At 47.8% G+C, this 144,179-nt stretch overlaps 1 long non-coding RNA gene across 1 annotated transcript; it reads left to right on the top strand.

Moving 5' to 3' along the window:
- Positions 1 to 118,277: 118,277 nt before the first annotated feature.
- On the top strand, positions 118,278 to 121,946 carry LOC147979373 (uncharacterized). The gene is made up of 3 exons (XR_015599704.1): positions 118,278 to 119,010; positions 119,161 to 120,909; positions 121,388 to 121,946. It is a non-coding gene; the product is annotated as an uncharacterized LOC147979373 (long non-coding RNA).
- Positions 121,947 to 144,179: the final 22,233 nt, after the last annotated feature.

Below are 144,179 nucleotides of genomic sequence, written 5' to 3'. Positions count from 1 at the left end.
GGAGGAATGTTGTTGGTTTCAAGATTCGAGAAGTGGTATATGTCTAATTTCTACTCTTACTAGCAAGATGCTCGTGCGTTGCACGGAACATCAAGATCTTGTGAGAGAGAAGGATGAATGAGGGAAGGCCTTATCTACAAATGTGGTGAAGAGTGCGGGTAAATCGCCATATTTTCCTTCCTATCTGTCAGATATAAATCGGACGACCTACATTGCAGTATGGCAGGCCCACCATCATCACCAACTCTATTTTTTATCCCTACTCTTATAAAAAGCATTGTTGGTGATGATCGTGTGCCTGTCATCCTGCAATATAGGCCGTCCAATCTATATATAACGGATAGGAAGGAAACTATGGAAATTTTGCAAAAAGATACCCACACCCCTCTCCACATTTGCATATCAGCCCTTCCCTCGTTCATCCTTTTCCCCCACAAGATAAACTACTCATACAAATGCATCTTGATGTTCCGTGCAACGCATGGGCATCTTGCTAGTTGTTGCAAAAAGCCCATGTGTGTATGAGAGAGAGGGAGAGTGGAGGAGGACAGAGTGCATGTGTGACAAAGACACAAGGAGTGTGTGTGCGATAGGTATCAGCTTAAAATGAGGCGATAGTGTGTGTGTGTGCACGATCGAGAGGGCGTGTCTCAAGAAGGGAAGAAAAATCTACATAGATACAAGGAGCGGGAGAGAGATATGTATGCGATGGTGGAAGCACGAGTGTGCGGGTGTATAAACCTATCTAGAGGCTAGCTAGTCGATAAATGTTTGTGAGAGAAATACGAGTCGGGGTGCGAAAGTGAGAGTTTTGTGTGTGTGTGAGAGAGAGAGAGAGACGGTAGTCGGGAAGGGGAGTGGAAGCAGGAGTTGTGTTTGTGAGTCTGTGTGAGAGAGAGGAGATGGTAGTCGGGGTTGTCTGATCGGTAAAAAAATGAATAATGTCAGTCTGGGATGGAGACGAAAAGGAGACCGCAACAAATGTTGTGTCTACAGGAGAGAGAGAGAGAGAGTAATTTTAGATGTATGAGTCATATGTAGAGACATATAGGGTGTGTGAGAGAATCCCATAGAGAGTTACAAAGTGAAAGACGAGTGGAGACTGTGTGTGTGGCGGTGAAAAAGAAAGCTTAGGTACCGAGTGATACCAGAGAATAGTAGAGACGTGAGAGATAATGAAAACCGTGTGATGTATAATGATAGGGAGAGTGTCACACTTCTCAAGGGAGACGTCGAGAGACCATGTTTGCGAGGATAGGAGAAACATGAAGTGAGCATGCGGGTGAGCTGGAGAAAAGAGAGTGATAGCTACCTGAAGGAGCATGCATGCGAGAGAGATGGGCGTGAAAGTAGTGAACAAAAAAGGGATTCAAATATTTGAATTCGAGATGATGATACATGTAATCCATACTCAAACCAAAATTGATCTATCAAACATGAATACTCATATGAATTCACGCACATCTATGTTATTTAATATGTAGATATTACTGATCCATACATTTTAGTAGAACATAATTTGGTTAAATTTTTTCGAATTAAACCTTAAGATTTAGAGATTGTTGTATTTGTAAATCATATTATACATATAAAGGAGCAGAATTCTTTGTTGAAAGTATATATAAAAATGATGTATATAGAATGTAATTCCAATTGAAAATGGATATCGCCCGAAAAAAATAGAATACAAACGGGATTCGAATTGAGTTGGCATGGTAAACGTGCACTCTGCAAAATTTGAACGAAGCGGGGAAAGTCGCAGTAACCGCCCGAAACCAAAATCTGCGATATGGAAATCATTACTGCCTATCCCTGCCACGCAAAGCCTATCTGTGGGATGTCTATAGGTTTCGACAGGGGTAGGTTTGTAATTTCACCCAAACGTGACGTAACCGCCTCTCACCCGGATTCATACACGGTGGGTGCCAAAACACAGTGTGTCCTCGGCCGAAATAGACTCCCTCCCCGATTCATATTCATACACGGTGGGCGCCAAAAACAAACTCTCGTCGGCAAATATTCGGTGTATGCGAGATTACCGTCCTGTCCCCAACCGACTAATGTTGCTGTGATGTAGTAGAAATTTGAAACGGGGGCTAAGTTTGTAAATTTCCTCGCATTTGAGACAAGCGCGCCCTGAATACATGGTTCCCCCTTCCTCTCTACCTCCCTTTTCCCCATTCATACTCCATGGGCGCCAAAACACCCTCTCCACCCCACCCTCTTCCGTCCGCCGCCGTCCGCCACCCCATCCACCGCTGTCCTCCTCCACCATGCCGGAGCTGATACCCCGACGCCGCCGTCCATTACAAGAGATCAACCTCTCTCATCCACGACTTCAGACCGGGATCCTTGCATCCCGTCGTCTCGCTTCATCCCCGCCGTCGTCCACCTTGCCGGCACCGCTCCTACGACCGTCTCGTCCACCGCGCCCCGCCGCCACCGTCTACCATCCTAGATCTGCTTCCACGCCGCCGACAGCCATGGCTACCGCAACACCGTCAAATTCTCAGCAGATGCGTACACAGTGCCGCACTAGAGGCGGTACTCTTTCGTATCTGCTCAACTTATTTATCACAGCAAGAAAATAGATCGCCACTGCTTTACTCTGATTTCTTGTCTTGGTTGCGAAGTTGCCTTTGTCCGATTTGCACCTTCAGATCCGCCATGGCACGCTCAACACTATACTCCCAATGCTTATGGTTTTCCCCATTTATATTCCACACTAGTTAAATCACAGTAGACTAAATTTCAAAATTGGGCCAGTCGATTTTTCAGAGCTCGCCGGAGTTCGCCGGTGCGATCGAAGGGGCTCGGGTGGTTGTGGGGCCTCGCGAACGAAGAAAACTCGACATGGGTGCGGGTTGGGGCGGGGGCGGGGGTGGCGGAGGAACACAGGCGGTGGGGGCCGGTGGTCCAGCCGGTGGCCCATGCGGTGTTCTGTATGGGAAGAATTAGAGATGAGGAAGAAGAAGGGTTAGGAGAGGTAGGATCTTCATCCAACCGCCTGAAATGGTCGAGAGACAGCTGGGAGTTGCATTCTTAATGCGCTCTGGTTCATCATGTGTGGGCACTGCGCAACCAACATTTTATTATCCAAAATCTGCTTCTTCTTCTTCTTTACCATGTTCCTCTGTCGTTCTTCTTTAACATGTACTCTCTCCGTTCCTAAATACAAGTCTTTGTATAGATTCCACCATGGACTACATATGGAGCAAAATGAGTGAATCTACACTCTAAAATGTATCTGGATACATCTGTATGTGATCCATAGTGGAAATCTCTACCAAGACTTATATTTTGGAACAAAGGGAGTATGATAGTAGTACAGTATGTTCCTTGTACTGAAGATGAGCAGGGACATTTGCAATCTAGAGGTCTATACGGTCGGTTGTGATGGACACTTTGAGCCTCTTTAATTCGTAGGATCTTGTAAACATAGGAATAGGACTTATAGTGGCCCGCCCACTTGAATCCTATAAGAGTAGCAAGGAAATGCGGGGAGCTGTGTCGCCTTTGAGAGTTACACTGATATTAACTGTACCGCACCTTCACTTGAAGAGAGCTGGTATCCGAAGCCTTTCTAGCCGTACCGGCAATACTAGCACATATATTCCAGCAAGTTCCACTTTGCTGATTTTACTCTGATGCTTAAGGTTTTCCCGGCATATCTACACTATGATCTGTGTAGCTGCTTTGTGTCGCACTAGCAGCAGTCCACTCTTGAAGCTAAACAATGCATTGACTTACAAAATTGGCACCCAGGCATTGAGTGCCATTCTGGATGCAATGAAACTCATACGCTCCCCACCTGTTGATTCTTGTTCAGAATATGATCCTAATGACTATTCTAACCTCGAGGAGTCAAAGGCAGATGGCCTGTCCTGTTCACCCATCAAGGTGCCTGTTCTAATTTGGCAATGTTTTATTGATTGCGGGTATCTTGCATATGTTGTCTTGCATTTCTTCTACTTTGTTGCACTGCCATCTGCTTAGTTCATATATGTCGAGATGCCATGCCCATCCATTATCAATACATATTCCATCTGTCATCATACCATGTTTTTCCACTCAATTGTTGTTCTTGTGCATCAGACATCAAAAAGGAAGAGGGTGATTGCCGAACCTGAAGGAGCACCAGCAAAGTCCTTGAAAAACGTGGTGGTGTCGGAGAAATCAGACAGCACCCCACTTATATTGGCTGTACAACCAGTGACACAAAACGTAGGACCGACTCTAGCAGACTGTACCCATACTTCACTGGCCACACCACTAGCCCCACCACATAGGACCTACACTCCAGCAAAAGGTATACCGATTTCATTTGCCATAGCACCAGCTGTAACACAGAAAAATCCCACTCCAGCAAAAAGTACAGTAAGTCCACCGGCCGAAGACCTATCCCAACTGCAGAGATGGCCAATTCCTGCAGATTGGAACGCCATTCCATTTATTCCCAGTTTAAAAGACAATGCTTTCAATGTTTTTAGGGACTACATGCATATATTCCCATCATGGGAAGATTATTGTGAAGACAAACACCATTTTCACATCTTCCTGTCCAACTTACGTGTAAGTGCTATTATTCATGGTTATTATTTTCCTGTTTTCTGCTGATTGAACACATCAATGATTTACATTACATTGTTGTAACTAGGCGAGGGTCAATCTGGAAAGTCATGACGAGCAAAGCTTGCTTGTGCTTTTCAAGGAAGCATTGCAGCAGTATTGGTGTTACTTGTGGAAATCACACTTTGATGGCAAGTCTATAAACGAATTTCCGGTGAAGTCTCCTATGCTAAATTTAGAAGACATTGAATGGAAAAACCTTGTTATGCACTGGTCTCGTTCCCAGGATGAGGTACTGTCCATGAAATCACATGACAATTTGAACTTCTACTTTTCTGCATGTGCCTTACGGATCTTTTCAACCAATCAATCTCTTCATTGGAGTTAGATTGGGTTATATTTCACCTAAAGCTTTCCCTAGGGATTGTTGCTATTTATGGTGCTCATAAATGACCCAAGTTCTTCATTTATCCTCCTGGTGAAATAAGCTTCTCATCTCCTTGTTGATGTCAATTCAATCTATTGTTTCCGCTAGTGGCAAATTTTCACCTCAAATTTCGAGATGTTTTCCATAAGCCCACAACAAGATTACTCTTTTCGCTATTGGTTTTCCAACAACTCCGTTCGACCCTTCTCCTAAAGATGATTTTTCAAGCTCATTTGAGGTAGAAGATGTGGTTTTATACTCCGTTCTTTTGATTCCATTCTTACATTTGTTCCGGAGGCATTGTGATGTTGCTCTCTTCGACCCATCATCTTGTTTTGTCAAGATCATGTTCAATTCCTTCCATTTACTGTCGCAGTGTTGTCTAGATTATATCATTTGTATTCCTTCTTTATCTTGTTTTAACCGGAGTGTTGTCGTAATTGATCTTTAACGTTCCTTATACATCTCGTTTCAACCGGAGTGATGTCTGCATTCTTTCGTTCTCACTCCTTGCTTATTCCGTTTCAACCGGAGTGGTTACATGGCCTTCCTTGTCACTGGAGCTCTTCATTCATAGCTTTGCAACCTCCAAGGTTCACATAATGTTCCTTGCTCCTCTCTTCTAACGGAGTTTTTTTAACTTCATTCATCTCCGGTGTACTCTTTCCTTGAATTGCTTAACCTCTCAAGGTTCATTGGTTTCACTCATTTATCGAAGAAGCAACTTTGTTGTACCTCTTCTCTTCCTTTTCCGTTCTTCTCCGATGCCATCCTAGATCTCGGGACGAGATCCTCTTGTAGTGGTGGAATGTTGTGACGCCCCAAGACTGACGCTTCTTATGCCTTCCATGTTTTCCGAGTTTCGTCGGGTGATTTTTTTGTCCGTTGCTTTCTTCATTGCATATTTTGCATTGCATCATGCCATCATGCCAGCATGTCTTTTAGTTTTAAAACTCAACTAAATAAATTGCATGGATCTTCGGTCCATTTAAACAAAGGGAATTCACATGGCGATTCTATTTACAACATATCCTCCCAATATTAGGGAGCTATAATAAATATCCCATTCTTTTGGAATTAACCATAACACACTTGCAAGTAGTCCCCATGCCTATTCCACTTCGAGTTTGACCTTCAAATCTTGTCCACAATTCTTTATCTCTTTTATCGAGGCTCCTCTAAAAAACCGATCATTTTTTGGACCTTCTTTTTACCAAGTCCTAGTTCAATCCCATTTGAATTAAATTCAAATGAGTTGAATTTACATATTTCAATCTTGGCCTTTTCTATTTTTGTGACGCCCCCGATTTGACCATACACGAATTAGACACGCAAATGTGTATGATCAAGATCAAGGACTCATGGGAAGATATCACAACACAACTCTTGACACAAATTAAAATAATACAAGCTTTATATTACAAGCCAGGGGCCTCGAGGGCTCTAATACATAAGCTCGAATACACAAGAGTCAGCGGAAGCAAAAATATCTGAGTACAAACATAACTTAAACAAGTTTGCCTTAAGAAGGCTAGCACAAAAGTAACAGCGATTGAAAAGGCAAGGCCTCCTACCTGGGACATCCTAACTACTCCTCAAAGCTGAACTCCATGTAGAATCATCCTTGCGATCCTCTGGCTCCTGGACTACATCATCTGGTCGCAACAATCGGGTATAGAAAGGGGAAAAAAGGGGGAGCAAAGCAACCATGAGTACTCATCCAAAGTACTCACAAGCAAGGAGCTACACCACATATGCATTGGTATCAATGAAAGGGGTAGTATATGTGGACTGAACTGCAGAATGCTGGAATTAGAGGGGGATAGCTAGTCCTATCGAAGACTACGCTTCTAGCCGCCTCCATCTTGAAGCAGTAGAAGAGAGTATGTAAGTTAACCAAGTATCATCGTATAGCATAATCCTACCCGGCGATCCTCCCCTCGTCGCCCTGTGAGAGAGTGATCACCGGGTTGTATCTGGCACTTGAAAGCGTGTGTTTTATTAAGTATCCAGTTCTAGTTGTCATAAGGTCAAGGTACAACTCCGGGTCGTCCTTTTACCGAGGGACACGGCTATTCGAATAGATCAACTTCCCTGTAGGGGTGCACCACATTTCCCAACACGCCCGATCACCTTTGGCCAGACACACTTTCCTGGGTCATGCCCAACCTCGGAAGATCAACACGTCGCAGTCCTACCTAGGCACAATAGAGAGGTAAGCATGCCGGTCTAAATCCTATGGCGCAGGGGTCTGGGACCATCACCCATTGCACACCTGCTTGTTGCGAACGCGACCGGTAAGCAGACCTAGCCTCCCTAGTACAAGAGCAGGCGTTCCAGTCCAATCCGGCACGCGCCGCTCAGTCGCTGACGTAAAGAAGGCTTCGGCTAATACCACGACGTCGAGTACCCATAACTGTTCCCACGTAGTTGGTTTGTGCGTATAGGCTAGTGGCCAGACTCAGATCAAATACCAAGATCTCGTTAAGCATGTTATTTTAAGTAACCACGAATGCCAACCAGGGCCAGGCCCACCTCTCTCCTGGGTGGTCTCAACCTGCCCTGTCGCTCCGTCACAAAGATCCACACAGAGGGCCGTCGGGAAAGTATGTCCCTTCAGCCCCCATTCGTGAATCAACCGCGGTTACTCAACGAGCCGACCCGACTTTAGTCACAACATGTATCATGTGTAATATGTATAATATATACCCATGATCGACACGTGACGTGATGATGGCCCGATAGTATAGCATGGTAGACTAACAATAATGTAGGGCCACTAATGATAAACTAGCATCCTATACTAATCATTTAGGATTGCAGGTAAGGTATCAACAATAGTAGCAAGGACAGGTTATGCATCGGAATAGGATTAATGTAAGCAGTAACATGCTACACTACTCTAATGCAAGCATTAGAGAGAAGAATAGGCGATATCTGGTGATCAAATGGGGGGGGCTTGCCTGGTTGCTCTGGCAAGTAGGGGTTGTGAATAGCGTAGTCGACCGGGGCACCAGCAGCGGTGTCAGCCTCGTAGTCTACTGGAGAGAAGAGGGGGAAGAAACAATGAATGCAATGCAAACAGATGCATAACGATGCATGCCATGAAAATGAGTGTAGCTAAGTGGTCCCTAACGCATTAGGAGGTGATACCGGCAAAGGGGGAAAACATCCAGGAAAGTATCCCCGGTGTTTCACGTTTTTGGACAGATGAATCGGAGGGGGAAAGTTGCGTGTTTGCTATGCTAGGGATGCGTGGCGGACGAACGGGCTATGAATCCGGATTCGTCTCGTTGTTCTGAGCAACTTTCATGTACAAAGTTTTTCCATCTGAATTATGGTTTATTTTATATAATTTTTCAAAGTTTTAAATAATTTTCTAAATTGTTTTAATTCGAAAATTAAATGTTAAGTTGCTATGGGTACACATAAGTGTACCCACAGAAGGGCTTGTGTGGCTGACCAGTAGGCCCGGTTGACTTGGTCAACTGCCCAGTCAGCAGAGAGTGACTGGTGGGACCAGTCAAAGTCAACAGTCCAGTGAGCATTGACCGGTGGCTGGTCAAATTGACCAATGGATCCCTATTGTCATTGACTGTTCTGTTAATTAACAATAGTAGATTAGGTTAACTAAATTAGGATTAATTAATTTAATTATTTCTTTAATTAATTAATTTTTTTTATTATTATTCATTTATTTTTTAATTCTTTTTTTATCAGTCCAGGGACGTGGGCCCGATTCGTCATTGGGCCAGGGGCCTTAGCGGGCTGGCGTTAGCGAGCACGGGCGCTCGGGTGCGGGCGCACCCGAGCGGGCACTCGCCCATATGGAGGGACGAGGCCGCCGGGGCACAGATGGCAGGGCAAGCCGGGGCCACGGCGGGCGGAGGTGAGGGGTGGCGCCAGCCGTAGTGCAGGGCGGAGCAGGGAGGGGACGAGGCCGCGGCGGGGCCGGCGAGGACGGCGAAGAAGTGTACCCACAGAAGGGCTTGTGTGGCTGACCAGTAGGCCCGGTTGACTTGGTCAATTGCCCAATCAGTAGAGACTGACTGGTGGGACCAGTCAAAGTCAACAGTCCAGTCAGCATTGACCGTTGACTTGTCAAATTGACCACAGCCCGGGGCGGAGGCCTCGGCAGCGAGCGGAGGGCGCGGGGCTGGCGGTGAGCACTGGGGAGGCTGCAGTGGGGCTGTGCGGGCATACGCGTTGGTGCGGGGCACGGCGAGGCCGCGCACGCGGGCGTGCAACAAGGGCGCGGGGAGGTGGGGTGGCGACGCGGGGCTCGACGATCGCGGTGACCGTGCGGGGCGTAGCCGGTGTGGCGCTGCCGCGCGGCGTGTGCGGCAGGGGAGCGCGGCGGAATGCAGCCATGGCCAGCGCGAGGCGTGCGGTGAGCAAGCGGCGCATCTGGGTCGGCCGGGCATAGATGGGAAGGCGGGGTGCGCGCGCAACATGCGCTGGGCGCGGTGGCGATGCGGGGTCAGAAGCAGGGAGGACGGCCGGGGTTCTCACCGCGGGCGTAGGGTACGGGGCAGTGGGAGTTGAGGAGAAGGACGAAGACGAGGCAAGCGACGACGGGGAGGCAGTCCGGCGAATGGCGCTCGGCGACGGCGGTTCAGGGCGGCGGGGAGGTCGCGGGGTCCACGGGCGGCAACGGCGACGTCGACGGGGCGCGGTCGGGGTTACTCCCCGATCCAGATTGGGGGAGGGGGCCGAGTGGGACGAGAGAGTGGGGTGGGGATCGTGCAGGGGGAGTGGTTGCACTGGGAGTTAGGGTTTCTGGGTAGTGGGGGGATAAGGTGGGATGGGGTGGGCCTCCTGGTGGCCTGGATGGCTAGTTGGGCCATTCGGCCCAGGGAGAGGGGGCTTTGCCTTTTTATTACTTTTTTATTTTTAGTCCCATCTTATCTACTGTATTACGTTTTATCTACGTTGTACCAAAATCAGTATTACTAATTATACCTCTGATACTAAAGTTTAAACCCCTAGATAAAATTCTTTAACATTTTATAATTAACAAAAGGCATTTATTGAATTGGCTATGTTGTTGTTTCATTCCCATTTGAGCATTTAAACATTTTATAAAAGTGTGGTTTCTCCACCATAATTACCTATGCATTATTTGGCTCACTCCGAATATTTTGGTTTTAATATTTGAAACTTTTATTATTTGCTTGATTTTGAATTTGAATTCTAATCGGTTTCGAACTAACGCGAGGTTAGCAATAGTAACCGAGGGACGTGGCATCATTAGTATAGGGTTACTGTAGCTTAATTATCCGAGCGTCACAATTCTCCTCCACTACAAGAAATCTCGTCCTGAGATTTAAGAGGGGAGTAAGGGGGAAGAATCGGTTACGAAATTCTAACGATTCTGCTTGGTCTTGGTTGCTCTTCTCGAAGAGGCCGATCCATTACGTTGATGTCTTCATTCCTATGCTTCAGTCATCATGATGAAGCCGACATCATTTCTTCAGGATCTCCATCGTACTTACGACAGAGTAAGGGGGTTTTCGGGAAGAACGTGCCTCTGCAAGGTTGACTATCTGGTCGATATCATCGGGGAAGGTGGCGGAAAGTAGCTCTCGAATTGAAACTTCAGAAAATATCCAGAGCCAAATAAAGAGGTATGATGGGAAGTTTCAAGCGGGCAGGCAATCGTTCGAGGCCTGAAACAAAGTGTGAAAGGGGTTCAAGCCATGGGAATAAGCATTGTGTCTCATACTAGAATAGATCACTAGGAATGTGGCTCGTGAAATGCATACGAAGCCAAGCTCAAGGAATATCTTTGGCAACAGGAGAGTTAGGTTTCGATCCTGTGGAACTGTGGGTCATGAGCCCACCATGTGGGCTAAAAGTAGAAAGGGGGCTGACATCTTGCACGGTCACGATAGCAAGGCATATTAGTGGGTAGCCTGCCAGCTATGTTGGTAAAAACGTTGGTACCGAGGGAAAGGGACGAAGAGAACCATTTTCCTGCTCGTTGAACGAGGCGGACCAATAGGCAAGGTTCTCGTCCATCGGTGGCCACCGGAATGTCATCAACAATAGTAACTGGGTCTTATTGACAGAGTAGTACACCAAGGAGTTTACATAAGCAGTGAATTATTACTGCATAGATCATATAGATCACAACAAAGATTAAACAAAATAATGGAAAGGAAAAGGTGATCATCAGATTAAACAGAACAATGGAAAGGAAAATGTGTTTAAACACTTATTTCAGGGGTATATCCTTCCCAAGGGCAAGTAGAGCATGATATTCGTGACGGGATATTACATAGAAAACCCTTTATGAAAAGGGAGAGAAATTTCATGCCATTACCCATACAATGGTTTTAGGGTAATTGATAAGGAAAATTTAGCATTTGTTCTTCAAATGTTCTTATTGAAAATCGGAGTACCATAGACATGCTTCGAGATAGCCTTGACATGGTCAACAAGTGAAGATCAGACTTTGGAAACACAAAGGATCCATCAGGAATAACGTGTAGAATAAGTCTTACATTTTCCTCATGGAAGAATGGATAACCCTGCTGAAAAGGGCCAGGTGTGCTAGGCATGACATCGCCTTACCGGGTCACATAAAGACCAATGTTATAACTCTTGGAAATATGTTCCAACCATCATATCTGACCGAGATTCAGATCTGATTGGTGTTAGGATACCTCAAACTCAGGATGCCTGAGAAGAAAAGGTGCAACACAAATTGACGAGATGGCATTGTAATATTCTCGGGAAATAAACTATGGAAGCGAATTTCCGAAACAAGGGTTCATCATTAAACCAAGGAGAGGGTGAGGAAATGGCAGATGGACTCAGCGACAATTCATCGAGATTTCCAAACGATGGATTTCCACAATCATGTGAACAAAGAGATAACATTTGTTAGACCAAATGATATAAGGAGATATCCTCGAGGAAAACACACCCAATTTAAACATTGCTTGAAAGGTGCACCCGAAATATGGGCTTAGGTAGCATGTCCGATGTTATATTGGTGATTCGATAACCAATGGTCTAAGAATGAAATGTTGACCATTAACTTCAAAGCAATAGGGTTGCTATAAGGAAAGAATCCAAACAACACCATTCACTTGTTGGAATCAAGACGGGGACCAAGAAAGAATGGTGATGGTGAGAAGTATCACTATACCAAGAATTCTTAAGAGGTGAAGTAATCCTCACGACATTCTCGACATAAAAGATGGTAATACTCCAAGGTAAAGAAGAACAAATGCAGGATAGCAAGGAACTCAAGGTATAACACAGAACACGAACAAGTTTGTGTTGGAGAGAAGGCAATAAGGTGGTCAATGACAACACAAATTATCAAGGGCAAGGATGGTATTTCTCATCATGAATTCAATTGATATCCTAGAAGAGCTCCAAATGCTGATGATGATCATGACACATTTGTCGAGAGATTTCATGAAGATGTAATCAATCGACGATGACACCAAGTTAAAGGACTGATGAAGCGAAAAGTTATTGGAACCATGGGTACGACACAAACTTGAAATCAAGTTTGCTGTCCAAAGCGAAATGATATAATGAAGAAGATCAACGTATGCTTAGCTCATCGTCAAAATTTGTGCTCCAAGAAGAAGGACCAGGTAGCACAGTTAAAATTTAGTATGATAATGATATAGACGATTAGGCTTGGGATGACATGAAGGATTATTAAACTCATAAGCAACGAAAATTACTTAGGGTTATCAAACTAAAATGCGGAATCGGTTCACATATCGGTGTTCTAGGTTGATGGCAACCCAGAACCCATGAAAACTGGAATCGGTGAGAAATAATAGTTGATGAAGAACCCATAAGAAGTTATGTAGTTCCATGATATTCTTGAGATACCAGAGTTTAATACTCAAAGGTAGATCAAATTAAGGGTTGGGCAGGTGCAATGATCTACAGAAGACAAGTACTTCAACTTGTTTGAGAAATGGTATTTAAAGGAGAACATGGCCGGAACCCCGATTGCAAAAGGCCAGATCCCAGATATAAGATGAACTTATACCAAGGGAATATTTAATTGAAGAGGAGCTTAATGATACGATGTACATCGTGTCCACGGGCATGAACACAAGTTCAAGGTCGACTCCCAGTTCCCCAATGCATAAGCGTTCATTCACTTCTCACTTTCGATGAAGTTGTAGTGTTGAAATAATATCTGGAAAATCACTTGAAGAGTATGACTCGTGATAACTCTCGAGTGCATACGGTTAGGGAAGGCATAGGTTCAACCCATAAGGGCATCTTAGGAACATATACCACAAACTTCAGGAGCAAATAACTCTAGCTCGGAAGTAGAGCATGGTTGACAAAGCAGAAGATACAGATTGTCAAGGACATTATGTATCATGGGAATAACTCACAAGAATTTTTCAATGTGAAGGATACTAACGGATAATAACCCAGCAATGGGCCTGGCGGTGCACACCGGAGTTGATGTGAGTATCGGTACTCAATAAGAGGAGGAAAGAATGAAAATGCATCGGATTATAGAACATTTGAATAATTCGATTCTTTGGTAACAAAGGAATTATGATTTCCAAAACGAAGGATCAGAAGCAGACGCTCTGATCAAGATGGATAGTCAAATAGACATAGGGATGTACAAATGATGGAAAATTGATTGGTCAAGAACCATCTCATGTCCGGAGTGACGTCTAAGCTGAAGGGAAGAATTCTAATTGCTTGATGATTGCAAGCATTCGCAAACATATCGAGTTAATGTACACAAAATAATAGTGACAAAGGGTGCCAATAAGATTACTAGACTTATGGGATTAACCATAATGCAAGCAAGCAAGAATTTCAAGAGCAATAGCCAGTTGAGGATTTTCATAAGATCAAATAGTATTTCAAAGAATTTTATGAAACACATGATCAACTGGGGATGAATGAATCCTCGATAAGTGCGAGGAATTATTTCCAGGTGTATTCACGCTGAAAAGAGCTAACAGTAGGGACAAAGGATTCTCGAGATATTGGAAAATATTCCGTGGTATCTAGTAATAACAAGAGCAACTTCAAATGAAGGTATGAACGACAAGTGTATGTATTTATCCATAGACATATATCGGTGATAGGGAATTGCAAAACGACAGGCACAAAGTCTCGAGAGAACATCGTAGAGCATCTTTGGAATCTTCTGGTGCAGCAGGCGATCATCTATAATAAGGGGCTCTCCGGGTGGATGTGATCACGAGATCCTAATGTTAGAGTTAGTAAAAATCGTTTAACCCGAATAGAAGAGAGATCAGATTCCCAGAGTATAGATGAGGAATAAAAGATCCTAATACCACCCAATGGCGACGTGGGCCCATAGGCCACATAGCCATGTTAGTGAAAGTTTTGCAATGACTAGACTCAACTTCGGCCTAGGAGTTGGAAGGGGGATTCCTACAGGCAGTTGGCTCTGATATCAACTTGTGACGCCCCCAATTTGAACGTGCACTAATCATACACGCAAATGTGTACGATCAAGATCAAGGACTCACGGGAAGATATCACAACACAACTCTAGACACAAATTAAAATAATACAGGCTTTATATTACAAGCCAGGGGCCTTGAGGGCTCGAATACATAAGCTCGAATACACAAGAGTCAACAGAAGCAAAAATATCTTAGTACAGATGAGGGAGTCCTGGATTAGGGGGTCTCCGGACAGCCGGACTATATCCTTTGGCCGTACTGTTGGACTATGAAGATACAAGATTGAAGACTTCGTGCCGTGTCCGGATGGGACTCTACTTGGCGTGGAAGGCAAGCTAGGCAATATGGATATGTATATCTCCTCCTTTGTAACCGACCTTGTGTAACCCTAGCCCCCTCCGATGTCTATATAAACCAGAGGGTTTTAGTCCGTAGGACAACATACAATCATACCATAGGCTAGCTTCCAGGGTTTAGCCTCTACGATCTCGTGGTAGATCAACTCTTGTACTACTCATATTATCAAGAATAATCAAGCAGGACGTAGGGTTTTACCTCCATCAAGAGGGCCCGAACCTGGGTAAAACATCGTGTCCCCTGCCTCCTGTTACCATCGGCCTTAGACGCACAGTTCAGGACCCCCTACCCAAGATCCGCCGGTTTTGACACCGACATTGGTGCTTTCATTGAGAATTCCTTTGTGTCATCGCTGTTAGGCTTGATGGCTCCTTCGATCATCGATAGCGATGCAGTCCAGGGTGAGACTTTTCTTGCCGGACAGATCTTTGTATTTGGCGGCTTCGCACTGCGGGCCAACTTGCTTGGCCATCTGGAGCAGATCGAGAGTTACGCCCCTGGCCATCAGGTCAGGTTTGGAAGCTTAAACTACACGGCCGATATCCGCGGAGACTTGATCTTCGACGGATTCGAGCCCCTGCTTAGTGCGCCACACGGTCACGATGAGCATAATTTAGCTCTGCCATCGGACAGTGTCCTGGAGATCGCGCCGGCAATAGCTCCGACCCTCAATTCGGAGCCGGTTGCGCCATCCATGGGTGGATGGATAGACCCCGCCATGGAGGCCGTACTCTCATCGGTGATCGAGCCGAGTATCAACCTTACCCTTCACGAGAGCCGTGACGCTGAACTATCGGATTCCTCCCCGGCCACGGACTCCGAACCGCCTGCACCCATGCCTATCGAATCCGATTGGCCGCCGATCATGGAGTTTACCTCTCCAGATATTTTTCAGCACTCGCCCTCCGGCGACATACTGAACTCATTAAGGTCTCTCTCCTTGTCAGGAGAGTCTTGGCCGAACTATGTCCGGCAGGATTGGGATGCGGATGACGAAGAAATTCGCCGCCCACCCACCACCCACTTAGTAGCCACTGTCGACGACTTAACTGACATGCTCGACTTCAAATCCGAAGACATCGATGATATGGACGACGATGCGGGAGACGAAGAGGAACCACTGCCCACAGGGCACTGGACAGCCACCTCATCATATGATATATACATGGTGGACACACCCAAAGAAGGCAATGGCGACGACACAGCGGAGGATGACCCCTCCAAGAAGCAACCCAAGCGCCAACGTCAGCGGTGCCGCTCTAAGTCTCGCCAAAGAAAAAGCGGTGACACCGGCACAGGAGATAATAGCTCTCCGAACAGCGCTGAAGACGACAACAATCCCCTTCAGCAAGATTTAGAGCAGGAGGATGGAGAAGCCAGCCCTTCCGAGAGGACGGCAGATGGAGAGGTGGAGGATGATAATTACATGCCTCCCTCCGAAGACGAGGCAAGCCTCGACGATGACGAATTCGTCGTGCCTGAGGATCCCGTCGAACAAGACTGCTTCAAGCGCCGGCTTATAGCCACGACAAATAGCCTTAAGAAAAAGCAACAGCAGCTTCAAGCTGATCAGGATTTGCTAGCCGAAAGATGGACCGAAGTCCTTGCGGCCGAGGAATATAAACTCGAACGCCCCTCCAAGAGTTACCCAAAGCGTAGGTTGGTACCCCGACTGGAGGAGGAAGCACTCAAACCTACAACTCTAGCGTATGAAGCGGCTGATCGGCCACCTCGTGGCCGCGACAATGAGGCATTCCAGCCAAAAGTTCAGCCCGCACCCCGACGCCACTCAAATAAAAATGTCAAGACATGGGGAAATACGCCAGACCTGTGAGACATATTGGAGGACAAAGCAAAACACGCAAGATAGAACTACGGATCGCGGGGGCGCACCACTATGCGAGACGATAACCGTCATGCCGGATACAGTAAAAGTAAGTCAGGCCGGGCCGAACACAGCGGACAAGACTCATTTGAGTTGTGTCGTGATATAGCCCAGTACAGAGGCGCCGCACACCCGCTATGCTTCACATACGAAGTAATGCATCATCAAATCCAGAGGGTTTCAAACCTGTAAATATAGAATCATACGATGGCACAACAGATCCTGCGGTATGGATCGAGGATTTCCTCCTGCACATCCACATGGCCTGTGGTGATGATCTACACGCCATCAAATACCTCCCACTCAAGCTCAAAGGACCAGCTCGACATTGGCTCAACAGCTTGCCAGCAGAGTCCATTGGCTGTTGGGAAGATCTGGAAGCCGCATTCCTCGACAACTTCCAGGGCACTTATGTGCGACTGCCAGATGCCGATGACTTGAGCCACATAATTCAGCAGCCAGAGGAATCGGCCAGGCAATTCTGGACACGGTTCCTAACAAAGAAAAATCAAATCGTCGACTATCCGAATGCAGAGGCCCTAGCAGCTTTTAAGCACAACATCCGCGACGAGTGGCTCGCCTGGCACCTTGGCCAGGAAAAGCCGAAATCTATGGCAGTCCTCACGACACTCATGACCCGCTTTTGTGCGAGAGAAGACAGCTCGCTGGCTCGCAGCAATAACATATCAAAGAACCATGGTACTTCAGATACCAAGGATGGCAATGGCAGGTCCTGTCGCAACAAACACAAGTGCTGCATTAATAGCGACAATACCGAGGATACGACAGTCAACGCCGGATTCAAAGGCTCTAAACTCGGTCAGCGGAAAAAGCCATTCAAAAGAAGCACTTCGGGCCCGCCCAGTTTGGACCGTATACTCGACAGCTCGTGTCAAATACACGGAACCCCCGACAAGCCAGCCAACCACACCAACAGGGATTGTTGGGTGTTCAAGCAGGCTGGCAAGTTAAATACCGAAAACAAAGATAAGGGGCCACATAGAGATGACGAGGAGGAGCTCCGGCAGCCGAACATCGAAGGACAGAAGAGGTTCCCCCCACAAGTGCGGACGGTGAACATGATATATGCAACCCACATCCCCAAGAGGGAGCAGGAGCATGCGCTAAGGGACGTATATGCGTTGGAGCCAGTCGCCCCAAAGTTCAACCCATGGTCCTCTTGCCCGATCACCTTCGATCGCAAGGACCACCCCACTAGTATCCGTCATGGCGGATTCGCCGCACTGGTCCTGGACCCAATCATTGATGGATTTCACCTCACTCGAGTCCTTATGGATGGCGGCAACAGCCTGAGCTTGCTTTATCAGGACACAGTGCACAAAATGGGTATAGACCCCTCAAGGATCAAAACCACAAAAATGACCTTCAAAGGCGTTATACTAGGTGTAGAGGCCCATTGCACAGGCTCAGTGACACTGGAAGTGGTCTTCGGATCCCCCGATAACTTCCGAAGCGAGGAGTTAATCTTCGATATAGTCCCGTTCCGCAGTGGCTATCATGCACTGCTCGGGCGAACCGCATTTGCGAGATTCAATGCGGTAGCGCATTATGCATACCTCAAGCTCAAGGTGCCTGGACCTCGGGGGGTCATCACAGTTAATGGAAACACAGAGCACTCTCTCCGCACGGAGGAGCACACTGCGGCCCTCGCAGCAGAAGCGCAAAGCAGCCTCTTAAGGCAATCCACTAGTTCGGCAATTAAGGACCCGGACACCTTCAAGCGCGTCTAGAGTAATCGGCAGCAAGACTTCCTGGCATGTTCCGAGCTCGCATAGCAATGCGGCCCCCACCCTAGTACCAGCCAAACGGCGAAATCCGTGCCACGCATACATAATTACGCATTGAAAATACCATGGGCACAGGTGGGGAGGGGGGCACGACTACGGCACGCCCCAAGACGGGGCTCAACCGCACTAGGGGCTTCCCGCTTTGTTATTTTTCTCTCTTTCAGGACCTTAATCTTTGGAAACCCTGTCCGGCAGTATGATTGCCGAACACATGAGGCAGTAACCAAGGAGGCAGAAAGCTATGTCGCACCATGGAACTCCCAGGTGGTCTCTGACAACGAGTGAAATACTCGCTCTAAATACCATTCCTCGGCTTGCCCTTGGAGGGGACATGTCAAATAGTCCTACTTTTTGCTTACCGCACCACTTGTATCATTCTGCTTTAACGCACCTTTTTGAATAAACAATGCATAGCACTAGACTATTATCGCATTCTTTATTCTTCTTTTTATATATATATACATATGTTCATTCATGACATCCAGCACCCGTACACTCTGGTACGGCCAATACGCTAGGGGCTTAAGCATACCCCATAATACGGCGTGAGAATTCCGAACACTTTAGACAGTGCGGCAGCCCAAACTTATAGCATTATATGCATCAGCTCCGAATCATGTCTTGTGTCAATAGTTGGGTTTGCCCGGCTCCCATGGTTTGGTACCTTACGTTCCGCTATATCGGCTAAGGTAGCACTGGGAGAACTACTGAGATTGTGCCCCGGTTCAGCTGGGCTAAGCACCTCAGTAGAGAAAGCAAAAACTGACTGTCATGATAAGGCGAGAGACTGGTCACTGTTCGAGAGGTTTCGAGTCCCTAAAGACTTATGCCGCTTAGAGCGAGGAGTCGGCTTTGTCCGGCTTAAGGCGTGTATAGCGCCCCAAATTCGTCCTTCCGAATACTAGGGGCTTCGCCAAAATTTAAAATTATAGAATTCTATGGCTAAGTGAGAGTGATAAAGCATTATAGTCTGATTGCCTTGTTCGTCGCGCTGAGCACCTCCCTCGAAGGACCCAAAAATGGGAACAAGAGTGCTCAGGTTTATCCTGAACACCCCAGCACTCGTGGCATGGGGGTAGAAGCCGACGACTAGCCGTCTCTCAAATTTGATAAACAACCGAATAGAAGGTAATATTTTAAATTCAAACAAGCATTGCATAGCGCATATGAACAAGTTTTCATACCACATGATCACATGAGCAAGTTCATTCAAATATTACATCTTTCGCAAACTCGTCCGCTACACGACGGGCACCCTTCAGGACACCCTCATAATACATCTCAGGGTGGTGATGCTCCTTGCCATGCGGCGGCCCCTCCTTCACCAGCTTCTCGGCGTCCATCTTGGCCCAGTGCACCTTCACACGGGCAAAAGCCCGGCGTGCACCCTCGATGCAGACGGACCGCTTGATGACTCCCAGCCATGGGTAGGCATCCACAAGCCGCCTCACCAGGCCGAAGTAGTTGTTGGGAAGGCCGTCGCCAGGCCACATCCGGACTATAAATCCCTTCATGGCCTGTTCGGCCGCCTTGTGCAGCTCAACCAGTTGCTTCAGCTAGTCGCTCATAGGCATCGGGTGTTCGGTCCCAGTATACTGAGACCAGAACAGCTTCTCCGTCGAGATTCCCTCCTCGGCCTGGTAAAACTTTGCGCAATCCGACACGCTACGAGGCAAATCTGCGAATGGTCCTGGAGAGCTCCGGACTCAGGTAAGTAACAAGTAATTTACTTTGCATATTGAATGCCTTACCCGCCGCTATCTTCCTCACCGCCTTAATCTCCTGGAGGGCCTTTTGGGCTTCAGCCTTGGCATTCTTTGCGCTCTCAAGGGCCATGGCAAGCTTAGACTCTCGCGTCTTCGAGTCAAGCTCCAACGCCTCGTGCTTCGTCACGAGAGCATGGAGCTCTTGCTGCACCTCACCCACCCGTGCCTCTTGCTTTTCCCGCTCGGTGCACTCCTGTGCCGCTTTGTTTTTGGCCTCGGACAACACTTGCTTCAGGGTCGCCACTTCCGTCGTGGACCCTGGCAAATTCATGATGATCCTGTCATTTTGCAATCGCATCTTTTTTGTGTATATATATACATATATACATATATATGTATATATATATAGACAAGGTATTACTTACCTTTTTTCTCCTCGAGCTGCCTCTTGGCAAGGCCGATCTCCTTCTCGGACCCCTCGAGGTCCTGCTTCAGTGCGGCAGAGGTCAGCAGCGAAGCCTGCATACGCATATAGACATACTTATATTAGACTCCTGCAGATATTATTTGATCCTCTGTTCAGCTTTTCTTTGTGAACACCAAACAGAGCATCAGGGGCTACTGTCTATGCGGTAATATTTTCCTTGTATTTTAAATACTTACCTTAAAGCCTGTTAGAAGGCTGGCACAGGCTTCAGTCAGTCCACTCATGGCAGACTGAACCTTCTTGATCACCGCACTCATAAATAGTGCGGTACTCTTCATTGAAGGAAGCGCCGCGAAGCGCTCCCAGTAGGTCGTCCGGTGCCTCTGGATGGACAAAGGTCACCGGCACGGGCGTCTTACCCCTTTTGGAAGGGGGCCGCCTGCCCGAGTCTGGAACCACTGGAGGTTCCGGTGCGGTGTTCGGCTGAGAGCCGAACTTGGAGCCCCCAGGAGCCTTGCTCCCTTTGCTCTTGGAGTCTGGAAGGTCGCCTCGAGGCGCCTCCGGGACTGTCTCCCCTCGGCTTGGTGCCCCTTGAGACAATACCTCGGCATTGTCCATAGGGCAAGGGGAGGAGGCGGTCGGAAGTGGATTGCTATCCATATCCAACGAATCCAAGGAGTCGTCGGACGAGGATACGTCGATACGGGCGTGGGGCGGTCTGCATAATCATATTCGGCGTTAGGAGAAGCAGTGCGATAAAGGTATGCTATGAGTTACTCTGGTATCCGAATACTTACGACTTTGCCAGGGGCTTGGCCCTGAGCAGCCACTCGTCTTCGCCTTCGGCTGCGGTGGTGGAGCAGTTCGGAAGAAGTGTCCTTCCCTTCTTTGACCCTTCGGCCTCCCCGGTCGGGGCAGCCTTCCTTTTCTTGTCTCCCCCGGCTGGAGGGGGAGCATCTTCATCTTCCTCCTCGTCTTCATGGGAGGAGTGCATCGCGGAGTTATCTGACGATGAGTCCGATCCCACCTGGCGCCGGGAACTCTTTCGGGTTCCCTTGGCCTTCTTGTTGGTCTTCTCCGGCACCTTATAAGATGCCAGAGTCAGCATCTCCGTCAGGAGAGCGTCCGCGGTGTCTTCAGGCAGGGGGGCCGGACAGTCAATCTGCTCCGATGCCTCTACCCAGTCTTGTTAAAGGCATGGGAGCTCAGACCCCGCACATGGTTAAGCTATGGGAAATAAATATCCTACCAGATGTACAGAACTTACCGGATTCGCAGGGCGCTTCGTGCTTAGCTCGCAGTCCTCGGTTAGAGAGGGAGGGACCTCGGCGCCCTTGAACAACACCCTCCAGACGTCTTTGTGTGTCGTGTCGAAGAGCTCTCTTAGAGTCTGGTGCCGGGCCGGGTCGAACTCCCATAAGTTGAAATCCCGTTGTTGACACGGGAGGATCCGGCGGAAGAGCATGACCTGGACTATGTTGACAAGCTTAAGTTTCTTGCTTGTCATGTTCCGGATACACTTCTGGAGTCCGTCCAGCTCCATCGATGAACCCCAGGACAGGCCCTTCTCCTTCCAGGAAGTGAGCCGCGTGGGGATTTCGGATCAAAACTCGGGGGCCACCACCCAGTTGGTGTCGCGCGGCTCGATGATGTAGAACCACCCCGATTGCCACCCCTTTATGGTCTCCATGAAGGAGCCCTCGAGCCATGCAACGTTGGGCATTTTTCCCACCATGGCTCCACCGCATTCCGCTTGTTGGCTGCCTACAACCTTCGGCTTGATATTAAAGGTCTTCAGCCATAGGCCGAAGTGGGGCCAGATGCGGAGGAAAGCCTTGCACACGACGATGAACGCCGAGATGTTGAGGATGAAATATGGGGCCAGATCATGAAAGTCCAGCCCGTAGTAGAACATGAGGCCGCGGACGAATGGATGGAGGGGAAACCCCAATCCGCGGATGAAGTGGGGGAGGAAAACCACCCTTTCATGAGGTTCTAGGGTAGGGACGACCTGCCCCGCGGCTGGCAGCCGGTGCGCGATGTCCGCGGCTAAGTATTCGGCTCCACGCAAATTTTTGATGTGCCCCTCCGTGACGAAGGAGGCCATCCACTTGCCTCCCGCTCCGGACATGTTTGGAGAGAGTTGAGGAGGAGGATGCGGACTTGGGAGCTAGAGCTCGAGTGCGCGAGAATGGATGAGCAAGGAGGAAGAAGGCGTGGGTATAAAAAGGTGAGATCTTATCCCTTTATAAGGGCGGACTAAACTATGCGCCCCACTAGCCTGGTAAAACTCGCTTATCCCCCAAGCGCCGGAATTGATGGCGCGGTTGGGTTACCCATGTCCGTATTGATGAGAATTCCGTAATAAGGGGAACACGATCTCTGCTTTGACAAGACGTGTCAAGAAACCGCCTCGTGTTATGTGCGGGGCTGGTTAAGGAAAAACGGTTCGAATAATTACCGGGCCATGGCATGATGTCATGCTGCCAAAACGTGTCAGCAGATTTGATTTGTGGAAATATTATTCTCTCTACGGTGGTATGTGGAACTTATTTTGCAGGGTCGGACACTATCCTTGTATTCAAACTCTTCTGTGGTGTATTGAGAGGAGGAACCCGCCTTGCAATGCCGAAGACAACACTGCGCGCCAGACTCATCATCATTGAAGCCTGGTTCAGGGGCTACTGAGGGAGTCCTAGCTTAGGGGGTCTTCGGACAGCCGGACTATATCCTTTGACCAGACTGTTGGACTATGAAGATACAAGATTGAAGACTTTGTCCCGTGTCCGGATGGGACTCTACTTGGCATGGAAGGCAAGCTAGGCAATACGGATATGTATATCTCATCCTTTGTAACTGTCAGGACCCCGATTCCAAGTCACATCGATCTAGCCGGTAGCACCTCATATCACTTTGCGGCCTCACGCACGGTATTCCCACGGGTGTCGCCTTACCATGGCCCAGGACCGTTTGCGCCTTTTGGCTCATGTATATGATAGTGTCCTAGCATCCATATGACAGGGAACCCGGGCCGACATGACTAGTCGTGAATCCAAAGTGGCACTAACTTACGGGGACAGGCATACATGAATCAACATTGAGCATGTCGGTCAGCAGCGTGCGAATCCGAGCTGTAGCACTAGGCTAACAGGACTCCGGTGAACCGGATTGTAGCAGGCTAGGCAGGACTCCGGATGTCACCGCGTGACATTTCCCCGAAGGGACAGACACAGGAACGAAGTGAATCACATGTCGGCTAGTCGAGTGTTTCGGAGCAGTAGTGCTGGGCTAGCAGGGCTCTGGTGAACCGGGCTGTAGCGGACTACTATGGCTCATGGAAGCACAAGACCTACATTTCCCCATAAGAGAGGCTACCGGGGATAAACAACTAGGTTGTCGAATCCTACACATACCAAGCATTTCAATCATACACAAAATATGCTCAATATGTGCAATACAACATGGCATCACAACAAGACTCTACGTCTTAGAGTATTTATTCATTAGGCTCCGAGGAGCCAAGTATTACAAACATGGGTCTCATGACCCAACATACAGAGCATACAAGTCAAAGAACAAGCGGAAGCTTAACATGTCTGAGTACATACTTCTACAAATGAAAAAGGCTGAGAAGCCTGACTATCTATCAGATCCTGCTGAGGGCACAAGATCGTAGCTGAGGTATCAAGCTAAACATTGAAGTCCACACGGAACTACTAGCGAGACTGAAGTCTCTCTACAAAACATAAAATAAGCAAACGTGAGTACAAATGTACCCAACAAGACTTACATCAGAACTATCTACATATGCATCGATATCAACAAAGGGGTGGTGGAGTTAACTGCAGCAAGCCACCTTTGACTCAGTGGCTAACCTCAACTACGACTGCAAGTAACTCTTTTGAGGTGGCGCACACAAGTCCACAAATTCACCATACCAATACACCACTATGGATCTGCTCCCGTCTCCCTACGAGAACGCCATCCATAGCACTCACGCTTATCTTGCACATTTTAGAGTATCCACTTTCACTTGTCTATGAACTATGCAAGGGGTCCAAGTTTCCATATCCGAGGAATCCGGCTATTCGAATAGATAATGATAACCCTGCAGGGGTGTACTTCTTCACACACGCTCTCGCCACTTATCGCCCTGTACACGTCAAGTACCTCGACAACCTTCAAGCGGAAGCCGGGCGAGGGAGTCGGCCACGACCTGACTAACCAACAAGTCTCTAGTCCAGGTTTATCGCCTATTCGGGTTCCATCCGCAAGGAGACCCGGCCGGGGTGTCGCTCACGGCCCCAAACGATGTGTGCAGGGTTCCCAAGCCCACCATCCGGGTGCCACTTGGTACACCGGGCCACTACGCCTAGTCTGTCCCAAGCCCACCTGTACAGGGTGCCACTTGGTAGACTACTAACACTACCTACAAACACCAGAATCTAGTTGCAACTCCTGGACAGACATCAGGTTGATTAATAAGTCGAGAGAGCTTGGAGCGCCCGGAGCCCAATGTGTGGTAGTAACTGTTCATGGATCACAAACACAGGACTCAGTTCCTGAGGACGGCTGCAATGAGACAACCCACCATGTACTCCTACATGGCCTCTCACCGCTACCTTTACCAAATCATGTTCACACACTTAGCTCTCAACAATAGGGCATGTTCATCACCATTCCAATTCATCCCCGATGAATCTGACCTGACTCAACTCTAAGTAGTAGCAGGCATGACAAACAAGCATGAATGAGTAGGCACATCAGGGCTCAAACAACTCCTACTCATGCTAGTGGGTTTCATCTATTTACTGTGGCAATGACAGGTCATGCAGAGGAAAGGGGTTCAGCTACCGCAGCATGTAACAGTTGAAACGGTGTTGTCCTAATGCAGTAAAAGAGAGCAGGAGCGAGAGAGTGGGATTGTATCGGAATGAACAAGGGGGGTTTTGCTTGCCTGGCACTTCTGCAGATGATATAACTCTTCATCGGTGTCATCGAACTCATCGTCGGAACGAACGTCTACCGAGAGGGAACAACCACTGGCAAACACAAAAGGAACCGCAATCAATGCAATGCACATACATATGAATGATATGTCATATTAAGGTACTGAATTGACCTAGTGCAACAGTTAGCCATATTCATTGAAGTGGAATTCAAACCTATAGCAAATTCCAACTCCAAAACCAATTACCATTTATTCCATAACCATGAATTGTCCTATTCAGTGAGGTTAACTTGTTCAAACATGCATGAAAATACCATATTCAGATTCTTTGGATTTTTCTGATAATTTTTCATATATAACTTATTTCATTTGGAGTTACGGTTGAATTTCTATGAATTTTAGAAGTTTTGGGTATTTTCTGAAAATAATAAATCATTTCTGATTTATTTCAAAATTCCAGAAAATAATTATTGTGTCAGCCTGACGTTATGATGATGTCAGCAGGTCAATAGGGCTGGTCTGGGTCAAATCTGACCAATGGGGCCCAGAGGTAGGTGACACAGAGTCAATTACAAAGGCTGACACGTGGGTCCCGGTCAATGCTGACGTGGCCAAGTCAAAGGTGACAGGCGGGGCCCTCTGAGATTAGCACTAATCTAACAAAGAGTTTAAACTAATTAACTTAGGCACTGGGGCCCACTTGTCAGTGAGAGATGGGGGTTAATTAGTGATAACAATGGGGTTTAACCGGTGACTAATCGCCGACGCTAAGTAGTGCACGGCGGCGATCACCGGTCATGGGAGTGAGCCGCATCCAACGGTGCCATCAGTTGGTCGCGGGGTGGCCGGAATCATCACCGACGTCGAGCTGGGCGGCGGTGGCGCTCGGGCACATACGGGAAGCGGTGCTGTGGTGCATGGAAGGGCGATTTAGCATGTGCGTTAGGCTCCTGGTGGCTTCCCGAGCGCGGTGATGCGCTCCGAATCGAGCTCAAGCGGCTGCAGTGATGGCGGCGACATGGCCGGCGGCAGGGAAGCTCGGCCACAGCAGCAGTGCTAGCTAGGGGATGAGCAGAGCAACGTGGTTAGGGGGAGGAGAAAGAGGAGCTCACAACGAGTGCAGCGGTGGCCTCGGCGTGCTCGGGGAAGCACCGGAGCGAGCGGGGCGGCGAGAGGCATCTCCGGCGGCCGGCGACGAAGATGATGAAGATGGCGTCGAGGCAGGGCCTCCGGTGAGGCGTGGATGGACGGAGAGGACGAGGAAGGCGTGGCGATGCTCGTGGACACGTCGGGGAAGCGAGGGGGCGGCGGTGGTCGCGGTGGTGCTTGTCAGCGGCGACGGTCTCAGCTCGGGTGGCTGCGGCATGAGCGCTGGGGAGAGAGGGAGGAACCAGAGAGGGGGGGAGGGAGATGCAGGCGGTGCCGTGGCGCTCTTGGCGCCCTCCAGCAGCAGCGGCGGCAAGCAGGAGGTGGCCGCGCGCGTGCTGGCGTGCGGAGGCCACGCGCCCCTGCCTACTGGCGTGAGGTAGGGGATGACTGGCATCTCCAGTGGGCTGGGCTGCTACAGTAACGGGCTGGCCAGGTATTCTCTCTCTCTCTCTCTCTCTCTCTCTCTCTTTCTTTTTCTATTTTTCTTTATGTTTTGTTTGTTTTTTCTTTTCTTTTGCCACTATTTTTAAATTCAGAACAGAAACCAAACAGTGCCAATAAACCTTTGAATATTTTTATGTTGCTAACTGGATTGTTCCCGATGCACATAAAATATTTTGAAGTTATTTGAATATATATTCTATATATTTAAGAATATAGATCCAAATTCAAATATAATATGATTTAAATTCAATGTCCCAAAATATTCCATAAAATTGTTCCAGAATTTTGGATTGATGTATAGCTCTTTCCAAAATTACCAAAACTATTTTTAGGGCATTTTGGCTTCACTGAATGCATTTTCAGGATTCTTGCCCTATATTTTAAATTTTGAGGCTTCCACTTTCCTCAATTCAAGTTTCATATGAATTTAAACATGATGACATGATGATCATGCAAGGGCAAGCAAAGGCTAAGCTAGGGCTGTGACAACTCACCCCTACTAAATAAGAATCTCGTCCCGAGATTCAAGTGTAGGGTAAGGTGAAGAGGGAACACAAACTAGCATAATCTTCACGATCCAGGTTGCACCTTATAGGGTTGTTGATTTGTTGCATACGTTGATCTTGACATCCTCGCTTTTGAGATCTTCATCCATGCGAACACGATGGAAAGAAACTCTACTAGGATTGATCTTCTCAAAGATCAAGCTATACAATATCAACTTGCAGAATGAGATGTTAAAACATGTCGAGTTGAGGCACAAAACACATCTAGAGGTATGGAAGAACAAACGACAGGGTTTGATTTGGTGGGCAACAATTCCACGCTTAGAAAGATGGTGGATGGTGTCAAGGTGGCGAGGAAATAATTACCATGATTACCTAACGGGGCACCTCAGGGAAGGTGACTCATAGAGCTATTCCCTCAAGTGGCAAAAAGAATTACTTTTGATATAATGATCATTGAAACTCTTTATGCCAACCTAAGACAATCACAAACGATCGTTCAAGGGGGTTCGAAAGAATGGCATACTCACACTAGAATGGATGATGTGGACTACCTTGTTGAAGGCAATGCAATGAGTGATTTTTGCTTATCATTGGAGATGGATGGACCCATGGTAAGCCCACTTTGAAGATAATCCTGAGTAGAAATTACTGAGAGGGCAACCCATGGTAGGATTGGCACAATGGGGTGCAAGCTGGGAACAAAATGCAAATGGTGGGAATGTTCCAACCATGATATCTGCCTGAGATTCAGATCTGGTTAGAAACAGGATACTTCAGACTCATTGAGTCTAGAAGAAAATGAAAGTTTACAACACCAATCAACGAGATGGAGTTGCGAGATTCTCGGGAAATGGACTATGGTAGTAAGCTCCAAAACATGAGCTGGTTCTGCTACAAACATGTGAACACGCTGTCCCAAACAAGCATGACCACATAGTAGTCTTACAACGAAACACTGCCGAGTTCAGGTGGGGAACCATCATTGCGGATAACGAAGTCCTTGATTAAGCCCGGGTTAGCTCTTAAAAAGGACCTTCTTCTCCTTGACCATTTCAATCAGTGGCTTGGTGTGCTAGGGAATACATATGGAATGAAGATGATCAGTCTATCAGACCATAGAATACTTCGCACATGCATGACTGACTTGGGATGATTCCAGAGGAAGCAAAAACAAACTTTATCGAATTCACGGCGGCAACTTACATCAAGTGCACGTGACTTAGAGGAAGTATCTTCTTTCATCGAAACATATACCTCATGAACGAGATAGGAGGGAAACTCTTACAAAGTTTCCAACATTAGCTTAATGTTCAACATAAATCTTGGAAAGGATAAGGATGTTGTCGATGGGCTCAACAACAATTCATCCAGGTTTCCATATAAATGGAATCCTACGACTATGTTAACAAGATGATAGCATTGTTTAGACCCAAAGGATATAATGGTGTATGCTCGAGGAAACAACCACGAGTAAGACAACATTACGAACATGGTTGGTTCTGATTTGATTTGACGATAGCCCACGTTCAAATCAAAGTTTAAACAAGACAATAAATACAACAACTAAACACAAAGGTCAATCGATGAAGATTTCATCTTGCTTCAACACACACACACCACAGATATCCCTTCGGAATGAACTAAGTTAGACAAGCTTTTATCTTCCAACTCTCCAAGTTGTTGTTTAGCTCGACCAACTAGCTCAGGGATATCCAACACGGATTCTTGGAGAAGGGGTGGTTTATAAGGAACCCAACTTGATCGCGAGCTCAACATAACGGTTAGAGAACAACCTGGTGATACTTCCGAGAGGATAATCGGGAAATCATGAACCACCGATATGTCTCTAAGCTCGAGAACAATCTTGCTTTTCAGGGCAAGATGATATGATCAAAAGAGCGAGGAATGGCACAATCCTAACTCATTGATCGAAGGGTGCACCATGAAAAATGGACTAGGTAGCACGATCAGTCTTAGAATGATAATTCAATAACCAACATGCTAAGAATGAAATTATCATCCATTAACCACCAAGCAACACGGTTGCTAGGAGTATTGATTTCACACATCATAATTCACTTGTCGGTATTCCGTTTACAACAACACGAAGCCGAGGAACGAATGATGATGGCGAGAAGTATCACCGCGTCAAGAATTCATTTGAGGGTGTGTGCAATTCTCACAATACTCTTGTTATGGAAGAGGGTGATACTCCGCGGTAGAACAGAACAAAAGCTGGATTGGCATTTTGATCTGTGGGATACAACTACTTTGACCCAATCCTAGATGTGGACAAGGTACTGGAGTTTGTTTCTCCTAGTCATTCCAGAATAGAATGGCTTGACGGACCACAAGAATAATAGGCATCGATGAGCACGAATGCACAACTATTCCTGACTATCAAGTGATAGACTAGGGTCGGGATACAGCTGAGGAGGGTCAACTCAAAGAACATATAACTTTCTGAGTTGTGGATGCATAGATTAGTATGTCGAACCAAGTTCAACATGTTTCTTCCGGATAACCCATGCAGAGAGGTAGGACTGGCAGAGTCACAATTATGAATGGAGAACTCCTCAAGAGTACTCTGATTGTGATCTTTTGGTTCAAATAACTTCTGACATATTGGCTCATGGTATTTGAAGAACGATATACCACAGACCTCGAGGACTATTGCAAGGGTTACTAATATCCTAAAGGAACTAGCAACACTATCAACAAGAGGTAAGTAGAGTGAAACTTGGGCTCAAAAACCCAGAAATAGAATGCCTACTACTAAATGGCATCATTGGATGCTTCCGAGAATGGTGGCCAGAATCATGAAACTGGGGATACGAAAGCATTGCTAATTTACTGAGTGGTTCTCGAGGACACCTAGGGTCATAATACTAACTCCAACATACACGTCAAGGCAACGGAGTACCTCAACAGAGCGATTAGTGTGCTTAATCTGGCCCAAAGGAACATCGAGAGCGGGAAGAAGGGATTTACATATGTATCAGATTGTTTAGAAACCTGGGATGACTCGGACAACATAACAACTGTAAATGCTCAAAATGATTTGAGACATCCTGCAAAAATGGTGGCATAACCACTCAACATCACAATATCAAGGTTCTGAGGCCAGCTATGAACATATGGAAGTAGTAGGAACTGAACTGAGGCTTGAACTCAACAGTCCTAGGCAACTACAGTTTAGTAACACGTCATCCTGAGAGGTCGAGTAGAAGCCTAGTTCTTAACCCCGTAGAAAAGATAAGATGACTCAGATCAGAAGGTCATGAGGATAAGAAGTAAAAAGAGCCTTACGTTCCCTTCCACAATCAATTCCCTTATATAACTAAAGCATTTCTAGACACAACTTCGACCAGTTGGCTTGGTAATCCTACAGGCAGTCAGGCTCTGATACCAAAGCTGTCAGGACCCCGATTCCAAGTCACATCGATCTAGCCGGTAACACCTCATATCACTTTGCGGCCTCATGCATGGTATTCCCACGGGTGTCACCTTACCATGGCCCGGGACCGTTTGCGCCTTTTGGCTCACGTATATGATAGTGTCGCTAGCATCCATATGACAGAGAACCCGGGCCGACATGACTAGTCGTGAATCCAAAGTGGCACTAACTTATGGGGACATGCATACATGAATCAACATCGAGCATGTCGGTCAGCAGCATGCAAATCCGGGCTGTAGCACTGGTCTAACAGGACTCCGATGAACCGGGCTGTAGCAGGCTAGGCAGGACTTCGGATGTCATCGCGTGACATTTCCCCGAAGGGATAGACACAGGAACGAAGTGAATCACATGCCAGCCAGTCAAGTGTTCCAGAGCAGTAGTGTTGGGCTAGCAGGGCTTCGGTGAACCGGGCTGTAGCGGACTACTATGGCTCATGGAAGCACAAGACCTACATTTCCCCATAAGAGAGGCTACCAGGGATAAACAACTAGGTTGTCGAATCCTACACATACCAAGCATTTCAATCATACACACAATATGCTCAATATGTGCAATACAACATGGCATCACAACAAGACTCTACGACTCAGAGTATTTATTCATTAGGCTCTGAGGAGCCAAGTATTACAAACATGGGTCTCATGACCCAACATACAGAGCATACAAGTCAAAGCACAAGCGGAAGCTTAACATGTCTGAGTACAGACTTCTACAAATGAAAAAGGCCGAGAAGCCTGACTATCTATCAGATCCTGCTGAGGGCACAAGATCGTAGCTGAGGTATCAAGCTAAACGTCGAAGTCCACACGGAACTACTAGCGAGGCTGAAGTCTCTCTACAAAACATAAAATAAGCAAACGTGAGTACAAATGTACCCAGCAAGACTTACATCAGAACTATCTACATATGCATCGGTATCAACAAAGGGGTGGTGGAGTTAACTGCAGCAAGCCAGCCTTGACTCGGTGGCTAACATGAACTACGACTGCAAGTAACTCTTTTGAGGTGGCGCACACGAGTCCACAAATTCACCATACCAATACACCACTATGGATCCGCTCCCGTCTCCCTACGAGAACGCCATCCATAGCACTCACGCTTATCTTGCACATTTTAGAGTATCCACTTTCACTTGTCTATGAACTATGCAAGGGGTCCAAGTTTCCATATCCGAGGAATCCGGCTATTCGAATAGATAATGATAACCCTGCAGGGGTGTACTTCTTCACACACGCTCTCGCCACTTATCGCCCTGTACACGTCAAGTACCTCGACAACCTTCAAGCGGAAGCCGGGCGAGGGAGTCGGCCACGACCTGACTAACCAACAAGTCTCTAGTCCAGGTTTATCGCCTATTCGGGTTCCATCCGCAAGGAGACCCGGCCGGGGTGTCGCTCACGGCCCCAAACGATGTGTGCAGGGTTCCCAAGCCCACCATCCGGGTGCCACTTGGTACACCGGGCCACTACGCCTAGTCTGTCCCAAGCCCACCTGTACAGGGTGCCACTTGGTAGACTACTAACACTACCTACAAACACCAGAATCTAGTTGCAACTCCTGGACAGACATCAGGTTGATTAATAAGTCGAGAGAGCTTGGAGCGCCCGGAGCCCAATGTGTGGTAGTAACTGTTCATGGATCACAAACACAGGACTCAGTTCCTGAGGACGGCTGCAATGAGACAACCCACCATGTACTCCTACATGGCCTCTCACCGCTACCTTTACCAAATCATGTTCACACACTTAGCTCTCAACAATAGGGCATGTTCATCACCATTCCAATTCATCCCCGATGAATCTGACCTGACTCAACTCTAAGTAGTAGCAGGCATGACAAACAAGCATGAATGAGTAGGCACATCAGGGCTCAAACAACTCCTACTCATGCTAGTGGGTTTCATCTATTTACTGTGGCAATGACAGGTCATGCAGAGGAAAGGGGTTCAGCTACCGCAGCATGTAACAGTTGAAACGGTGTTGTCCTAATGCAGTAAAAGAGAGCAGGAGCGAGAGAGTGGGATTGTATCGGAATGAACAAGGGGGGTTTTGCTTGCCTGGCACTTCTGCAGATGATATAACTCTTCATCGGTGTCATCGAACTCATCGTCGGAACGAACGTCTACCGAGAGGGAACAACCACTGGCAAACACAAAAGGAACCGCAATCAATGCAATGCACATACATATGAATGATATGTCATATTAAGGTACTGAATTGACCTAGTGCAACAGTTAGCCATATTCATTGAAGTGGAATTCAAACCTATAGCAAATTCCAACTCCAAAACCAATTACCATTTATTCCATAACCATGAATTGTCCTATTCAGTGAGGTTAACTTGTTCAAACATGCATGAAAATACCATATTCAGATTCTTTGGATTTTTCTGATAATTTTTCATATATAACTTATTTCATTTGGAGTTACGGTTGAATTTCTATGAATTTTAGAAGTTTTGGGTATTTTCTGAAAATAATAAATCATTTCTGATTTATTTCAAAATTCCAGAAAATAATTATTGTGTCAGCCTGACGTTATGATGATGTCAGCAGGTCAACAGGGCTGGTCTGGGTCAAATCTGACCAATGGGGCCCAGAGGTAGGTGACACAGAGTCAATTACAAAGGCTGACACGTGGGTCCCGGTCAATGCTGACGTGGCCAAGTCAAAGGTGACAGGCGGGGCCCTCTGAGATTAGCACTAATCTAACAAAGAGTTTAAACTAATTAACTTAGGCACTGGGGCCCACTTGTCAGTGAGAGATGGGGGTTAATTAGTGATAACAATGGGGTTTAACCGGCGACTAATCGCCGACGCTAAGTAGTGCACGGCGGCGATCACCGGCTGGCCGTTTCCGACCACGGCTAGTCGTGCGGGTGGGTTCTATGGGGTCGTGGGAGTGAGCCGCATCCAATGATGCCATCATTTTGTCGCGGGGTGGACGGAATCATCGCCGGCGTCGAGCTGGGCGGTGGTGGCGCTCGGCCACATGCGGGACGTGGTGCTGTGGTGCGCGGAAGGGTGATTTAGCACGTGCGTTAGGCTCCTGGTGGCTTCCCGAGTGCAGTGACGCGCTCCGAATCGAGCTCTAGCGGCAACAGTGACAGCGGCGACATGGCCGGCGGCAGGGGAAGCTCGACCACGGCAGCAGCGCTAGCTAGGGGACGAGCAGAGCAACGTGGTTAGGGGGAGGGGAAAGAGGAGCTCACGGTGAGTGCCGCGGTGGCCTCGGTGTGCTCGGGGAAGCATCGGAGCGAGCGGGGCGGCGAGAGGCATGTCCGGCGGCCGGCGACGAAGATGATGAAGATGGCGTCGATGTAGGGCCTCCGGTGAGGCATGGATGGACGGATAGGACAAGGGAGGCGTGGCGATGCTCGTGGACACGTCGGGGAAGCGAGGGGGAGGCGGTGGCCGTGGTGGTGCTTGTCGACGGCGACGGTGTGAAAGTGCATCTATCCCTAGGTGGTTTTGGTAATTCATAACAACATATAGCTCATTGAGCTAATGCTATTCCAAGATGATTATTTCAGGAAAGCTCAATGATTGGCATGGCATGGATGTGAAAGTGGAACCCTCAAAATGCTAAGGACAAAGGATTGGCTCAAGCTCAAAAGCTCAAGACTCTTCATTTTATATTTTAGTGATCCAAGATCACATTGAGTCTTTAGGAAAAGCCAATACTATCAAGGAGGGATGAGGTGTTGCTTAATGAGCCTCTTGCTTCATGTGCTTAGTGATATGCTCCAAAACCCTCAACTACTTTCCCATATCCACATATGACCTAAACCCTAAGCCAAACTCGGTCCTACCGATTCTTCCTATCCGGCGCCACCGAGTTTCACTTGTCATTAGCCACTGCCAAACCCTAGCAATTCGGTCCTACCGATAGGGATCTCGGTCTCACCGAGATGGGGTTGCAAACTCTCTGTTTCCCTTTCATAACTTTTCGGTCTCACTGAAAGAGCGAATCGGTCCCACCGAGATTGCAATGTAAACTCAGTGTTTCCCCTTTGTAACTTTTTGGTCTCACCGAGTTCCACTCGGTCTCACCGAAAGAGCAAATCGGTCCTACCGAGTTTGCCTGACCAACTCTCTGGTTAGCTAATTACCAAATTCGGTCTCACCGAGTTTGTGTAGTCGGTCTCAGCGAGATTACGTTATGCCCAAACCCTAACCATATCGGTCCTACCGAGTTGCATGTCAGTCCCACCGAAAATCTCTAACGGTCACTAGGTTTACATTTTCGGTCCGACCGAGTTTATTGATTTGGTCCCACCGAGATTGGAAAACTGTGTAACGGTTGGATTTTGTGTGGAGGCTATATATACCCCTCCACCTCCTTCTCATTCGATGAGAGAGTCATCAGAACACACACACCATTCCAACTCATATGTTCTGAGAGAGAACCACCTACTCATGTGTTGAGACCAAGACATTCCATTCCTACCATATGAATCTTGATCTCTAGCCTTCCCAAGTTGCTTTCCACTCAAATCTTCTTTCCACTAAATCCAAATCCTATGAGAGAGAGTTGAGTGTTGGGGAGACTATCATTTGAAGCACAAGAGCAAGGAGTTCATTACCTACACACCATTTGTTACTTCCCTGAGAGTGGTGTCTCCTAGATTGGCTAGGTGTCACTTGGGAGCCTCCGACAAGATTGTGGAGTTGAACCAAGGAGTTTGTAAGGGCAAGGAGATCGCCTACTTCATGAAGATCTACCGCTAGTGAGGCAAGTCCTGTGTGGGCGATGGCCATGGTGGGATAGACAAGGTTGCTTCTTCGTGGACCCTTTGTGGGTGGTTGCTTCTTCGTGGACCCTTCGTGGGTGGAGCCCTGTGTGGACTCGCGCAACCGTTACCCTTGGGTGGAGCCCTGTGTGGACTCGCGCAACCGTTACCCTTCGTGGGTTGAAGTCTCCATCAACGTGGATGTAGGATAGCACCACCTATCCGAACCACGGGAAAAACATCCGTGTCTCCAATTGCATTTGAATTCTCCAAACCCTTCCCTTTACATTCTTGCAAGTTGCATGCTTTACTTTCCGCTGCTTATATACTCTTTGCATGCTTGCTTGAATTATGTGATGATTGCTTGACTTATCCTAAATTAGCTAAAATCTGCCAAGAACTAAAATTGGGAAAAGGTTAAGTTTTTATTTGGTCAAGTAGTCTAATCACCCCCCTCTAGACATACTTTCGATCCTACAAGTGGTATCAGAGCTTTGGTATCCATTTGCTTTGATGTCCATAGCTTTTGGTGGTCATAGCCTTGGTTTTATAACCTAGGAGAGTATGGCGTCTAGCGAGGGAAATTATCACCGTAGAGGTCCTTACTTTGATGGTACTAATTTTGCTAGTTGGAAGCATAAGATGAAAATGCATATTCTTGGACATAACCCCGCCGTTTGGGCTATTGTGTGTGTTGGTTTGCAAGGTGACTTCTTTGATGGGAGAGAACCGAACCGTGAAGCTACCGCGGATGAGTTGAAGATGTTGCAATACAATGCTCAAGCTTGTGATATTCTCTTCAACGGATTGTGCCCCGAAGAATTCAACAAAATCAGCCGTCTTGAGAATGCGAAGGAAATTTGGGACACTTTGATTGATATGCACGAAGGTACTGACTCCGTCAAGGAATCCAAGTTGGATGTGCTTCAAAGCCAACTTGACAAGTTCAATATGAAGGATGGTGAAGGTGTCGCTGAAATGTACTCTAGGCTTGCTCTCATCACAAATGAGATTGTCGGCTTAGGAAGTGAAGAGATGACCGATAAATTCATCATCAAGAAGATTCTAAGAGCCTTGGATGGAAAATATGATACCGTGTGCACATTGATCCAAATGATGCCCAATTACAAAGATCTCAAGCCAACGGAGGTGATTGGAAGAATTGTTGCTCATGAGATGTCACTTAAGGATAAAGAGGAACTTCACAACAAATCAAGTGGTGCCTATAAAGCCTCATGTGAAGCCCCTACATCATCAAGTGAGAAACAAGACTTCAATGAAGAATTGAGCTTAATGGTGAAGAACTTCAACAAGTTCTACAAGAGTAGAAGCAAAGATAGAAACTCCAAGTCAAGGTCCTACAATGACAAAAGATCTTCTAGTCGAGAGCGAAACTGCTACAATTGTGGAAGACCCGGACACTATTCCAATGAGTGTACGGCTCCCTACAAGAGAAGAGAAGATTCTCCAAAAAGAAGAAGCAAAGGATCACCACCAAGAGAGAGAAGGAGTAGAGATGATCATTATGAACGAAGATACTCACAGAGAATCAAGGATTCGGAAAGGAAGGAAAAATCATCAAGGAGCTACACAAGACGAAGACATCAAGCTCATGTTGGTGAATGGGTATCCGGCTCCGACTCCGACAGCCACTCCGAGAGAAGTTATCACTCCGACTCCGAAGATACTCAAGATGAAGGTGTTGCCGGTCTAGCACTTGTGTCAACCAACTCCTACGACATATTTGACTCACCAAATGAAGGAATTGGAAGATGCTTCATGGCCAAAGGTCCTAAGGTAACACACCCCGAGTATGTTGATTTCAATAGTGATGAAGATGACTTGTTAGGTGATGATTTGCTTGGTGACAACTCTAGTGATGAATACTATGATGAAATGTCAATTAAACATGCTAATCAAGATAAAACGAATGACAATGATAAGGAGAAGATTGAGGACCTAACTAAAGAACTAAACACTCTTAAGTTAGCTCATGAAACCATCTTCGAAGATCATCGAGAACTTTTAAGAGCTCATGAGAAATTACGCTTTGAAAAGCTCAATCTTGAGCAAGAGCATGAGTTCCTAAAAGTAATCAATGATGATCTCCGCAAGAAAAGTTCTTCTTACATTGCCAAGCGTTTACTCTTATCCACTTACATGCCTCAAGTCAAGTCTAACAAGAAAGATTCTTCCTCTAGCAGTAACAATGATCATGCTAAATCCAATATTGTTGCTTCTAGTAGTTCTCTTGATTCCACTAATGATTCTCTTAGCCAAGTTACACTTGAGCAAGAAAATAGCTTATTGAAGGGAATTATAGAGAAAGGAGTGTACAAAAGCCTTGCCGGGAGTAAGCAATTCGAGGAAATTGTGCGCAAGCAAGGAATGCACCGGAAGAATCAAGGAGTTGGTTTTGAACGAAAGTTCAATGCCAATGGAGTTGAGTGGGAAGAAGATCAATACCCCAAGACAATGTTTGTCCCTCAACAAGAGAAGCATACTTCTTTCAAGGGGACACAAGCTCAAGATGATCTTCCACCACAATACTACAAGCAAAAAGGCAAGGACAAGCTTCAAGAGGAAATTGACGCATTTGAAGAAGCTCCAAAGACCTTAGTCAAGTGGATTCCCAAGACTACTTCAAGTTCCACTTCATCAAGTACGACTACAACTCCAAGGATCCCCATCAAGATGATTTGGATCCAAAAGAAGAAGAACTAGAGAGTTCTTGAGGGTGACTCCGCCAACATACTTCACTCTTATCATTTTGGCAAGAACAAGTGCAATCAACTTCCACATCTTGCACTAGTTCAAGGAGTCACAAACCCTCTTGTTGGTAAGACAAGGGACAAGGTAACCTAAAAGTTTTCATGGACATCATCTTTTGTGTGCATCACTCTATGTCTATGGATATCCTTGCTTGTTCCTTGTGGGACTAACCCATGTAGGTATTGAAAGTGCAATTCACTCACATGGATAGCTCCAAGTGATCTACATAAACATTGAGCATCCACATCTTCAACATCTACATGGAGTCATCATCGACAAAACCCAAGGTTAGTTCATCCCTCTTAGGGGGGATATCACATCTAGGGGGAGCTTTACTCTAAGACTTGAGCTAAAGCAACTCTAAAGATGTGAACAAAACAATGCTTTATGTAAAAGTGGTAACCACACTTGAGCTTAAACGATGAGTATGACCTATGATCAAGTGTTCTCACTTGACTCCTAAGTCAATATACTCATATATAGATGACCTAGTCATCGCAAATTGCTTGATAGATGCTAGAATTGGTTGTGCATGCCTTGCCACATATTTCATTTGCCATCTTATTGTGTGAGCATGCTGGTTGCATATTTTACTCATTCGAGGACATCCACTTGTGGTTTTGATTGTTTGATTTTATCTTCTTTTTCCAAGTGGATGGACAAGAATGCCTAAGAACCTCCTCTAGCTATCTATGCTTTTCTCGTCTCAAACTCTATTCATGCTGCATCACAAAATTTGATCAAGTCAGATTCAAACCACTCTGTGTGAGGAGCGCTCGGAGTCCCCGATTCGTCATAGACTTAAACTTCCAAAACCTCTTTATGATTCTCGGTCTGACCGATACTTCACTTTCGGTCCTACCGAAATCATTAAGTTGATCTAGGTTTTCGATCTCGGTGCAACCGATTTGAACCTTTCGGTCACACCGAGTTTCAGTAACTGCTTGCAGTTATGAATCTCGGTGCCACCGAGTTGTTCCACTCGGTCACACCGACAGGGTCGGGCTATATATAGTCACGGGCAAAATTTTGGAAATTTCTCCGAACCCCTTCGCCCGCGCGATAGCCTGCTCTGCCCTCGTGGTCTCCGGATCGTCTTCTCGCCGCCAGCAGCCTCTAGTCGCTGGTCTTCGTCGCCGTCAACGGGAATTCTACCCCGCCGTTGCCGCCGTAGCAAGTCTCCACCGAACTAGGGTATGGACTTGATCACAGTGCTATTCCTCGTCCAGTTCCTAGCACATTGTGTTCTTCATGATTCTTGCCACGATTGAAACACTCCTATCCAGTCAAAACGCCCGTAGATTAGCTTTGATTCGAAAATTTAGGGTTAGGTTTCCGCCGAAACCATCTCGGACCCACCGAGTTGAAAAACTCGGTCCCACCGATTTGGCTTATGCCATTGCACAAGTGAGACTCGGTCTGACCGAGAATTACTTATCAGTGTGACCGATTTTGGAACTCTGTGAAACCCTAGCAGTCTCGGTGCCACCGAACTGTGACTCGGTCCCACCGAGTTCACTAGTTTAGGTTCCAAAACTGCTTCGGTATCACCGAGTTTGAAAATCGGTAGATCCGAGATGATTTCAGTGGGAAACTAAAACTAAGTTTTTGGATCATTCTTTTGCAAAAATCTCTGCATTTTGTGATGCTCATCCTTTCTACCTCATCTATAATCTATTCACAGGGTCAGCAGTCAGTTTGCAGCATGTCTGATCAAAGTGATAGCCAAAATATGTCAGAGCAGCAAGTGGTGATGAGTGAGGGCACTAGTCCCTCCAGTTCATCTGATGAAGGCAGCAGGAGCACTCCTAGCAACTTGCCAAAGGCTGCCACGAGACAAAGGAAGAAGAGGACTTCAGATTCCGAAGATGAGGACTATGTGGCAGAGGAAGAGGCCACTTCCAAGAGAGTTGAGCCAGCTCAAGGCACTAAGCCAGTTCTGAAAATCAAAAGGCCAGCAGGCAGGCAGCCAATGTCAAAGGCCAGAATGTCAACTGAGAAGCCCATAGAGCCAGTTGCATCTGAGGGCAAGAAAAGAAAGGAAAGGGTGAAGAAGACTATGGCTAGAGTGCTTGGCAAAGCTTCCATCATGGAAGAAGAAGAGGAAGAAGAGGTAGCTGCACCAGCGCCCAAGGCACCCAAGCTAATGGGAGATGCCATAAAATCAGGGGGAGCTGCTTCCAAGGCCAAGCCAGCTCCAAAGCCAAAGCCAAAGAGGAACACAAGAAGCATTCCTGTAGCTGAGAAGAACAAGGCCCCAGTGCCTGAGACTGTTGCAGAAGAAGAGGAAGAGAATGTCCTAAGAAAGCTAAAGCCCAAGATCCCAGACCACAACAATGCTCATCCTGTGGCTGAGGACATGAAGCTCAGGAGAGATTCAGGGCTGAGGAAGTGGAGAGAAGCAGACCCGTATGCTTCAAGGAGAAGGACAGCAGTTGACTACAGGTTTCACACCAAGGAGCAGCAGGATTTTTATGAGACAGTGCTGCTAGATAAGAAGCCCATTGTCTGTGATATGCGATGGGTTGATTGGCAATACATTAAGGACAATGAGGAGCACTATCCTGGAGTGCAAGACAGCTTCATAGCTTGTGGAGTAGCTGACTTTGTTGGGCAGAAGCTCACAAAGTGGAACGAGGAGCTTATCATGCAGTTCTACTCCACGGCACACTTTTATCCAGATGGGAGGATCATATGGATGTCTGAGGGTACAAGGTACCAATCCACAGTTGTTGAGTGGGCACAGATCATTAATGCCCCAGAGGAGCAAGATGATGACTTGGATATCTATGCCAAGAAGAAGATGGACCATAACTCCATGTCCAATATGTACAAGGAAATTCCCAATGAAGCTCTTGACACCTTCAAATTTGGGTTTGTGCATTACCTTCTGTCAGGACTGCCGACTATCAATTGGATCTTGAGGCACACCTTATTGCCCAAGTCAGGTGATCACAAGATGATCAGAGGCCATGCTATCAACTTGCTACATGTGTTTGATGTGCCTCAGAAGTTCAAGGTGATGAGCCTCATAGTGGAAACAATCAAGAGGACTGCAGCAGATCAGAAGAGGAGCTGCGGATATGCCCCTCAAATTCAGGAGCTTATCAACTCCAAGATGGGCACGGGCATATATCTATTGGACAAGGAACACCTGCCCATCCGTCCAGATTTCGAGGACAATCAAGTTGTCATGACTGAGAACGAGCCATCATTTGCCCAAGCATATGCAAAGAAGGAGAAGGCGAGGAAGGAGAAAGCTGCCAAGATGCCTACTCAAGAGGAGGCATCTGAGTATTTCTTGAAGACTAAACAAGAGCAGCTTGGTTACTTGATTGCATCCACGCTGAGGATTGAGCAAAGTCTGGCCACCCTCACTCAGAATCAGCAGAGCCTAGAGAGAATCATGGAACAAAAGTTCTATGACTTGGATGTCAAGGTAATGGAAGTTCAGTCTGCAGTGGAGCAGCTCTAGGAGGACATGCAGGAGAGGAGAGGCAGGATTACCACTCATGCCTTTGCCAGAGTGCCACGAGGCCCGAGGTCATCTGCCGTGCCAGTTGCTGACACAAGATCCACCACTTCAGCACCAGCTACAGCCTCAGCTCCAGCGTCTACTTCAGCTCCAACTCCAGCGTCTACTTCAGCATCTACCGAAGCCTTCGTCCTTGGAGTGATCCAGACTCCACCACCACCAGAAGATCAAGCCTGAGCGTCATTTTAGCACTATGCATTTTCTAGGAACTTTTTGGTAACTTGTTGCCAAAGGGGGAGAAGATGTATAGATCATAGGCTTCGAGAGAGAGAGAGAGTGTTGCTTTTCTCTCTTGCTTTATTTGGTGGTTTTTCGAACTTGTTTGCTTTTGAGTGCTTGAGATACTACGTCATTATTTCTGAGACATTGATGATCATGTGTTTGATCATAAGCTACACTTAATGCTTGCTTAATACTATTATCCTATCTATCTTGTGTGATCATTCACTATTCTTGGTGATGAGTGCATGTATTTCATTCTTATCATTTAAGCGCTCCACCAAGATGTATGTGACATGGAAGAGTAACCCATGACTCTAACTGTTTGTGCATTTGCAGTCCAAAGCAAATTTTAAATATGCACAAATTTAGGGGGAGCTCTTACTTATCACATACTTCTCAAAGCGACGATATATTTCATGCTTATTATCATTTGTCGAAGCTTTGATCTATATGTTGTCATCAATTACCAAAAAGGGGGAGATTGAAAGTGCAACTATCCCTAGGTGGTTTTGGTAATTCATAACAACATATAGCTCATTGAGCTAATGCTATTCCAAGATGATTATTTCAGGAAAGCTCAATGATTGGCATGGCATGGATGTGAAAGTGGAACCCTCAAAATGCTAAGGACAAAGGATTGGCTCAAGCTCAAAAGCTCAAGACTCTTCATTTTATATTTTAGTGATCCAAGATCACATTGAGTCTTTAGGAAAAGCCAATACTATCAAGGAGGGATGAGGTGTTGCTTAATGAGCCTCTTGCTTCATGTGCTTAGTGATATGCTCCAAAACCCTCAACTACTTTCCCATATCCACATATGACCTAAACCCTAAGCCAAACTCGGTCCTACCGATTCTTCCTATCCGGCGCCACCGAGTTTCACTTGTCATTAGCCACTGCCAAACCCTAGCAATTCGGTCCTACCGATAGGGATCTCGGTCTCACCGAGATGGGGTTGCAAACTCTCTGTTTCCCTTTCGAACTTTTCGGTCTCACCGAAAGAGCGAATCGGTCCCACCGAGATTGCAATGTAAACTCAGTGTTTCCCCTTTGTAACTTTTCGGTCTCACCGAGTTCCACTCGGTCACACCGAAAGAGCAAATCGGTCCCACCGAGTTTGCCTGACCAACTCTCTGGTTAGCTAATTACCAAATTCGGTCTCACCGAGTTTGTGTAATTGGTCTCACCGAGATTACGTTATGCCCAAACCCTAACCATATCGGTCCTACCGAGTTGCATGTCAGTCCCACCGAAAATCTCTAACGGTCACTAGGTTTACATTTTCAGTCCGACCGAGTTTATTGATTCGGTCCCACCGAGATTGGAAAACTGTGTAACGGTTGGATTTTGTGTGGAGGCTATATATACCCCTCCACCTCCTTCTCATTCGACGAGAGAGCCATCAGAACACACACACCATTCCAACTCATATGTTCTGAGAGAGAACCACCTACTCATGTGTTGAGACCAAGACATTCCATTCCTACCATATGAATCTTGATCTCTAGCCTTCCCAAGTTGCTTTCCACTCAAATCTTCTTTCCACTAAATCCAAATCCTATGAGAGAGAGTTGAGTGTTGGGGAGACTATCATTTGAAGCACAAGAGCAAGGAGTTCATTACCTACACACCATTTGTTACTTCTTGGAGAGTGGTGTCTCCTAGATTGGCTAGGTGTCACTTGGGAGCCTCCTACAAGATTGTGGAGTTGAACCAAGGAGTTTGTAAGGGCAAGGAGATCGCCTACTTCGTGAAGATCTACCGCTACTGAGGCAAGTCCTGTGTGGGCGATGGCCATGGTGGGATAGACATGGTTGCTTCTTCGTGGACCCTTTGTGGGTGGTTGCTTCTTCGTGGACCCTTCGTGGGTGGAGCCCTGTGTGGACTCGCGCAACCGTTACCCTTGGGTGGAGCCCTGTGTGCACTCGTGCAACCGTTACCCTTCGTGGGTTGAAGTCTCCATCAACGTGGATGTAGGATAGCACCACCTATCCGAACCACGGGAAAAACATCCGTGTCTCCAATTGCGTTTGAATTCTCCAAACCCTTCCCTTTAATTCTTGCAAGTTGCATGCTTTACTTTCCGCTGCCTATATACTCTTTGCATGCTTGCTTGAATTATGTGATGATTGCTTGACTTATCCTAAATTAGCTAAAATCTGCCAAGAACTAAAATTGGGAAAAGGTTAAGTTTTTATTTGGTCAAGTAGTCTAATCACCCCCCTCTAGACATACTTTCGATCCTACACGGTCTCCGCTCGGGTGGCTGCGGCGCGAGCGCTGGGGGAGAGGGAGGAACCAGAGAGGGGGGAGGACGATGCAGGCGGTGCCGTGGCGCTCTCGGCGCTCTCCAGCAGCAGCGGCGGCAAGCAGGAGGTGGCCGCACGCGTGCTGGCGTGCGGAGGCCACGCGCCCCTGTCTACTGGCGTGAGGTAGGGGATGACTGGCATCTCCAGTGGGCTGGGCTGCTACATTAACGGGCTGGCCAGGTATTCTCTCTCTCTTTCTTTTTCTATTTTTCTTTCTGTTTTGTTTGTTTTTTTTCTTTTCTTTTGCCACTGTTTTTAAATTCAAAATAGAATCCAAACAGTGCCAATAAACCTTTGAATATTTTTATGTTGCTAACTGGATTGTTCCCGATGCACATAAAATATTTCAAAGTTATTTGAATATATATTGTATATATTTAAGAATATAGATCCAAATTCAAATATAATATGATTTAAATTCAATGTCCCAAAATATTCCATAAAGTTGTTCCAGAATTTTGGATTGATGTATAGCTCTTTCCAAAATTACCAAAACTATTTTAGGGCATTTTGGCTTCACTGAATGCATTTTCAGGGTTCTTGCCCTATATTCAAAATTTTGAGGCTTCCACTTTCCTCAATTCAAGTTTCATATGAATTTAAACATGATGACATGATGATCATGCAAGGGCAGCAAAGGCTAAGCTAGGTCTGTGACAGTAACCGACCTTGTGTAACCCTAGCCCCCTCCAGTGTATATATAAACCGGAGGGTTTTAGTCTGTAGGACAACATACAATCATACCATAGGCTAGCTTCTAGGGTTTAGCCTCTCCGATATCGTGGTAGATCAACTCTTGTACTACTCATATTATCAAGAATAATCAAGCAGGACGTAGGGTTTTACCTCCATCAAGAGGGCCCGAACCTGGGTAAAACATCGTGTCCCCTGCCTCCTGTTACCATCCGCCTTAGACGCACAGTTCGGGACCCCCTACCCGAGATGCGCTGGTTTTGACACCGACAACAGACATAAGTTAAACAAGTTTGCCTTAAGAAGGCTAGCACAAAAGTAACAATGATCGAAAAGGCAAGGCCTCCTGCCTGGGACCTCCTAACTACTCCTCGAAGCCGAACTCCATGTAGAATCAACCTCGGGATCCTCTGGCTCCTGAACTCCATCATCTGGTCGCAACAATCGGGTATAGAAAGGGGGAAAAGGGGGAGCAAAGCAACCGTGAGTACTCGTCCAAAGTACTCGCAAGCAAGGAGCTACACTACATATGCATTGGTATCAATGAAAGGGGTAGTATATGTGGACTGAACTGCAGAATGCCGGAATAAGAGGGGGATAGCTAGTCCTATTGAAGACTATGCTTCTGGCCGCCTCCATCTTGAAGCAGTAGAAGAGAGTAGATGGTAAGTTAACCAAGTATCATAGCATAGCATAATCCTAGCCGGCGATCCTCCCCTCGTCGCCCTGTGCGAGAGCAATCACCGGGTTGTATCTGGCACTTGAAAGGGTGTGTCTTATTAAGTATCCAGTTCTGGTTGTCATAATGTCAAGATACAACTACGGGTTGTCCTTTTACGGAGGGACACGACTATTTGAATAGATCAACTTCCCTGCAAGGGTGCACCACATTTCCCAACACGCTCGATCCCCTTTGGCCGGACACACTTTCCTGGGTCATGCCCTGCCTCAGAAGATCAACATGTCACAGCCCTACATAGGCACAACAGAGAGGTCAGCACGCCGGTCTAAATCCTATGGTGTAGGGGTCTGGGCCCATGCCCATTGCACACCTGCACGTTCCGAACGTGACCGGTAAGAAAACCTAGCCTCCCTAATAAAAGAGCAGGCATTCCAGTCCAATCCGGCGCGTGTCGCTCAGTCGCTGATGTCAAGAAGGCTTTGGCTGATACCACGACGTTGAGTGCCCATAATTGTTCCCACGTAGTTGGTTAGTGCGTATAGACCAGTGGCCAGACTCAGATCAAATACCAAGATCTCGTTAAGCGTGTTATTTCGAAGTAACCGCAAACGCCGACTAGGGCCAGGCCCACCTCTCTCCTGGGTGGTCTCAACCTCCCCTGTCTCTCTGTCACAAAGATCCACACAGAGGGCCATCGGGAAAGTGTGTCCCTTTAGCCCCCAATTTGTGAATTAACCGCGGGTACTCAACGAGCCGACCGACTTTAGTCACGACATGTACCATGTGTAATATGTATAGTATATACCCGTGATCAACACCCAACGTGATGACGGCCCGATAGTATAGCATGGCAAACTGACAAGAATTTAGGGCCACTGATGATAAACTAGCATCCTATACTAATCATTTAGGATTGTAGGTAAGGTATCAACAACAGTAGCAAGGACAGGCTATGCATCAGAATTGGATTAACGGAAGCAGTAACATGCTACACTACTCTAATGCAAGTAGTAGAGAGAAGAATATGCGATATCTGGTGATCAAGGGGGGCTTGGCTGGTTGCTCTGGCAAGTAGGGGTCATCAACAGCGTAGTCGATCGGGGCACCAGCAGCGGCTTCAGTCTCGTAGTCTACCAGAGAGAAGAGGGGGAAGAAACTATGAATACAATGCAAAAAGATGCATAACGATGCATGACATGACAATGAGCGGTGCTAAGTGGGCCCTAACATAGTAGGAGGTGATACCGGCGAAGGGGGAAAACATCCGGGAAAGTATCCCCGGTGTTTCGCGTTTTCGGAGAAATGAATCGGAGGGGGAAAGTTGCGCATTTGCTATGCTAGGGATGCGTGGCAGACGAACGGGCTACGTAACTGCATTTGTCTCATCGTTCTGAGCAACTTTCATGTACAAAGTTTTTCCCTCCGAATTACGGTTTATTTTATATAATTTTTCAAAGTTTTAAATAAATTTCTAGATTGTTTTAATTCGAAAATTAAATGAGAAATTGCTCTGGGTACACAGAAGTGTACCCACAGAAGGGCTTGTGTGGCTGACCAGTAGGCCCGGTTGACTTGGTCAACTACCCAATCAGTAGAGACTGACTGGTGGGACCAGTCAAAGTCAACAGTCCAGTCAGCATTAACCGTTGACTGGTCAAATTGACAAGTGAGTCCCAATTGTCACTGACTATTCTATTAATTAACAGTAGTTAATTAGGTTAATTAAATTAGGGTTAATTAAGTTAATTAATTCTTTAATTAATTAATTATTTTTCATTACAGTTTTTTAATTCTTTTTATCAGTCCAGGGACGTGGGCCCGATTCGCAATTGGGCCAGGGGCCTTAGCGGGCTGGCGTTAGCGGGCACGGGCGCTCGGGTGCGGGCGCACCCGAGAGGGCACTCGCCCACAGGGCGGGACGAGGCCGCCGGGGCACAGACGGCGGGGCAAGCCGGGGCCACGGCGGGCGGAGGTGAGGGGTGGTGCCGGCCGTAGTGCAGGGCGGAGCGGGGAGGGGACGAGGCCGCGGCGGGGCCGACGAGGACGGCGGAGCGCGGCCAGTGGATTGGCCGGAGCGGGGCGGCCATGATACGTCTCCGTCGTATCTATAATTTTTGATTGTTCCATGCCAATATTCTACAACTTTCATATACTTTTGGCAACTTTTATACTATTTTTTGGGACTAACATATTGATCATGTGCCCAGTGCGAGCTCCTATTTGTTGCATGTTTTTTGTTTCAAAAAATATCCATATCAAATGGAGTCCAAACGGGATAAAACCTGACGTAGAATTTCTTTGGAATATATATGATTTTTGGGAAGAAAAATCCACACGAGACGGTGCCCGAGGTGGCCACGAGGCAGGGGGCGCGCCTGCCCCCCCCCCTCGCCCCCCGGCCGCGCCCCTGACCCTCGTGGGCCACCTGTAAGGTGGTTGATGCCCTTCTTTCGCCGCAAGAAAGATAATATCTGGATAGAGACCGTGTTAAAACTTAAGCCCAATCAGAGTTACGGATCTCAGGGAATATAAGAAACGGTGAAAGGGTAGAATCTGAGAATGCAGAAACAGAGAGAGACAGAGAGACAGATCCAATCTCGGAGGGGCTCTCGCCCCTCCCGCGGCATGGAGACCATGGACCAGAGGGGAAACCCTTCTCCCATCTAGGGAGAAGGTCAAGGAAGAAGAATAAGGAGGGGGGCTCTCTCCCCCTCGCTTCCGGTGGCGCCGGAACGCCGCCGGGGGCCATCATCATCACCGCGATCTACACCAACACCTCCGCCATGTTCAGCCACATCTCCATCACCTTCCCCCCTCTATCTACAGCAGTCCACTCTCCCGCAACCCGCTATACCCTCTACTTGAACATGGTGCTTTATGCTTCATATTATTATCCAATGATGTGTTGCCATCCTATGATGTCTGAGTAGATTTTCGTTGTCCTATCGGTGGTTGATGAATTGCTATGATTGATTTAATTTGCTTGTGGTTATGTTGATGTCGTTTGGTGCCCATCATATGATTGCGCGCGTGGATCACACCCTAGGGTTAGTTGTATGTTGATAGGACTATGTATTGGAGGGCAAGAGTGACAGAAGCTTCAACCTAGCATAGAAATTGATGCATACGGGATTGAAGGGGGACCAATATATCTTAATGCTATGGTTGGGTTTTACCTTAATGAACATTAGTAGTTGCGGATTCCTGCTAATAGTTCCAATCATAAGTGCATAGAATTCCAAGTCAGGGATGACATGCTAGCAGTGGCCTCTCCCACATATTACTTGCTATCGGTCTAGTAAAGTAGTCAATTGCTCAGGGGCAATTTCGCAACTCCTACCACCTCTTTTCCACACTCGCTATATTTACTTTGTTGTTTGTTTATCTAAACAGCCCCTACTTTTTATTTACGTACTCTTTATTATCTTGCAAACCTATCCAACAACACCTACAAAAGTACTTCTAGTTTCATACTTGTTCTAGGTGAAGCGAACGTCAAGCGTGCATAGAGTTGTATCGGTGGTCGATAGAACTTGAGGGAATATTTTTTCTACCTTTAGCTCCTCGTTGGGTTTGACACTCTTACTTATCGAAAACTGTTGCGATCCCCTATACTTGTGGGTTATCAAGACCTTTTTCTGGCGCCATTGCCGAGGAGCAATAGCGTGGGGTGAATATTCTCGTGTGTACTTGTTTTCTTTATCACTAAGTAATTTTTATTTGTTGTTCTTAGTTGTTTTCTATCTTTAGTTATGGGTAGGAAACGTAAAATACCAAAAAATTAGATGTACCTACTGAACCAATGGTTGAAGAACCACTCAAAATATATCACACTGCTGAAGCTTATTACTTGGATCATCTTCGATCCCTATGTGCTCGTGCTGAAACCATAACTAGCTTAGTTGAGGGAAAATCTTTAGATGAGCATGCTTGTTATGTGCGAGACCGAATATCTGAAAAAGGGAAACTTTTACTGGATCAAATTCATCGTTTGCAATGCTATGCTTGGAATTTATGTGAAATATATGATTTTACTTGTTGTTCTGAAAACCCTAAGAAACACCTTCCCTATCAATGTGAGTTTAGTGATAATGGAATCATATCTTCGTATGCTAAGGGTGTTTATAGTTACTATGATGTTCAACAAATTGAAGAATTTGTTGGTTTTAAGGGTGCTTACGAAATTGCTTCTTTGATTGAAAAGTATGATGCTACTCTTTACAAATTTGAAAATTTTGCCATACTTAAATATTGCTATGATAATTATTCTTCTAATGCCTATGTTGAACCATATATTGAGTACTACTCCGCTTTCCAAGAAGAGGCTAATATTTTGCAGGAGTCTATGGAAGAAGAAATTGATGAAACTGTGAGCTCATTGGATGAAAAAGATGATGAGAAGAGCGAAGAACAAAAGTAGGAAGAGCGGATTAGCTACTCGTGCCCACCTTCTAATGAGAGTAACTCTTCAACTCATACATTGTTTAATTTCCCTTCATGCTTACCGAAGGATGATTGCTATGATGATTGCTACGATCCCGTTGATTCTCTTGAAATATCCCTTTTTGATGATGCTTGCTATGCTTGTGGCCAAGATGCCAATATGAATTATGCTTATGGAGATGAACCTGCTATAGTTCCTTATGTTAAACATGAAATTGTTGCTATTGCACCCACACATGATAGTCCTATTATCTTTTTGAATTCTCCAAACTACACTATATCAGAGAAGTTTGCTCTTATTAAGGAATATATTGATGGGTTGCCTTTTACCATTGCACATGATGATTTTGATGAATATAATATGCATGTGCTTGCTGCTCATACTTGCAATTATTATGAGAGAGGAACTATATCTTCACCTCTCTATGTTTCCAATATGATAAAATTGCAAGAAACTGTTTATACTATGCATTGGTCTTTACTATGTGTGCATGAATTGTTCTTTTATGACATGCCGATGCATAGGAAGAGAATTAGACTTCGTAGTTACATGATATATGTTACTTTGTGCTCACTACTAAATTATAAATCATTGTTAATTAAAATAGTCTTTGATATACCTTGGGATCCGGGTGGGTTCATTACTTGAGCACTATATGCCTAGCTTAATGGATTGAAAGAAAGCGCTGCTAGGGAGACAACCCGGAAGTTTTAGATAGTAATTCATTTCTGTTGTGTTCTTTTATAAAGTTTAGAAATAAAAATAATGTGCCAAGGTTTGCCTTTAGGATGTTTACATTTGCTTGATGGTTTGTATGGTGCAGGACAGAAACTTTGGCTGTAGTGCGCGATTTTACATTTTTAGCTGGAGCGTCAAATGGTTCTGATTCTTTTTGCACTGTATTTCTATAGAAATTTTTTATTGTTCCTAATTTTGGTAGAATTTTGCAAGTATTGTAATTATGGTGAATGTTCAGATTTCTACAGACTGTTCTGTTTTAGACAGATTCTGTTTTTTGATGCATAGTTTGCTTGTTTTGATGAAACTATCGATTCATATCTGTGGATTAAGCCATTAAAAAGTTATATTACAGTAGACAAAATGAAAAAACAAAATATGAATTGGTTTTCAACAGTACTTAGAGTAGTGATTTGCTTTATTATACTAACGGATCTTACCGAGTTTTCTGTTGAAGTTTTGTGTGGATGAAGTGTTAGATGATCGAGAAGGTCTCGATGTGAGAAGAAGGAAGAGAGGCAAGAGCTCAAGCTTGGGGATACCCAAGGTACCCCAAGTAAATATTCAAGGATACTCAAGCGTCTAAGCTTGGGGATGCCCCGGAAGGCATCCCCTCTTTCTTCAACAAGTATCAATATGTTTTCGGATTCGTTTCGTTCATGTGATATGTGTAATCTTGGAGCGTCTTTTGCATTTAGTTTTCATTTTTCTTTGATGCACCATGCTGGTATGAGATAGTCCTTGGTTGATTTATAGAATGCTCTATGCACTTCACTTATATATTTTGAGTATGGCTTTATAGAATACTTCATGTGCTTCACTTATATCATTTGAAGTTTGGATCGCCTGTTTCTCTTTACATTTACAACCGCCATTTGTAGAATGCTCTTTTGCTTCACTTATATTTGTTAGAGCGTGGGCATACCTTTTGTAGAAAGAATTAATCTCTCTTGCTTCACTTATATCTTTTTAGAGAGATGACATGAATTGGTCATTCACATGGTTAGTCATAAAATCCTACATAAAACTTATAGATCACTGAATATGATATGTTTGATTCCTTGCAATAGTTTTGCGATATAAAGATGGTGATATTAGAGTCATGCTAGTGGGTGGTTGTGAATTGTAGAAATACTTGTGTTGAGGTTTGTGATTCCCGTAGCATGCACGTATGGTGAACAGTTATGTAATGGAGCATGAGGTATTTATTGATTGTCTTCTTTATGAGTGGCGGTCGGGGACGAGCGATGGTCTTTTCCTACCAATCTATCCCCCTAGGGGCATGTGTAGTAGTACTTTGCTTTGAGGGCTAATAAACTTTGGCAATAAGTATGTGAGTTCTTTATGACTAATGTTGAGTCCATGGATTATACGCACTCTCACCCTTCCATCATTGCTAGCCTCTCTAGTATCACGCTACTTTCGCCGGTACCATAAACCCACCATATACCTTCTCCTCAAAACAGCCAGCACACCTACCTATCATGGCATTTCCATAGCTATTCCGAGATATATTGCCACGCAACTTCCATCATCATCATATACATGACTTGAGCATTCATTGTCATATTGCTTTGCATGATCGTAAGATAGCTAGAATGATGTTTTCATGGCTTGTCCGTTTTTTGATTTCATTGCTACGCTAGATCATTGCACATCCCGGTACACCGCCGGAGGCATTCATATAGAGTCATATCTTTGTTCTAGATATCGAGTTGTAATATTGAGTTGTAAGTAAATAAAAGTGTGATGATCACCATTATTAGAACATTGTCCCATGTGAGGTTATCAAAATAAAAGTGGCCAAAGAAGCCCCCCCCCCCCAAAAAGAGAGAGGCCAAAGAAGCCCCCCCCCAAAAAAAAAGAGAGAGGCCAAAGAAGCCTACAAAAATAAGAAGAAAAAAACAAAAAATGAGAGAAAAAGAGAGAAGGGGCAATGTTCCTATCCTTTTACCACACTTGTGCTTCAAAGTAGCACCATGTTCTTCATATACAGAGTCTCTTGAGTTATCACTTTCATATACTAGTGGGAATTTTCATTATAGAACTTGGCTTGTATATTCCAACGATGGGCTCCCTCAAATGCCCTAGGTCTTCATGAGCAAGCAAGTTGGATGCACACCCACTTAGTTTTAGTTTGAGCTTTCATATACTTATAGCTCTAGTGCATCAGTTGCATGGCAATCCCTACTCACTCACATTGATATCTATTGATGGGTATCTCCATAGCCCGTTGATACGCCTAGTTGATGTGAGACTATCTTCTCCTTTTTGTCTTCTCCACAATCACCATTCTATTCCACCTATAGTGCTATGTCCATGGCTCATGCTCATGTATTGCGTGAAGGTTGAAAATGCTGAAGCGCGTTAAAAAGTATGAACCAATTGCTCGGCTTGTCATCGGGGTTGTGCATGATGTGAGTATTTTGTGTGGTGAAGATGGAGCATAGCCAAACTATATGATTTTGTAGGGATAACTTTATTTGGCCATGTTATTTTGAAAAGACATGATTGCTTTATTAGTAGGCTTGAAGTATTATTGTTTTTATGTCAAATGATAGACTATTCCTTTGAATCACTCGTGTCTTAATATTCATGCCATGATTAGACATATGATCAAGATTATGCTAGGTAGCATTCCACATCAAAAATTATCTTTTTTATCATTTACCTACTCGAGGACGAGCAGGAATTAATCTTGGGGATGCTGATACGTCTCCATTGTATCTATAATTTTTGATAGTTCCATGCCAATATTCTACAACTTTCATATACTTTTGGCAACTTTTTATACTATTTTTTGGGACTAACATATTGATCCAGTGCCCAGTGCCAGTTCCTGTTTGTTGCATGTTTTTCGTTTCACATAATATCCATATCAAACGGAGTCCAAACGGGATAAAAACTGATGGAGATTTTTTTGGAATATATATGATTTTTGGGCAGAAAAATCCACGCGAGACGGTGCCCAAAGTGGCCACGAGGCAGGGGGGCGCGTCTGCCCCCTGGGCGTGCCCCTGACCCTCGTGGGCCACCCGTAAGGTGGTTGATGTCCTTCTTTCGCCGCAAGAAAGCTAATATCCGGATAGAGATCGTGTTAAAATTTCAGCCCAATTGAAGTTACAGATCTCAGGGAATATAAGAAACGGTGAAAGGGTAGAATCTGGGAACGCAAAAACAGAGAGAGACAGAGAGACAGATCCAATCTCGGAGGGGCTCTTGCCCCTCCCGCACCATGGAGACCATGGACCAGAGAGGAAACCCTTCTCCCATCTAGGGAGAAGGTCAAGGAAGAAGAAGAAGAAGAAGAAGAAGAAGGAGGGGGGCTCTCTCCCCTCGCTTCTGGTGGCGCCGGAACGCCGGTGGGGGCCATCATCATCACCACAATCTACACCAACACCTCCGCCATCTTCACCAACATCTCCATCACCTTCCCCCCTCTATTTACAGTGGTCCACTCTCCCGCAACCCGCTGTACCCTCAACTTGAACATGGTGCTTTATGCTTCATATTATTATCCAATGATGTGTTGCCATCCTATGATGTATGAGTAGATTTTCGTTGTCCTATCGGTGGTTGCAGAATTGCTATGATTGATTTAATTTTCTTGTGGTTATGTTGCTGTCCTTTGGTGCCCATCATATGATTGCGCGCGTGGATCACACCCTAGGGTTAGTTGTATGTTGATAGGACTATGTATTGGAGGGCAAGAGTGACAGAAGCTTCAACCTAGCATAGAAATTGATGCATACGGGATTGAAGGGGGACCAATATATCTTAATGCTATGGTTGGGTTTTACCTTAATGAACATTAGTAGTTGTGGATGCTTGCTAATTGTTCCAATCATAAGTGCATAGAATTCCAAGTCACGGATAACATGCTAGTAGTGGCCTCTCCCACATAATACTTGCTATCGGTCTAGTAAAGTATTCCATTTCTTAGGGGCAATTTCGCAACTCCTACCACCACTTTTCCACACTCGCTATATTTACTTTATTGTTTCTTTATCTGAACAGCCCCTACTTTTTATTTACGTACTCTTTATTATCTTGCAAACCTATACAACAACACCTACAAAGTACTTCTAGTTTCATACTTGTTCTAGGTAAAGAGAACGTCAAGTGTGCGTAGAGTTGTATCGGTGGTCGATAGAAATTGAGGGAATATTTGTTCTACCTTTAGCTCCTCATTGGGTTCGACACTCTTACTTATCGAAAACTATTGCGATCCCCTATACTTGTGGGTTATCAGGCCATAGCCCGGGACGGACGCCTCGGCAGCGAGCGGAGGGCTCGAGGCCTGCGGTGAGCAGTGGGGAGGCTGCAGCGGGGCTGTGCAGGCATGCGTGTTGGCGCAGGGCATGGCGAGGCCGTGCGCGCGGGCGTGCAGCAAGGTCACGGGGGTGGCGAGGCGGGGCTCGACGGTCGCGGTGACCATGCGGTGCGCAACCGGTGTGGTGGTGCCACGCGGCGCGTTCCGTAGGGGAGCACGGCGGAACGTAGCCATGGCAAGCGCGAGGCGCGCGGCGAGCGAGCGGCGCAGCAGGGTCGGCCTGGCGCTGATGGGAAGGCGGGGTGCGGGCGCAACATGCGCTGGGCGCGGTGGCGATGCGGGGTCAGAGGGAGGGATGACGGCCGGGGTTCTCACTGCGGGCGTAGGGTACAGGGCATTGGGAGTTGAGGAGGAGGACAGCGACGAGGCAAGCGACGACGGGGAGGCAGTCCGGCGAATGGCGCTCGGCGACGGCGGTTCGGGGCGGCGTCGAGGTCGCAGGGTACACAGGCGGCAACGGCGACGTCGGCGGGGCGCGGTCGGGGTTACACCCCTATCCATATCGCGGGAGGGGGCATGAGGGACGAGAGAGTGGGGTGGGGACCGTGCAGGGGAATGGTTGCACTGTGGGTTAGGGTTTCGGGGTAGTGCGGGATAAGGTGGGATGGGGTGGGCCTCCTGGTGGCCTGGATGGCTAGTTGGGCCGTTCGGCCCAGGGAGAGGGGGCTTTGCCTTTTTTTGTTTATTTTTTGTTTTGTCTTTTTATAACTATTTTATTTTTAGTCCCATCTTATCTACGTTTTATAACAACATAAAAGTTGTACCAAAATCAGTATTACTAATTATACCTCTGATACTAAAGTTTAAACCCCTAGATAAAATTCTTTAACATTTTATAATTAACAAAAGGAATTTATTAAATTGGCTATGTTGTTGTTTCATTCCCATTTGAGCATTTAAACATTTTATAAAAGTGTGGTTTCTCCACCATAATTACCTATGCATTATTTGGCTCACTCCGAATATTTTAGTTTTAATATTTGAAAACTTTTATTGTTTGCTTGATTTTGAATTTGAATTCTAATCGGTTTCGAACTAACGCGAGGTTAGCAACAGTAATCGAGGGACGTGGCATCATTAGTAGAGGGTTATTGTAGCTTAATTATCCGGGCGTCACAATTTTCTCAGAACAAACTGAATTTTATGTGTCGGGGAAAATTACCCGCTTGCGAAAATTTTTGTCCTATCTCTTCTCCTTTTTCTTCTTTGTTTTTTTCTTTTCTTTTCTTCTATTTTTAGAAGAAGAAGAGAGAAGGAGATAGAAGCCCAGCCCAGGCCGGCCACCCTAGGCCATCCCTGCCAAGGCCCATGTCCTCTAAGGCCCACCTAATCCCGTCTAAACCCTAACCCGACCGAACCCCACTCCCTCTCGATCCCCAGCGCTGCCTCCTCTCGATCCCCACTCCTCCTCTCTTCCACCTCGAGCCAGGGGAGGAGCCCCCGCGCCCGTTTCCCCAGCGCCGCCAGCGACGACCAAGCCTCCCCTCAACTCGTCCCTTCTCCTCCTCGGCCTGGAACCTGCGGAGCCCCGCGCCCCTGCCATCCCCACTATCGTCGCCTCCCTCTTCTATGCCCTTCCTCCAGCTCACGTCGTCTCCTTTTTGCCATGTCTGCGCGCCTCCTCTTCTCGTCGCCTTCCCCAGCGCCGCTGCTGCCTACCGGCGCCCCGGCCAGTAAGCCACACGCCTCATATCACCCGTGTCTGTGTCCCATGCAGGAGCCCGTCCTTTTGCTCGGACGCTTACTACGCATCCTCCTCCGTGCCCTGCTTCTGTCGGCATGAAGCAGTCCGACGGAGGCACCGCCTACCACGTCCTCCACGTCTCCACCGCCTGCACGTCGTCTTCTGAGTCCCCTTTGCTCCGCTGCTCACTCCTACACAACAACCATGGATCAGCCTGCGTCCTGCCACGAGTCACCATGGTAAACTCAAATCCCCAAAGAACCTGCAGTCGTTGTTTGCTGCCTGCTCCGGCTTCCCTGCGCACCTGCCAAACCCGTGTTGCATGGCCAACTCACCATTGGTGGCCTCGTCAATCACCACCCAGGCCGCTACCTTGAACAGCTCCTCCACGGCTCCTAGTCTATACGTGGAGTTCCACTAGTTGCTAGCATCAATACATTGCTTCCTCCCAGGACGGGGTCACCAAGTGCCTCTTTCGGTGAGACCGCAAGCACCACGGATCCGCCAAGTAGCTCTACGCACAGATATGCCAAGACTTGGACCGACCAGTACCACGATGTTTGTCGATCGTCAAGTACCCTTTGGATGCGCCAAGTTCCACGACGTTGCATGAGTTTCTTCTTGAACGTGTACGACTACGCGGATTCGTCAAGTGCCACGACATCCAGAGCCCTCGAATATGTCAAGTTCAACTAACATCGCAAGAATGAGACCGGCAGGTCCGAAGACCCCGAGTACCATGACAACCCCGAAGGGATTCGAATTCGTCAAGTTCACCTTCGAAATGTGTACCACTACCGCCGCCCGAACATCTACAGAACATGTACCACAACCATCGCTGAAGCCCCGTGAACGACTATCGATGACCCTCCAAGTCCGTCCACGATTGCCATGTACAACTACCGTCACCGTGAACAACTACTCCTACTACCATCACTGAGTACCACTACTTCCCATGACGACCGTGAACGACTAGACCGCTTGACCCAAACCACCCCAAATGCACGCTTCGAACATATAACCCCGAGACGACGCTCGTGAACGAATGCATGTGTTCTATGAGATGCACCACTTGTTTGCACCGTGTCCAGTTATTCCTTGCGCATTCCTGGTTGCCTAGCCACCAACTCGTGGGAACCCGGTAACCGGGATCACCCCACCATCCTTGCATGACATGCTCCCGTCACACTCTCTTTTGCATCGGCATCTCAATCGAGTTACTGGAACGGGAACGTTGTCGTGGCACAGTTTTCGTTATCATCGCCGTGGCACCCTTTCTTTCCACCACGGTGACATCTGCTTCATAATGTTCATGTCAACTTTTAACAAAAATTTTGTAAAACTTGCACATGTCATCCGCATCATGATAATAACATTATTAATGTTTAAAATTGTTGTTCTATTGAATTGTTAATGCACATGAAGATTTACTGGAATTGTCTTTTGATGTTTCCGACCTCATTTAAAATTGCCTAAACAGTTATTTTAATTATGTTTCACCTCTTTCCATGTTAACCAACATTTAGTATTGTTGAGTACATAACCAAGAGTGAACTAAATAATTGATGTGGTGTTTCGTCAATATGCAACTTGTTAGATATTGAGCTCCACTTAATTTGTAGTATTGTTTGTGCACTTTGCCCTGGCATGCCTCTTTAAACCGGACATGCATCATACTTGTTTGTGCATCATGCCATCGTTATGCTTGTGTGTTTACCATGTTGTTTGCTTCTTTCCAGTGTTGCTTCTTCGTGTTAGTTCCGGTAACATTGCGTTTGTGAGGATCCGTTCGACCATGTCCGTTTGTCTTCTTCATGGACTCGTTCTTCTTCCTTGCGGGATCTCAGGCAAGATGACCATACCCTTGATATCACTTCTATATTTGCTTGCTAGTTGTTCGTTCTATCGCTATGCCGCGCTACCTACCACTTGTTACATCATGCCTCCCATATTGCCATGTGAAGCCTCTAACCCACCTTCCTAGCAAACCGCTATTTGGCTATGTTACCGCTTTTGCTTAGCCCCTCTTATAGCGTTGCTAGTTACAGGTGAAGTTGAAGTTTGTTCCATGTTGGAACATGGATATGTTGGGATATCACAATATATCTTATTTTAATTAATTCATCTATATACTTGGCAAAGGGTGGAAGGCTCGGCCTTATGCCTGGTGTTTTGTTCCACTCTTGCCGCCCTAGTTTCCGTCATACCGATGTTATGTTCCTTGATTTTTGCGTTCCTTACGCGGTTGGGTGTGATGGGAACCCCTTGACAGTTCGCTTTGAATAAAACTCCTCCAACAAAGCCCAACCTTGGTTTTAACATTTGCCACCTAAGCCATTTTCCCTTGGGTTCTGCAGACTCAAGGGTCATCTTTATTTTAAACCCCCGGGCCAGTGCTCTTCTGAGTGTTGGTCCAACCTGTCAACCGCCGGTGGCTACCAGGGGCAACTCTGGGCTGGCCTACCGGAAGTTTGGACAATCCGGTGTTCCCTAAGAACGAGATATGTGCAGGTCCTATTGGGATTTGTCGGCTCATTCGGGCGGCTTTGCTGGTCTTGTTTTACCATTGTCGAAATGTCTTGTAACCGGGATTCCGAGCCTGATCGGGTCTTCCTGGGAGAAGGAATATCCTTCGTTGACCGTGAGAACTTGTGATGGGCTAAGTTGGGACACCCCTACACGGTATAAACTTTCGAAAGTCGTGCCCACGGTTATGTGGCAGATGGGAATTTGTTAATGTCTGGTTGTAGAGAACTTGACTTAATTAAAATACATCAACCGCGTGTGTAACCGTGATGGTCTCTTTTCGGTGGCGTCCGGGAAGTGAACACGGTTCTTGTGTTATGCTTGACGTAAGCAGTTTCAGGATCACTTCTTGATCACTTCTAGCTTCTCGATCGTTGCGTTGCTTCTCTTCTTGCTCTTACTTGTGTATGTTAGCCACCATTTATGCTCACCGCTTGCTGCAGCTCCACTTCATTACCGTACCCTACCCATAAGCTTAAATAATCTTGATCTCGTGGGTGTGAGATTGCTGAGTCCTCGTGACTCACAGATACTTCCAAATAGTTGTAGGTGCCAATGAAACCAGTGCAAGTGGCAAAACTGAGCTCAAGTGGGAGCTCGATGAAGATCTTAGTCGTTGTTTTGTGTCTTTTCAAGATGATCAGTAGTCGAGCCCAGTTGGGGTTGTCTTCTTTTATTTTGGTTCCTTAGTAGGACATTGTTTGTACTCTGGATGATGTATGTTTCACTTGTTATTTGTGTGAAGTGGCAATTGTAAGCCAACTCTTTATCCCTTTCTTATTCAGTACATCAGATTGTGTGAAGATTACCCCTCTTGTGACTAAACCACCATGCGGTTATGCCTCTAAGTCGTGCCTCGACACATGGGAGATATAGCCGCATCGTGGGTGTTAGAGTTTAGCCCCAAAGATCTCGTGGTAGATCAACTCTTGTAATCCTCATACCCATCAATATCAATCAAGCAGGATGTAGGATATTACCTCCATCAAGAGGGACCGAACCTGGGTAAAACTTCATGTCCCCTGCCTCCTGTTACCATCGACATTAGACGCACAGTTCGGGACCCCCTACCCGAGATCCGCCGGTTTTGACACCGACATTGGTGCTTTCATTGAGAGTTCCTCTGTGACGTCGAAGTTAGGGTTGATGGCTCACCTCGTTGTCAAAGATAGTATCACCTCCGAAGGAGCTCTGGCCTCAGGCCAAACCCTCCGGCTGGGCGGCTTTACCATGACCGCCTGTTCGGCCGTTAAGCCGACGATGACTTCTTGGTCATCAAAAATCGCCTCCATGTTGACTCCGAATACTCCAGATGGATGGATCCGGCGGAGTGGTCACCTTTAAATGAACTCCTGGATCGCATCGCCGCCATGCGGGTCGCTACTGACTATGATCAGATTGGGCTTAAACCCGATTAGAGAGAAATCAAATCTCCGCCGATCACCCATCAGATAGCGGTCGTAGAAGAGCAAAACAATAATTCTTCCCCTATGTTGAAGACGAACTATGTTCGTATTTCTGAGGTCGAAGAGCTGGATACCTATCTGCGGAACGACACTCTATGCCCTCCGAATCCCGAATCGGATTTGGGGCCCGGAAAATCATTGGACACCCCGGAACCCGAACTAATAAGGTCGGAAGTTTCTCAAACTCCGGACTCCAAATTGGGTTAGGGTTCATATTTAAAGCTACCCACCCACCACATGCAATATTCAACAAGAAATTTCGGTCATCCGAATATATGCGACCTCACGTGCATACAACAGCAGTCTCAGGAAACAGTCCATCACTTTTGGGCCAGGTTCCTCCTTATCGAAGACAAGATTAAAGTTTGCCCCGACGAGGACGCGATTTCAGTATTCTGCAATAATTGCATGGACAAAGGAATCCTCAATACCATCAACCATCATTGCGTATCACACTTCGCGGACTTGGTTACTATAGTACAGAAGTATTGCGCAATGGAAAGCGCCTGGAAAACTCAGACAGCTCACTGGGAGCCACCGGTCTCCACCCAACCTGTTGGGCGAGCAAAATGGATGCACCCTCGCGGGGCACTCGAACCCATAGTAAAGAAAACTAAACCCATTACGGGATGTGGAGCCGTTCTAGAGGGATGGCTCGATAGGCCATGCAAGATACACACGACACATGATACCGCACCAACCCACATCCTTAGAGCATGTCGGATACTCTGGAAAGTGGCCAAGAGTGGAGTGGATATCCTCACCAAAAACACCGCGGAGCAACTCCCCCCGGAATACGACGACCACAGAGTCTTGACAGTCTTCGATACTTTCGCTTCAAACAATCGGCGCAAGAGGGCTCTCCGTGACCTCGCCGAAGTCTGCCAAGTCGCAAAAATAAATCTCTGGAACGACACGGCCATAACTTTCAACACCAGTGACGAACCAAAAATCCGGTCAGTCCGGGCACCAGCCACCTTGCTCCTCAACCCAATCGTGGATGGCTTTCGGCTCACAAAAGTGCTCATGGACGGCGGCAGCGGACTAAACCTCATCTACGAGGACACAATGAATAAAATGGAAATAGACAGGAGCCGCATCAAGCATAGTAATACGACCTTCCGAGGGATCATTCCCAACCGGGAGGCATGATGCGTGGGGAAAATCACACTCGACGTGGTATTCGGCACGCCGAAGAACTATCGGTCCGAAGAGTTAACCTTCAAAGTGCCCCCTTTGAACAATGGATATCATGCCCTGTTGGGGCGAGATGTATTCACACGCTTTCAAGCTATACCTCATTGCGGGTATATGAAGCTCAAGATGCCCAGACCCAACGGTATTATCACTCTTGCTAGCAATCTGGACATAGCCCTCCGCGCCGAAAAAAAACAACATCCCTGGCCCTCGAGGCACTGTTTGAGGCCCTCGTGGACGAAGAGTTAACCGCACTACGCTCTAGGGTGGATAGGGACGACATAATCCTTGATAAGGGTCCCAAATCCATCTCCTTCAAACCAGTAGACGAAATAGTCAAATTTCAAGTCCACCCGACAGACCCCAAGAAGACAGCTTCCATCGGGGCACAGCTGGACCCAACGGTTGACGCCGCACTACAAACGTTCCTGCGCGAGGACTGGGACATATTCGCCTGGCACCCTTCTGATATGCCAGGAATCCCACACAGGCTGGCCGAACACAGACTCAATATATTGAAGGGATATAAGCCGGTCAAGAAAACACCGTGGTGCTTTTCCGAACCTAAATGACAAGCCACGAGGGAGGAGCTAGCCAAGCTAATCGAGGCCGGATTCATCAGATAAATCAAACACCCAGACTAGCTAGAAAACCTGGTGATGGTACCAAAGAAGGACAAATCCTGGCGCCTGTGCGTCGATTTCAAAGACCTCAATAATGCTTTCCCTAAGGATCCCTTCTCCCTCCCCGCATCAATCAGATTATCGATGCTACTGTAGGACACGACTTACTGTGTTTCCTCGATGCATACTCCGGATACCATCAAATTGAAATGAAGGAATCTGATCAAGCCGCAACTGCATTCATCAACCCATACGGGCCTTTTTGCTTCAACACTATGCCCTTTGGGCTCCAAAACGCCGGCGCCACCTACCAACGCATGATTCAAACATGCCTGGAGAAGCAAATCGGCAAGACAGTGGAAGCATATGTGGATGACGTCGTCATCAAGACTAAGCATGTCAAGTCGTTAATAGACAACCTGCGTCTCACATTCGACAACCTCTGGACATATGACATCAAACTCAATCGGGAAAAGTGTGTTTTCGGCGTTCCCGCCGGAAAGCTGCTGGGCTTCATCTATTCCAATAGAGGAATTGAGGTAAATCCAGCCAAAATCCAAGCTTTGTCACAATTGGCCACACCAACCGACCTTAAGCAGGTCCAAAAACTAGCCGGATGCGTGGCAGCTTAAGCGGATTTATCTCCAAACTAGGAGAAAAAGCATTGCCACTTTATCACCTTCTCCGATGTACCGACCACTTCGAGTTAACGGAAGCGGCTACAGCCGGACTGGAGGAAATAAAGGTTCTTTTAGCGAGCAACCCAATCCTGGCAGCGCCAAACGTCAGGGAACCGATGTTATTATATATCTCTGCAAAACACCAGGTGGTGAGCACAGTGCTCGTGGTTGAGCGAAAGGAGGACATACACAAGTTCCCACTTCAGAAACTGGTATACTATGTATCCACCGTCCTCACACCATGCAAATCCCGGTACCCTCATTACCAAAAGATAGTGTACCCGGTCTTCATGGCATCCCGGAAGCTACGACGCTACTTCCAGGAGTGTTCGATCACGGTGGCTTCCTAAGTACCAGTCAATAATATAATAAATAACTGCGATGCTACGGGTCAGATTGCCAAGTGGGCTATCGAGCTCCTACCATTCGACTTAACATACAAACCACGCCGAGCCATTAAATTCCAAGTATTGGCTGACTTCGTCGCCGAATGGACGAAGCCCGAACTCCCTAAAGAGTACGGTATGTATTCCAACTGGGTCATGCACTTCGATGGCTATAAAATGATGGCCGGCTTAGGAGCGGGCGTCGTCTTGACGTCCCCCACTGGAGACACAGTCCAGTACGTTCTCCAAATATTATACACAGACTCCAATAATGCAGCCGAATACGAGGCCTTGTTGCACGGTCTTCGGATGTCTACCTCCATGGGCATACAACGCCTGGAGGTGCGCGGGGATTTAACTCTCGCAATATCCCAAATACATGGAGACTTTGACGCCAAGGACCCGAATATGGCGGCCTATCGCAACGCCGTACTCAAAATATCAGCTCGGTTCGAGGGACTCGAGTTTCATCATGTGGCTAGAGAAAGAAATCAAGTGGCGGATGTCCTTGCTCGCATGGGCACCAAGCGTGACCCCGTCCCGCCTAACATCTTATTGGGAAGGCTCTTCAAGCCATCCGTGGTGTGGCAGGATGAGAGTGGCAACACTAGTCCGGATCCGATTATATCCCCAGACTCCGAGCACAATACCGATATCATCGGGGGCTCAGCCACCAAAATAACACCATTGACCCATCTAATAATGGAAGTAATTGCCCCATGCACCAAACCCTTCTTGGCCTACCTTAATAGGCGAGAGCTCCCTGAGGACAAGAATGAGGCTCGCTGCATTTTTGGCGCTTGAAAGCCTACAAGGTCCATGACGAAGAGCTCTACAAGAAAAGTGCTACCGGAGTCCCTCAAAGATGTATCTTCGAAGAAGAGGGACGGCAGCTCCTGGCTAAAACCGTGCTGGTCTCGGCGGTCATCACACCGCGGCTCGGGCCTTGTAAGTAAGGCCTTCTGTACATCTTTCTTTTGACCGACGGGCCGAGAAGATGCACACGACCTGGTCCAATGTTGCGTCAGATGCCAGCTCTTAGCCAATCAAAGCCATATGCCGCCTACTGCTTTACAAACAATCCTCACTACTTGGCCTTTTGCGGTCTGGGGGCTTGATATGGTAGGACCCCTTAAAGGAGCAATCCATAATAAAAAATATCTGCTAGTCATGGTAGATAAATTCACCAAATAGATAGAGGCCAAACTAGTGAAAATGGCCGAAGCTGGACCGGTGATAGACTTTATATCCGGTGTCGTGCACCGTTATGGTGTCCCACACAGCATCATCACCGATAATGGCTCCAATTTCATAGCCGATAAAGTGAAATCTTGGTGTGCTAAATTGGACATTAAGCTTGATTACGCCTCGGTCTATCATCCGCAAACAAATGGTCAAGTCGAACAAGCTAATGGTCTTATTATTACCATCGACCTTAGACGCAGAGTTCGGGACCCCCTACCCGAGATCCGCCGGTTTTGACACCGACAATGGGTGTCATCTGTAGGCTTCTCTATAGGAAATGGCTGCCATGGGGTGAATGGCTGCCACTTAATCATCTTGTGGCTTCACACCGCACTGATTGATGACGTGAGTCATGCTTGAGTGGTTGGTGGGGCGGTTCAGCACCTGCGATCCCCGGCAGGCTCTGCCGGGGAGCCTTGGTTGCTTTGTTTCTAGTGGTGGCCTCGCCCCTTGTCGGGCTCACCTACCCGGCAAGGGAGGCCCTTCTCTTGCCAATATCCTGATTCCTAGGCTCAGTCTTGGTTCTCCTGAGCTACATGTTGGCTCTTCAAATCTCTTGGTCTTCCAATCTCTGACTTTAGCTGGTGATTTAATCTTGATCTTGTGTCTGTGCATGGTTGGTCAACCGACTAGTGTTTGTTGCACCGACAGAAGCCCCCGGGCCTGCCCTGAACACGCTGCTGAGTGTCGTCGGGGTAAGGCCTAATAAGTGCACCGGCAAGGTTGCTGAAGGGGTTGGCCCCTTGAGTTTTATGTTACTTCTTCTTTAGCCTTGAATCCGGGCCAGTTTCCTATTTTCCCGAGTGTGTTGCGGAAGAGCTTGGATCATGGACCGTGGATTCTCCTTGCACCAAGGTCATGGGGTGAAAACTGCCAACCCAGTCCCCCCCATTCCGCACGCACCCTGCCACGTGTCCTGCATGCATTGGGCATGGTAGGTGGTGGACGCAGAGGACACGGGGGAGAGTGCCATGGCTGAAATCTAAGTGTTGATGGTTGGAGCAGAAGGGAGGCCTCGAACCTTAGAGTCATAATGGGTGCAGAGAGGCCGTATTGGAGACGTTTCCCGTAGGAAGAACCAGCCACCCACCTTGTTCCCCTATAAAAAAAGGTCGGGGCAGCGTTATCCTGCACACACTTCTTCTTCTCCTTCGTGATTGTTGCTCGTTTGGCCATGGCGCGAGGGCGAGGGCGTGGTGGAGTTCCAGCGGCGGCGACGAGGACTTCTTCTCGACAGCGCGCCCCTCCCCCTCCGGATCCTAAGGCAACCAAATCATCCGCAAGGAGAGGAGAAAGGGGGCATGGTCGTGGTCACCACGGTGCTCGAGGAGGAGGAGGAGGAAGGGGCGGTGCCCTAGTGGCGCCTACGCCAGCGACTTCACCTCTGATGGAAGGCCATGTCGGGGACCAACCTCGAGAGTTCATCATCAAGTTGTATAAGCCCTTTCACAGCCGCCTTCATCTCCCAACCTTCTTTGCACGGGAGATGGAGCCCGAACGTCCGCGCGCCCTGAGGTTACACATGAGGGTCTGTGGGGATGGAAGCATGAGGGTTGATGTTGACTTCCTCGCTCCTCATGTAATCTACCTCCGCCGTGGCTGGAAGACCTTCGCCCGTGCACACAGCTTCTCGGAGGGTCACATTCTCCATTTCAAATTAATGGAGATTGGCCTACTCTCCATCAAGATATTCGGGCGCTCGGGAGGCCGCTTAGGGTGCTGCGTGGAGAGCTCGACTGACGATGAAAGCTCCTCCTCGAGCGAAAGCAACGAGGAGGACAGTGACGGCGATGACAATGGCAGCGGGCGGAGGAGCGACGACTCTGACTCTAACTGATCGTCGCCCACACCATCTTCATCAGGCGGCAGCACCACCATCTACATCTGTGCCTCTCCCCAGGCAATGTGATCTGCTAGGGAGTTGGATGTAGAGGTGTGGATGGTGTTGCCGTGCTCCTCCAGCAGTCTTCCAGCTAGACCCCGACAGGCTTCCTCTTGGGCTGCAGCTCTGTTAGCCCTGCTGAGTCCTGTTGGCTCTGGTGACGGTGGTTGACGGGGGCCGCCTTCTGCCGTGCTCTCCATCGAGGTGTTCCCTCGTGCTTCTGTTCCCACCGGGCTACCTCTCCTGGAGCCCGATGAGAGGGGGTTGGGCCTCTGTCTAGGCGCTCCTTTTGCCCTCCTTGCCCCCGACGGCCGCACCTAGGAGGAGAGGGACAAGAAAGGGCATTACGAAGCACATATCTTTTTTAATCTTCAATCTGTAGGAAATTGCCAAATTTTAATTAAAATAATGTAATCTCTCGATTCCATCTTTGTGTTCTGTAATGCTTGTACTTGTATTTGCATGTCAATGAAAGAGATAAGCCTTGCCGAGAACTCGTGCATGTATATGTCCATGCAGAGGTAAAGTTCCTCTTTATTGTAGTTAAACGAGTCTTCCCAACAGGATATCCTGCTGGCACCCTTTTCGTCTGCCGGAGAACCATGTCTACCGGGGAACAAACCGAGGCGCCAGCCCCCCGCTCACTCCCTTTTCATCAAGGGCCACTGCGACCATCTAGGCCAAAGCAACATTCGAGCCAGGATGGGAGCATCCTAGTTTCAAGAGACCGGTGAGGTTTGTCTATGCGGAAGTTATAGCTTATAGAACACTAATGGACAAGAGGTAAACTTATTTGTTTGGCTTGCCAGGGACCACGGTGCCGTCCAATCTTCTCGTCCCTTGTCGGAGCCAAGTCCACGGCAGGAACCTGCAACTCCATGTAGATGAGAATGAATGCAGGATGCAGTCCTATCTATATGTATATGCAAATGCTCATGAAATGCTTATGCAATCATCTGGATGTTCTTGTGCAGGCATGCAATCTTAGTTGGGCCCCCCTACAGCGCTTTTTTATTTTATCTTGCACAGGGTCATCGCCCCGGCTTGTACAGGGGGTTACATGCAACTTCGGCAAGGCCATGTACAATGGGTGGCTGTCGGGTAGGGCCCGGCAACCTCTACACCTTATAGGTAGAACTTGCGGAGATGCTCAATATTCCATGAGTTTTGCAACTGTGTGACATCTCCGGTCTCCACACGGACTGTGCCAGGTCTGGTGACTCATACCACCCGGTAAGGGCCTTCCCACTTCGTTGATAACTTGTTTGTACCCTTGGCGGACTGAACGCGCCTAAGCACAAGGTCACCTTCCTCAAAACACCGGGCATGAACCATAGGGCTATGATAACGACATAGGGCTTGCTGGTAGCGTGCAGCACAATTAGCAGCCCGAAGACGGTTCTCCTCAAGTAGCACAGCGTCGTCATACCGGTGCTGATCTTGCGCTACTTCATCATAGGCAAGCACTCAAGGGGACCCGTACATGAGTTCCGTGGGGATAACTCCTTCTTCCCCATAGACCAGGGAGAAGGGAGTCTACCCGGTAGCTCGGTTAGGTGTCATTCTGAGGGACCAGAGAACTACCGGCAGCTCCTCGATCCACCGCCCGCCGTGCTTCTGCAGCGTATCGAAATTTCTTGTCTTGAGTCCACGAAGCACTTCAGCGTTCGCCCTCTCAGCTTGTCCATTGCTCCATGGTGTGCCACAAAAGCGAATGAGATTTTGCATCCGAGGGTACGGACATATTGCATGAAGGTGTGGCTCGTGAACTGGGTGCCGTTGTCTGTGATGATCCTTGCCGGAACTCCGAAACAACAAACCAATCATTTCAAGAATTTGATAGCTCATTGAGCAGTCACCTTTATCATGGCAGTCACGTCCGGCCACTTTGTAAACTTGTCGACGACAATGAACAAGAATTCAAAGCCCCTGATTGCTCGAGGGAAGGGGCCGAGGATATCGAGCCCCCAGACCAAAAATGGCCATGATAGAAGGATTGTCTGAAGGGCTTGGGCAGGCAGGTGTGTTCTCTTGGAATGGAACTGACAGGCTTCACATTTCATGCCGAGCTCAATTGCATCTTGGAGGGCTGTGGGCCAATAGAATCCTTGTTGGAATGCTTTCCCATCTAATGCCTTTGATCCAATGTGTTAGCTGCACATTCCTCTATGAATCTCAGCCAGCGAATCCTTTCCATCCTACCGGCAAACACACTTCAATTTCACTCCGTTAGGCCTCCTTCTATGCAGAGTGTCATTGACAAACTAATACATACTGGCCCTCCGGGCTACTCTTTCAGCTTCATCATGATTGCCAGGGAGTTCTACGGTTTGGAGGAAGCGGACAATGTGCCTTGCCCAAGTGGGAGCTTGAGGCTCCGCAACGAGGACTAGCGGCACATCCTCGGCTACAGGAGCACCAGCCTCGTTCACGGGGTCCATAGGCCCGGCTGGAGGTGGCGGTCCGACAGGCTGTGAGGACTTGTTTTCGGCAGGGTCTCTACCGGGAGCGCATGGCTCTATCAGGAGAGGCTTATGGTAGTCTATCTTTCTCCTTTTCTGGGCCATTGTGGCTGGTGATATGGAGGGTTGAGAGAGATGGAGAACAAAAGTTCCTGGTTTCACAGGAAACTTCTACACAACACACTTTGACAGGTGATCAGCTATGATGTTTTCCTCATGGGGTACGTGCTCTGTTTGCAGCCTGTCAAAGTGCTCCTCCACCTCAACGTATGCTTCAATCAATGGGCTTTGGTAATCCTTGTTTACTTGTCTCACCATGAGATGTGATTCTCCTCCAATGATCAGCTTCTTAATTCACAATTCTGTTGCAATCTTGAGCCCGGCAAGGAGCCCCTCATACTCTGTTGTATTGTTGGTGGCTTCTTCCCGGGCAAAGTGCATCTGGAGGACGTACTTCAAGTGCTCCCTGGAGGGGGCAACAAGGAGCACGCCAGCCCCTGCACCTTGTAGGGAAAAAGCACCATCGAAATACATAATCCATTCTTGGGGGGATTCCTTGCCGGGCAGAGTTGTCTCTGTCCTTTCCTCATCAGGGGTTGGCGTCCATTCTGCAATAAATTCTGCCAATACCCTGCTCTGAATGGTTGAAGTGCTCTCAAACTTCAAACCAAAGCTGGATAACTCCAAAGCCCATTCCACTATTCTGCCAGTTGCCTCGGGGTTTCGGAGTATCCTTTGCAACAGGAAACGAGTGACAACCATGATCTCATGGGCTTGGAAGTAGTGGCGCAGTTTCCTTGAGGTCATATTGAGACCAAAGATCAACTTTTGCACACCAGAGTACCTCGATCTAGCCCCCTGTAATAAGGAGCTGATGAAGTACACTGTGCGCTACACCACTTTCTTCCTTGCCGTGTCCTTGGGGTTGTTCTCGTTGCCGTGGTCACTACTATCCTGATCCTTTTCTGACTCTATCGTGGCCTAGCCACTTTCTGCTTCATCCACCTCTCGCTGCGCTACCAAAGCTGCACTGACCACTTGGTTGGTTGCCGCTAAGTATAGTAACAACGGTTCTTGGGGTCTGGGTGCAACAAGGGTACGCACAGACGGTAGCTAGGCTTTCAACTCTCGCAGAGCTGCATCTGCTTCCGAGGTCCACTTCATAAGTCCTTCCTTCTTCAAAATCTTGAAGAATGATAGGGCACGCTCGGCAGACTTGGAGATGAATCTGCTTAGCGCAGCAATGCATCCTGTCAAGCGCATCACATCCTTGACTGTCCTTGGCGCTTGGATCTGCTCAATGGCCTTGATCTTGTCGTAGTTGGATTCGATCCCCCAATGGGGCATGAAGAACCAATGTAGCTTCCCAGAGGGAACACCAAACACATGTTTCTCCGGGTTAAGCTTCAGATTGATCTTGTGCAGATTGGCAAATGTCTCCTCCAAATCCTGGATAAGGGTGACCTTATCCTTGGTTTTGACAATGATATCATCCATATAAGCTTCTATATTTCTATGCAATTGTGGCTCAAAACCAATCTCGACTGTCCTTCCACAAGTGGACCCAGCACTCTTCAATCCGAACAGCATGCGGACAAAGCAGTATGTAGCACATGGAGTGATGAATGATGTATTCTCTTCATCTTCCTTGGACATGAAGATCCGATGATATCCTGAGTATGCATCCAGAAAGGAGAGCAAATCACATCCCAAAGTAGAATCCATGATCTGGTCGATACGCGGCAAGGGAAATGGGTCCTTCGGGAAAGCTTTGTTGAGATCTTTGAAGTCAATGCAAAGCCTCCACTTCCCATTAGATTTCCGGACCACTAATGGATTTGCCAACCATGTAGGATGCAGTACTCCTCTAACCAAATCAGCTGCTTCCAACTTCTTGATCTCCTCGGCAATAAACTACTGCCTCTCCAAGGCCTACTTCCGTACTTTCTGCCTGACGGGTCGGGCATGTGCGCAGACAGCAAGGTGGTGCTCAATTACCTCCCTGGGAACACCGGGGATATCAGATGGTTGCTGAGATAACACATCAATACTCGCCCACAGGAAGGCAACGAGCGTGCTTTCCTATTTGTCATCAAGGGTGGCGCTGATAGTGAAAGTACTATCAACGCCGGCCAGCCTTTCCGGGACCTTCTTCACTTGTGGTGTAGCAACCTTGGACCTCTTGCTGTTGGAACACTCTGGCACATCGTCATCGGGTCCCGTGCACTCGGAGGGGGCATGCTTCCCGGACTCCTTGCCGGAGGTCCTACAGTCCCTCTCCTTTCCTCTCCTTTCGTTGGCGGGAACTACTATCGTCGCAGCCTCTATCGCGACTGCATCCTGATACACCTCGTCCACACAAACAATTGCATCCCGCTCATCTGACGGGATAGTGAGGACTCCCAATGTGTCGGATTTCGGGTTCCGGCAAAACCCTTGAGGTTCGAACACTGGGGTGCACACGAAGATCTCCCCCCTCTCAAGCTCGCACACTCAACGATTTCACGGCCTAGCTTGACGGACCCAGAGAACACAAGACACAAGATTTATACTGGTTCGGGCCACCGTTGTGGTGTAATACCCTACTCCAGTGTGATGTGGTGGATTGCCTCTTGGGCTGAGGATGAACAGTTACAAGGGAAGAACAGCCTCCTGAGGAGACGTGTTCTTGCACTCGGTGAGCTTGTGTGGTTGAGGATGATATGTATCTCTCCTTTCGACCCCCCCTCTTTCTATGGTGGCTAGTCCTATTTATAGTGGCCTTGGTCCTCTTCCCAAATATTGAGCGGGAAGGGATCCCATGTCACACCCTAGCTAGTTCAAGCATTAGAGTGTGCATCATGTTTAAATTTCTCTTAAATTTGAAATGGGGAAGGCAGAAACCCCCAACACCCCCTGGAAACAACTAGGGCTTACTAAAATTATTTTCAATGAACCTGAAATGCCCTTCTAAAAAGTTCACCCTCTTTGTCTTGGGTTAAAACCTCTGGCAAAATTGGTGCACATTTTTCTAGGTCAACAGAAGGTCATTGAATTAAATCATAAGTATTTGAATTTGGGCATTTAAATGCTATAAAATAATTTAAATGCCCAAATAATTCTAGAAATAAATGTTTGCTGTTGGAAATAATCTAAACAGAGCCCACAATTATTTTCAGGATTTTTGGAAACGTTTTAGTATTTTAATTAAAGCCCAACAGTTGCAGTTAAATAGAAAAACAGAAACAAATAAAAAAAAGAGAGAGAGGGAAGCTACCTGGGCCTTACCTGTGCTGGCCCAGCTCACCTGGCTCGGCCCAGCCTACTGGCTCTGCCAGTCGTCGTCCTCCTCGCGCCAGAAGGACGTGGAGCGCGTGGCCGGCGCCCGCGGCCACACGTCGGCCACCTCCTACTTCCGCCGACGCCTGGAGACGCCTAGGGGTGCCACGCGACCCCCACGTCCCCCTCTCATCCTCGCTCACTCTTCCCCTCGTCTCCCTCACTCTCTCCCGCTATGCCCGAGCGCGTTCCTCGCCGCCGTTCGCCGTAGACGACGCCAGAGCCACCCCTTCACCCCTCCGACAAACCAAATCGCTCCGCCACAACGCCCTCGCCCTCCCCACCGAGCCACGCTTCGCCGGAGGCCCTGCATCACCGCTATCGTGTCGTCTTCAACCTCGGTACCCGCCGGATGCCGTTCATCGATTCACCTCGCTCCGGTCGCCCCCGAGCCCACTGAGCTGCTCATCGACCTCCCTGTGAGCTCCGCCGCCTTCCCCCTCTTCTTTTCCACGCATTTGCACCCTCTAGGCCATAGTTCCACCATGGCCGAAGCTCGTCTCCGCTCGAGCTCGTCGCCGGCGTCGCTCTGGCGACCATTTGGTCCTCCCGTGCTATGCAACGTGCTTGCCGCATCGCGTAGTGCCTCGCTAACGCTTCAGTTTCTGTGTTTGCACGCCGCAGCCCACAATTATTTTCAGGATTTTTGGAAACGTTTTAGTATTTTAATTAAAGCCCAACAGTTGCAGTTAAATAGAAAAACAGAAACAAATAAAAAAGAGAGAGAGAGAGGGAAGCTACCTGGGCCTTACCTATGCTGGCCCAGCCCACCTGGCTCGGCCCATCCTACTGGCTCTGCCAGTCGTCGTCCTCCTCGCGCCAGAAGGACGCGGAGCGCGTGGCCGGCGCCCGCGGCCACACCCGGCCACCTCCTGCTTCTACCGACGCCTGGAGACGCCTAGGGGTGCCACGCGACCCCCACGTCCCCCTCTCATCCTCGCTCACTCTTCCCCTCGTCTCCCTCACTCTCTCCCGCGATGCCCGAGCACGTTCCTCGCCGCCGTTCGCCGTAGACGACGCCAGAGCCACCCCTTCGCCCCTCCGACAAGCCAAATCACTCCGCCACGATGCCCTCGCCCTCCCCATCGAGCCACGCTTCGCCGGAGGCCCTGCATCACCGCTATCGCATTGTCTTCAACCTCGGTACCCGCCGGACGCTGTTCATCAATTCGCCTCGCTCCGGTCGCCACCGAGCCCACTGAGCTGCTCATCGACCTCCCTGTGAGCTCCGCCGTCTTCCCCCTCTTCTTTTCCACGCATTTGCACCCTCTAGGCCATAGTTCCACCATGGCCGAAGCTCGTCTCCGCTCGAGCTCGTCGCCGGCGTTGCTCCGGCGACCATTTGGTCCTCCCGTGCTATGCAACGTGCTTGCCGCATCGCGTAGTCCCTCGCTAGCGCTTCAATTTCTGTGTTTGCACGCCACAGCCCAAACCCCGCACATGGCCGAACTCCGGCCACCGCCTTGGAGCTCGCCGTCGTTGTCTCCGGCCACCATAGGCCCGGCCATCACTAGATGCGCGACTGCAAGAACTATCCAACGAGCCCAAGAACGGCCTCGCCCGTGCCCTGTGGGCGTTTTTCGAGCCGCGCCACCGTCTCGGGCATCGCCGGCGACTCACCGCCGGCGGGATTAGCCCCGCTGACCAGGGGTTTGACCCCAGTTTGACTCCCCTGAGTCAATGACAAGTGGGCCCCCTCTGTTAACTAAATCAGATTAGTTTTAACTAAAGATAATTAGCTTAATTAACTACTAACACGCGGGACCCACCAGTCAGGTTTGACCTGGACGTCCCCGTTGACCACTGACGTCACTCTGACGTAATGCTGACACAGTAATTAAATTACTGGATTTATTCTTATACAGGAAATTCCAGAAAATAGTCAAAACTTCTAAAAATCATAGAAAATCAACCATAGCTCCAAATGCAAAGATTTATGTATGAAAAATGATCAGAAAAATTCAATCTATCCATCTATAATGGTTTCATGCATGACAAAACAAGTTTACCTTGCTTTTTAAGCAGATTAAGGAAATGCACTATTAAGGCCATGTTTAATGAGCTAATAATTGAATCTTTGATTCAAATAAGTTCAATCCGTTCTGTTATAGCTTGCATTAGGCCAAGACACATTCATATTGTCATGTCATAGCATGCATCATATTGTTGCATATCGTCATGTGTTGATTGTGTTTCGATGTGTTCTTCGTGGTAGGTTCTGCCTCCGAGGATATTCACGAGTATCCAACTGAAGGGCAGTATCCCAGTACCACTCCATCAGGCAAGCAACCATTGATCATTTCGATACAACCCATGTTCTCGCTTCTGCCCTTGTTTACTGCATTAAGACAACGCGTTTCAATCTGCTGTGTGCTATGGTAGTTGAACCCTTATCCTCTGCATGACCTGTCATTGCCACAGTAACTAGATGAAACCCACTAGCATGTGTAGGAGTTGATTGAGCCATGTATGTGATTCCTACCCTGCTATGCCTGCTATGCTTAGAGTTGAGTCAGGTCTGGTTCATCTGGGTGATGGGCTAGAGTGAAATGCTTATGTCGGTAATGTGAGGGATGTGTTGAACATGTTTTGGTAAAGGTATCCATGAGAGGCCATGTAGGAGTACATGGTGGGTTGTTTCATTGAGGCCGTCCCTAAGAACTGAGATCTGTATGTGTGATTTAAGATGCAGTTACTACCGTACATTGGGCCCGAAACCAATGGACCCTCTCGGCTTCTTAATCAGCTTAGTACTCTGTCCAGGAGTTGCAAATAGTTTCTGGTGTTTGTAGGTTATGTGTTGGCGGCCGTGCGTAGTGCTGACCCTAGGGGTGGGCTATGTTGCGGTAGATACACCGTGGCCGGGTACGCCGGGCGCCCGTTTGGTGTCTCGGGACCCTGTTCACATCGTTTCGGGCCGTATGTGGAAACCTCGGCCAGACTCCCCGCGGATGGAACCTGGATAGGCAATAAACCTGGACTAGATACTTAAGTGTTAGGTAGGCCGTGGCCAACACCCTCGCTGGGCTTTCGCTTGAAGGTTGCCGAGTACATGTCGTGTAAACGGTGGTAAGTGGTGAAAGCGTGTATGAAGAAGTACACCCCTGCAGGGTATAAAACTATTCGAATAGCTGCGTCCGCGGTAAAGGACTACTTGGTTGCCTATACAGTTCATAGACAAGTTAATGGGTACTAATAAAAGACTCAAGATAAGTGTGAGTACCAAGGATGGCCCTCTCGTAGGATGACGAGGGAGGATCCCCGGTGGAGTATTGTGTTGGTGAGTAGTGGACTCGTGTGCGAAAACTATTTTACTGGTGAAGTTCCGTAGGATAACTTAGCCAAGAGTCAAAGCTGGCTTGCTGCATTAACCACACCACCTTCTTGAGAATAAGCATGTATAGTAGGTTCTGATGTAAGACTTGCTGAGTACCTTTGTACTCATGTTTGCTTAATTACTGTTTTCAGACGACAACACCGCCCCCTCCGATGGGTTCTACGTAGACCTTGACGTCGATGAGTGACTAGCCACCCAGGTGGTGATCCTGGCCATGGAGGGCCCTATGTAGATAGATAGGCTTCGAGAAGCCTTCTTTCTTTCTAGAGTATGTACTCAGACTAGTTGCTTCCGCATGTGCTTGTATGTTTGTATGACTTGAGTGTCGGGTCATGTGACCCCTATCTGTATGAACATGTTATGTATGGCTCCCTGGAGCATTTAAATAAAGTACTTGAGTTGTATAGTTTTGTTGTGATGCCATGTTGTATGTACTCATATCAGGCATATTGTGTGTATGATTGAAATGCTTGGTATGAGTGGGATCCGACAATCTAGTTGTTTATCCTTGGTAGCCTTTCTTATGGGGAAATGTAGTCTAGTGTTCCTCGACCATAGTAGTCCGCTACAGCCCGGTTCACCGGAGTCCTGCTAGCCCAGCACTACTGTTTAGGACACTTGACTGGCCGGCATGTGTTTCACTTCGTTCCTATGTCTGTCCCTTTGGGGAAATGTCATGCGGTGACTTCCGGAGTCCTGCCTAGCCTGCTACAGCCCGGGTCCCCCGGAGTCCTGTTAGCCTAGTGCTACAGCCCGGAATCACTCGCTGATGACCGACATGCTCGATGTGATACATGTATGCCTGTCTCCATAGGTCTGTGCCGCTTTGGGTTCACGACTAGCCATGTCGGCCCGGGTTCTCTATCATATGGATGCTAGCGACACTATCATATACGTGAGCCAAAAGGCGCAAACAGTCCTGGGCCATGGTAAGGTGACATCCGTGGGATACCGTGCGTGAGGCCACAAAGTGATATGAGGTGTTACCAGCTAGATCAGTGTGACTTGGAATCGGGGTCCTGACAGCGTTGGTATCAGAGCCGGACTGCCTATAGGTTCGTTGAGCCAAGCTAGTCGATGTCGAGTCTAGAAATGCTTTAGTTATATGTAGGGGAATTGATTGTGGGAGGGAACGTAAGGCTCTTTTACTCCTTTACCCTATGCCTCTGATCTGAGTCATTCTCTTCTCATTCAACGTGGGTTAAGGACTAGGCTCTCTTCTTCTATCAGGTTCACGTGTTACTAATCTGTAGTAGCTTATAGGATTGTTGTTACAAGTCCCAGTTCAGTTTCTACTATTCTTAGTATGTTGCTAATTGGATCAGAACCTTGATATGATGTTGTTGAGTGGTATTGCGAACTGTTGTGGATGTCTCAAATCTTTTTCTGAGCATTTACAGCTGTTATGCTGTCCAATTTTCCCTAGAAATTCTGATGTCTTTGCATTGTGGTTGTGCTTTCAGATGGCCACTCGTGTTCAAAACCAAGTGGTTCGCCTGACCCGGTGCCTCGACGTGCCCGGTCATACTGCTATGTTAGTCCGGGTAATGATCGAGACGGGTTACCGTTGGTATCCCGAATACACCGTCGAAGAGCAGTTCCGCGACTTTAATCAAAGCCAATATCTCTGCACCGTCAGGATATTTCCTTTTTATCCTGGATCTACCGAGCCCCTTCACTGTTCCTATGGACTCGGGGTTACTGTTGAGATGGCTGTGCAGGATGCTGCCTATTCCATGATGACCATCTTGCGAGTCCGGACTGGCCTGCTTCGGAACACCGACTTCCGTTACATGCCAGCTTCACTTCCGGGAGCGCAAGGGTATCTTCAGGCTATCTATGCTGACTCCACTCAAGAGGACTCATTAACTCGTACCACTGCCGAGATGCTCGAAGATAAGGACCGAGAGAATCGGGCCTTGAGGCTGGAGCTTTTCAATACCCATGCTGATCATTGGGCCACATTGACTCGGTTTGCACCTGCGGTGCAAGCTGGATGTATGGATACAAGGGATCTGTATCCTGTGAGATCAGCTCTGCCAGACATGGTGGATTGGCGTGATGTGGGAGGCATCACCCCACCCCGTGGTCCCCGCAGGCCACCGTTTGTTGGTCCAAGACCTCATCCTAGCCCCTGTGGTCCACAGGCTCCTCAGGACCGTCTGTTCCCGGATGGTCACGTTGAACTTCCAGGCTATGGAGGTGACTTCTATGAGGACTACTACGGAGCTGTCTGAGTTAGTAGTAGTACCACTAGTTTGTAGTAGTTGTATCTCCACTGTCCTGCGAGACTTGTGGAATATGACTTTGCGTGTAATTAAATCTGGAGGTGTAGACAAATACTGTATAGGATCTTGGAATGCCTCCGATGAGATGTAACGTCTTTCATCATAGTTGTACTGTAGCCTGGGCTTGTACTAAACTATGTATGATGTGTATGACCGTTGGTATATATATGGCAGTTTTATATTACCATGACATACGGATGAACATCTATGCATTCCGTGTTATCCATTACATTCTGCACTCCTTGCTAAGTTTGAGCCATCCTTATCTAAACCATTGTCTTGTTTTCTCCTAGGATGGTCAACACCCGCAGCAACCCTGCTGCCTCGGAGCAGGGGGAAGCCAGTGCAGCTAGAGGTGAAAATCTGCCTCACCCGCCTTCTCTGGCCGAAGTAATGCTGGAGGTGGAAAGAAACAAGCGTGAGACTAACCGCCTGCTAGAGCGGATTGAGCAGAACACTGCACGCCACCCACGAAATGACTTGGTGTCAATCAATGACTTTATCAAGCTGTACCCACCAAAGTTTAACCATTCCGTCGAACCCCTCGACGCGGATGACTGGCTTCGCAGCATTACCCACAAGCTACGTTCTGCCAACGTAGCCGAAGCCAACAAGGTTACCTATGCTGCCTATCACCTCGAAGGCCCTGCTAGCCTTTGGTGGGAAAACTTCGAAGCTATGCGCCCGGTCGGCCAAATCACTACTTGGGCTGAATTCAGTGAGGCTTTCCATGAGTGTCACATTCCGGAAGGTCTCATGGATCGCAAGAGGGAGGAGTTCTATAACTTCACCCAAGGAAGACTGACTATGGATGCTTATAGTCGTGAATTTGGAAATCTGGCACGCTATGCTCCCGAAGAGGTATCTACTGACGCTAAGAAGCAGGCAAGGTTCCGCAAGGGACTTAGCCCTGAGCTTCGCCGCGATCTTCGTCTGCACGAGTGCACCTCCTTTCAGAAGTTGGTCAATAAAGCCATCAGTGCTGAGATGGGCCAGACTGATTATGATGCTTCACGCAAGCACTCCCGTGATTTTGGCTCTTCATCCGGCTCTGGAACTCAGAAGCGCCGGGTGTGGATTCCAAGCACGGCACTGCCACCCAGGTTCATCTCGAGGCCATCCTTTGAGGCGCCTCGTCCCAACCAGCAATTTGCACCGCCCAAGCCCTATGGTGGTCCTGCTGCTAATGCTGCTCCACGCCCAATGTGGTGACATGCTTTAAGTGTGGAGAGCCGGATCACTATAGTCGAGAGTGTCCCCAGAACAACAACCCCATTCAGACTGGAAAGTCCGTTGCCCGTGGTAAGCCCGCGGGAAAGACATTCTACGCCAAGCCGGTCACCACTGCCCGTGGCCATGTCAACTATGTTTCAGCCGAGGAGGCTCATGAGGATCCCAATGTCGTCCTTGGTATGCTTCTTGTTAACTGCCATCCGGCATCCGTTCTTTTCGATACTGGAGCATCTCATTCATTCATATCCGAGAACTATGCTCGATTGCACAACACGACATTCTGTGACATGCCCTCTACCATAATTCAAACTCCTGGCTCTAGATGGCAAACTTCTAGAGTAAGCCATGGGAACGAAATTCTTGTTGATAGACTTGTCTTCCTTGCATCCTTAATAGCTCTTAAGTCCTCAGACATAAACATCATCTTGGGTATGGACTGGATGTCAGCCTATTATGCTAAGATCGACTGTGCCACTAGAACTGTTCAACTTACTCACCCATCGGGCAAGACAGTCAATGTCTTAACACGAGTGGCCAAGCGCCAGTTTTACTCTTTAAATGCCAACCCCCTTCCAGATCTTGAGGATGTTCCGGTAGTCCGAGACTTTCCGGATGTCTTTCCAGAAGAACTGCCAGGTGTTCCACCTGACAGGGATGTTGAGTTTGTGATAGACCTTGTTCCAGGAACCGTTCCAATTTCTAGAAGACCCTACAAGATGGCACCCTTAGAACTAGCCGAGCTTAAGAACCAACTCGATGAGTCCTTGAAAAAGGGTTTCATCCGTCCTAGTTCCTCTCCTTGGGCTTGCCCCGTCCTCTTCGTTAAGAAGAAGGATGGAACAGATCGAATGGTTGTGGATTACCGACCTGTCAATTTGGTCACCATCAAGAACAAATATCCGCTTCCTAGGATCAATGATTTGTATGATCAGCTCGCTGGATCCTCAGTCTTTTCCAAGATGGATCTGAGGTTGGGCTACTATCAAATCAAAATCAGAAACGGGGACATTCCCAAAACGGCCTTTGTTACTCGTTATGGCCAATACAAATACACCGTGATGTCCTTTGGTTTAACCAATGCCCCAGCCACCTTCTCCCGGTTAATGAACTCGGTCTTCATGGAGTATTTGGATAAATTCGTCGTAGTATACGTCAATGACATACTCATCTACTCCAAGAACGAAGAGGAACATGCCGAACATCTAAGGCTGGTATTGATGAAACTCCGAGAGCATCGCCTTTATGCCAAATTCTCCAAGTGTGAATTTTGGTTGCCAGAAGTGACCTATCTAGGCCATGTAATCTCTGGCAAGGGTATTGCTGTCAATCCCGAGGGAGTTCAAGCCGTCCTTGATTGGACTCCACCTGAGACGGTCAAGCAAGTTTGGAGTTTCCTTGGCTTAGCGAGCTATTGCCGCCGCTTCGTCGAGAATTTCTCCAAGGTTGCTAAACCTCTAACTGAACTCCTCAAGAAAGATAAAAAGTTCGAGTGGACTCCACAGTGCGAGTTCAGCTTTCAGGAACTGGAAAGACGCCTGACATCTGCTCCCGTACTGGTACCACCAGATTTCTCCAAGGACTTTATTATCTATTGCGACGCCTCGCGACAAGGACTAGGTTGCATACTCATGCAGGATCGTCAGGTAATTGCCTATGCCTCACGGCAATTACACCCACATGAGGAAAATTATCCCACACATGATCTAGAGCTTGCAGCTGTAGTCCATGCACTTAAAACTTGGCGACATTACCTTCTCGGTAATCATTGCGAGATCTTCACCGATCACCAAAGTTTGAAATATATCTTCACCCAACCAGATTTGAATCTCAGGCAAAGACATTGGGTTGAGTTGATCTCGGATTACGACTTAGGAATAACTTACACCCCGGGCAAAGCCAATGTCATGGCTGATGCGCTAAGCCGTAAGTCCTATTGTAACAACCTGATGTTACAACAAAGTCAACCATTTCTCCATGAGGAATTTCGTAAGCTAAATCTTCACATTGTTCCTCAAGGATTCCTATCCACCCTGGTGGCGAAACCTACCCTTACGGATCAGATCATCAAGGCACAGAAGGTAGATCCGGGAATCTCCCGTATTAAGAGAAACATTAAGAAAGGAGTTGCGAATTGTTTCTCCATTGATGATCAAGGTGTCGTATACTTTGGGAATCGCCTAGTGGTTCCAAAGGCACGAAACTTGAGGCGGCTGATCCTTAAGGAAGCTCATGAATCCCCTCTCACCATTCATCCCGGTAGTACTAAAATGTATCAAGACCTACGCCAGAGGTTTTGGTGGACTAGGATGAAGAGAGAAATCGCTCAATACATTGCTAATTGCGATGTTTGTCGTCGTGTTAAAGCAGAGCATCAACGGCCTGCTGGCACCCTTCAACCTTTGGCTACTCCCGAGTGGAAATGGGATAAAATCAGTATGGATTTCATCACTGGGTTTCCCAGGACCAAGAGAGGGAATAATGCCATCTTCGTTGTGATCGACCATCTTTCCAAAGTAGCCCATTTCCTACCTGTTCGTGAGAGTATCACCGCTAGCCAGCTAGCTGATTTATACATCTCCCGAATAGTGTCTCTTCATGGTGTTCCATTGGAAATTAACTCAGACCATGGAACTCTCTTCACCTCTCGATTTTGGGAAAGTTTCCAAAATGATATGGGAACTCGTCTCTCCTTTAGCACCGCCTTCCATCCTCAATCAAGTGGTCAAGTGGAACGAGTCAATCAAATTCTGGAAGATATGCTCCGAGATTCTGTCATCTCGTTCGGAATGAGTTGGGAGAAATGCCTTCCATTCGCGGAGTTTGCTTATAACAATAGTTATCAAGCCAGCTTAGGCAAGGCTCCTTTCGAAGTTCTCTATGGACGAAAATGTCGAACGCCTCTTAACTGGTCAGAAACCGGGGAAAGACAACTCTTTGGCCCGGATATGATTCAGGAAGCAGAAGAGCAGGTTCACGTTATTCGTGAGAAATTGAAAACAGCCCAATCTCGTCAAAAGAGTCAATATGATCGTAAACATAAGCCTATGACTTATGAAGTCGATGAGAAGGCTTACCTTCGGGTTACTCCGTTAAAGGGAACCCATCATTTCGGTATCAAAGGCAAATTGGCTCCTCGTTACATTGGACCCTTTCGCATTCTTGCCAAACGAGGAGAAGTTGCCTACCAATTGGAACTACCTCCGCATATTTCCAGAGTTCACGATGTCTTCCACGTTTCACAACTCAGGCGTTGCTTCGCGGATCCTATCCGTGGAGTGGACCACGAAACGCTTGATCTACAAGATAACCTCTCCTATCGGGAATATCCCGTTCGTATCCTTGATCAGGCCGAGCGTACCACTCGACGTCAGAATATCAAGTTTCTCAAGGTTCAATGGTCACACCATTCTGAGAAAGAAGCCACTTGAGAAAGGGAGGATCGTCTTCGACTTGAGTACCCCACCTTCTTCCCAGAGGATCCTAAATCTCGGGACGAGATTCTTTTGAGTGGGGGTGAGTTGTCACACCCTAGCTAGTTCAAGCATTAGAGTGTGCATCATGTTTAAATTTCTCTTAAATTTGAAATGGGGAAGGCAGAAACCCCCAACAACCCCTGGAAACAACTAGGGTTTACTAAAATTATTTTCAATGAACCTGAAATGCCCTTCTAAAAAGTTCACCCTCTTTGTCTTGGGTTAAAACCTCTGGCAAAATTGGTGCACATTTTTCTAGGTCAACAGAAGGTCATTGAATTAAATCATAAGTATTTGAATTTGGGCATTTAAATGCTATAAAATAATTTAAATTCCCAAATAATTCTCGAAATAAATGTTTGCTGTTGGAAATAATCTAAACAGAGCCCACAATTATTTTCAGGATTTTTGGAAACGTTTTAGTATTTTAATTAAAGCCCAACAGTTGCAGTTAAATAGAAAAACAGAAACAAATAAAAAAGAGAGAGAGAGAGAGGGAAGCTACCTGGGCCTTACCTATGCTGGCCCAGCCCACCTGGCTCGGCCCATCCTACTAGCTCTGCCAGTCGTCGTCCTCCTCGCGCCAGAAGGACGCGGAGCGCGTGGCCGGCGCCCGCGGCCACACCCGGCCACCTCCTGCTTCTACCGACGCCTGGAGATGCCTAGGGGTGCCACGCGACCCCCACGTCCCCCTCTCATCCTCGCTCACTCTTCCCCTCGTCTCCCTCACTCTCTCCCGCGATGCCCGAGCACGTTCCTCGCCGCCGTTCGCCGTAGACGACGCCAGAGCCACCCCTTCGCCCCTCCGACAAGCCAAATCACTCCGCCACGATGCCCTCGCCCTCCCCATCGAGCCACGCTTCGCCGGAGGCCCTGCATCACCGCTATCGCATTGTCTTCAACCTCGGTACCCGCCGGACGCTGTTCATCAATTCGCCTCGCTCCGGTCGCCACCGAGCCCACTGAGCTGCTCATCGACCTCCCTGTGAGCTCCGCCGCCTTCCCCCTCTTCTTTTCCACGCATTTGCACCCTCTAGGCCATAGTTCCACCATGGCCGAAGCTCGTCTCCGCTCGAGCTCGTCGCCGGCGTCGCTCCGGCGACCATTTGGTCCTCCCGTGCTATGCAACGTGCTTGCCGCATCGCGTAGTCCCTCGCTAGCGCTTCAATTTCTGTGTTTGCACGCCACAGCCCAAACCCCGCACATGGCCGAACTCCGGCCACCGCCTTGGAGCTCGCCGTTGTTGTCTCCGGCCACCATAGGCCCGGCCTCCACCACCACTAGATGCGCAACTGCAAGTGCTCTCCAACGAGCCCAAGAACGGCCTCGCCCGTGCCCTGTGGGCGTTTTCCGAGCTGCGCCACCGTCTCGGGCCTCGCCGGTGACTCACCGCCGGCGGGATTAGCCCCGCTGACCAGGGGTTTGACCCCAGTTTGACTCCCCTGAGTCAATGACAAGTGGGCCCCCTCTGTTAACTAAATCAGATTAGTTTTAACTAAAGATAATTAGCTTAATTAACTACTGACACGCGGGACCCACCAGTCAGGTTTGACCTGGACGACCCCGTTGACCACTGACGTCACTCTGACGTAATGCTGACACAGTAATTAAATTACTGGATTTATTCTTATACAGGAAATTCCAGAAAATAGTCAAAACTTCTAAAAATCATAGAAAATCAACCATAGCTCCAAATGCAAAGATTTATATATGAAAAATGATCAGAAAAATTCAATCTATCCATCTGTAATGGTTTCATGCATGACAAAACAAGTTTACCTTGCTGTTTAAGCAGATTAAGGAAATGCACTATTAAGGCCATGTTTAATGAGCTAATAATTGAATCTTTGATTCAAATAAGTTCAATCCTTTCTGTAATAGATTGCATTAGGCCAATACACATTCATATTGCCATGTCATAGCATGCATCATATTGTTGCATATCGTCATGTGTTGATTGTGTTCCGATGTGTTCTTCGTGGTAGGTTCTGCCTCCGAGGATATTCACGAGTATCCAACTGAAGGGTAGTATCCCACTACCACTCCATCAGGCAAGCAACCATTGATCATTCCGATACAACCCATGTTCTCGCTTCTGCCCTTGTTTACTGCATTAAGACAACGCGTTTCAATCTGCTGTGTGCTACGGTAGTTGAACCCTTATCCTCTGCATGACCTGTCATTGCCACAGTAACTAGATGAAACCCACTAGCATGTGTAGGAGTTGATTGAGCCATGTATGTGATTCCTACCCATCTATGCCTGCTATGCTTAGAATTGTGTCAGGTCTGGTTCATCTGGGTGATGGGCTAGAGTGAAATGCTTATGTCGGTAATGTGAGGGATGTGTTGAACATGTTTTGGTAAAGGTATTGATGAGAGGCCATGTAGGAGTACATGGTGGGTTGTTTCATTGAGGCCGTCCCTACGAACTGAGATCTATATGTGTGATTTAAGATGCAGTTACTACCGTACATTGGGCCCGAAACCAATGGACCCTCTCGGCTTCTTAATCAGCTTAGTACTCTGTCCAGGAGTTGCAAATAGTTTCTGGTGTTTGTAGGTTATGTGTTGGCGGCCGTGCGTAGCGCTGACCCTAGGGGTGGGCTATGTTGCGGTAGATACACCGTGGCCGGGTACGCCGGGCGCCCGTTTGGCATCTCGGGACCCTGTTCACATCGTTCGGGGCCGTATGTGGAAACCTTGGCCGGACTCCCTACGGATGGAACCTGGATAGGCGATAAACCTGGACTAGAGACTTAAGTGTTAGGTAGGCCATGGCCGACACCCTCGCTGGGCTTTCGCTTGAAGGTTGCCGAGTACATGTCGTGTAAACGGCGGTAAGTGGTGAAAGCGTGTATGAAGAAGTACACCCCTGCAGGGTATAAAACTATTCGAATAGCCGCGTCCGCGGTAAAGGACTACTTGGTTGCCTATACAGTTCATAGACAAGTTAATGGGTACTAATAAAATACTCAAGATAAGTGTGAGTACCGAGGATGGCCCTCTCGTAGGATGACGAGGGAGAATCCCCGGTGGAGTATTGTGTTGGTGAGTAGTGGACTCGTGTGCGAAAACTATTTTACTGGTGAAGTTCCGTAGGATAGCTTAGCCAAGAGCCAAAGTTGGCTTGCTGCATTAACCACACCACCTTCTTGAGAATAAGCATGTATAGTAGGTTCTGATGTAAGACTTGCTAAGTACCTTTGTACTCATGTTTGCTTAATTACTGTTTTCAGACGACAACACCGCCCCCTCCGATGGGTTCTACATAGACCTTGACGTCGACGAGTGACTAGCCACCCAGGTGGTGATCCTGGCCATGGAGGGCCCTATGTAGATAGACAGGCTTCGAGAAGCCTTCTTTCTTTCTAGAGTCTGTACTCAGACTAGTTGCTTCCGCATGTGCTTGTATGTTTGTATGACTTGAGTGTCGGGTCATGTGACCCCTATCTGTATGAACATGTTATGTATGGCTCCCTGGAGCCTTTAAATAAAGTACTTGAGTTGTAGAGTTTTGTTGTGATGCCATGTTGTATGTACTCATATCGGGCATATTGTGTGTATGATTGAAATGCTTGGTATGAGTGGGATCCGACAATCTAGTTGTTTATCCTTGGCAGCCTTTCTTATGGGGAAATGTAGTCTAGTGTTCCTCGACCATAGTAGTCCGCTACAACCCGGTTCACCGGAGTCCTGCTAGCCCAGCACTACTGTTTAGGACACTTGACTGGCCGGCATGTGTTTCACTTCGTTCCTATGTCTGTCCCTTCGGGGAAATGTCACGCGGTGACTTCCGGAGTCCTGCCTAGCCTGCTACAGCCCGGGTCCCCCGGAGTCCTGTTAGCCCAGTGCTACAGCCCGGAATCACTCGCTGATGACCGACATGCTCGATGTGATACATGTATGCTTGTCTCCATAGGTTTGTGCCGCTTTGGGTTCACGACTAGCCATGTCGGCCTGGGTTCTCTGTCATATGGATGCTAGCGACACTATCATATACGTGAGCCAAAAGGCGCAAACGGTCCCAGGCCATGGTAAGGCGACACCCGTGGGATACCCTGCGTGAGGCCGCAAAGTGATATGAGGTGTTACCGGCTAGATTGATGTGACTTGGAATCGGGGTCCTGACATCCCACAACGTCCAAATTAGAAGGGAGACAACTAGTACAAGTTATCCTAACAAAAGTAGTCTTTGCCTGGAAAAGGCTCTGGTGGTGACACCGTCTTGGGCTCCACAGTGACCTCCGTCATGCCGTCCTACTAGTCTTGGTCTTGTTGCATCTATATGGAAACCTTTGCCTGATGCCTTAGAACTCCTTGCCTGCGCTTGCCTCCTTAGCACCAAAGAGGAAACGAGGACATTGTGCTCGCTGGCGCCCGCCTGGTCTTGATCATCATGGCTTACATCATTGGAATCTCGTGAGGTTCGCCTTGCCTTGATCTCTTCGCCCCTTGCGAGCCAGCCTGATGAGGCCGCCCCTAAGGAGGTCTTGCATCGTCCGCCTCGCGAGGCTTGGCCCCTCGCGAGGGTCTTGGGTGTTTGTTGGTGAAGATGGGCCGTACGGGGCCGCTGGTGGAGCCACGCTGTGGGTTGCAGGCAGGCAAGTCTAGGGACACCCGGTCCCAGAACGCTGACAGTAGCCCGCGGGCCCAAGGCGCGCTCGGGACTGGCTTCGAGGCGAAGCCAAAGGGCAAGTGCAGAGCGCCGCAGGCCCCAATAGCCTGCGGCCTTGGTCGACGTGTGGCGACTGATTAGATGTGGGCATCTCCACTTCCCCACGCAGCCTTGAAATCCACCTGGCTAGGCGGCCACGACATCCTAATAGTTACCTCCCCGTTGCTGGCAACGCACTCCCCGACTTCTTTGCTTCCTCGTACCTCTGCCACCTCTCCCAATCCAACTCGAGCTCTACCCTTATTGCCATGGTGCCAAACCGGACGGAGAAAGGGAAGAAGCCCCAGTCCTCAGCCAACTCAGCTCCGGCTGTCGAGCCCGCCGTTGGCCGATCGTGGGTGCTCAATCGGGAGGCCATGGATAAGGCCCCCCTCGTGCTCGCTACCAGCTTCAATGAATGGGGGGGTGACCTGGCCTGCGTCCCAAGCCTCCATCGATAGGACGGCCACCGAGGTCCCATTCTTCGTCGACGCTCTGTGGGCCGGCCTGGTTCCTCGCTTCTCCGCCATCTTCGATGTCGTGATTTCCCATTACCAGATCCATATGCTGCACATTGATCCCCAATATGTCGCCCTTCTCATCGTCTTCGCCTTTGTCTGCGAGGCCATGGTGGGCATTGTTCCTTCTGTGGCCCTCTTGCACCATTTCTTCTCGCTCCACCTGAGCAACCCCTGGCAGTGCTCTGGGTGCGTGAGTTTTCAGGCCATGACGGGGCCGTCTCGGGGATTGATTTTCATCTCCTGCCATCCACGAGCGGGTTTCGGACGCGGTGGGTGTATGTACATGTCGGAGTACTTAGCCCTCTGCTCTATCCTCCGTCGTTGCCCGCTGTCCCCAGCTCCGGCTGGGGTCTCGAGGAGCTCGCGTGCTCCCGTCTCCCCTTCGTCTGGCTTTGACTGAGGAGGCTGAAGGATCTCGATGTGACCATGCCCAAGGTGATGAAGGAGTTCCTCCGACGCCGCATCGCCCCACTCCCATGCCATTCCTAGCCGATATGGGCTCTGACCGCCGATCAGGACCGCATGAGACTTCAGGCATTGAGGCTTCCGACTAAGGCACGAAGGACGGTGCTTGAGGTCCTGGCCAGCGACCGCTCGCCGGGTGACTTGCCGCAAGTGGGTTGTTGCTTGTACGACTGCTCGAACAGGGTGGAGTTCACGGGGCAGATGCCCTCCTTCGACGAGTGGTGGCTGCGCCCAGTTGGCCTTCTGGGGCCCCGTGAGAACCATGTCGTCGTGGTTCCTCTTCCTGCTACCGGCGCCGAGCTTGCCCCAGGGGTGGACACAGGGGACAAGCACCGCTGGAGCCCGGAGGCGCGAGCGCCGAGGTGTCGATGCTGCCTAGGCTCCCAAGGCGTCATCCTCGGGAACCCGTGATTCCTGCCCTGGGGCGGCAGCTGAGGAGGTGACATAGTCCGCTGTTCCTGAGGCCGAAGCTCCTGAGGCCTCGCCAGGTCGTCGTGAGGCGGAGTCCGATAGCTCTCCTCAGCATGACATTCTTGAGGTCCTCTCCTTGGGTGCTTCGTCAGGCGCGCTCCGCGCTGGTCGCCACGTGCAACGCTTGGGCCAGTTCCGCATGGACTTCGCGGCGCTCCATAAGAGGAAGGGGTCGCCAAGCTGCAGCAGTGGCACCGTCCGACCGTTGAAACATAGGAAGTGCATTGCCATAGATGAGTAAGTACATTATCTCTATAATTCCTCGAGTGTCGCTTCCCTTCCAGACGGTGATTCTCCAGGATCCCATCTGCCAAGGCCGTGAAGCCCCTGGTGACGCAACCTCCTCTGCCTCGAGTCTTCCGCTGGCCTTGAGCGTCCCAAGCCGGCACGCTGCCCCCGTCACAGGGTCAGCCGGAGAGGCAGGTGCACTGGCTTGGCGCCTTGAGCCCGCGCTCCTGCCGTCTCTTCTTCGTGGCCTCGTCGGGGGTGTGACGAGCGTGCCAAGGTCTCCTCCTCTGGTTATGGATGGCGACTGGATGGCTTCGGTCTTGGTCCCTTCTTCAAGCGGTGAGCCTCATCCCAACCGGGCTCCTGCTAAAGCACAGTCGGCATCCGAAGGGGCGCTAGCCCCCAGCCCCCTGCAGGAAAGGGGCGAGCCGCTTAGGGTCCCGTCGACGGCCCCAACCGTGGAGGACAGAGCCAGCTGCACGCTCAAAGTTGCGCACGAAAGGAGCGTCGTCCGCTATGAGCTCTTCCGGGGGTGATGGGCGCGATGAACCGGCTTGGCAGGGAGCTCGCGGATGTAGACGCGTGCCTCGAGGCCGAAGGTCTTCGGCGGTGGAGCAGTGGCATAAGCTGAAGGTGGCCATCAACCTTGGGCGCCACCAATGCAAGGTTGATGATGCAAAGGCCGAGGCGTCTCTTGCGACCTCGCGCGAAGCTTGCACCCGCGCTTTGGAAGAAGCTCGGGAAGCTGATCGACGTCATGACATCGCAGAGTAGCGCGCCTGGGAGCTCCAAGCCTGGAGTGCTTCCCTGGAGCAGCAAGTGGAGGCGTGAAAGGCTGCCTTAGCGTCGATGAGGGGGACGCCTGTCGAGGAGGAAGAGATCTTGAGGCACAAGGAGGCACTGGCGCTGGAAGCCGCGGAGCGCAACCTTGAGCTCGAGCGGTTGGAGACGAGGGAGCACCAGGTTTCCCAAGCTGAGGCTGTTGTCGGCGCGCGTGAGGCCAAGGCCCAGGAGGAAGTCGATCGCCGAGCGGCCGAGGCTCGCGCGGACCTTGTCGGCAGGTACGACCTAAAGTTGAAGCATATGGAAGCCGAGGCTGTGGGCAGGACCAAGGCCCTCAATTCGGGGCTGGACGAAGCTGAACATCACGAGAAAGCCGCTGTAGCCGCCCTGTCTTTAGTGCAAGCCGAGATGCCCTCCTCATGTGCCGAGCTGTCTTCTCTTTAGCAGTGGGTTGCCGGCGTCGAATCCTCCGTGCAACGGGGTAGGGAGGAAGCGCTCCAGCGGCGGCGCTAGAGCGCGAGCACGCCCCCATGCTCCAAAACCTTAGGACCAGAGCCAACACGGTGTTGGGCGCCGTCTGTGACGAGAATGCGCCTCATCCCCACTCTGACGACTACGCCAGTCACCTCCTTTTCTTCACCGATGTCGTGACATGCTTGGAGAATCGATCCGAGAGGGCTCGCATGCTTGTCAAGGAGAGGAGTCGTGGCCTGCTCAAGCGTGCGTTCTCCCGTGTCTTCAGCCATCTCCAGAACACCTACCCCAACTTTGACTTCGACGCCGCCATTGCTCCTGCTCCCCAGGCCATCCAAGATGACCTGGCGCGCTGGGTTGAGGACAATGTGGACGCCCTAGTCAGGGCCTTCACCTCTGAGGATGACGCGGTGGTGGTCGATGTAGATGAAGTCGATGTGGTGGACGGTGGCGAGGGCGGTGCCGGCGATGGCGGCGACAATGCCGGTGACGATGACGGAGACATCGGCGATGGTGACAGCGACGCTAGCGATGCATTTGAGGGTGACTCGGAGGACGCGGTGAGCAATATGTCCGATTAAACCCGCGCTTCTTTGTTGTTGACCCTGCATATGAAAGCTCGGGCACGACCCTGAAGGTTGTAAGAGCATTTTGGGAGGGGAAGCCTCTCATGTAAACAGATTATTGCTTTTGTTCTTAGGCTAGGCTACATATGTGTTTTCATAAATCCACGAGTCCCGCCATGAGCCTACTACTGTAGTTTTACCTTTGTTCGGGCCAGTACCGGACCGGGCCACGAGGTCTTGTATTCCGGAGGAGCCTGCCGATCCACCCGAGAGGGCCTCGCGAGAAGCGAGCATTAGCCATGGAGGGACGTGTGTGCAGCACGTGCGCGCCGTTCCCAGCCCCCGCTCACGAGGAATTCACCGGGGGGGGGGGGAGACAGCAGGGGTGAACCCCGAACCAGGGCCAGGAACCAAATCGCAAGAAATAGCACGAACGAGAAAAGACACCCCCTGCGCTTAACAATGAAAATTCAGCTTCAACTTAAATCCAAAGCCACAAAACAAGGCTACAAAAAGAGAGATTGAAAGCAAATGGCCGCGTCCGGCACCTAGTCTAGTCTTCTTGTCTTCTCACCAGCGCGGAGCTAAGTGCTGCCACTAGTCGTGGGAGGGAGCCCCCGAGGCCCGAGGGCGGCACTCCTGAGACTCCGTGGCATGTATAGCCCACTCATTATTACATGAGAGTGTCACAAGCGGAGATCTTCACAGGCGGGAGCCTTACTTCATATCGCCAGACGATGGCCCCACCTTGCGCCACCCTCGACCACCACTGGGGGCGACCGGTAACCAGGACGACACCAGGGGCAAAGGGGACGCTCGCGGCGACCACGGGTCCTCTGCCGGGGGAATGCTCGCAGGCACCTCCCCGGCAGAGGGCCTACCTCCGGGGGATGTCTTGCTCCGTGCGATGTGGGGAGGGGCCTTACTCCCGGCTCCTCCCTGGCAGCCCCAGTGCACCCCCCTGGCGGAAGGCGGGCCGCCGAGCTGGGGCCGCCGTCCGCCACCGTGACCTGATCCTCCTGTGACCCATGGTTAGCGTAAGCTTGCTCCTGAGAGATTAGTGGTACCCTATAGCTGTTGTTGCTGCCATGGTTGGTGAGGCTTCTGAGAGGCTCCTAGAAGGCCCTAGTTTCTAGCGCATCCTCCTTCCAGCTCAGCTCGAGGAACGAGCCGGGGTCGTCTTCCAGCGCGTACTCCTGGTCCATCATGCGGGGTACGTAGGCCTCTGGGGCCGCCGGCTTGAAGACCTCGCCGTAGTGCCCCACGCTCCATGTCGCCCAGCCCAGCGCACCGCCCAGAGATTGGTAGGGAGGCATCCCGCCGGGGCCGTAGGCGGCGACACTCGTACCTGCGCTCATTGGAGGTGGCGGGGCGTGATTGGGCGTCCGGTGCCATTGGCCACGCTAGTGTTGATGGAGCCCTGAGGCGCGCCCGGGGTCGCGCGGGCACGGAGAGGCCCGCCATGCGATCCGGCTGCGGCCTGAGGCGTAAGTAGGGAGCAGAAGGGCGGCGCTCCCGCTCCCCATTCATACTCTGTGGGTGCCAAAATGCCCTCTCCACCAGCTGCGAAACACCAGCCTCCTCTGTCCTCCACCCCATCACGCCCAATCCACCACCGCCCTCCTCCATCACGCCGGAGACGGTACCCCGACGTCGTCGTCCAATGCAACTTCAACACCCTCAAGGACTTAGCAGCTGAAGCCGAGGCAGAGATGCCTCCACGACTCCGACGCCGACGCGCGCCGTACCAGAACCACTTCAATCACGCCATCCTGCACCTCACCGCTGCTGCTCCACTGTTGCAACCATCCACCGCACCGGAGTTGTTCCCGCTACGCCGTCGTTCACCGCCTTGGATCTGGTTCCCCGTGTAACACCCTCGACGCGAATATAGCTCCCACGTGTCGAGGCACGACTTAGAGACATAATCGCATTGAAGGCATATGTTGCAAGTAAGGTAATCTTTACAACATCCCATGTAATATAATAATAAAGGGGAGATAACATAGTTGGCTTACACTCGCCACGTCAATCAAGGTACATAAATAAAATTACATCATCCAAACACTCATGGCCCGACTACGGCGCCAAAATAAAAGATAACCCAACATGCGACACGGTCCTGATCACCCCCAACTGGGCACCACTACTGATCGTCAGGAAAGGAAACATAGTAACGTTGAGAGTCCTCGTCAAACTCCCACTTGAGCTCGAGCGCGTCACCTGGAGCGGAATCATCAGGCCCTGCATCTGGTGTAATAGTAATCTGTGAGCCACAGGGACTCAACAATCTCGCACCCTCGCGATAAAGACTATTTAAGCTTATAGGTAAGGCAAGGTAATAATATATGGGGAGCTGCAGCAAGCGACTAGCATAATATGGTGGCTATCCTGTTCGCAAAAGAGAGCGAGGAGAGAAGGCAAAGCGCGAGCGAGAAACTAGAGAACAACCTGCGCAAGCATTACTCCAACACCGTGTCCACTTCCCGGACTCCGCCGAGAAGAGGCCATCACGGTAACACACTCAGTTGATTAATTTTAATTAAGTTAAGGTTCAAGTTATCTACAACTGGACATTAACAAATTCCCATCTGCCCATAACCGCGGGCACGGATTTCGAAAGTTCAAATCCCTCCAGGGGAGTCCCAACTTAGCCCATGACAAGCTCTACTGGTCAACGAAGGAATAGACCTCCTCCCGAGATGTTCCGATCAGACTCGGTACCTCGGTTCTTCAAGACACTTCGACAGGTTAAAACAAATCCAGCAACACCGCCCGAATGTGCCGACAAATCCCGATAGGAGCTGCACATATCTCGTTCTCAGGGCACACTCAGATGAATACTACGTACAACTAAAACCAACCCTCGAGTTGCCCCGAGGTGGCGCTGCAAGTGGCTCTATTTGGACCAACACTCAGAGGAGCACTGGCCCGGGGGGTTTAAATAAGATGACCCTCAGGCTCCGGAAACCCAAGGGAAAAAGAGGCTAGGTGGCAAATGGTAAAACCAAGGTTGGGCATTGCTAGAAAAGCTTTAATCAAGGCGAACTATCAAGGGGTTCCCATTATAACACAACCGCGTAAGGAACGCAAAATCCGGGAACATAACACCGATATGACGGAAACTAGGGCGGCAAGAGTGGAACAAAACACTAGGCGAGAGGCCAAGCCTTCCACCCTTTACCAAGTTTATAGGTGCATAAAGATAACAGATAATATAATGATATCCCAACAAGTAAATAAATGTTCCAACAAGGAACGGCCTCCAATCTTCACCTGCAACTAGCTTCGCTATAAGAGGGGCTGAGCAAAGCGGTAACATAGCGAATCAACGGTTTGCTAGGACATGGGGGGTTAGAGGTTTGACATGGCAATTTGGGAGGCTTGAAAGCAAATGGTAGGCATCATAGCATTGGCATAGCAAAAGAGCGAGCATCTAGCAAAGCAAAGATAGTAGTGATTTCGAGGGTATGATCATCTTGCCTGCAAAGTTGTCAGTGTTGACTGGGTCCTCGAAAGCAAACTCAACGGGCTCCTCATTAGCAAACTCGTCTCCCGGCTCTACCCAAACAAGACAAACAAGCAACAAGGACACAATCAACCACGTGCAAGGATCAAACAATATGATGCAAGGATGATATGCTATGCGGGATGCGATGCGGGATGCATATGCAAGGATTGACAAGGGATGCATGAACCTGGCCTCAACTTGGAAATCCAAGTGTGCCACTGGAAATATGAGATGAAATCGCTTGAAAACAATATAAAGAACGCCGGAATCGGAGTTACGGTTTGGAAATGGCAAGCAATTCAAATATGACACCGGTCTGCGATTTATAGCAAGTAGCCATCTAAAAGTAATGAGATGAACAAGCTACAGCACCCAAACATGGCAACAAAATATATGGCAGGGATGCATTCATGATGCTTAACAAAAGTCTAGCACTGAGCTACGGCCAATTCATCCACTAACATGTTCAAACAAGCATGGCAAAAATGCATATGGTAAACAGATTTCAGACAGTGAAATTAACACATGTCTGGAATTTCAGATCAGGTAGCACTCTTCGGAGCAACAAAACTACATGCTATAGGACCTTAACATGGAAAAGTAAAGCATGGCATGGGGCTACTCAAAGAGATTAACAAAAGTCCCTTAGTGACCTTGAGCCAAAAGGGATCAGAAAATAGAATTGCAATCATGTGAACATGGCAAAAACATAATCAAATCTCAGACTTAGTGAAAACTAGAGCATGCTGAAAACAGATATCAAGTAGGCATGTTTACGAGCTCGATGCACTCTCTACGGAGCAAGTCATGGCAAACTAAGCATACACCCATCAAGAATACACAAAATGCAAGCTAGACATAGCAAGAACAATAACATAGCATGCATGGATCAACTACAACATCATCGGCAAAATCGCTAACAAGTAGACAATCTGCCCAGATTCACAAAGTAGCAAAAGTAGAGCTCGATTGACTCAAGCTAGGGTGCTCCATAATTGCAAACAAAGATATGGATGGATAGATCACTAAAAGATTAACAAAACATCCTTACTGATCATCCTCAAAAGAGGCACGGATCACTACGAAACAATAAGAACATATGGCCATATGAAATAAACAGCCCAAGGATTTAGTGGAATTGCTAAGTCCCTGAAATCAGCACTACCAAATGCCTCACTTTGCAAGCTTGCACTAGTCACCACACACATCACAAAAATACATGGGTTGCACCTCTGGAAATATGGCAAAACCCTTAACAAAACATATGTAGAGCTCATGGACATATCATGCACACAATAATCATGGCAAAAATGACAAACATGCAAATGGAGTAGCAGATCTGACAAATATCTCAAGTAGCCCTCTTCTAACAGCATTTCGGGCATCAATATAAACTCAAATGAAAATGATGCAATGGAATGAAATGATGTACTCTCTGAGACGAACAATTTGATATGCTATATGCCCAAAACGGACCTACGGATGAGGAGTTACGATGCGATGAACAGGAGCAAATAATCTGCAGACTTAGCAAAAAAAACCTCCCAGATCTAGGGTTACACTCCGGCGCGCGGACCGAGGTCTCCGGCGACGAACTGTAGCTCCGGCGAGGTGTAAGGGCGCGAGGGCAGCTGGATCCGGGTCGGGGCGGCGAGGTCCGGCGGCGGGGTGGCCGAATCCGTCGCCGGGCGGCGAGGGGGCGACGAGGGGGGTCGCGGAGGAGGCGCCGAGCGCTGGCGGCGCGCTGCTCCGGCGATGGCCGCGGTGGCCGGAGGCGGCGAGGCTCACAGGCGGCGCGAAGGAAAAGGGACGACGGCGGGCGGCGACGCGCCGGTTTGGGCCGCGGGGGCCAGATGCGGGCTCCACGGGCCGGCGGCAGAACGGGCGGCTCCCCGCCACGTGTTGGCATGTGGTTGGGCAGCGGTGGCGGGCGGACGCTTTCCGGCTCTGTCCGGACATGTCCGGCGGCGGCGGCGGATGGATCTAGGGTTTAGGGGGGAGGGGAGACCCGTGAATTTCGGAAGGGGGTGATATTTATAGGCATAGAGGGAGCTAGGAGTGTCCAAATGAGGTGCGGTTTTCGGCCACGCGATCGTGATCGAATGCTCTAGATGATGAAGAGGGTTTTGGTGGGTTTTGGGCCACTTTAAAGGGGTGTTGGGCTGCAACACACACGAGGCCTTTTCGGTCCCTCGGTTAACCGTTGGAGTATCAAACAAAGTCGAAATGATACAAAACTTGACAGGCGGTCTACCGGTAGTAAACCAAGGCCGCTTGGCAAGTCTCGGTCCAATCTGGAAATGTTTAATCCCCACACACGAAAGAAAGCTAGAAATGACCACCGGAGGAGAACGAAGTGCCGGAATGCAAAACAGACAACGGGGAAAATGCTCGGATGCATGAGATGAGCACGTATGCAAATGCAATGCACATGATGACATGATGTGAGAAGCATGACAACGATAACAACACACGGAGACAAAAACCCGAACCCGAGAAAATAAAATAACTTAACGCCGGAAACGGCAAGAGTTGGAGTACAAATTGGGAAAGTCATATCCGGGGTGTTACAACACTCCACCACTACGAAAGGATCTCGTCCCGAGATCTAGGACTAAAAGAACGCCGGGTACTCAGAACGGAGGTGATCCTCGCGTTCCCAGGTAGCTTCACGGTCGGAATGGTGTGACCACTTGACTTTGAGGAATTTGATTGACTTATTGCGAGTCTTGCGTTCAGTCTCTTCAAGAATAGCAACTGGGTGCTCACGATAGGAGAGATCTTCTTGGAGCTCAATGTCCTCGAAGTTGACGGTGCGGTCAGGAGTCTTGAAGCACTTTCGAAGCTGAGAGACATGGAACACATCATGAACATTTGCAAAGTTTGAAGGAAGCTCGAGTTGATAGGCGAGATCGCCTCTCTTGCTGACAATCTTGAAAGGTCCCACATATCTGGGGGCAAGCTTCCCTTTGATACTGAAGCGATGAGTACCTTTCATAGGAGAGACGCGGAGGTAAACATGATCTCCGATCTCGAAAGCCAAATCACGGTGCTTACTATCATAGTAGCTCTTCTGGTGGGATTGGGCTGCTTTGAGGTTATCTCGAATGACTTTGCACATTTCCTCTGCCTCTGTGATTAAGTTATTACCCAAAAGCTGACGTTCACCGGTTTCAGACCAGTTGAGAGGGGTACGGCACTTCCTGCCATACAGAATTTCAAATGGGGCTTTGCCCAAACTTGCTTGGAAACTGTTGTTGTAGGAGATTTCAGCATAAGGAAGACAATCCTCCCACTTCATGCCGAAGGAGATCACACAAGCCCTGAGCATGTCTTCAAGAATCTGGTTCACATGCTCGACTTGACCGCTAATTTGAGGATGGAAAGTTGTGCTGAAGCGGATGTTGGTGCCCATGGCCTTCTGAAAAGAATCCCAAAACTTGGAGGTAAAAATGCTGCCACGGTCTGAAGAGATCACTTGAGGAATACCGTGCAGAGAGACAATTCGAGAGGTATAGAGTTCCGCCAATTGAGCTGCAGTGATTGACTCTTTGATAGGCAGAAAGTGATCCACTTTGGTGAGTTTGTCGATGACAACGAATATAGCATCATTGCCACGCTTGGACTTTGGAAACCCAGTCACAAAGTCTATTTCAATGTGGTCAAACTTCCATTCTGGAATGGCAAGAGGTTGGAGGAGACCAGCTGGCCTTTGGTGTTCTGCCTTCACTCTTCTGCAGACATCACACTCGTTCACGAATTGAGCAATCTCGCGCTTCATTCGAGTCCACCAATAAGCCTGCTTAAGGTCCTGATACATCTTCGTACTCCCAGGGTGGATGGAGAGGAGAGAATTGTGAGCCTCGTTCATGATCACTTTACAGAGGTCACCTTTGGGTACCACAATACGATCCTCGAAGAAGAGAGTATCCTTGTCATCAAGGCGGTAGCACTTGTACTTGGGTTGACTCTTGGCAATCCCAATCTTCACCTTTTTCACCATAGCATCAAGAAGCTGGGCTTGGCGAATCTGGTCTTCTAAGGTAGGAGAGACTTGGAGGTAGGCGAGGAAACCTTGAGGAACAACTTGCAGATTAAGTTTGCGGAAAGCTTCACAAAGCTCGGGTTGATAAGGCTTGAGAATCAGACTGTTGCAATAAGCCTTTCTGCTCAATGCATCAGCAATCACATTGGCCTTGCCTGGTGTATACTCGATACTCGGATTATACTCTTGAATCATTTCGACCCATCGAGTTTGCCTGAGGTTGAGATTAGGCTGAGTGAAGATGTACTTGAGACTCTTGTGGTCAGTGAAGATGTCCACTTTTCTTCCCAATAATAGATGTCTCCAAGTCAAAAGAGCATGCACAACTGCCGCCAACTCAAGATCATGAGTGGGGTAGTTCTTCTCATTAGGCTTCAATTGGCGAGAGGTATAAGCAACAACTTTCTTCTCTTGCATCAATACTGCGCCAAGACCTTGGAGAGAGGCATCACAAAAGACCTTGTACGGTTTGGATTCATCAGGCGGAGTCAGAACTGGAGCAGTGATCAATTTCTCTTTCAAAGTGTTGAAAGCAATGTCACACTCCGGAGACCAAACGTACTTGACGTGCTTCTGGAGAAGATTTGAGAGAGGCTTCGCGATCTTAGATAAGTTTTCAACGAATCTTCGACAATAGCTTGCGAGACCGAGGAAGCTACGGAGTTGCTTCACGTTCTAAGGAGGTTCCCAATTCACAATTGCAGACACCTTCTCAGGATTCACCGCAATGCCCTTGGCAGAGATGATATGACCAAGATAAAGAACCTCATCGAGCCAAAATTCACACTTGGAGAACTTGGCATAGAACTGATGTTCCCTGAGCTTATCGAGTACCAAACGCAAGTGCTTGGCATGATCTTCCTTGTTCTTCGTGAAAACCAGAATGTCGTCGAGATAGACCAAAACAAAGTCATTGGTGTAGGCGTTGAAGATGAAGTTCATCATGCGGGAGAACGTTGGAGGAGCGTTGACGAGGCCAAAAGACATGACAGTGTATTCGTATGAACCATAGCTTGTTCTGAAAGCCGTCTTGGGAATATCTTGCTCACGGATTCGAATCTGATGATAACCCATACGGAGATCAAGCTTGGAGAATACTTGAGCACCTTTGAGTTGTTCGAACAGCTCGTTGATGTTGGGAAGTGGGTATTTGTTCTTTATAGTCTTCTTGTTCAATGGACGGTAATCAACACAAAGTCGGTCCGTTCCATCCTTCTTCTTCACAAAAAGAACACCACAACCCCACGGAGAAGAACTAGGCCGGATGAGACCCATTCTCTCTTGAATATCGAGTTGCTTCTTCAGCTCCTTCAACTCTTCAGGTCCGCGCTTGTAAGGAAGTTTGCACACAGGTTCCGTGCCGGGCTCAAGATCAATAACGAATTCAACTGGCCGGTGCGGAGGCATTCCTGGAAGCTCTTCTGGAAGACGTCTTGATATTCGCAAACGACTGGAATCTACGAGATAGCATCCAGTTCACCCTTCTCATTGAGAGAAAACAGACGGATGGTATCATCCCGAGCCGCAAAGACAATTACATCCTCAGACAAATGAGTTAATTGAATCTGCCTGGCAGCACAATCAAGATGCGCCTTGTGCTTAGAAAACCAGTCCATCCCGAGAATAAGATCAATATCCGAGTTGCCAAGAACCACCGGAGAAGAGAGAAACTTGTAATCGCCCAACGTGATAGAGACATCCGGGACGCAATTGTTAGAAGTCATTTGCTTGCCCGGAGACACAATCTTCAACGGAACAGGAATCCTTTCGGTCACAAAATCATGCTTGGCCACAAATGGAGTTGAAATAAAAGAAAGCGATGCACCAGTGTCAAAAAGAACTTCTGGAGGAACATCGTTAACAGGAAGGTTACCCATAATCACATCTGGCGAGTCCTCTGCCTGAGCTGCGTTCAGCAAATTGACTTTGGCGTGCTTGGGGTTATGCTTGACCACAGCTGTACTTGCCGATCTGACAGGAGGAGGAGGAGGGAGACGCTTCTGGTTGAAACACTTGTTTGCATAGTGACCCTTCTGTTGGCACTTGTTGCACGTGACCTCTGAAAGCGGACGGTGATACGGAGCACTTGATCTTGGAGCTTGAGACGAAGTCTTGTTCTGAAAGCCAGGGTTGGGTGGGTGGGAAGAACCACTGCCACCTTTGCTCTTCTGCTAATATGGCTGACGGAACAGAGGAGGAGGAAGCCAATACTTCTGCTGCTTGGCCACTTGAGTGGAGGAAGAAGGAGTAACATCTCTGACTCGTTTCTTGGAAGCATCACACCTCAATTGAGCAGCCTCTTGCTTCAATGCCATGTTGTAGAACTCATCGTAACTCAAGGACTCAAAGAGAACAAGAGCGAGCTGGATTTCTTCTCTGAGACCACCTCTGAACTGGTATATCATGCTCTTCTCATCAGGGACGTCCTGCTTGGCAAAGCGGGCGAGCTTCTGGAACAACTTGTTGTAGTCATAGACAGACAAAGAGCCTTGCTTCAGGTTGCGGAATTCCTCATGCTTGCTTTCAACCACGCTCTGAGGGATATGGTGAGCTCTGAAATCTTGACGAAATTCATCCCAAGTGATAACACGTCCACCTCTGGAGTCCTTGTACTGCTGGAACCATTCTGCAGCTTGATCTTTGAGTTGGAAGGAAGCGAACTTGACAAAGTCCTCAGGCCTGACGTTATTGCACTCGAAATGCTTGCACAGATCCACAAGCCAATCGTCAGCATCGGTTGCCTCAACACAATTGCTGAAAGACTTTGGCCCGTTAGCAAGGAACTGGTTGAGTGTAGCAGAGTGATTCTGATTGTTGCCTTGGTTCCCTTGGTTGCCTTGATTGCGCTCTTGAAGAATTTGCATGATCAACTGTGTGTTTGCATTGGTTGCGGCCATCACAGCTTGCCATGCCTCCGGAGGAGGTGGAGGTGGTGGCGGATCAGGATTCGGAGTCGTGCGCGTTGGAGGAGCCATCCTGAAGAGGTTAACCACCATTAGCACATAGACAGATAAAATGAAGCTGAATCCAATGGAATGAAAATGGCAACATATAGTCTTCACATCCGAACAAAATGAACGAATGCATTCCTCTTGAAATGGTCACATATCCATAAATTGAGAAGCCACTTAGAATTATGTAGAGAAATAAATCAACAAGGTACAGATCAAGAATGAATAATCGGTAAGAAATCCCAATCTCAAACCAATATCCGTGGAAGAAGAACTAGAGCTACGAGAATTCCCACCTATGAAACTCCCGGACCTTTCCGGTTATGCAATCAGGTGTTGGGGATACAGGGGAAGCATAATATCTCACCCAAATCTAGCAAATCCTACATCCAGCTGTATCCATCCTTCAACACATAACCGAGAAAAACTTCGGAAACCATCTACCTCAACCTTCGAAAAGCATCCGTTATACAAGTTATGGCGATACTCCCGAACTCCCGCCCCAGTACTGGGTGGCGTCAAGGTTATCTCACCAACGAACTGCATAAAAGAGATTTTCGATGTCGGCGTACTAAACTCAGGTATTCCAGAACTGCAACGATCAAATTATGACGACAACACCTCAGAGCTCAACTCCCCGGGACACTTCCACAAAACCCCTGACAGGAGGCACCAAGACAATGTTCTCGTCATAAAACCATCGGAACGACTCCAAGATACCCACGTGATCTTAAAAAAAATTTAGTGAAATTTGAGAAGAGAAGAGTTAAAACTCTACGTCAGGATGCCTTACCAGAGCGATGAGGAGACTGGGAAGTAAAAAGAATTCCTAACTCTCCGATATATAATTCCTAAATGACTCAAAACATTTTTCTAGACACAACTCGGCCGCTAATAACGATCAAGCAATGAGGCTCCTAAGGTCGGGGAAGGCTCTGATTACCAACTTGTAACACCCTCGACGCGACTATAGCTCCCACGTGTCGAGGCACGACTTAGAGACATAATCGCATTGAAGGCATATGTCACAAGTAAGGTAATGTTTACAACATCCCATGTAATATAATAATAAAGGGGAGATAACATAGTCGGCTTACACTCGCCACGTCAATCAAGGTACATAAATAACATTACATCATCCAAACACTCATGGCCTGACTACGGCGCCAAAATAAAAGATAACCCAACATGCGACACGGTCCCAATCACCCCCAACTGGGCACCACTACTGATCGACAGGAAAGGAAACATAGTAACGTTGAGAGTCCTCGTTAAACTCCCACTTGAGCTCGAGCGCGTCACCTGGAGCGGAATCATCAGGCCCTGCATCTGGTGTAATAGTAATCTGTGGGCCACAGGGACTCAGCAATCTCGCACCCTCGCGATCAAGACTATTTAAGCTTATAGGTAAGGCAAGGTAAGAATATATGTGGAGCTGTAGCAAGCGACTAGCATAATATGGTGGCTATCCTGTTCGCAAAAGAGAGCGAGGAGAGAAGGCAAAGCGTGAGCGAGAAACTAGAGAACAACCTGCGCAAGCATTACTGCAATACCGTGTCCACTTCCCGGACTCCGCCGAGAAGAGGCCATCACGGTAACACACTCAGTTGACTCATTTTAATTAAGTTAAGGTTCAAGTTATCTACAACCGGACATTAACAAATTCCCATCTGCCCATAACCGCGGGCACGGCTTTCGAAAGTTCAAATCCCTGCAGGGGAGTCCCAACTTAGCCCATGACAAGCTCTCACGGTCAACGAAGGAATAGACCTCCTCCTGAGACGTTCCGATCAGACTCGGTACCTCGGTTCTTCAAGACACTTCGACAGGTTAAAACAAATCCAGCAACACCGCCCGAATGTGCCGACAAATCTCGATAGGAGCTGTACATATCTCGTTCTCAGGGCACACTCAGATGAACACTACGTACAACTAAAACCAACCCTCGAGTTGCCCCGAGGTGGCGCTGCAAGTGGCTCTATTTGGACCAACACTCAGAGGAGCACTGGCCCGGGGGGTTTAAATAAGATGACCCTCAGGCTCCGGAAACCCAAGGGAAAAAGAGGCTAGGTGGCAAATGGTAAAACCAAGGTTGGGCATTGCTGGAAAAGCTTTAATCAAGGCGAACTATCAAGGGGTTCCCATTATAACCCAACCGCGTAAGGAACGCAAAATCTGGGAACATAACACCGATATGACGGAAACTAGGGCGGCAAGAGTGGAACAAAACACTAGGCGAGAGGCCAAGCCTTCCACCCTTTACGAAGTGTATAGGTGCATAAAGATAACAGATAATATAATGATATCCCAACAAGTAAATAAATGTTCCAACAAGGAACGGCCTCCAATCTTCACCTGCAACTAGCTTCGCTATAAGAGGGGCTGAGCAAAGCGGTAACATAGCGAATCAACGGTTTGCTAGGACATGGGGGGTTAGAGGTTTGACATGGCAATTTGGGAGGCTTGAAAGCAAATGGTAGGCATCATAGCATTGGCATAGCAAAAGAGCGAGCATCTAGCAAAGCAAAGATAGTAGTGATTTCGAGGGTATGATCATCTTGCCTGCAAAGTTGTCAGTGTTGACTGGGTCCTCGAAAGCAAACTCAACGGGCTCCTCATTAGCAAACTCGTCTCCCGGCTCTACCCAAACAAGACAAACAAGCAACAAGGACACAATCAACCACGTGCAAGGATCAAACAATATGATGCAAGGATGATATGCTATGCGGGATGCGATGCGGGATGCATATGCAAGAATTGACAAGGGATGCATGAACCTGGCCTCAACATGGAAATCCAAGTGTGCCACTGGAAAGATGAGATGAAATCGCTTGAAAACGATATAAAGAATGCCGGAATCGGAGTTACGGTTTGGAAATGGCAAGCAATTCAAATATGACACCGGTCTGCGATTTACAGCAAGTAGCCATCTAAAAGTAATGAGATGAACAAGCTACAGCACCCAAACATGGCAGCACAATACATGGCAGGGATGCATTCATGATGCTTAACAAAAGTCTAGCATTGAGCTACAGCCAATTCATCCATTAACAGGATCAAACAAGCATGGCAAAAATGCATATGGTAAACAGATTTCAGACTTAGTGAAATTAACACATGTCTGAAATTTCATATCAGGTAGCACTCTTCGGAGCAACAAAACTACATGCTACAGGACCTGAACATGGCAAAGTAAAGCATGGAATGGGGCTACGCAAAGAGCTTAACAAAAGTCCCTTAGTGACCTTGAGCCAAAAGGGATCATAAAATAGAATTGCAATCATGTGAACATGGCAAAAACATAATCAGATCTCAGACTTAGTGAAAACTGGAGCATGCTGAAAACAGATATCAAGTAGGCATGTTTACGAGCTCGATGCACTCACTACGGAGCAAGTCATGGGAAACTAAGCATACACCCATCAAGAATACACAAAATGCAAGCTAGACATAGCAAGAACAATAACATAGCATGCATGGATCAACTACAACATCATCGGCAAAATCGCTAACAAGTAGACAATCTGCCCAGATTCACAAAGTAGCAAAAGTAGAGCTCGATTGACTCAAGCTAGGGTGCTCCATAATTGCAAAAAAATACATGGATGGATAGAGAACTACAAGATTAACAAAACATCCTTACTTATCATCCTCAAAAGAGGCACGGATCAATAGAAAACAACAAGAACATATGGCCATATGAAATAAACAGCCCAAGGACTTGGTGGAATTGCTAAGTCTCTGAAATCAGCACTACCAAGTGCCTCACTTTGCAAGCTTGCACTAGTCACCAGACACATCACAAAAATACATGGGTTACACCTCTGGAAAGATGGCAAAACCCTTAACAAAACATATGTAGAGCTCATGGGCATATCATGCACACAATAATCATGGCAAAAATGACAAATATGCAAATGGAGTAGCAGATCTGACAAATATCTCAAGTAGCCCTCTTCTAACAGCATTTCGGGCATCAAGATGAACTCAAATGAAAATGACGCAATGGAATGAAATGATGTACTCTCTAAGACGAACAATTTGATATGCTATATGCCCAAAACGGACCTACGGATGAGGAGTTACGATGCGATGAACAGGAGCAAATAATCTGCAGACTTAGCAAAAAAACAACCTCCCAGATCTAGGGTTACACTCCGGCGCGCGGACCGAGGTCTTCAGCGACGAACTTTAGCTCCAGCGAGGCGTAAGGGCGTGGGGGCAGCCAGATCCGGGTCGGGGCGGCGAGGTCCGGTGGCGGGGTGGCCGGATCCATCGCCGGGCGGTGAGGGGGCGACGAGGGGGGTCGTGGAGGAGGCGTTGGGTGCTAGCGGCACGCTGCTCCGGCGATGGCCGCGGTGGCCGGAGGCGGCGAGGCTCACGGGCAGCGCGGAGGAAAAGGGACGACGGCGGGCGGCGGCGCGCCGGTTCGGGCCGCGGGGGCCAGATGCGGGCTCCCCGGGCCGGCGGCGGAACGGGCGGCTCCCCGCCATGTGTCGGCACGTGGTTGGGCGGCGGTGGCGGGCGGACGCTGTCCGGCCTCGTCCGGACACGTCTGGCGGCGGCGGCGGATGGATCTAGGGTTTAGGGGGGAGGGGAGACCCGTGAATTTCGGAGGGGGGGGTGATATTTATAGGCATAGAGGGAGCTAGGAGTGTCCAAATGAGGTGCGGTTTTCGGCCACGCGATCGTGATCGAACGCTCTGGATGATGAAGAGGGTTTTGGGCCACTTTGAAGGGGTGTTGGGCTGCAACACACATGAGGCCTTTTCGGTCCCTCGGTTAACCGTTGGAGTATCAAACGAAGTCCAAATGATACGAAACTTGACAGGCGGTCTACCGGTAGTAAACCAAGGCCGCTTGGCAAGTCTCGGTCCAATCCGGAAATGTTTAATCCCCACACACGAAAGAAAGCTAGAAATGACCACCGGAGGAGAACGAAGCACCGGAATGCAAAACGGACAACGGGGAAAATGCTCGGATGCATGAGATGAACACGTATGCAAATGCAATGCACATGATGACATGATGTGAGAAGCATGACAACGATAACAACACACGGAGACAAAAACCCGAACCCGAGAAAATAAAATAACTTAACGCTGGAAACGGCAAGAGTTGGAGTACAAATTGGGAAAGTCATATCCGGGGTGTTACACCCTGCCACCAAAAAATGGCCACCGCACCGCACTCAACATCTTGGCCATGGGTTCATCCAAGGCTCCACCGTCCTCCACAACTTCTAGTTTCTAGTGAACCACAAGAAGATATTTGGAAAAACACAAGGATGACAAAGCACTGCCAACAGAAATAGGTACTCCCCTTTCCTTATTCATGCAAATCTTCCGTCTCTGCTCATACCATATTCATCCCACGAAAGAAACTAGTTGAGTGCTTCTTACTGCATCTTCTTTGTGATGCTAAATGCACAAGGTTTCCTCCCATTTACTATTTCACCTTGTCTAGAGGTCAATACCCCACTAGGATTTCAATTCCGGGTCAGTTGAATCTCAACTAGAAGAAGCAGCACCCGCTTAGGCACGCAGAGCACCTAGTCCGCCTGTTTGCCAGGGAAGCGGTGCATCAGTGTCTATCATAGGGGTGTGGGGCGCAAGTGCTGCTTGCGCCCGATCTGGAGGTCAGCGAGGCTTGAAGGGATGGCTGGGGGAGGTGTCAGGCACGATGGTGCGGTGAGGTCGAGGGGAGGGCGGGGGCGGGGGACTGGGCCGGTGGTCGCTGGCATTTCGAGGAACACTAACTGGCTGGAGGTAGATGAAGGAGATCTGTCCGTTCTTTGTACATCAGACGGTGCAAAAAAAATGGATTGACCTATTTGTTTTCAGTCAACTGTTATTTTCATAGGACCACGAGCATCTGCATTTCCGAGCCAGCCCTGTGCTCATATTTCAAAATCCTAAAATTTAGTAATTTTGTGTGCCATGCATGCTGTAGAGCTATCATTTGTATCCCTTCATTTATTTCTCATCGACTTGCTATCTGCTAGTACTTTTACACTGTACTACTTGTGCACACACTTCACCCATACTCACACTATTGTTTTTTATGCATGGGGATTTCAGACTCTGATGCAGTGTTGATGAATACACAAAAGAAAAGACAGAAGTCGCTCTAGTGTAATTAAAAGATAAGCACTAAGCATTTCAGCTTCTAAAGGGTGTAGTATTAGCAGATGGACACAGTAGACATAGCTCTACAGTTGATGATCGCAATTTCCACACACAACCATCCCAGGTGCTTGCTTTAACTTCACGCTGTCAAATGTGGTTGCATGTTGCATATGGTGTCTAGCTTGTATTGCTTCCAATTTGGTTAAATTGCATCTACTTACTTTACACATTATACCTTTTCTAATGACATGTCTTCCTGTTTTTGGTACATACTACATATGTCTATTAACAATGTTCGTACATCAAACTAATGCTCTTTTGTATCCCTCATCAATCACTTATGATGACACAGTCACCCAGTGGGTTACTGTGAGATGCACTACTCATTTAAAGAGTGCAGTGTCATCCTCCCCACATGATTCTCAAGAAACAACAAGGCTAAATGAAGATAGTTAATGTAGCTCTATAGTTGATGACTGCAATTCCCCTACACCACCATCGCAGGTGCTTGCTCTTACTTGGCGGTGTGATATTTGGTTGCATGTTGCATATGGTGTCTACCTAGTAATGCTTCTAATTAGGGTAAATTGCATCTGCTTAGTTAACACATTATACATCTGAATATGACATGCCTTCCTGTTTTTGGTACATACTATGTGTTTCTATTAACCATGTTCTTACATCAAACTACTTTTCTTGTGTATCCCTCATCAATCACTTCTAACGAGACACCTTCAAGTTGACAGTGTAATATTAGTTGCATCTTGCATATCATTTCAAACATGTATTTCCTCTAATTTGTTGAAGTGCCACTTATAATGAGACACATCTAACTTGGTAGAGTGATTTTGGTTGGATCTTTCATATGGTGTCTAGATTGCATTGCTTCCAATTTGTTGAAATGCCTTCTACTTAGTGTTTTTCGTACATATTCCATCCTCCTATAATGTGGTTGCCATACATAAAAGTTGCGTTCGTCAGTATCATGCATCAATGAATTTGGAAGTGCGAATTTAATTCCTTTTCCTTGTGTGTTTACTTGACAAGGCAAAATCTAAAAGGACGAAGGAACGGAATGATGGTGGTCCTTTGGAGCAACCGAAAGAGATGATCTCTGCAGATTCTCCTGCTACTCCTACTGCAGTGCAAGTTCCAAATCTCATCTCCCCTACACCACAACCCCAGGTTCTTGCTCTAACATGGCAGTGTGATATCTGGTTGCATGTTGCATACGGTGTCTACCTTGTAATGCTTCTAATTAGGGTAAATTGCATCTGCTTAGTTTACACATTATACCTGTGAATATACATTCCTTCCTATTTTTGGTACATACTACATCTATCTATTAACCATGTTCTTACACGAAACTACCTCTCTTCTGTATCCTACATCAATCACTTACAATGAGACACCTTTATTCGTTGCATATTGCATATTATTTCTAGCATATTGCCATGTATTGCACCTAATTTGGTCAAATACATTTATGAGGCCACCCTTTTAATTTGGCAAAGTGATATTGGTTTCCTCATTCATATGGTTTCTAGCTTGCATTCCTTCTAACTAGTTCAAACACCTTGTGCTTAGTTTAAATTTTTTACATCATACATGTCAATATGTCATGTCGTCCTGTTTTTCATACATATTCCATCCTCCTATGATGCAGCTACCTTACATGAAAGTAGTGTTTGTCAGTATCATGCATCAATGAGTTCTGCAGAGCAAATTATATTCCTTTTTCTTGTGGGTTTGACTTGATAAGGAAAAATCAAAAAAGAGGAAGGAAAAGAGTAAGGAAGGTGGTGATGGTGGTCCTCTGCAGCAACGTAAATGGAGCATTTGTACGGATTCTCCTCGTACTGCTCGTGCATTACAAGTTCCAAGTCTCCGCTCCCCTACTCCACCATCTAAGGTTCTTGCTGTAACTTGGCAGTGTGATATCTGGTTGCATGTTGCATATGGTGTCTAGCTTGTATTGCTTCTAATTAGTGTAAACTACATCTGCTTAGCTTACACATGATATGTGTGAATATGACACGCCTTCCTATTTTTGGTACACACTATATCAATCTATCACACGATGTTCTTACATGAAACTTCTCTTCTTGTGTATCCTACATCAGTCACTAATGATGGGACACCTTTAAGTTGGCAGTGTGATACTGGTTTGCACCTTGAATATGATTTGTAGCATGTAGCTCTTCTAGTTTGATGAACGCCACCTATGACGAGACATTTCTAACTTGGCAGAGTGATATTGATTGCACCTTCCATATGGTGTCTAGCTTGCAATGCTTCTAATTTGTTGACGTGCCTTCTGCTTAGTTACCACATCATAGGTGTGAATATGTCAAGCCGTACAGTTTTTCGTACATATTCAATCCTCTTATCATGACTTTGCCTTTCATCAGAATAGTGTTCATCAGTATCATGCATGAATGAGTTCTGAAGAGCAAATTTTATTCCTTTTTATTGTTGGTTTGACCTCACAATGCAAAATCAAAAAAGTGGAAGGAAATTGGTAAGGCATTGGATGATGGTGGTCCTTCCAAGCAACCGAAACAAAGGGTCTCTAAAGATTCTACTTCACCATTCTCCCAACAAGATTCACAAGACAACACAAGGCTAAACAGTCAAAGTAGTTGTGTAGATCATGAGCACATCTCCCCAACTCGAACATCGCAGGTGTTTGCTCTAACTTGGCACTATTATATGTGGTTGCATGTTGCATATGATGTTTAGCTTGTATTGCTTCTAACTTGGTTGAATTGCATGTGCTTACTTTACACATAATGCCTGTGAATATGACACGTGTTCCCGTTTCTAGAACATACTATATCTGATCACACCATGATCTTACATCAGACTACTGTTCTTGCATATCCTGCATCAGTCACTTATGATCGGGCACCTTTAAGTCGCCACTGTGATATTGGTTGCGTCTTGCATATGATTTCTAGCATGTACTGCTTCTAATTTGTTGAAATGCCAGACAGTTTGACTTGGCAGACTGATATTGGTTGCATCTTTCGCATGGCTTCTAGCTTGAAGTGCTTCTAATTTGTTGAAATGCATTCTGGTTAGTTACCACATCATAGGTGTGAATATGTCACATTGTCCTGTTTTTTGTACATATTCCATCCTCATATCATGTGTTTGCCTTTCATCCGAGTAGTGTTCGTCAGTATCATGCATGAATGAGTTCTGGAGAGCGAATTTTATTCCTTTTCTTATCGGTTTGACTTCATAATGCAAAATCAATACAACTAAAGGAAATTAGTAAGGCAATGGATGATGGTGCTCCTTTGGAGCTACTCAAACACATGGTATATATAGATTCTACTCTGCCATCCTCCCAACAAGATTCGCAAGACAACACAAGGCTGGACAGTTAACGTAGTTGTGTAGATGATGAGCACATCCCCCCTACTCCACCATCATAGGTGCTTGATCTAACTTGGAACTGTTATATGTGGTTGCGTGTTTCGTATGATGTCTAGTTTGTATTGCTTCTAATTTTGTTGAATTGCATCTGCATAGCTGACAATTTATACCTGAAACAACCACTTACCCATAAGACACATTTAACTTGGCAGTGTGATGTAAGTTGCATCTTGCTTTGTCTTCTAGCTTGTACTACTTAAAATTTCTTGAAATGGAACTTATGATAAGACACTTTTTACCTAATAGTGATATTGGTTGCATGTTCATATGGTGCCTAGCTTTCATTTCTTATAATTTTGTTGAAATGCCTTCTTCTTACTGTTTTTCATACATACTCCATCCTCCTATTGTACGTGCAAATATGCAATGTTGACTTTTTTGTATATATTACATCCTCCTATCATGCGCTTGCCTTATATGAAAGTAGTGTTCGTTTGTATCATGCATCAACCAGTTATGTAGAGCTAATTTTATTCATCTTCTTGTGGATTTCACTTCATAAGGCAGTATCAGAAAAGAGGAAGGAAAAGGGTAAGTTGGGGGATGCTGGTGGTCCTCTAGACCGATGCAAACAGAGACCCTCTAGATTTGCCACTGCTACTACTAATGCAGTTGAAGTCCCAAGTCTACATAATGAGTTCATCTCTCGTACTCCACCATTGCAGGTGCCTGCTCTAAGTTGACAGTATGATAATTGGTTTCATGTTGCATATGTTGTCTAGCCTGTATTTCTTCTATTTTGATTAAATTGCACCTAGTGAGTTTATACGTTATACATGTGCATATGGCATGCCTTTGTGTGTCTAGAATACACTGCATCTATCTATCATACCATGTTCTTACATCAAAGTACTGCTATTGTGTATACCGCATCAGCCACTCATGATTGGGCGCTTTTAACATGGCAGTTTGATAGTGGTTGCATCTTGCATTGATTTGTACGTTGTACTGCTTCTAATTTTTCGAAATACCACTTATGACAAGACACTTTTAACTTGGCAGAGTGATATTGGTTGCATCTTTCATATGGTGTCTAGCTTGCATTACTTCTATTTTCTTCAAAGTCCTTCTTCTTAGTTTACACATCATAGCTGTGAATATGTCATGACATCTTGTTTTTCTTACATATTCCATCCTCATACGGTTGTCTTACATCAAAGTATTGCTTGTCTGTATCATGCATCAATGAGTTCTGAAGAGCGATTTTATTCTTTTGTGTTGTGGGTACGGCTTGACATGGAAAAGTCAAAGAAGAGCAAGGAAAAGAATATATTAGGGAATAGTATTACTCATCGGGTGAAACAGAAAAGGATCTGCCCTCGAGATTCTGCTGGTACTTATAGTGCAGTAGAAGGTCCAAGTCCATCGGCTAAATCTACAAACACAGTATCACCTGCTCCACAAGCTGCAGCATCCACTTCAACTGTACTGGCATCTCAACGAGTTACTCGTTCGTTTTCTCCGGAACTGGCCAGTTCCCAAGCTGCCTTCACACCTAACACTACTTCCGAAGCACTGCTGACACAACAGGAATTAGCAAGATCAGATGAACCTCAAGAGCATCAACACCAAGACGGTACCTGACTAAGTCAAGTTGAAGTTGCATGCTCCTTTATATGTACTCTCACAGTTTGATGTGAACTAACACTTTCCATATTCGTTGTTGAACTAACACCACGGCACAAGCGGAAATAGACATCAGGGATAATGCTTGACATATTAACAAAATCTAAAGGAGGAAGAATAGGGATCCATGTTGAGGCAGTATTTAAAAAGGCCACGTGATGCTAAAGAGTCAGCCAAGTTAGTATCATAGGCAGCCATTGTCGTTAGATGTCATGCACGTATCGTCCCAACATGGATCCAGTACAGGAATGAGAAAGACAATACCCAGTTTAACACCTTCCTTGACCATTTATCTGTAAGTAATGTTATTCATCGCAATTTGTAATATTGTCTTGCTTTGTCCCATACTTTCTACCTTCCTACTAATAAGACTGACATTCTTTTTTCAATAGATGAGGTACAAGTTGGATCCAAAAGATGATGCAACTAAACAAGGATGAACTCATGTTTTTCAGTCTACTCTGCGACAGTATCGGTACCACCTTAGAAAAGCTCACTTTGAAGGAAAGGCTAACAATGAAATCGCCCAAGCATCTCTAGTGGAATATATTACAGATGAAGACTCGATAGCCCTTGTTAAACACTGTCTGATCCAAAGTATCAGGTAGGGTATATGTATTTGATCATATCACATATTGAACTTGTATTTATGTATGTGCCTTACAAGTGTATCTTCTTCTAGGCTAACTGTTGGAAGAACAAGACCAACCATTCTATAGTGAAATTCCAATAGACAACAGGATCTCGTAGCTATATTGCACACCGCGAGTCTCTGGTAAATAGCTTCCAGTTCCTTATTTTTTCTGTGCCATATTATTGTATCTATATTGACTTGTTCCAAATACAGAGGAAAGCCCGTGCGGACCAAAAAGAAACTGAACCGAATGCAGTGGAAATCTTCAAGGATTGCCACACTAGGAAGATGAAGGGCATGAGCACACCAGTTCAAGCCGCTGTTGTAAGTCCTTACTCCTCATGCCTTTGAACTGCTTGTTATTGTGACGTGTTCATTTAACTGCTTGGTTTGCAGACAATGCTAGTTACTCTGTTCACTTTTATACACATCTGTCTTAACGTATCATTTCGCCATAAACGGTTTAAAAGAGATGAAGGATATTCTTTTGCTCTTGATTTGTAATCGAGTTATGATGTTCGCGTGCCCACACAATGATACAATAGCCTATTTGTTTTATATCTGTTTGCCCATGATATGAATGATGTCATACTATGTTCATCCTACTTTAAACCATTTCTCTTTATCCTCACATGTCGATGAATGTGAGGAAATATGTTCTGAAAGTGATTTTATTATGTAGTTGGCACTACAATACATGCTAATGTATTACAGTAGTTCACCAAAATAAGTTATCTATAAGTGTGAAACCTACTTTTTTTGTTTTTGTCTCATTACTAACTTATCTGGTACACTAATATACAAGTTCAAACTTTCAGCAAGCTATGGAACAAATGATTCAACAAGCACAACCACCTGAAGGTGACGAGGCTACCATAGGCACAATGTCACCTCTTGCTGCAGTGCATTAGTATCTCTCCACAAACAGTGCAAAAAGCACCTTCCTGCGTAATTCCGGGTTGGTTGTCAAGGTAACCTCGTCCAAAACGCCTACTAAACAAAATCTTCCGGCTAGACAGAGTGATATATCTTTGCTCCAAACACAAGTCCAATCTCTAATGGACGTCGTTTTAGAAACAAGAATAATGGTTGACAAATGTCAGCAAGATGTGAATGGTTTTGAAAGCAGACTATCAGACATTTGCTTCGTTGTTCAAAAGCTATGGCGGAAAAAAGGGGAAGATCATGCTGCTCCATCAGATTCTATAGCCCGAAACATTAGCACTCAGGTCAAATGATATGTGCTTCTATACATCTGATGGTGCTTTTATCTGCAAGGACTGTAAACTTTATGCCAACAAGCCTTTTGTTGTATGGTTGGAATTTATTTTGTTGTGATACAACATTTATGGTGCTGCCAAAGGCTACGGAAATTACGATGCTATTTTTGTATAGTGTAGGTTTATCTTAGTAATGTATTCGGCTGAAAGCTTCGTAGGAGCCCAACATGCCAACATTCGTCGGGCCCATTGCAATTGGGCTAAAAATGATTATGGGTCTTAATTTGCATGTAGCCTACTAAAAAATCTGGGCCTAAATCAGCATAAGCTTTCATATTTTTTTGGTAGGCATGTGCCCACGATGGGCCTTTAACAGGCCTAAACATAATTTGGGCCCTCAGTAACAATAGGTCATTAACATGTGTAAATATCTCAAGCCCATAAAAAACATGGGCCTTTAATAGGCCAAAAGTGAGATTGGGCCCTGATTATGCCAAATAACCCACTGGTCATTAGTAGGCAAAATGTATCTCAGCTCGTGCTGGCCCATTGACAATGTGGATAATTCACAGGCCGAAATTCAAACGGGCCATAAATGCGCTGCCCTACTACATGGGCCTTTAATAGGCCGGAAGTTCGGTCGGGCTTGATTAGTGTCAGTTTTATATGGGCCATTAATAGGCCCTATGTGATGTTGGGCCACATATGGACCATGGATTTCATCCGAAGTTAACAGGCCGAAAATCACAACAGGCTGAAAGTGGCCCAAATTTATAGTGGCCCTCTAACAGGCTGAATGTCAGACATGGCCGAATATGACCCAAATCATTCACAGTCGTTTATGGGCTAAAAGTTTCAATGGACTATAAATGGGCCCAAATGAAGCAGGACCTTTAACAAGCCGGAAACACACCGGGCCGTAATTCGGCCCAAATACTTAGCAGACTGTTAACAAGCCAGGAGTGACCATGGGCCACGATGATGACAAGTTTAGGACGGGCTGTTGATGGGCCAATTTGACACTAGCCGTACGGGCCTTAACTGCGAATGGCCCGTCTGCAAGCAGGTCATTAATGGGTCCGTCCGCTAATTTCGACTAGGCCAGCCTTTTTAACCTAAATGGGCCACTGTTTGGCCTTGCCACATGTCGACGTATAATAGGCTCCTTTGGTCCATTGAGTGGATGACATCTATCCCAACGGTGAGCCGACATGTGGTTCCTCTGGCCATTCAGAATTTTACAGGTGGAAAATCCCCATTGGTCTGGGATATTAACGGGTTATCGGATCCAAACCGGAACCCAATAGCTTAACGGCGACCCGTTACGGTGGATGACACATGTCGGTTACCCTTGACGAAAGAACTCCTATGACGCGTGATTTATCATCATGGAAGTGGACACTTTCGTGATGATAATTTTGGTAATGTCATGGAACAGTTCTACGACAGCACAGGTATGACTATCTTGATTCTGTCATAAAATCGCCATGGATGTACATGCATGACAAAAAACGTGATCTACTGTGACAAACACGTATCATCACGGAAGTCTTTTTTTGTAGTGCGTGCAATATTATTATTATCCACACCATTCGGTCGTGCAAGTGAAAGGCAATAATGACGATATATGATGAAATGATTAAGATGACGAAAAGCTGGTATGAAATCGACCTATCTATTTTTTGTAAATATGATTAGTTCATCGTTCTTGATTCAGCCCATTATGAATGAAACATGTTTGCAATGACAATTAGAGATTATAGTTACTCATGCCATGCTTAATTAGCTAGGAGTTTATAATGGTTTACCTTGCATGCCAACATGCTTTTCAAATGGTTGTGATGTAGTATGATTGGATGGTATCCTCCTTTGAATGATTTGAGTAGCTTGACTTGGCATAGGTTCATACATGTAGTTGAAACAAAATCAACATAGCCTCCACGATATTTATGTTCATGGTGATTTATATCCTACCCATGCTTGCACTCAATGTTGGTTAATCTCAATGAATGTTTATGACTGTTGTCACTCTCTAGTTGGTCGCTCCCCATTCTTTTTCTAGCCTTCACTTGTACAAAGCGGGATTACTGCTTGTGCATCCACTTCCATAAACCCAAAGTTGTTCCATATGAGTCCACCATACCTACCGATATGCGGTATTTACCTGCCGTTCCAAGTAAATTTGCATGTGCCAAACTCTAAACCTTCAAATGATAATCTGTTTTGTATGCCTGAATCGCTCGTGTGGCGACAGGGGGTTGTTAGTGTCTTCCATGCTAGGTGGGTTATTCTCACGATGAGTGGACTCTGCTCATAATTCACGAGAGAATGGCTGGAAACCGGGATGCCCAGTCCCATCCTCAAATCAAATTATAATTGCAAACAAAACTCCCCAAGGATTGTCGTTAGTTGGATGGTACCCGTTGTTTCGGACCAGCCGTGGAATGTGCTTGTTGGTGGTGGGGGAGTATAAACTTTACCATTTTGTTTGGGAACCGCCTATAATGTATCCAGTATGGAAGATATCGAGATATCTTGGTTGTTATGTTGACAATGAAAGCATACCGCTCGAAATATTATTTATCTCTGTTTTAAAAGCTCGAGCTCTGGCACCTCTGCAAATCCCTGCTTCCCTTTCTGAAGGGCCTATCTATTCACTTTTATTGCTGAGTCATCATCCTCCTATAAAAAGCACTAGTTAGGGAGCACCACTGTCATTTGTATGCTTTGTTATTAATTTATATTGAGTATGACATTGACTGGATCTCTTTTACCATGAATTATAATGTCTAGTCAGTCCTTAATCTTTAGGGGTGCTCTGCATTTATGTTTTGCGGTCTCAGAAAGGGCGAGATACCATTTTGCTATATCATATCATGATTGTTTTGAAAACGTGTTGTCATCCGAGATTTATCATTATTGCTTGCTAGTTGATTATGCCATTGATATGAGTAAATATGAGGCCTAAATGTTATTGTGAATATCGTTAGTTCATAATCCTTACCTAATATTAAAGGACAGAGGCTTTCATAGTTCTCCATAGGTCGCCTCTTTATATCCGTTGATTTTACGTTAACTATAAAGATTGATGGCTGTGATTTAAAATAGGTATAGGTCTAGGTCATCTGTCTTGGGTCTGGAGCTCCAACGGAAGGTGGGGCTGCTAGAGGCCATGATTGGGGATTAGAGGAGGTAGAGGGGTGGATGTGGGAGTGCAGCACGTCACATCGTACCTCATGCGCCTGTTCCTCGATAGAAGAGAGGAAGATCCAGATGGTGCGGTTGGAGCTCGCATTGACGAAGAGCTGGCCCCGGGTGTGATGGAGGACGGCTCGTGCAGGAAGATGGGATCCTCCTAGTCGAGCAGGTTACTGACCTCAGGCCATTGATGGACTCGCTTCACCATCACCGCCGAGTTCCAGATCGATCTCCTCCTGGACCTATCCACCCCGTTCAATTCTTGTGCCGGCTATCTCTTCTAATAAGCGTCGTGACCCAGCTGGGCGCTCTGACTCCTGTCTGTGCAAGACCTTACTCCGTGACCTACCTCCTCACTGCAGCCGACGACCGCCGCCAGGTCGCTGCCTCCGCTGGACGCTCCCCTTCTTTATTATTTACCACATGTCATGAAGAATCATTAGGATAGCACAACAAAATGATGCGTACGCAGCAGAGCCAGATTAGCACATAAAAACACAAATCCTTGGGAGGCTGCTCGTGTTTGATCTTGCAGTTACAAGTTGCAACTCTAATAGATTATCTATTGGTGATCTATCCTCCATATATATATTGTGCTCGTCTGGTCGACAGTTTGTAGTACAGAGAATCAAATAATTCATCGAATCTGTTACATGGAGAACATTCCGTGAATTATGGCAATTAGCAGAGTAAGTGATATCTCATCACCTACTTAATCTTGAGTTTCTTTTTATTTCAAAATTTTATCCTTGCATCATCATCTACTTAGATTTAGTCTTCACTTTGAAGTTTGGGTGAAGAGTTCTGCTTAAACATCTTTTGTGATTGCTGGTGATTAGGCATGTGTGATGGATGTCGCGTGCTCGGCGTTGTCACCAGACTCACCACCATGTCGCTCTGTCAGGGCGGGCGCATTACCGCAATCGTGGTACAAGGCTGGCAGGCTGCACCCTGCACAGATGGGCGCCAACTGCCCAATATTGCAATCACAGCTGTAGGCAGCACGAGCATGGTGTCCATGAAGACAGCGAGAAGCAACATCAGGTTAGGCGAGGTAGCTGTGGAGAATCTTTGGTGTATCTTGACTGTGTTGCCGACATATCTGATTACCGGGGATGCACACATGCAGCCTCCATAGGTGCCCTTGAAGATTTGCATTGAAAAATTCATATTCTATCCCTGGACCTGATTGATCTTCTTAGGCACATCCCTGTTTTAAGAGTAACCACCAGTCACCACTCATTTAAAATTTGTTTGGAATTGTAAAAAGGCATGAGCATCTCATTGGATGGATCAAATTAGTTGCGGCTTGAACATTCGCCACTCCCCCAATTTCAATGTAGGCGCTGGAGAGTATTTACTATTCTGTGCTCTAGAAGCTAAGAATTCATGTCGATGCCGACTGTTAAGTGCTTCTACACTGTCTTCTGATTTTTAATAACTACTCCCTCCGTCACATAATATAAGATCGTTTTTGCAAGCTAAAACTGCTTACAAAATGATCTTCTATTATGGGACGGAGAGAGTACTAAACCGACCTGAAAAGAGTCAAAATCTGTTTTGTATTATACCCCAAAAGGTTTGGTGAAGGTTTGACCTTTCTTGAACTACCTGTTGCTGAATCCATAAATAAGATGAACCGAAAAAGTGGTATTAGTTTAGCTACATTGCTCACTCTGGATAGTACCATAAAAGACACTTTGTATGGTCACAAGCTTTCCTTCCTCTATCTCTATCGTGTGATTTTCCATTCGGGAGTTTGAAGTTGAGCCCCATCTAGACATCCTTCATATTTCTCATGCTATGTTATCTTAGTGGAAAAAATCAATAGTTGATGGAGCCTATGATTAGCTTTTTCCCAAATTATTTTGTAAAATTTTCAAGTACAATCATAAAAGTTACACTTCTCCTTGGTCTGGTTTGAAATATACATATTGAGTAGATAGGTTTTAGTGATTGAAAACTGAAAGATCGGGAAAAAATTGGTATACATTTTTTATTTTTTACTGGATATTCCATTGTCGTAAAAATTATGTTTTCAGTCTAGAGTGGTCTTTTGGTGAGGATAATCATGAATTCTCCTGGGTTCATGTCCCGATATTTGGCTGTTGTAGAATATCAGACCCGTTACTTATTTGAAATGTGGTATCGCCACTGTTATTGCTGAAGCTAAATAATATATTTTACAACTACCTAAATAGATAGATATTTTGTCTTCTATTACTAACCTTTTGATTCCCAGGTCCCAAGAAAAAAGTTGTGCAAGTGCAGCCTCCATCTGGGTTTATTGGTCCCCTTCATATTTTGTGCCAAATTATAAATGTAGAATTGGATAAAAAAACTTAAGTTGCATGTCACAAAACATATGTTTGTTGGATTCATATTCGAAATAGGTTTTCAATGATACTATTTTTGGTGATTTCTCATTCCATGTGCCCATAAATGTTTCCGCACCTGCGAGAGCGAGTGGCGTCAGTAGCACCCTGTAAAGCGCACACTGAGGGCATGGTGGAATCCAAGCACCGGGTGATTGCAAGGGGGGCTAGGGAGGATGCATCGACCAAGTCTACCCATCATGGCCATGTTATGTTAGTAAAGCAAATCATTGTCTCTTTGCCCATAACAAAATATTGCATACATTTTTTTAGCTATTTGTGAATATGGTCTAATATGAAAGGACAATTCTTCTTCATGTTTGGAAGCAAATAATCAATATTGTTTTAGGACATACTTATCGACTAGGGGGCATGTAATGATTTTTTTCTGTTGCAACACACGGGCATATGTGCTAGTCTTTGCTAAAAACCTGAATGCTGGCTTTACATATTTGCAACAACAAGATCAAACAGATTTTGTAAAAGTTTTTCTTTATCACTTTCAGTTTGTCAACTGAATTGCCTGACGACAAGCAACAGGTTAAGCTTGGGGAGTTGATACGTCTCCATCGTATCTACTTTTCCAAACTCTTTTGCCCTTGTTTTGGACTCTAATTTGCATGATTTGAATGGAACTAACCTGGACTGACGTTCTTTTCAATAGAATTGACATGGTGTTATTTTTGTGCAGAAATAGAAGTTCTTGGAATGACCAGAAAATCCATGGAGAATATTTTTGGAATAAATAAAAAATATTGGCGAAAGAATCAACAGAGGGGTACCCACCGGCTGTCCACAAAGGTGGAGGGCACCCCCCCCCCCCAGGGCGCTCCCCCTGCCTTGTGGGTCCGCTGGACCTCCACCGACCTCAAATCCAACTCCATATATTCACGTTCAGAGAGAAAAAAATCGGAGAGAAGGATTCATCACGTTTTACGATACGGAGCCGCCGCCACCTCCTGTTCTTCCTCGGGAGGGAAGATCTGGAGTCCGTTTTGCACTCCGGAGAGGGGAAATCATCGTCATCATCAACCATCCTCCATCACCAATTTCATGATGCTCAATGCCGTGCATGAGTAATCCCATAGTTGGCTTGCTGGACAGTGATGGGTTGGATGAGATTTATCACGTAATCGAGTTAGTTTTGTTAGGGTTTGATCCCTAGTATCCACTATGTTCTAAGATTGATGTTGCTATGACTTTGCTATGCTTAATGCTTGTCACTAGGGCCCGAGTGCCATGATTTTAGATCTGAACCTATTATGTTTTCATCAATATATTTCTGTTCTTGATCCTATCTTGCAAGTTATAGTCACCTACTACGTGTTATGATCCGGCAACCCCGGAGTGACAATAGTTGGGACACTTCCCGGTTTGACCGTAGTTTGAGGAGTTCATGTATTCACTAAGTTCTAATGCTTTGGTCTGATTCTCTATTAAAAGGAGGCCTTAATAACCCTTAGTTTCCATTAGGACCCTACTGCCATGGGAGGGTAGGACAAAACATGTCATGCAAGTTCTTTTCCATAAACCTATATGACTATATACGGAATACGTGCCTACATTATATTGATGAATTGGAGCTAGTTATGTGTCACCCTATGTTATAACTGTTGCCTGATGAATGCCATCCGACATAATTATCCATCATTGATCCATTGCCTACGAGTTCGTTTCATATTGATCTTTGCTAAGTTACTTCTCTGTCGCCACTGTTACGATTGCCACAAAAATTCTACTTTTAGTTTTGCCACCGTTACCGTTACTTCCATACTACTTTGCTACAAAATATTTTGCTACGGGTATTAAGTCTTTCAGGTGTGGTTAAATTGACAACTCAGCTACTAATACTTGAGAATATTCTTTGGCTCCTCTTGTGTCGAATCAATAAATTTGGGTTGACTTCTCTACCCTCGAAAACTGTAGCGATCCCCTATACTTGTGGGTTATCAAGATGCCAAGTGCAAGGTTTATAGGAGAACGAGTAGTAGTACTGGTAGTAGTACATACTATATGAGGAAGAAGGCAACAAGAATGTATGTTTTGCGTGACAGTTTCTTCTTACATGACATACTAGACCTAGTGGGGCCTCATTGTTGTATTGGGAGTATCATACAAGTACGTACCATAGATGGCACGATTCGGAGTGGTGGGCAGCGGGAATAATATTTGGAGCTGCTTAGTCTTAAACCCCATGAAGAAGTCCCTCGAAAGGAATAGCCATCCTCTACACATGCTCCTATGTAAAATGAGTAAATGGGAGAAAATGAGAAAGAAACAAAGTAAAAAAATTCACCAGCCTTAGACCCAGCCCTATTGCATTAGTGAATGATATTTCTATGTCATGACTGACATGGCTATATTATTAAGAATGTTGCGAAGGTAGCAGCAGATGGACATTCAACGAGGAGTGAAATGATGGTTGCTTCCTTAGTCAAACTTAGGGAAAGGTGGGTCTCATGATTTGACGGCTCATTATTCATTTTTACTACTGCCTATACCCTTTGCCCATTTAATAACCGCGTTGTAGAGTACTCCATGCTCGAAGAGAAGAGGTGCATGCACCCACACACGTAGTGAACTCTGTGTCTTCCCCAACCACACATGTGAGACGACGGAGCTCATTTCTGTACGAAGATGCAGCCCATGTGATAATTTGACGCGTGTACTAGTTACTCACTTAATGGAGGCCGGAACCACGCATGAACGGTGTCGCATTATTTATAAATAAAGTCCTTTTCTTCAATGGCACGTATGATATATAGTTTGCTTGCCTAGTCTATTAGTATGGCATCCCTTCTCCTTAGTCCTCTTTGGCTCGTGTGCCGGCGCGCATCCAGCTTTAGCAGGAGATAGGAGTGTTTGTTCCGCTAAGGAAAGGAAGGTATTCGTCGTAGGCGCAAAAGGTATTCGCCGTATAGATTCGTATGGAAAAAAAGAAACCGCTCCACTATATACATAGCCAGGGGTTGCTCTCATCACACTCTCTCCCACAAAATGACGGTGGCCACATCTCTAGTCACATATCCGGGTGGATCACGTTCGCGGGGGGGAAGGGGAGGATATTTTGTGTAGATGTGGTCACCGTCGGTGAGGGCGAAAACCCATTGTCGGTGAGTATCGATCAGGGTTTGATACGTCTCCAACGCATCTATAATTTATGAAGTATTCATGCCATGTTTACAACAATTTTATATGGTTTTGGTATGATTTGAATGGAACTAACACACACTGATGTTGTTTTCAGTAGAACTACTTTAGTGTTTTTTTGTGCAGAAATAAAAATTCTTGGAATTGGACGAAACTTTTTGGAGATTTTTTTGGAACAAATGAAGAATATTGGAGCAAAGAACCACTAGAGGGGGGCTGCTGCCCACTAGGCATCAGGGCACGCCACCCCCCTCTAGCGCGCCCTGGTGGGTAGTGGGCCTGATGTGGAGCATCCTACGGACATCACCACGTCAAGAGCCTGTTTGGTGAGTGACACGCTTGACATCTACTCCACATACACAAAGGTGAATTGCCCCCTTTACGTGTGCGCACTTGACCCCTTCGAGGATGGTATACTACTTTACACTTCTCCCGTGTGCATGCATAGGTATCGTCGGAGCTTCACGGATGTTGAGGAGGAGTGCAAGCACCAAGGATTAACTACACCATCCACGAGAGAAGCATGGATGCGACGATGAAAGAAACCAAAGAAGTCCCAGGACCCAGGCGTACGGCCCTAGGAGCATTAGCTGCAACAGCCCAACAGTCCAAGATACAGGACCCAGACATCCGGCCCCCTGGACATTCGGCCTGACACATGCCCCGACATCCCGCCCCAGTCTGGAAATTCGGCACTCTTCATAGAACGCAAACAACACCACCCCGAACATCTGATCCCCTGCCCCGGACATCCGCCCCCCTCGAAGGCTGGACATCCGGCCTGACAACCCGGACATCCGGCCCTTATCTACACACAATAAAAAAGCCGAAGCATATGTATCCCTTTCCCACTTACCCCTCCATGGCTTAATGTGACACCCCGAGACCGTTGTGCTAGGTGTCTTCCAGTTATTCGCTGTTGTTGCCTTGTCTTTTGCTAGCGTGTCACATCTTGTCATGTCATCATGTGCATTGCATCATCATGTTTTCAAAACTTGCATTAGTCCGGGTTCCCCCAGTTCCGTCCGTTGTCCATTTTGAGCCCAGACACACTTGCACGCGCCCGCGGCATGTCCGAAATAGTATTTTATAAGTGGCCGGAAAATGTTCTCGGAATGGGTTGAAAGTTGGCATGTGGTGTTGTTATGTTGTAGGTAGGCCGCCTGCCAAGTTTCATCGCATTCGGAGTTCGTTTGATAGCCCAACGGATAACTATAGCGACATTATAGTCGGTCTGACGTCGGACGTTTTCGGTCTCGGAAAACTGTTGCCGGGCTTTCCCTCTCTTTCCTCTCTAGACCGTCTACACAGCCCACTACCAACCGTCAGGTCCAACCTAACCTCTCTCGTCAGCCCGCGGACCTCCTCGCGCACGCGTCCGAAAGTTGTCCCGAAACCCGACCCGGGCAATTGTCGTCGTTGGATCCGGATCATCCCCAAATATCTACAAAACATCTCTGTTTTGTTAATTGGGCCCCCTAACCTAATTATTCGCGACCGTCTGATTACGATCGGAGGGACGAGGTAGCCCCTAACCTAATCTGTGATGTATTTATACTCCACTCCTAGTCTTTTTGGTCAAACCCTAAAATCTAGGAGATGTGTCCCTTCGCCCGCCGCCGCTTTCCAAATCCACATCGGGATCTCCTCCCGCAGCAACAGCAACTCCACCTCGTTCTCAGCGCCGGTCCAACCAGCGCTCGCCCTACCACCATCGGCTCCATCCAGCTGCCGCCTTGCCTCACCCAAGCAGCAGCGCGGCACCGAAGTAGCCCCGAGCTCCTCCTCTTGCGCCTCTACGTCTGCTTCCCCTTCGCCTCGTGCCGCCAAAGGTCACCTCCCTGCCAAGTTCGCCGCCGCTGCTCCCCTGCTACCTCCAGGCGCCGCCCTGTTCCTCTCCTCCTGCCTCTGTTTCTCCATCTCCTCCCCCCTCATGTTCTCTCTCTCTCTCTCTCGCAGGCTCCAGCCGCCGCCATGGGGCATCGCTTCCCCGAGCTCCGTCCATCACCGAGAATGGGATCTCCGGGGCCGGATCCACCCAGCTCCGGCGTGGATCCGTCGTCCCTGACCTCCACTCACTCCGGTCGCCGTTCGTCCGAGTCTGGCGAGCTCTCGTTGCCGCTCCCCGCCTCTGCATCTCGCTGCGTTGAGCAGTGCACGAACTGGCCAAGCCCGTTGACCCATCGCGTGGACCGCAGCCACGCCTCGATCCCAAACCGGCCTAGCACAGGGCCCCTGCCGGCCTACCCCCCTGCTCCTCAAACGGGCCGAAGCCCATGGGTGAGGCCACCGCCCCCTCCTCTTGTTTTTTTCTCTTGTTGGGCCGGCCAGATTCGGCCCAGTTCCTGTTTTTTTTCAGGTCTGCGATCTTGCCTTTATTCCAAAGGGAGCACTTTTGCAGAAAAGACCCTCATGTTCATACATTTGATAACTCACAAACTATGCATCACATGGAAAAACTTTATATATGTAACTTGACTAGAATTTCATCTAGTTTAATAATTTGCAACTTTCATCTATGTTTAAAATGCTTAAAATGCTGTTTGCTTAAATTTGCTCCTATGCCATGTTAAAATGCTTTATTTCATAACTAAATAACCGTAACTCCGAATTTAATAAACTTTATATGTAAATGGGGTGGAAAAATGCCTAGTTTAACATGGTGGCCTTACTTTGCATGTTTAACAACTCTAAAATATGGTTTAGGGAAGAACAATATCAAACCTTAAAATATGCATATGGGGTTTTACTGGAATTGTTGTTCGTTGTTTCCGGCCTCATTTAAACTTGCCTAGATAGGTAGTTTTGTTGTGCTTCACCCCTTGCCATGTTAATCAACATTTAATATTGTTGGGTACATAAACGAGATCGAACTAAATAACTTGTCGTGGTGTTTCGTCAATATGCACCGTTGCACATTGAGCTCCACTTAATTTGTAGCATTGCTTGTACACTTTTGCCATGACATGCTTCATTAAACCGGACATGCATCATACTTGGTTGTGCATCATGCCATGTTCATGTGTTGGTTGTTAACAATGTTGTTTGCTTCTCTCCGGTGTTGCTTCTTCGGGGTGGTTCCGATAACGTTGCGTTTGTGAGGATCCGTTGGCTACGCCCGTTTATCTTCTTCATGGACTCGATTCTTCTTCTTTGCGGGATCTCAGGCAAGATGAACATACACTCGAAATCACTTCTATCTTTGCTTGCTAGTTGCTCGCTCTTTTGCTATGCCTATGCTACGATACCTACCACTTGCTTATCATGCCTCCCATATGGTTAGGCCAAGCCTCTAACCCACCTTATCCTAGCAAACCGTTGTTTGGCTATGTTACCGCTTTGCTCAGCCCCTCTTATAGCATTGTTAGTTGCAGGTGAAGATTGGAGCTTGTTCCATGTTGGAACATGGATATTTTGTTGGGATATCACAATATCTCTTATTTAATTAATGCATCTATATACTTGGTAAAGGGTGGAAGGCTCGGCCTTATGCCTGGTGTTTTGTTCCACTCTTGCCGCCCTAGTTTCCGTCATATCGGCGTTATGTTCCCGGATCTTGCATTCCTTACGCGGTTGGGTTATAATGGGAACCCCTTGACAGTTCGCCTTGAATAAAACTCCTCCAGCAAGGCCCAACATTGGTTTTACCATTTGCCACCTAGCCTTTTTCTTTCCCTTGAGTCGGCCGGCTCAAGGGTCATCTTTATTTAACCCCCCCGGGCCAGTGCTTCTCTAAGTGTTGGTCCAACTGAGCGATGTCCGAGGCTACCAGGGGCAACTCTGGACTGGCTTACCCGACGTCTTGCTCATCCGGTGTGCCCTGAGAACGAGATATGTGCAGCTCCTATCGGGATTTGTCGGCACATTTGGGTGGCTTTGCTGGTCTTGTTTTACCATTGTCGAAATGTCTTGTAACCGGGATTCCGAGCCTGATCGGGTCTTCCCGCTAGAAGGAATATCCTTCGTTGACCGTGAGAGCTTGTGATGGGCTAAGTTGGGACACCCCTGCAGGGATATGAAATCCGTGCGCGCGGTTATGGGCAGATGGGAATTTGTTAATGTACGGTTGTAAAAAACCTGAAGTTTATCTTAATTAAAATACATCAACCGCGTGTGTAACCGTGATGGTCTCTTCTCGGCGGAGTCCGGGAAGTGAACACTGTGTTGGAGTAATGCTTGACGTAGGTTGTTCTAGGATCACTTCTTGATCATAGTTTCTCAATCGTGCTTTGCCTTCTCTTCTCACTCTCTTTTGCGTATGTTAGCCACCATATATGCTAGTCGCTTGCTGCAGCTCCACCTCATACCTTTACCTTACCCATGAGCTTAAATAGTCTTGATCGCGAGGGTGTGAGATTGCTGAGTCCCCGTGACTCATAGATACTTCCAAAACCAGTTTGCAGGTGCCGATGATACCGAGCAAGTGACGCAACCAAGCTCAAGGTGGAGCCCAGTTGGGGTTGATCGGGGATCTGTGTAGCATTTGGGGTAGTCTTCTTTTATTTTGGTTCCGTAGTCGGACCTTGATTGTATTTGGATGATGTAATGCTTTATTCATGTAATTGTGTGAAGTGGCGATTGTAAGCCAACTATGTATCTTTTTCCCTTATGTATTACAAGGGTTGTGTGAAGATTACCTCACTTGCGACATTGCTTTCAATGCGGTTATGCCTCTAAGTCGTGCTTCGACACATGGGAGATATAGCCGCATCGTGGGCGTCACACTTAAACTATAAATAGACCGCCCCTCCTCCTAGTTAGGGTTAGCATTGTGATAGCTCATTTAGAGATAGAGCTTTGCCCATCCTTGTGGTTCTACTCCATCGAGAGAGACCGCAGCCTCTACGGAGAAGATCCACGCTTGGATTAAAGGCCCCTCATGGGAAAATCCCTCGCGGATTCAAGGCATCCTCACGGAGATGAACTAGTTACCATTTGTATCGTCCTTTGTTGACTTTGGATCATGTATGTCTCTTTGTGTTCATGGATCTAGCACATGTGTGATCATTTGTTGTTGATTTGAGTGTTTCATCTCGTTCCCCTCATGTTTTCCCCGGCGTGTTCTTCACGGGATCCCCTCCATTTCATGAAATATCGGCCCCTAGGGTTCCACCCTACATCATCTTGGTATCATGACACTACTAGGGAAAAGCCTAGCAGTAGCGCGGGTATTTGGTGTATTAGTAGCACGGGTACCCAGCCTACTAATACGATGCTACAGCTAACGTTTAATAGTAGTGCGTTTTGACACGTGCTACTGCTATACCTACTTAGAACTAGCGCTTTCAATACCAGTGCTACTGCTAAGTGCTTTAGCAGTAGCGTTTTCGTGTCCAGCACTAAAGAGCGCTACTACTATATTTTATCATATCATGTTTTGTTGCGTATTTGCGATGTTTTAATAGGTTTTATACAGTATTCTAATCATATCATAAAAATGCAATATACTCATCATATCATACACATAATAGTCTCATCATATCATCCAACAAAAATCATGTTGGCACATCCTAATCATGATATAGCTATATAAGTTACATGACATGTCTCATCGTACATAATGTAGTACTTCTTGAGGCGTCGGTTCATATCCCTCTCTCGCACTAGCGTGAACCTAAACTAACTACTGGTTCTCGCTTGGAAATTGGAAACTGGTACACCTAGGCCTAACACTCCGACCACTCATCGTATACTCCTAGCGTAGCACTTCTTCGTCATTGATGATCTATGCACCTTCATCGTCACATGAGTCGATGATATCCAACATATATAGTTGAGCAACAGAAAGAGATAGACTTGGCAAAAATATAAGCAACATATCATAAGCATAAATAACAAAGTTCATCGTACCCAAAATGCCCTAACTAGACTGTTCTTCGCTTCTTGAGGAGGTTTAATTACATCACAAATAAAGTTTCGTCGTGCATAACTCAAAGTTTCGTCATACAGAAAGTATGGACTAAACGGACACATTGTCATATATCGACAATCACTTCAACATGTCGTGCCATCCATCCAAGTCAGGGAGATAGGCCCCGAGCTTAGTGAACTGCTTCAGGTCGAGACACTGAGCGGCTACACGTGTTCGAACGTCTTCCCATGACATTTCACTTCCTCGTATAACATCCCTGTTTTTTCGAGGACCTCCTTCATGATGATTTGGGCGAGTTCACGCTGGATGTGATAAAACTCAGCTCGAAGTCGATGATCTAGGCTATCTCCTACTCCCTCCTTCCATCTATATATGGCCTAATGCGTTTTTCGAGGCTAACTTTGACCAAATGTTATAGCAATAATATATGACATGCAACTTACACAAAGCACATCATCAAATTCGTATGTGAAAGGAGCTTTCAATGATATAATTTTCACATTATGCATGTCATGTAATATTAATTTTATCAATAGTCAAAGGCGGTCTTGAAAAATGCATTAGGCCCTATATAGATGGAAGGAGGGAGTACGTTCTTTGCCCATTGAAGAAAATGGGCATCGCCGGATGTAGGTGACATGCGAAGGTTCTGCAGATCCCGTCTGTACTCCATCATGTGGTGTAGGACATAGCATCCATCACTAAGAGTATCACTCGGTTGCTGGATGGAGCAGAAGTCGGTCTTATGGCCGAAGGCGGGCCTGCCGTTCCTTGTCTTCCTGGTCTTGATCTCTCCACCCCGTACACCGTAGAAAAAGATAGCACTGTCGAGAACAGACTTGATGTGGGTGTAATCCTTTTTGTTCATGTTCTTCGACGAGTCCAAGTCAAGAGCGTGGGAGAATCAGTGGTAAAGGATGATTGAGGACGGCGCGCCCGTGGCTGCACAGAATAAGTACACCTCAAATTCATTAGCCACCACCGTGCAAATGAATGATTGAAATTGAAGGAAGGATATCCGCGCGGATGACTTACATGGGATGATAAGGCACGAGAATCATCTCCTTGTCCTTACTAGAGACCATGAAATTGACGATGTAGTCCCTCGCGTATTCACGGTGCTCTGGGCAGTCTGCCAAGAAAACCTCATGCATGAAGTACGGGTCAGCGACAAAGATATAAGGTATCTGCTCAACCTCGATGATGTAGTTCATGTACAAGGCAAAAAGGCGGAAAAACGTAAAATCCAACCTTTTCAAGTGAAACATGTCGAAGATGTAATCAAATCGAAGGAAGAACTTCTCCGCGGGGAATGTGTCGACGTACAACCTTTGTCGCGGCACGTTAACCACGTAGAGTGGGTATCCTGGATTTTCCGAGGCAATTAGGCTTTTCTCTCTCCGTAGCACATCGTCATGAAGTCTCCTTAGATCGTCGTATATGGCGTCTACCGCTGCCATAGGTAGGGTTTGGTTCACCAGGGATATGGTATTTCGCCGCACCCATGACAGGTATACGGTCTTGAACCCGAGGCTGCAGAGGCGGCTGGATCATAGAAGCAGCTTTATTGTTTCCTTTCCTCGCTCTCTTCATATGCTTCTTTGGTACTAGAAGGTCGTCTATAATACGTTCAGCCTCCGGAGGCGGCAATTTAGGCACGGACTCATGACGCTCAAACCCTGAGTACCCATACTACTGAGCCATCAATCCTCCGTCGTCATAGGTGCCAGTATTGAGATATTGTAGAGTGTCATCGTCATCCTCATCCTCATCTACGACATCGATACCATGCATTGCTTCTTCCATGGCAGCGACGTCACTAGCGACTAATGGAGCCTCTTCCCCACCCCGTCATCTGTCACCCGGCATGACAAGCGACGCTAATTGGGTAGGTGGGTGTTGATGTTCATACCTTGCTGAGGCTGCATGGTCGTGCGTGTGCTCCCGGCCGCCTCCAGACGAAGTAGACTCTTTGGCCACAACAGGACCCACCTCTTGCAATCGCCAAGCCACCGCAGGGTCTCGTCGTCATCTCCCCATTGTAGTACCGGAGGAGCCAAATTCTCGTGGCCCGGTTTGACACTGGCCATGGAAACCTTGAAGATGTCAGGGGGGATCGGCCGGCTGTGGAACAAATGTTCCTTCGGCTTCATTATCGTCGCCTTCCCCAAGTCCACCTTCTGGCTGTTAATAGTGTACAATATGGTGCATGGGGTTACGTCGGCCTGCAAAGACATGTCTGCGACATGAGACATCTAAAAGGCAATGGAAACGGGAGATTATACATTTATTGAAGAGGGTCGGTGTGACAGGTACCATGAGGGCGTCGAGCTCAGCCAAAGACGAAGCACCGCCGAGCACGTCCAAGACCGAGGACGGGCTGCTATGAGCAGGTGCGGCAGCCGGTGCAAGAGTAGGTGCTGGTGCATGTGCGGGAGCAGGTGCTGGTGCAATGCTAGTCGAGCTGCTCCCGAAGAAGTTAGCAAGGGGAAAGTCTGCTGCATCTTTATTTGTACTTTGCCTGCTCCAATTGACGATATCCGGAAGCAACACACCATACGAAGCTGCCATTTCCTCTTTTGCGTCAACTACCGCTACTTTGACTGTCTCGGTTGATTTCTTCTCAACCGCAATCTCAACCTTCTTGTCGATGTTTTCTTCGTTTAACCTCCATCTTTCCTTTCTCTCCTCCATGGGCTCACGGTAGTACTTCTTCCACGTGGCGCTGCCTCCGACACCATGCACGGGTCCATACGACGGCCGAGTGTCCACCAGGAGTCATTTCAATATGTTCAAGGGCCGGTTGAATGGGGTGTCTCACTTGGGCCTCGCCAATGCCTCAGACGGCGAGTCGCTTTCAGCCGCAATCTTGTGCTGCTCTCTCTGCAAAAGTAACAAGGATCGTTTACAAATATGACTAAACATGCAGTCGAATTGATCAGAAGCTAAAATTACCAGCAGTCTCATGAACTCTGTCATGACTGCGTCCGTCTCAAAAACCTTCTTCAATGGGTCCCAATGGTGCCGGGCCCTGAGGACGTCACGCTCCTATAGGACGGTGAACTCCGCCAAGGGGTCTGGGATGCCCAAACTTTCGCGTTCCGCGTCCTCCTTGGCCCATATGGACCTCTTCCCCGTGTAACAACGTCTTCCAAGGTGGTGGCACCCCATGTTCCTCTCTTGAAGCCCCTTCATGTACTTCGACTTTTCTTTGGCAGCTTCGGCATCGGAAGCCGCCTTGAATATTTCAAACTGCTCTACCGTAATTGTCGGATTATCCTATACAATCTTGGACTAGGGTTCCTCTTTGTCGATGATCCTTGCTTTCACCCTTACTTTCCAGGTGGCCAACACGTTGCTAAACTTGCTCATGGCGCGTTTGTTTATCTTCTTCATTGCCGGGTCTTTATCTGGATCAATATATTTCTTTTCATCCCGGCCCGGGAACAAGAATACCTGGTGCAGCTTCGTTAGGAGGGAGTGCTTCATATTTTCTATCTTCTTTAGTTTCTCATCGTTGATGGTGGCGGTTGTCCGCACGATGCAGCCTATTTTTTATTGTCGTAGCACGCTCGTGCTTCCGTGGGCTCTTTTGGCTCAAAATTCCCGTCGTCCACCTCCATGACCACAACTCTTGGAGTGATGAGCTGGTTTGGGCGTCGACATCTCTTCGGTTTCGGTTCTATAACGGCTTCGCCAGTCTCGGTGCCGGTGTCGGTGCAGCTCTGGGTCTCAACGCCAGTCTTGGCGCCGGTCTCGATTTCGGTCTCGGATGTGACAGGTGGGCCTAGCAGCAACAACCGTTGCTCATCACCTAGGTTCAAATATTTGTCTGCTGCCAGGTAGACGTCGTCGCAATCACCAAAACCCTATCCCTCATCGTTGCGAGCCATGTTTCCTATGATTAAATCTAGTCAATTAATTCTAGACCTAATAGAATGAACAATGACATAAAAAGGCCTAGCTTTTGCAGGAACGTTGATTCCTTACCGGTGCAGCAAATCCTGGGCACTCGATATGTCCTAGTTTGTAGCACAAGTCATGCCGAAATTCACGGAAAATTTCGACATGACCTTTGCTAAAAAGTGCAAAAATCGAGCACCTGAAATTTGCCAAAACGAAAATGAATAAACATTCCGGAAAAACATAGGCCACTCGGCTTCATTCCCTGGAAACAAAAAAAGGCCACTTGGGCACGATCGAACCACTTCAATGTTGCATATAACAGGACCACTTAAGAACATGTACATGAGCAACTACAGCAGTAGATAAACATGAACAAACATTGTTGAGGAATTTTCATATAACATGACCACTTCAAATTTGCATCTCCTAGTGCTTGACACTTCAAGAAAATCTACACAAATTTCAAACTATAAACCCTACTGCCCTAATTAACATCTAGTTAAACCTTACTGCCCTAGTACTTAAGCATAAACAAGTACTAACTAATTAGATGAACCCTAGCAAGCTACTTAAGCATATACAAATTTGTCCTAAAAATTCAGTTAACTACTAACTTCATTAATTTAGGTCATTCATTTAACTTCACCTAATTAACCTAGTGAAACCCTACTTCCCTAACTAAAAAACATCTAATTAACATCTACTAGTACCACTACTGCCCTAACCTAATTAACATCTATTAAATTCACCTAAGTTAATGAACCTAGAGAGGAGGGTGGGGCTTACAGAGAGGAGGGCGTCGAGGGAGGCAGGGGCGGCGAGGAGCGGACGAGGGTTTCTTCGGGGCGCGTGGCACCGGTGGTGGCGATGGCGCGCGGCTTAGGTGGTGGCTTCAGTGAGGGCGACGGAGGCAGGGCGACAAGGGAGGAAGGGCGGCGAGGAGCGGACGAGGTGGCTCCAGGGGCGTGCGGCTCTGGTGGTGGCTATGGCGCGCGATTCTGGTGGTGGCTCCAATGAAGGCAACGGAGGCAGGGGCAGCGAGGAGCAGGGGTGGCAAGGGAGAGGTTGGGGAGACGTGAGAAGAACGGGGAATTGGGGGAAAGAGGGACGCCCGTGCAGGGGCAAGTCAAACTTAGTAGTAGCGCTTTTAGCCAGCACGTGCTATTGCTACTTAGCTATAGCGCTTGTCGGAAAAACACGCTACTGCTCTAGATAAGTTAGCTACAGCGTTTGTTTCCTAAAACACGCTTTAGCTAAAGTAGCTATAGCGCCTTCGTCAAAACACGCTTCTGCTATTGCTTTCATTTTTTATTTTCCTTTTCTTTTTTCCTTTCCTTTTTTTTCTTTTCATTTCCTTTTGTTAGTTGCAACACTATCACCTTAAAACACGCTGCTATTATTTTGCTAGCAGTAGAGCGGTTTGTAGAAGGGCGGTAATGCTATACCAAGCTTGGCAGCAACGGTTAGAACAGTCATAGTAGAAGTGCATTTTATGTGGTAACAGCTACTGCTATTTGGTAGCAGTAGCGTTCTACTTCGTCACGCGCTACTGTTACTTAGCAGTAGCACTTTGTTTTAACAAGCTCTACTGATAAGCTTTTCCCTAGTAGTGTGAGCCACGTTGATCACGAATTTGGAGGCTCCCCCACCTTTTCTAACCTTCTTTTGCTTGATTTTGTTCTAAATCCAAAAATCCCCACCAAAAATAGCTCCCAATTTTTTTGTCATTTATTCTTTTGATGATGTTTTATTGATTTTATTCCATGGATTTGCTTGGTTTCAAGTGGATCAACCTTTCCCCCATCTTTTCCCCCATTTCCATCCATGAAATCCATCAAATTTTGCCCCCAAAATCGAGTTCCTCAAGTTCATCCTCGGATTTGGAGACGAGACATCCGGCCCGCGGCCTCAGACATATGGCCCCCCCGACATCCGGCCCATAGCCCGGACAACCGGCTCCTGGAGCGCATTTTCGCGCAAGTTTTTTTACATATAGCCCCAGATTTCCAGCCCTGACCCCGGATGTCCGGCTCCTGGGATTTCAGCCTTCCATGTTTCACCATTTTGACAATAACTAATTCATCCGGAGCCCAATTTTGACGTTCTTTAGCTCATTTTAAAGCTATTGACATCCTCCATCCCATAAAATAATACCACCTTCATTTGACTCCATCAAATTTTTGGAACTTTGGCATCTTTGCCTAGAGCTTCCACCATATTGTCTACAATACCACCACCTACTTCCGCAACCTAAACCATTTTTCCCCGTTGCATTTGAGGTTGTTTGAGTTCTGGTTTATGTCTCTGAAGGTGTTTCGGCTACTTAGGGACCGTTCCTTCAACTCTGATACCGTGTATAGTCCACCATACTCTTCCGCCACCTTAACCCATTTTGACCGGGTTTCCACCAGTACTTCCGCAACCACCACCGCTTTCCCGCTACAACCATTTGACATTTTCCTTTGGAGATCTCAAGTTCGCGGTTTTTTCCTTTATCTGTTTATGCTAATTAGGGATGCTTCGGCATCGACAACACCACCACACAACTTTGCCAAGGATTCGACATCGGTCACCTTCACCATTTTGACACCCTAACCGTAAGCAATAACAGTAACCTCTATATCATCTTGGTATCGTGCTATCCCATCATTGTACATTCTCCTTTCCATTGCATTGTTAACCCTTAGCCCATTTTGCGTCACTTGCCTATCGAGACTAGCCATTGAGTATTGCTGGCAATGTTACTTGTGCACATTAGTGATCATCGATCTACACCTTCCATTGCATACTACCATATCATATTGGTATCATCTTGGTGTCCTAGTACCATCCCTTGTGTCACAAGCTTGTTCTCGCATATACACAATTGCTATCTTAGTTTATGCATTTCGCATAGTGGCCATATCAGAAAAAAGAATAAGCTTTTAAGCAAAGAGAAAACAAAGAGCTTGTAAGAAATAGCCATAGCATCATACCACATTGCACTGAAGATTGTCATATACCATCATCTTGGATCATCCTGAGAGGAACACCGGGAACCATATATACGTAGCATACTTGGGATAGAAGTCCATGCATTTTTGTCTCTTATAGGTTGTGCACAAGTATCGTATCTAGCCTATGGAGCAATCGTGCTAGCGTCTCTCTAGAGTTGTGAAACAAGAGCATTTTTCATGGATTCCACATTTTGAGCTCATTCCTTGGTTGCGCGGCCCCATTTATCTATCTGTGTGTGTGTCTGTGTGTGTGTGTCTGTTTCCATGTGACGTTCATAGCTATTGGTCTACTTGTTTCACTAGCGAATTTGTGAATCTCTTTCAACATTATTGACTCTTGCTAACATTTTACATCAATTTTTGTGCCACTATCCTCACCAAGCTACTCCATAAGCCTTACTTGTGTAGGTGTGAGAATTGACAAGATCCGATACCAATTGTGATATTTCCTTGATACATTATTGAATGATCATTGATCCATTTTCAACATTGGATAAGGTACATTTTGTCTAGTTCTTTCCTTTCTTCCACTCACATTTGCTCGAGTCTTGTGATGGATAGGAAAAGCACGCCTCTTTTGGTCTACAACAACAACGACGAGTTTGGTGCCATGAACAGCAACTTCGATGCCAAGATGGATGCTCAAATGGAAGAGATCAAGACACTCATCAAGTCCTACGGGAGATCTTCCTCATTTTCGAGAAGACGCTCAAGTGCACATCTGTAACGCCCACGATGCGGCTATATCCCCCACATGTCGAGGCACGACTTAGAGGCATAACCGCATAGTGGTTTTGTCGCAAGAAGGGTCATGTTTGCACAATCCCATGTAATGAACAAGAAAGGGATAAATAGAGTTGGTTTACAATCGCCACTTCACACAATACTTAAATAAATCATACATCATTCCAAATACACACATAGACCAACTACGGTCAATCCAAATAAAAGGAAGATAACCCAACTACTAGATCCCGATCGTCCCAACTGGCTCCACTACTGATCATCAGGAAACGAAACATAGTAACGACCAAGGTCCTCGTCGAACTCCCACTTGAGTTCGGTAGCATCACCTGCACTGGTATCATCGGCACCTATAACTGTTTTGGTAGTATATGTGAGTCATGAGGACTCGGCAATCTCAAAACCCGTGAGATCAAGACTATTTAAGCTTATGGGTAGGATGTGGTAATGAGGTTGAGTTGCAGCAGGCACTAAGAAAATATGGTGGCTAACATACGAGTACAAGAGTAAGATGAGAAACTATGCAATGGTCGTAAACTAGAAGTGGTCAAGAAGTGATCCTGAACTACTTACATTCAAACATAACCCCACCGTGTTCACTTCCCGTACTCCGCCGAAAAGAGACCATCACGGCTACACACGCGGTTGATGCATTTCAATTAAGTCAAGCGTCAAGTTCTCTACAACCGGATATTAACAAGCTCCCATCTGCCACATAACCATGGGCACGGCTCTCAAAAGTTTAGACCCTGCAAGGGTGTCCCAACTTATCCCATGACAATCTCACGATCCGCGGAGACAATCCTCCATCGCGGGACACCCCGAGTATTCTCGGAATCCCGGTGCACAAGATCTTTGAAGAAAGGAAAACTATCCCAAGGAGATCTCCCGGTGAGTCAAACCCGTGTCCAGAGATGCGCGCTCTCTATCTACGGACTCATCCGTCTATGCAAAGTGCACGATAGCCAAAGAGCGGCATTGCCGACTGCTAGGTAGGTGGACCAACACTCATGTCGAGCACTGGCCCAGGGTTGATTAAGAATCCTCGGGTTAATTACTCCCTGTGCAAATTTTAGTTGTTATTAGGCAAATGGTAAAACCAATGTTGGATCTCCTCGGGAAAGCTTTTCTTTAGGCGAAGATACAAGGGGAGCCTGTAACACCCCGACCGTGTTAGGAACGCAAAATTCAAGGAACATAACACCGGTATGACGGAAACTAAGGCGACAAGAGTGGAACAAAACACCGAGCAAAAGGCCAAGCCTTCCACCATCTGCCAAGTATATAGATGCATTAATTAAATAAGAGATATTGTGATATCCCACCATGTGCCAACATGGAGCAATCTTCAACTTCACCTGCAACTAAGAATGCTATAAGAGGGGATGAGCAAAAGCGGTAACATAGCCAAACAACAGTTTGCTAGGAAGGTGGGTTAGAGGCTTGACATGGCAATATGGGAGGCATGATATAACAAGTGGTATGTGGCGCGACATAGCGATAGAACGAACAACTAGCAAGCAAAGATAGAAGTGATATCGGGGGTAATGATCATCTTGCCTGCAAGTTCTCAGAGTTGTCGAAAGCTTGCTCCTCGTAAACGTACTCAACAGGATCCTGGTTCACGAACTCGTCTCCCGGATCTACCCAAAGCAAAAACACAAGCAATGGAACAACAATCAATCATGGTTCAATGCACAAGCAACATGATGCAAGACATGGCGTGAAATGCAAGGTATGATGGGCAATGCATATGGGTGCTCCGGAAGGGAAAGAATGATCATGGCATCAACTTGGCAAACCAAGCATGCCACTGAAAAGAAGGGGTGATTTCAGTCAAAATCGATATATGGATCACCGGAAACGGATGCACGGTTTGCAAATGACGAGCAAAACAAGAACGATGCAAAACTGCGTTTAACAGCATCATACCACTTAAGATGCATCATGAAACTATGCTACAGCACTCCAACGTAGCAACAAATCATATGTAAGTGAAGTTCAAGTGAAGCTTTACAAACCATGAACAGTGAACTACTGCTAGAACTGACTAGAGGATGTTCAAAAAGGCATGGCAAAGTGCAAAAGAGATAACAGTTTAACAAACTTAGCAGAAATTCATAGATCATGGCCGAACAGCATCAGGTTGCAAAGTTTAAGCCTAGTAAACTATATGCCACAGGAACATATTACATTACACAAGAACATGGCATGATAGTACTAAATTCACTTAACAAAACTCCCTTACTGAACTTGATCCAAAAACCTACAGAAATGATGATAGCACTGTCGGGTGGTAGGTGCGACATATGCCAACGGGTGGCTTATCATTGTGGGAGCCAGTAAAACATCGCCGGTGCCTGGAAACGGGATGAGGCGAAGACATGCACGCCGGCGAATCTTACCCAGCTTCGGGGCTCTCCGCGGAGATAACACCCCTACTGCTGCTCTGCGGGGTCTCCGCATGATCACTAGATGAACAAGTAGCTACACGATGCTCCTTGAGCTATTTGGCGAGAGGAGGAAGAAGGGCTCTGCTTGCTCTCTTCTCCTCCCTACGTGGTGTCTAACACTAGCAGGGATCCATCCTTTGCATGGGTGTCCCGGGGGGTTTATAAGGCCTACCCCCCGGGGGTACAATGGTAATCCGGGTGGGCGTGGGGCCCAGCCGTCTATGTCTTCGCTCTCCGGCTTCTGCACCGGCTGCTGGGGCCCACCGGCTGGTGGGTCCCACCGGTACCGGCTCCTTGGTCGACAGGCAGGCCCCATTGTCCAGGGCCTTGTCAGTGGCCGGTTACTGTTTCTCAATCTTGGTGACGAGGGCTTCGCCGAGGTAAGAATGGCTACAGTGCTGCCGTTCGGCGGGTGACCACTGTAGCCTCACCGCGTCTTGTCTCCTTAATGGGGCGTCTCCTTCGAGGGGGTGGCAAGCCGGCTGGAGAGAGCTGGCTCCGTCTTGGGCCAACTGGGGGAGGCTAGGCCACCTTCGGGTGTCTCTCTACCCGAAGGGGCCCACCGCCCGTGGGCCGTATTGGTAGCCCGTCGTGGATGACATCAGGGTCAACGTGGCAATAGTGCTGCGCCGGACGGGTCATGGCCACCCGTACGGCGCACTGTGCCAGGCGCGCTCCGGGATTCGGGGGTGGCAGGCTTCACTGTAGCCACGCCCCGTCACATCGCCGTTATGTGGATGCAGACTTCGAGGGTACGGTCTTGATCGCTTTATGGGAGCCGGCTCCTTGGAGCCGGCCTTCTCGCAGCCGGCTCCTCGGAGCCGGCCCTCCCGCAGCTTTCTTCATGAGGGCTGAAGTCGGGCCGCCTTCCAATAGCCGGCCTGGGAGATAGCCGGCCATGGGAAGGCGGCCCCATGTCTTGGATTCTTGAGAGCCGGATCGGCTCGTAATTTTTTCAGAAAGGCCAGGGGGAGCCGGCTAGGCTACCCGTGGTCACTTACTCCGACAGTAGTCCCCGAAGCTGAGCGAGCTTCGAGGTTGATAAAGGGACGAGAAGCTTGGTCAACTTCCTATCCTGAGGGGCCGGCTTTGCTTGTGCATGCCGTCTTCGGTAAAGCTCCGTTTCTTGTAGGCGGGAACGCGGGCCACGTGGCGAGGAAATCTTGCCCACACACGCACGCGACGGGACGCCACCGCAGGCCCGGACCTGCCACTCGCAGGCCTCGGTCCGAGCGTGGATCTTCCGCGGCCCACATGGACCGCTCGCCTTCCCACGGCGGTTTTATTCTGCTATTAAGGCACAATAATCGCGGGACGTGGGGGAGTGGGCGCAGTTGATCCCCACGTTCCCCCACGCCGCGCCTCCTCGGCTCCGCCGCGCGGTCTATAAGTAGGAGGAGGGGGAGCGACAGAGGCTCGCGCGCTCTCCCTCACTCCGCCCCTTCTCGCCCTCCTTCTTTTTCTCTTCCCCGCAGCAGCTCTTTGCCGCGCCGTTCCGCCGCCGCATCGTCTTGCTTCTCGCCGCGCTGCCCCATGGCGCTGTCAAGCTCGTGGGATGGCTCCAACGTCCATGAGGACCACGTCGAGTTCCTCTGCCAGATGCGACGCCTACCCGGCGAGAACTTTGTTCGGGTTCGTCTAGCGCCGGAGAAGGAGATTTCGCCAGCACCGGAGGAGGGCGAGCGGGTGATCTTCCGCTCGCACTGCCTGCGCGGCTTCGGCCTTCCGGCGAGCGGGTTCCTCCGAGCCTTCCTCGAATTCTACAACCTCCAGCCGCATCACCTCACGCCCAACGCGGTGATGCTACTGTCGGCCTTCGTCACGCTGTGCGAAGGCTTCCTTGGGGTCCTCCCCATGCTCGAGCTCTGGGCGGAATTCTTCCAGAGCAAACTTGGCACCGTCGTCGCGGGCGTGCCCGCCCCTTGCGAAGCCTTCATGGCCATGAGGCGGGCGAGCGAGAACAATCCGTTCCCGTCCATTCCGCTGATCTAGTCGGTGAAGCTTTGGTAGAAGTCTTATTTCTACGTGAAGAACGTCGCCCAGCAAGGCGATTACGTCAACCTGCCGGATTACGTAGCCGGCCCGCCAGCTGGGAGGCAGCCTTCGTGGAGCTACCAGGCCAGGTCGCTGTCTCAGGCCGGGAACGCAGCCATCTCCCGGCTTCGGGTGATGATCCAGTCGGAGGGCCTGACCGGAGCTGACTTGGTGGCCGCCTTCGTGGAGCGCCGGGTTCTTCCCCTCCAAAGCCGGCCTCACATGGTTTGTCAAATGAGCGGCCGCTTCGACCCAAGCCGGCTGAGCACCAGGGAGATGCCTCATGCGGAGGTCTCCTACATGGTGAACTATATCTCCAACTACAAGCTCGCCGAGGATTGGCGGTACGGCAAGGGGCCGTACTCTCGCGCCAACCCTCCGCCCATCGTAAGTTCTCTCTTTTTTTTTGGTAGCCGGCCTCATGATAGCCGGCCTCTGATTAGTCGGTTTGCCCCTAGCAGAACCCTCTCCTTCCGCCGACGACCGGGGCCGCAGGGGTAGAGCGCCAGCTCGTCCCTGACCGCGCGGTGGACGACGCTGACAACCCAGACTTGGGAGCGGCCGCCATGGAAGACGCCATCATGGGGGAAAGCGACGAGGTCGGAGGCGCGGGGCTCACGGCCGGCTTCGAGGACTGGCCAGATGATGCCGAGGTCGAAGTCACCCCGCGCCGCCAGCCGGCGCCTGATCATCAAGGCGCGAGCTCGTCCGCCGCGCCGGCTACTGGCGGCGGCGCCCAGAAGCGCCGGGCCGTGTTGATCCTCTTCGGCAGCCGGCCGAAGAAGTCCAAGGCTTCCACAGCGGCGACCAAGCGAGATGAGGCGGCCGCGAAGGCGGCCCGCTTCCGCAAGGCGGTGAAGCAGCCGCAGGCAATCTCAGCATAAGTCGTCGAATGCTTGGATACATATTTTTGTTGTTCTTCTTTTCGATTGAAAACTCTTCTAAACCTTTCTTTGCTCGCCGGACAGGGCGCCGCTTTCCCTTGAGCGGGGTCCGGGCGGCTCCGTAGTCGGGCCGACTGGAGGGTCTTCAGGCTCCCGCCGCGTGGATCCCCGTGCCGACCTTAGGCAGGCCACGGAGCGGAACGCACGAGAGGCGCGGGAGGAGCGGGAGGCGGCGGAGCGAAGGGCCGCCCAGGCGACGAAGGAGCAGGCCGATGCAACAGCCAAGGCCCGGGCGGAGGCGGCAGCTGCGGAGACGGAGGCGGAGGCTTCGCACAACCAACCTTCGCTGCTAGCCATTCCCCTCCGCGCCGTGGCCCCCAACATTCATGTGCCTCCGCTGGAGGAGGTCGACCAAGAACCGCCGGTGATGGAGCGGAGGGAGGACTCCGTGATCTTCGTGGAGAGGGCGCCGCCGGCAGCGCCAACCGCAGCGGGCCAAGGCGGCCAGTCAGCTGCGGCGCCAGAGCAGCCGGCTGGGGGTGAGCCGGAAGTAGGAGCCGGCCTCGAGGTGCAGCCGGCAATGCGCTAGCGCGCAGGGGGAGGCATCGTTGCGCCGGAGCCGCACCGAGCTACGGGTGCCAGCCAGACGGCGGAGGCCTTGGAGGCGGCCAGCACCGGCACGTCCGAGTGGACTCCGAGCGGCGGGACGGGCGAGCTGAATGTGGCGGCCCAAGAGGTTCGGAACCGGCTTCAGGCCCAAGCCGCCTCGCTGCAGCAATACACCCAGGAGTTCCTTGCGACGCGGGCCATCATCCGGGTGAGTCTTCTATCTTTGGTTGCTTTGTTCTCCTGATTTCTTCCGTGGGGGCGCGTCAGTGCACCCACTGGGTGTAGTCCCCAAGATTCGGGCCGACTGCTGAGCAGTCGGGTCGGATCTTCCTTGACGACTACCTTATTCTCACCTCCTGTCTAATCTTCCAGGAGTATCATAACCTCCGCGCTGCCGCCTTCAACTCCCAGGCTCAGGAGCTGGGTCGGAGAACCGAAGACCTGATCAGCAGCCGGAGTACGTACTTGGTTTCGTTCATCTCCTGTGGGGGCGCGTCAGCGCACCCACTGGGTGTAGTCCCCGAGATTCGGGCCGACTGCTGAGCAGTCGGGTCGGATCTTTCCTGACGACTTCACCTTACGGGTTTTTCTTTTGTCTTTCGTGCTTGCAAAAGCCAATGCCGACTTAAGGGGGCAGCTCAGCGAGGCGTAGGCCGCCCTTCGTGCCAAGGAAACCGAGTACGACGCCTTGGTCCTGGAGCGTGACCGCCTGGCCAAGAAGCTGGCTTACCAGGAGGAGAGCCACAAGGTGGCTCTGAAGAAGGCCCAGGATAACGAAGCCGCCCTGAAGGCCGAGTTCGAGACTGAAGCGGCGGGCTGGGCTGAGACCAGGCAA

This window comes from Triticum urartu, chromosome 3A, assembly GCF_056163025.1.
Source record: "Triticum urartu cultivar PI428250 chromosome 3A, HENAU_Tu73, whole genome shotgun sequence".
Lineage (NCBI taxonomy): Eukaryota > Viridiplantae > Streptophyta > Magnoliopsida > Poales > Poaceae > Triticum > Triticum urartu.
This window is presented reverse-complemented; position numbering and strand designations above follow the sequence as displayed.